Consider the following 121,744-nt stretch of genomic DNA (forward strand, 5'->3'; position numbering starts at 1 on the left):
CTAAAAAGAGTTCGGCATTTCTAACAAGTGTTCTTTATTTCTAAAAAGTGTTACATTTTCTCAGTATTTAGAGCGGTTGTGTCGTAAGTGTCGTAAAACCAAAACCAAAGTAATTACTTTGGCCAATCACAAAGGACACAGACAATCCAGTGAACCAATCAAAACTCGAAGCAAATACATGTCGCAGGCACGAAGCGCGGGAAAACGTGCGCGAGCGAGTCACGATTGGTTTTGGTTTTACTTCTGATTGGCTGCAAAAGTGGCGCGAGATTTTTACGCCAATCACCAAGCGTAGTAATGCAAAACCAAAGCAAACGCAATTTACTTTCGACACTCAAGTGAAAACCGCTCTATCTAGTTTTTGGATTACTTTACTCGTGCCAATCTCGCCTCTGGTGTTCACTTGAATAGGATTAATTAACAACTTGTTGGTCGCTGGCTCATCGTGTTTTCACTGTGAATACATTTGCTGACACATCCAGTTTCTTTAATTAATGTTTTGGTTACTTAATTTACAAGAGGTGCGATTGGTTGGCAAGAAAAGTTTGTTTTTCTTTCGGAAGTTTTAATTTAGTGTAATTTTAGTTGGAACTTTCTCCGCCAAGCAACGAACACTTTCAATAATAAACTCGGAAAGTTAAGTTTGAATTTTTAGTAGGTTGCGCTATCGTCAAAGGACTTTATATTCTGTTGTAATCACTTTTCACATCTTAGTGTTAGCGCACTTATTTTACTCTGTTAACAACAGACGCATGTACAAATCGTATATAAACAACTGCACTTGTTATGTTTTTCGATTACGAAGTTAGTAAGAATAAACTGCCGTTGGACCCAAGCTGAGTTGTTGCTGTTGCTGTCCGTCCAATTCGTGGTTAGATCCCGGTACCCAAGAGTGTAATGGCTCTTCTTTGCAAGCGAGTGCCCCATTTGAGTCTAATTTCCCCCGCAAGTATCGTCGCAGTTGTCTCGTTATCTCAAGTTCAGAGTTTCCCCCGTTCCCCGTCGCTTCAATATGGAAGAAACGCCGTTACAACTGGCAGTTAAAGTACGAATATTCAGTTTAAATTTTTTTTTAAAAAAAAATTGACTTCTAAATGAACTTTATGATACACATTGGGAAGAATGTTATGTTGACTATAGTCTCACAGAGTTAGGAATAACTTTAAGTTGAGGAAATAAAGGGAAAACGGTATAGAACGTAACTCCAGCCTTCTCCAAGGGAAGAAAATTCCTATTTGCCATGCTCATCTTACTGACAGCACCACAGACGTTGCCAGACAACTCGAGGAGGTTGTTTCTGGGACAGGATCACAAACAGACTGAGATTCTAGAATAGTCAAATCCGAATCCGAATGACTTGAAACTTTGCGTTCTCAGTACTGCGGCTGACAAGAAAAGTTGATTTTTATGCCAATTTCTTAAAACGCCCCGTTTTATTGGTTGATTTTGCGACAATTTCGCCAACATACCGACGAAGGCCGACCAAAGTGACCCGAACTAAGTTTAGTATCCACGACGATCGGAGCTTTCTGACATAAAGGTCCGGAATCCGCACCAAAATTCCAAGCTTATCCGAGATCCGCTGAATTTTGTAAGTCCACGAATCCGCTCAATGTATCGCAAAACATCCGCAATCCGGTCGCGTTTAAGGCCAAATCTGTCGGTCCGCGAAAATATTCAGTCCCCTCCAGAATATAATATGCTTACTGGTTAAATTATAATTAAAATACACACTCGCGCATTTTCTGGTCCCGAGGTATTTTTGAGTTCGTTTACTTATACTTAGGTAGGGGTCTAGTTCCTCTCGTGGCACAAGTTTGAGACCCTTGTAAAAATATTCGAAGGGCAAAAAAGCAGCCACCATTTGTCCTAGTAAAAGAGTTGTCCTTAGACAGGTCTTTTCCATGATGACAGTTTTCTTTGAGTCGCGGTCCGCTATCGGAGAACTCAGCTGTTCTCTTCTCGGAGACAGATAACGTCCGCATAACTATATTGTAAATGTTTTGAGGAAATACCATCCTTACTTTGCTACAAAGGTCCTGCCTCCAAATTTAAAAAATAAAAGACCTATTATGGGCCGGCGCCTGTCCAATTTCAATAAATTTAAGTCAAGTCTGTCAATTGTCTGACGAGTTCTAAATCCAACATGGCGCTCACAACCGAACTCCTCCACGGTGTACAAATTCATTATTATGGCATCCGCACAGCGCCATCAAGTCTGATGATTTCTCCATTAATCATCTTATTTTCTATAATTGTTTGCACCAGTTGTGCAAATTCTGCAGGGTCCCCAATGCGCTTGGGAAATGGAACAACCTGAGCGATCCTTTGCTGTTCTAAAGGATCCGGTCTTCCTTTGGTAAACATCGGCGTTAAGAACAGCCCTGGTGTTTGTAAAAAAGAAACCCATATGTCAAAATCTCACTTTGTTTGCAATAAATCATTGGTCAAATATTGTACAGCTACAAACATTGGGTTTTATACACCTCATAACACATCAGGGAAAAGTGTTTAGCAACACAGTACTTGTCAAGCTCGTTTGATATTTGATGTTAATAAGGCAGCTTTAATTTTTAAGATGTTGTTTTCCGTCCAGCTTTGTTTAGTTTTGGATTTGATTAAGATTTTAACACTACTCGAATCAGTGATTCATCACATTTTCAAACACTTCCAATTTTTTTGAAAATACTCCAAGTTGTGTTTTGAAGTTGACCACTAGTAGGGAATAGGGGGCAGGGGGTGGGAAGCCAAAAGAGTAAGTGGGATTAGTACTTGCCTGTTTCAAGCTCTCGGTAGTAGGGGGGGGGGGGAGGGAGCGAAAAATGCAGGTGAGGGGTTTTTCGCCCTTCCCCAACAACCTTGCCTGCCTGCGTTTTTCACCCTCCCTAACTATAAGTTTAGAGCCTGGAACAGGCTTGAGGGAAATGGAAAGAAAAGTGAAATAAAGAAAAGTGCTGGGAAGCCGGATTTCTAAGGTGGGAAAAACTGGAAAAAGTTGGGAAATATTTTGCAAAAAAAATAGTACAAAGAGGGTGAAAGCACTAAAGTAAAAACAAGAACTAACAAGCAAAAGGTACAGGAAGTGGGAGGTTCAGAACCCTGTTCCCCCCACACTCACTTAGAAATTGATTAACAGTTCTTCGTCCTTCCAAGTTCTGAGACAGACAGTAAACATACCTGCTGCAATTGCATTCACCCTAATGCCGTGTCGTGCCAGGTCCCTTGCTAGAGGAAGTGTCATGGCATTAATAGCTCCTTTAGTTGCTGAATAAGCAACTTTTCCTGACTGTCCATCATAAGCATGAACACTGGATGTGTTAACAATCACCCCTCTCTCCCCTCCCTCATCAGGTTCATTTGTAGCCATTTGCTCTGCTGCAAGGCGAGCCACATTAAATGTTCCTGTCATATTGATCTGCAAACAACAGGTTTTTTAAAAACACTTGTTTCATAGAAGCAAACTCCAGGGATGCTAACCATCATTAGCCACAAAGACTAGAATTTTTGGTTAGAATGCAAATGGTAAGGTTAATTTTCTGGAAATTCTGGCTGAAACTAGTGGTCAACCTTCAGAGGTTGTCCTGCGATTCTGCTTGGAACAAAACCAACTGGAATTCCTCTTTCCCTTTTGCAAGTTGTTTATCTGCTCAGAACAGAATGCCAGCAATTTCCGTACCATTTGCACAGGTTCCCAGTTCCAGTCTCCCGTCAACAGAAGACAAACTGATTTACAAAATAATGGTCAGCGCCATCCCTTTGGATTGGTATACTGATTTTAGAAAACCATTACCATTATTCAATGGTTATCCCAATCACTTTTTTCTGACAAAATGGTAAACACCCCAGGAGTCAATGTGAGAAACGAAAACTCCATGTTAAAAGAGTTTACAAATGACAACAACTTCCCCGAAATTTCAGAGCTTTGACAAGAAAGGCATTGGGAACAAGGTCGTGTTTAGCAAAACCATCCATGCATTGGGATGGGGATATGTTCGGAACATTTTCAGAATACTTTGGACATCTTTGGTAAACTTCGGACATGGTCGTATCATCTTTGGAAATCCTGGCGCTTTCAGGATAAAAATCTCACGCCTTTAATCCAGAAAAAGTTGGCAGGTATATGGCAATCACACAAAAATAAAAAGCCTCAGTAGTATTGATAGTGGTTTAGTATTGTTGGATCTGTTATACCTTTGTTATTTCCTCAAATATATGTAGAGGATGAACCTCCCCTGCATCAGGCAAAGTTTCAGCAATTTTTACTATTGCAGCAGTATTCACGGCAGCACGCAAAGGACCACACTTGTCTACGAGTGTTTTTAAGGCTTGCTTGACATCACTTTCCGATGAAACCTGGAGTAGAAAGGATAATCATAATATGTTTCAAGCATTCGAACTATTGTAATTCCCCTAATCTGATTGGTAACATTAATACTGCAAGCTTTTAAGTCTTAAAAGACTTTAAAAGGGAAAGACAACCAGATAACTTACCCAACAGAGATTTTCAGGAGCAATTCACCCTTCTCTCTTTGTTGCAGTGCAGGTGTGTTTATTGGGCATGAGCATTGAATTATCTGTTCTCCTTAAGTCTGGATTTATAAAAACCAGTAATACAAGTGCCACGCAGCACACGAAAATTTATTTTTTCCATTTATCATTGAATAATATCCTTTCTGGCTGCCACTTTTGATAGGGAAATGTCCCGGGGAAATGTGCAGATGCCTGGAAAGAGTCGAAGCTCTTTCTTACCCAACACCCCCCGTCCCTCCCACCCCACGCCCTGGACTACTCATTTCCTCATCTCCATCCCCTACATTTGTAATTTCAGGCCAAACAGGGGAAGAAAATCATCCATTGCTCACCCATTGAAAATTCCTGCATTGCAGACTTCCTTCCCTCCCTCTTGTACAATCATCATAATCATCAAAACAACAGTATGATAATGTCAATAATGCAAAACCTCTCTTGTGCAGTACCCTGTGCCTTTTATCTTTTCTGACCTACCGGTACTTCCCCTCCCATGCCAGAAAAGTGACTCTAAGAGGTCATGAAGGGTCCCTCAAAATCTTGCGGTGCTCACAAAATAAGGTTACTGCTCAGAATGCACACAAAATTATAGCAGGTGCTTGTTTGCTCTTTCACAAGTGCTACATGCTCACTTTTTAGTGGAGGTAGCATTTTGAAACGTGCTCCTTGCTCACAAAGCTTACTTCTATCTTGCTTCTGTCAATGCTTATAAATTCCAGCATTCCTCTAGTTTCCATATGCTTGCATAATCAATCATGGAGAAGGTCACAGTAACTACACTGGGTACCAAAGGGTTTTTTGTGGTGAAGCCGTGGGTTTGCCACTCATTATCACCACAAAAAAACAACAACACAAAAACCCTCTGGCACCCAGGGTAAGTAACTTTTAAAAATTCTAACTTTCATTTGTTTTTACTCGCAGCTGACAATTTTTGTCATCACCTCCCCCCCTTCCTCACCCAGCGAGTGAGACACTATTCCTCTCTACCCCACAGAGGCCAATAAATACATCCCCACTCAATAACATTGCATCTTATTATTTATCCACCCTGCTACTCAGGCAAAAAAATTCCTTCCGCACCCCACTTCTATAAATTAAAAACTACTTCTCACTGACTGCGGTGCATAATCTCTTAACTGTTCCCCTCCCCCACCCCGTCCTTAAATAAGTACGAAACTCAGATGTGCGCTTATATCACTCTTACATCAGTTGGGACAAATATGCAGTTCTCTCCCAGATCGCTCGCAACCTTGTCGCCTCCACTTAACGGCAGGTCTGCTATAACAACTCTGCAGCCGTGTTGAACCAGTCTCTGCGCTGTGGCGCGACCTAAACCATTAGCACCGCCTGCAACAAGACAAGCAAGTCCTTTGCGGAACGCCATCTTGAAAACCGCCTGCGAGCAAGCCAATATCGCACAGCGGATTACCACAAAAAGCACGTGTGCAAAGATGGTCGGTTATCGATGAAAAAAGTTTTTTACATTGCAAGTTGAAAACAAAAGGATTTTATTTCGCCGAAAATTCTTTTCTTTGCATCCTCTAAGAAGACAGGATTTTGAGAGATGTCTTTTCGTCCGGCTGGAGCGGAAGATTCGGACTCGGACGATGATGGGTTTTATATGGGCAGCATTCACGACAGCAACATGAATGGCGGCTTTGCAAACGGCACTGATTCACGAAAAAACTTTGTCGCAATGCCAGCTGGCGCCGAATCCGACGACGAAGATAGCGATGGTTTTGAATTTAGCAGTGCACCGGCGAACTCGCAGAAGTCCACTCCGACAAAAGTTACTGGGACTCATAATGCGAACAGTGAAAGACAATATTTATTTGCAAAGAATGACAATACTTCAAACTCTTTGTCTGAAAAATCCGGCCTTGGAAGGGGTCGGGGACTGCTGCCACAAAGAGGGAGAGGAAGAGGGGGATTTCCAAGACCCCCACCGTCATTCAACAACGTTAACAAAGGAAAAACGTCAAGAAGGTTTCTTTACTGCCATCCATTATTACCCACCGGGGGGTAATCTGGATTTCAAGTGATAAGGATGATTGAAGGATTTTTTGGGGTTTGAAATTTTTTCGATTCCGGGATTTTTGATGGTGTCGCTTTACATGGTCCAGGGATTTTTTTGGGTTTTGTCGGAAGTCCTATGGATTTTTTGGAGACTTGATTTTTGCCCCCTTTCGATCATCCCTGTCACTTGAAATCTGGAGTACCCCCCCCCCCCCTGGGCATAATTGTTACCTTCTGAATGCAAAACCAAACTTCGACAAACATAGGTAATGTTAATGATTTGTTTCAGAAAAGATCTATACCTAAGCTTGCCCATGCAAGGTTTATTTGGTTTAGGCTCCCCATCCTTCTGGAAATTCCAGTTTATTTTCATACTTTTCTTAAGAACTTTGGGTTTTGAAATCTCCCTCTCCATCGGAATTTCCAGTGACCTTTTCTTTGGTTTGGAATGGAAATTTCCTGGAACAGCACAATGGTATGAGCTTATTACAGTGCTTACCAAAAAAGTGTGGAAAACGAGACGTATTTGTTGAATGTTACTACTATTTGCGCCCATCCTTGAAGCAAGACCAATTTTGCCCGTTGTTTTACTTCCAAAACGTTGATGATTTGTGTCGGTGGTTAAATAATTATGCCACTTTTGATCAATGAAACAGTGGTTATGTGGTGAAATTGACAACGTTTTTGGCACCATACCAACATGTTTTGTTCATACATTGTGTACGCTCTCAAAGTTTTCAGGTTTTTCGTGGGACAATTCGAAAAATTCAAAGATGGAGATGCAAATTCAAGTGGAAATTGGAGATACATGTACCAGGCGGGTGTTGTTTATTACAGTCAAAATACTCAGCGGGTGCTGCCTGATATTCCTGAATAGTTTTGATTAATGGCGAGTGGATTGCATTATTCGTTTCATAAATTCAAATTCAATTTGAATATTGTAAATCATCCAACTGTAAACATGTGAACATGTGAACCTGTCAAAAATTAACCAATCAAATTGGTTTATTTTCACAAGACTGGACTTCTCACAAGAACCATGAGACTAATGAAATAAATAGGATAAACATGGAGATCTATGGCTGCTCAAGGCATGTAGGATAAAACATGTATTTTTTTTGCAGGAGTCATTTAACGCCTAACAAGTCAAAGCAAGCAGAGGCAAAGAAAGCTGCTGCCTCACTAGCTGTGGAGGACTTGCGAGTAGCCGTTGTGAAAGGAAATACTACTGCAATACAAAAGTACTTGGATGATGGTAAGATGGGATTATTGCTAAGTTTCATGCACAAGTTTTTATTGGCCAGAAAAAAGTTATTTTAGTGTACAGTTGAACAAAAAAAAATGCTAAGAAATAAATTCATCAGTGGGACACACAACTGAAATAAAAGTGTTTTAAGTTCTCCGTTATGAATCCTGATCTTGTTGGGAGAACCTGAAATACCTTTTACCCTGGCAAGTAACTTGACTGTGTCACTACGGATGAATTATGTTTCTCTTTGTTCTACCAAGCCTCACGTATACCAATGATTATTCCTTTCAACAAATTTAATCTAAATGCTCATATGTACATGTACATGTATTTGTTACATTAGGAATTGATCCAGATATTCAGCTCAAGTCTGGGTGGACTCCATTGTTGCTTGCAGCCAGTTTAGCATTATCCGATGTCATGGAACTACTTGCAAGCAAAGGAGCAAATGTTAACTTTCATAAAGGTATTTGACTGTGTGGGTGATTGTTATTCCTTTTATAACTAGAGCAGTTTTCAATTGAGTGTCGTAAAACCAAAACCAAAAACAAAGTTATTACTCTGACCAATCACAAACGACACAAACAATCCAGTGAACCAATCAAAACTCGAAGCAAATACATGTAGCCGACACGAAAACATGCGCGAGCGAGTCGCGATTGGTTTTGGTTTTACTCCTGATTGGCCGAGAAATTGGCGCGAAATTTTTAAACCAATCACTAAGCGTAGTGAATGCAAAACCAAAGCAAACGCAATTTACTTTCGACACTCAAGTGAAAACCGCTCTAATTTGCAATTATTGCCTTTGTTTGAAGTGTTAAAAATTTGTTAACTTGTATAAACCTTTACATATGCACAGTTTTCTGTCTTTGTGAGAAACTTGTTCACCCAATCATAACATTCACAGTATCCAATATGAGGTGTATTGTTAGTAAAATCAATTTCTCATGCATTAACTTCAGAGATGTATACTGTTCTGATGGCAACATGTGCCGTGTCTGGGAACACGCCCGAAGAACAGGTTCTGAGATGTGTGGAGCTGTTGCTGGAAAGAAATGCCCGAGTCAATGTTTATGACAAGTAAGTAGAATGATCAACTTTACAAGGCAAGTAAGTACTATATTTATTCGATTAAGCGCCCTGGGCGCCTATTAAATTTTTGGACCTTGAGGGTGGGCGCTTATTCGAGGTGGGCGCTTATTCGAGGCTGGGCGCTTATTAAATTTTCACTATTTTTAGCAAGTAGTACGTTTATTTTGCAAGCAAACAATGTATAATAACTAAACGCGAAGGTGTATGAAAGCTGAATTTTTAATGTTCATTGAAAGTTTCAGTAAAAAAAGCTAAAAAAACTCGGTCTTCGCGATAGTCTCTTAGTAGTACTTAGTCAATTTTAATCTCAACTTTAACAATAGCCAAACTTTCCTCTTGTGCCCTCATTTTAGGGGGGTGGGGGTGGGCGCTTATTTGAGGCTGGGCGCTTATTAACTTTTCCTGCCTACAGGGTGGGCGCTTATTAACTTTTCCTGCCTACAGGGTGGGCGCTTATTTGAGGTTGGGCGCTTAATCGAATAAATAGGGTAATCAACTGCACAAGTTACAGGAATTACAGAAAATTTATCACAGCTGATGGGGTGAGGGGTGAGGTTGCAGCCTAAGGGGGAGGAGCATTCTATCCAAGGGTAGTCGTAATTTTACTCTTTTAAGCCCAAGCCTGGGTCATTGCGCTTTACTCTCATTATGAAGGAGTCCTTTAACCCTATGCAAGTCTTGTTCCTCTGGCGTTATGTTTAAAGAGTTTTAGAATTGAAGGTTGGCATTGGTATGCCATCTACCTCGTCCAAATGTAGACCTTTGCCTTGCATTGTTAGCCAGTCTCTGACATTTTTTGCCACTGATGTCGCAACATTTTTTTTTCCCAACCAGGTATCGCATGTCACCACTGATGTATGCGGCAAGAGAAGGAAGGGTAACAGTCTGTGAAAAGCTGTTACAACATGGTGCCGAGGTCAACAAACAAGACATGCGAGGGTGGACGGTGAGTTGCCTTGAAGCTGTATTTAGGTACGCCCGATTTGTGTTTCTTAAAATATTGGTGCTCTGTTCACAACACCTTAAGATAAGTGAGGTTGTGAGGCCAAAATCCTTAATTAATACCACTAAGCAAGATGACAAGCACCCCCATCATGTCCCCAGAGCTTAAGTCTGCCTTTTTGACACAAAGAACTTGTAAATACACAAAAGCTGATTAAAATTAATTATTATAACGTGGGGGTTTTTTTTTGTGGGGGGGGGATTTGTGGGGGGTACTTCTTTCTATAAAAATCTTGTTATTAGTCTCTATCCTGGGCTGGCAGTCGTGGTCATGGTAGAGTTGTACGCACCTTGTTGGATCACAAAGCAGATCCTAAGATATACTCCAATGATGGACAGACACCAAGTGATATTGCATACTCAAGTGATTTCCCACGGGTAAGTTATGCATTAATCGATATTAATAATAAAATAAATATTTATTTATTATGTTTTACTCTTCGAACTGTTTTGAAGAGTAGAAACACTCCTTCTTGCTTCATAATTGCTACTGATACCCAGAGATACTGGACTGGACTGGCCTGTGACTTGACCGGCCTGATCATGGCCACTAGTTTTAACTTAATGGAAAAAAAAAGTGTCACAGTGACTATATTATAAATTAAAACAAAGAGTCCCTGACAGAACTCTCTTATAGATTTAATTTCATTTCCTCTAATTTAAATAGTTGTACTTCAAGAATTTTGATTGATCAAATCAAAACAGATTTCCAGAACACTTATAAAACGTGCATCATGGCTGAGCAGTTTTCTCTACATTTACTGTTCATTAGATTGCAGATATAATTTCTTTGGCTGCAAGTGGAAAACAAGTGTCTAGTGAAGCAGCTTTACAAACTGCAGAATCTTCAAGGTAAGAGTAAAAATTAATGTCTTTTTAATTATTACTTTACTTTCCAAAAAGTAAAAAATACTCATTGCATGCATATCTGATTTTGTATTGATATTTCACTGGTCACATTAAAAAGTCTGTGATTGGGTTACAATTGTAAAGTACACTTACAGTTACGTATATATACTTATTTTTCACATGGCTCGTTTTCCTTTGTTCTTCCAGGCTGGTTATATTGAATAAACCCCGCTAATTAACAACTGTCTGAAAAGCTGGGAGCGGCTTTGATTGTAACAGGGGAGAGCGGGGCTGATATTCTAATATTCCACTAGGGGAATATTAGAGTTGATAACCCCCTAGGGAATATTACGACAATATTCCCCTCGTAGCAAATCCACAAGCCTCGCATTACAAACAAAACCACAACTTTACTTTAATAACGTTACATTCATTTTACCTTGACTGTTGTTACATTTTATTTTAAATACTACTGAGCAATTGCTCGATTGAAAACATGAGAAATGCGTTCCGGAACTCGTGCCTCGACGTTTGCTTTTTCAGAATTCCGAAGCAGTTTATTCTGTTCGGTTGCTAACACACTCCAAACATTCAAACGCCTAAAGGTTACCTTTTTTGTCTTCTTCGGGATCCTTCACTATTCCTGGCCAGCAGCTCTTTTAATTTGTCATCGTCAACGATGATCTCTCTAGCCTCTTCGACGTTTTCTTCCCATTTGTTTCCACCTGGTTAAAGCTAAACAACCCTTTTGTTGCCTCCTCAATGCTAATTAAACTGAGCGTTTTCGTAGTCCTCTTCCCGATTCTTAGAGGATAGCAGGCTCCAAGTTATTGCCTGGATTTGTCGAAAAATTAGAACTTTTCTTCGCAGACTCACTCACTTCTACCAACTTTGCAGTTAATTGGTGAAAAAAGGTGGTTACAAAGTTGTCGGTACTATTAGGCAATTACAAAATCCCAATGCGTACTTTCGGAATCTTTAATCTTTTGTAAAGCTAGTTTGGCACGCATATTGATTGTTTTGATCGGCATATCAAAAACGAAAAAATATCCTGTTTATCAAGTGGAAACCCCAGTGCGTCTTTTCGGAACCTTTCTCCTGTTGTTAAGTGTGTGTCGAGAAAAAAAACATTTTTTTTTTCTTCAGCGTATTCTTATTGTTTGCCCATGTGAAAAATAAGCCGGTTATTTTTAGGCACCTCGGGAATATGTGATTTATTCACCTCGGGCTGCGCCCTCGGTGAATAAGTCGCATACTCCCTCGTTGCCTAAAAATAACCCTTACTTAGTCTTTATGATTTATAACTTATCTCTTTCCTAGTGTTGATGTCAAAGAGGACAGCTCAAGGTATGAAACTTGAAGAACAATTATCGTGCTTGCACTTTTTAATTTGCAACTGCCTCTTCGGCAGTTGATTACTAATTATGTCTACAATTTTTACTCACTCCATTCTTCTTGAAGGAAATGGATAAGGGAACTGTACAAGGGTTGTAAGTTGACAATGGGAGCTCATTAACATTGTTTTTTCCTTGTTGCAGTGGAATGAAATATGGTGACCTTGAAATGTTTCTTTGTGGCCTAGAGTTGACACAATTGCTGCCAAAATTTCAGGTAACTGACTGACTGCCCAACTGTCTGAGTTATGGTTGGTTAGCCAGTGGGTCAATTTGAATGAATGAATGAATTTATTTAAGTGTCAAGGAGTCTATCTGTGGGTAAAAATCCTTTTTCCAATTACTAAGGGGACACTTAAAATAAATAAAATAACCTATTTCAATATAAAATAATTATTGTCAATTTACCAGATCAATCTGTGCCATGAATACAAGTTGTTGTGCATTACAGGGCTGAAAATAACAGTTGGTCATCGGACATTGGCCAAACAAAATTTGCTAATGTCCAACAAAATCCTAAGTGTGGTTGGACATGATGCCCAGACAATTTCTTGATCGTAAATCATTTTACAACAACGATGAATAAAAATCTGTCCCACCACAATTTTGTTTGTCCGACCAAGATGGTGTCTTAGTAGGACAACAATTATTATGTCCTTTCAAGTGAAAAAAATTATTAGCAGCCCTGGCATTACCAGCTGTCATACCACTTGCGTAGCTGTGGCTTTGGGTTTGTTTGGGAACTAAATTTTATTCTATGTGTACATAATTTGTTGCGTAAAACTTTAAATTATATAAATAATTATGTTTTTTTAGGAGCACAAGTTAACATTTGATGAATTCTTGAATCTGACAGAAAAGGAGCTTGACCAGGTACAGTGTACTAGACAGTATTTAATTAACTATAGTCATACATGTACATGTTTGTATTGTGCGAATACGAAGGAACTGTGGTAATATGTACACTGCACAAATTGTTGACAAATAAAACATTTAGAAAAATCTTTATTTAAAACCTCTGACATTTTTTTGCCATTCTTCAGATGGGAATCACTCAAGTAGGTGTGCGAACAAAGATCCTTGATGCCATAAGAGAAGTTCACAAAAAGGAATGGGATGTAGCTAGCCTACAGGCATTAGAGAAGCATTCTTTGAGGTATTGTTGACTTTCTCAGTGTAAAAGAAATTTCAGTCTAGTACATAGTAAATCATAAAAAAAATTAAATTCAAACCAGAATAAAAATTAATAAGTAGAATAGTTTACCATGTGGAATAATTATTATAAAAATAATTTCCATTTGGAATATATAATAAGAATAAGGTATAGTAATGCTGTAAGTTTTAATTTGTTAGAAAATGTATTTATTAACAACTTCCGATAGAGAATTAATTAGAAAAAAATCAAATTTCAAAAAATCCAATTTTCAGAAAAATCCCCAGTAAATTTTGATGTTTCAATTTCAAATTTTTATGCCATTGTTATGTGTTGTTATTCAGCTACCAGTACTTTCGATTATTTTTAAAAATTATGAGATACTTACAGGGCTTGAGACTAACTTTTTAACTCACTGGTTTACTGGCTAGTGACATGTCAGATTTTACTAGCCAAAAGTAATTTTTCACTAGTCAGGTATATTGATTTCTATCAAGAACAGTTGACTTTTCCAATTTTTTCACTAGACAAATGGCTAGTAGGAATGCTAAACCTGGTAGCCAAAACCTAAATTTTAATAGCCTTTGGCTAGTTGGCTACCGTAAGTCTCGAGCCCTATACTTAACTTTATAAATATAACTGATACACAAGGCTAATCAGTGATAATAATTATTAATAATAATTAATTTTGTGTTTCATTTTTGATCTTTTCAGTGCTCCAGAAATGACAGTCATTTTGGCGAATGTGTCAAAACATTTGACATTCATCAGAAGCAGTGTCTCGTATGTACAGAAACACCTGAACACTGTCAATGAACCTCTGGAGTTTGTACAGGTAATTTTTTACTGGAAAAAATTTCAAGGCTGCAAATTTGGTACTCACATCCATGACTTTCACAATTATACAGATCCGTTTCTCTTCTAACTGAGCTACAAGTTTGATTTCTGTTGTAGCAATTGCTTACTCTATTTTTTCATCCATAATAATTTGTTTTTTGTTTTTTCTTTTGAGGATGTCACGGCAGCTGAAGGAATGGAATTATTCTCTAAGGAAGCAGTGGAGGCTGTGGAGAATTTAAGCGAAGAACTCCACACTGTGAAAAAACAAATTTTCCAGGTTGGTGATTATGGGTGTCACTCGTTTTTGAACATAATTGATTTATTTTGCTTGGTAATTGCCGAATACATTACCAAGTACGGTACAGTTAGTGTAATTACTGTACAGTCAACTCCTGCCTTCGGACACCTCGCTATCACGGACACCCCATAATTACGGACAGGAGCTGAAGTCCCAGCGAATAAGAATTACTGAAAATACATATGTACATGTAACTCCCCCGCTACTACGGACTTCTGCTATTACAGACACAAAATTGTGGCCCCGAAGGTGTCCATTATTAATAGTGGGTGTTGACTGTATTTTGTTCTCTGGATCAGGCATTGAACACTGTGCACAGGCACCCCCACTTTGTCAGGCTGCTGTCACAGTTTGCCAGTGCTCATTTGTAAGTCAGAGTTCTTAAAGTGTTTTGCCCATTAGAAAACAACACAACAATCCAGGCAATGAACCCTGACCACTTGATCCAAAGTCCAACATGCCCAGCATTAGAGTACTTTGTCTCCCAAAAACCAGGATTAATTCCTTGCAATGTATGTTGGACCAATTTCATAGCAGGATAGTTATAAGGTTATAATTCTTGACCAACTTATTTTGTTGACAGATCAAGTCCAAAGTATCCAACACAGCACCAGACCTGATTGCTGATGAGAAACCGCAGTCAGCCCAACACACATCGCGTGGTGGCTTCATGCTTGTTGCAGGAGTTGCAGCTGTTGCATTGGGTGCATTTTTGGTGCACAAAGGATGGCACACGACATGATGCACAGTGCCATGGCCTAGGAATTAAGAAAGTATCATGCAATCTGAATTTTTTTATAAAATAATTAATTGGCGAGGAAAATTTGGTTAATTGTCTCTGCTGTCCACCCCATTAAATAATCCTCCCCCTGAATAAAATGCCATGGAACTATCTTTTGTTTGAACTCCGAACAAAGGGACAATATTATGTAATTTTGTTTGATTTTATACAACCATACTGTACAGCTTGTATAATAATTATGATAATTTGTATTTTATGTCAATTTTTGCCAACTGTAGAGCTTGTTTTGCAATGTTCTATAGATTATTACGTAATCCTAAAATTCTGAAAATAAGCCCCCCCACCCCCCAAATCTCAGATGCAAAAGTTATTCAAAAAATAAGTCATCCTGTGAATAACCTCATGGGATTATTATTTAGTTAAAACTTATCGGATTACAAGTTCCCCCTCTATATTTTTCATTGTTCTGAGTACGTTCAGAGACCTGTTATGTATATAAATGTTTGTTTAACGACTGCAGGACTTGTTTTGAGCCTCACTTATTATAACTTTAGAGATCGAGTTTTACCATGTGGCCTTACTTCTTGCATGAACCTATAAATTTCCAGACACAGTATCCTGTTCTGGAAAGAAAGTGGCATGCAATTTTTAACCAATCTCTAAGCCTAGTAATGCAAAACCAACTTTCAACACTCGAGTGAAAACTCTGTTCTGTAAGGCTCCCCAGAAAAAAGGAAGAAACAAGTCGCACCGTAATTAACTCGAGCTTATTTCCAGAATTTTGCTGACCAATCATTTTCGTGATGCAGGTTTAAGTATTATTACTGTTACTGTTTATACATAATTTTTCTGAAGTTGATATGGTCATGTTTTGGATATTTAAAAAAAAAATTAATTTTTTTGATGAATTATAATGAATTATAAAGATATTTGTTTGTTTATAGTTTACTGAACAAAAAGTGAACAAAATGAAACAGCTATAATTGTATTATAAGTTGAAGGTAAAGTTGAATTAAAAATTGTTTTTTACCACTGTGGTGGTGTTTTCTTTAACATTATTTTTTTGTGTACAATCGAATTAATTTGTTTCCTTGTTATGTGTAGTTTAATTAAAGAAATATTTTCTCTTTTTGCAAGAAGAAGAAAGATTGGGACTTAACCCTTTCAGTGCTGAATTTCTCCAAAAACTGGGGTTTTTTTTACCGTTAAACTGAATTTTTGATGCTACGATCCTGAATTTCCCTTAACTTTACTTAAAAAGCACTTTTCCACAATGCAGCAAGATTTTGAGGAAGATTCCATTAAAAAATGTACAAAAATGTACTTTGGTGCATGCGCATAAGCCAAAATTTGGACTTGTTTTTTTTTTTTTTTTTTGCGAAATCGTTTCCATTTTTTTTCTTGCTCCTTTTCCTTTCGTTTCTCTTGGCTTTGTTATTTCCACTTCTTTCTACTGTATCCGTCCTTCCTTTAGACCAAAAACGTTTTGATAAAAACATTGGTAAACCCTGTCAAGAGGACCTCGATCTTTTACTGGTGTTTTGGCCTTTTTAAGCACCGATTTTGCACTAAAAAGTGATTGACTTTTTCTCGATTAGCTCTGTTAGGATGCGACCGATACGTAAAATGAATAGTTCTTTGAAAAGGTCAATCCTAGCTCTATCAGATGCTTATCACCAAAATCTGCTGACTTTTAAATTAATGATGTCACAAGTGGTTCATTGACTGCTCCTCCAAATGTCGACAAAAGTCGACTTTAGCACTGAAAGAGTTAAGCAAAAGTACCCAGGATTGCTTTATCGCCGATTTTTGTTTGTTTCACATTGCTTTTGCTCCATAAATTGGATTTCAATGGAAAAAAGCACAATTTGAATGGAATTACTCATTTCAATTAACCCTTTCAGTGCTGAATTTCTCCAAAAACTGTTTTTTTTTTACCGTTAAACTGAATTTTTGATGCTACGATCCTGAATTTCCCTTAACTTTACTTAAAAAGCACTTTTCCACAATGCAGCAAGATTTTGAGGAAGATTCCATTAAAAAATGTACAAAAATGTACTTTGGTGCATGCGCATAAGCCAAAATTTGGACTTGTTTTTTTTTTTTTTTTTTGCGAAATCGTTTCCATTTTTTTTCTTGCTCCTTTTCCTTTCGTTTCTCTTGGCTTTGTTATTTCCACTTCTTTCTACTGTATCCGTCCTTCCTTTAGACCAAAAAAGTTTTGATAAAAACATTGGTAAACCCTGTCAAGAGGACCTCGATCTTTTACAGGTGTTTTGGCCTTTTTAAGCACCGATTTTGCACTAAAAAGTGATTGACTTTTTCTCGATTAGCTCTGTTAGGATGCGACCGATACGCAAAATGAATAGTTCTTTGAAAAGGTCAATCCTAGCTCTATCAGATGCTTATCACCAAAATCTGCTGACTTGTAAATTAATGACGTCACAAGTGGTTCATTGACTGCTCCTCCAAATGTCGACAAAAGTCGACTTTAGCACTGAAAGAGTTAAGCAAAAGTACCCAGGATTGCTTTATCGCCGATTTTTGTTTGTTTCACATTGCTTTTGCTCCATAAATTGGATTTCAATGGGAAAAAAGCACAATTTGAATGGAATTACTCATTTCAATTAAGCAAAAAACAAAAGCCCCAATGAGTGGTTCCAAGAAAAATCCATACCCACTTTAAGAAAGGTCATCGATATGAAAATTTCCTGTAAGCTTTAACCATGCCCAGTAAAAACAGCAAGGAAAACAAACAAACAAACAAAAGATTGTAGACAATACAGATTGAGCGCCGTTTAGAGTCTTTGTTTTGGTTCGCCACATGAAGAAAGATTGCGTTACGAGCTAGCTGCGTGATACATCTCCTTCAAAACAGGCACCTAACAAGCCTACTAAAAAGTATACCCGGCTTATACTTACACCGTTTGTTCGATTCAGGACTTTCCTTTACGAGCCGATTGGGTATTTTCCTGCTCTTCAACTTCCGAGCCACCGTTGCACCCTTCTCCAATACCCCCACCCCCCCCCGCCAACTGACCCCAAGCCCCCCTTCCCCTCTCCCACCGCGCGTGCACTTTCCCTCCCTTCCTTTCCCCTCCTATCTATGGATGGGACTCACAAGGTTGGAAAGGATTCAAATGATCCTTAGATCGTGTGATAGGGCTTTTTTTTTTCCAGCCACGATTCAAGCTTTGACATGCCGTGAAAGATCGATAGCAAATAGTCCTAGACCCTACCCCACTGATGTGAGAAATATTGACGACACCGAGCACATTTGTTACCAGTCCACTAACAAACAAACGTTCGCGCCGGTGTCGCCGGTGTGTTTGTGTGCCCCACTTTGCGTGAATGAATTGATCTATACACAGAAGTTTGGCCAAGCTTTTCACTCTTTACACAAGTGAGTAAACTAAACATAAAGTGCATTTGGTGTCATATCACTGAATCCGTAACTGGCTGACTGTTTCATTGTTAAATCATTTAAGAACCTGCGTAAGCTCGGCTTATATAGATCAAGTTCGATCACATGGAGTCGATTCGTTTTGGAGAAGAACTTAATTTTTCTTTCGCCTTAATACAGCATGAAGCGGGGACATCAGCCAGAGCCAAAGTTGTACCACTTCCAGAAGTGTCGTCTATTGCGGGATGGCAAACTGATCGAAGACGATCTTTGGGTGAGAGATGGAAAAATTGTCAATCCCCGAACAGTATTCTGGGAGGAACAAGTTCAAGCTGATGTACAAATTGATTGCAATAATTTGATTATAAGCCCAGGATTTATTGATCTACAAATTAATGGTAAGTGAAATCAAAGGCTCTTCGAGCAACCTCATGGTAATTCGATGAATTCCAATTATGTAACGCAATTTCACTTTACTACTAGCGTTCAATACTAACGGAACATGAGATGACGTGACACGAAACAAAAACGTGCTGTGGATGTCGTGTTAACTAAAACACGTCACACGGCAAGCGCAATAATGTTTTTTATAATTTAAGCGTAACTGCATGTAGCTTATAGCTGCCATCAATAATGTCACAATCTCACTTAATTTGCCTTTGAATGGTTTCGTAGCGCGATTTCTATTTTTTTACCACAAAATATTTTAGTGTAACATTTGATCCTTTTTACCATTTAGTAAATTTGTTTTGTGAATATGTTTACTTTTCTATCAGCACATATAGCGTTATTTTGAGAAGCGAATAAAATTTGAGAGAAAGATGTGCGTTTCTGCTCGACTCAAAAAGATGAAAAACGGATGATGTGACATGAGATGACGTGACGCGAAACAAAAGCGTGCCATGAATGTCGTGTTTACTTAAACAAGTCAGAAGGCAAGCGTAACTGCATGTACCTTATAGCTGCTATCAGTAATGTCACAATCTCACTTCATTTGCCTTGGAATGTTTTCTTACGCAACGGGTCATTGATAGCGTATGCTCTGAGGCTTCGTTGAGCGAATGCTATTCTCTTTTATCACCATAATTTGTTTTGTAAAAATTCAACCTTGTGAAAGAGAGAGACCCTGGAAACGAGGTTGGAGAACGATTTGTTTTTGATTGACATGTGCTGAATGGTGTATTAAAGAACCTTTTTGTCAGCACGTTTACTGTTAAATGCATGCATTAATTGCGGTTTAATATCAGAATGGAGTGAGTGAGTGAGTCCGTGAGTGAAACACGTGACTTCGAGAATGGTCACTACACCTTCATTACCATTTGGTAAAAATGAAGTGTTATGAAGGGCAGACCTTAGTTTGGAAAACCTTTGTTGCATAGGGGTGCAGCACCCCAGGGTGTGTGTGGGGGAAGGAGGAAGGGGAGAACTGGGTTCGACATACCCTATTCCAAGTACCATCACTGAAATATATTATTTTTCTACCTTATGGAGTTGGTTGATGGCCAGCTAATAGTTAGTCAACTATTGGTCAACTATTGACTGATTAGGCACATACCATTTATTTATTTGTTTATTTATTTATTTTTTGGGGGTGGAGGGGGAGGACAATCACAAAAAATAACCCTTCTACAAGAACGCAGGAGAATAAATTGTGCACCAGTATAGTGGGCTGTCCACTTTTTCTCTGTGTATCGATGAATGTGTTTTCCTAATTTTTGGGTCAGTTGGTTGGAAAAAACACTTCAAGAAAAGTGAAAACAAGATACTGTACCACCAATTAAAGGTGAAAAAATGTTTTATAACTTTTTCTAAAAAAAAAAAAAAACGCAAAAGAATTTGGATTGGTCAGACAACAGCAAACTGAGAAAAAACAGGGACAGCCCTAGCACAGATAAAAAAATTCAAGCAAGCCTCACCTGGTAAACATGGATGGTGCAATTGGATACTGGAAAAAAATTCTTACTCGGAAGAAATTGCCCAACTCCCCCTCAAACATTAAATGGTCTGTCTGTTATCAGTTAGCTATTGACCTTGTATCAGTCAGCTCTGGGGCGGGTTGTTTGAAAGGCGATTAACGCTAACCCAGGATTAAAAGATGATCGAGGTTTTAATTTCTCTTGTTTTGAAGACTCTTCCATAGCTAATGTTTTGTGAAATTTGAGATTGGTCCACATCACTGAAACTGGGGGACAAAGAATATAAAAAGAAAACCTCAACGAAATGTTTAAAAATTGAATTCAAAATTCACGCTAATCCTGGATTAGCTTAATCATGCTTTGAACAACCGGGCCCAGGAGTGTTGACCAATACAACAGTAGATAAAAGATATGTCTTCATTTAGCAGCCATACCCAGTGATTTACCTTTTAAATAGTTATATGAACTTTCCATTGAAAAAAAAGTTTACCTATTTTTATGGGCTCTCTTGTATTTTAGGTGGATTTGGAGTAGACTTCTCTTCTGATCCAGACAAGTTAGAAGAAGGTTTAAAAACAGTAGCAAAGGGTCTGTTACAGCATGGCGTAACATCTTACTGCCCTACAATTGTCACATCATCTCAAGAAAGTTATAAAGAGGTATGTCACATATTATAAGCCATCCTGCTTATTAACTATAAAGGTGATTTCCAGTCCGTACTGCACAGACTCGGGGTTTGTTTTCGTTTTTGTTTTGAATTCATTGAAACGTTACACTTCGGGGGGGGGGGGGGTGACAGCATACATAAAGTTTTTCAGTCGGCCATTGTGGTTTATGGTTCCTTTCGTTCAAGAATTCCCGATGAGCTGAAACGTCGGTTTGAAATAGCGTCAAGGTTCTTCTACTCGTTATTATTTGTTCTGCAAGGATATCTGGCGTTAATAATGAAGAAAAAGGTAAGTTTGTCACGGAATTTTTAGTTTTGCTTGTAAACATTCCTTCGTGTGAGGCTCATATAAACATTGCAGTCGAGATTGTGCAGTAAGGACTGGAATTCATCTTTAACTATAAAGGTGATTTCCAGTCAGTCAATGTAACAAAAAGCCATATTTAACTTGTGCTTTCATGTCTAGATTTCAAAGAAGATAAAACGAACCCCAGGTGGTGTAAATGGAGCAGAAATATTAGGTAGGTCACATAAACTTGCCAGTAACTGCCCCTCTTTAGGCAATGGTGTGAGAACCTGTGGCATATTTCAAATGAAGAAGGTCTACTGTATCTCTTCTCTCCCCCGGCCCCTCCCCCTCCTGAATGGCATCCTTGTCCATTGCTTGGTTACCCCTGGTCTTTATTTTTCTGGTAACCGGCCATTTATACGGATGGGTGGCAGAAGCACTGTCAAAAGAGTTAAGTGTCTAGGCAACTCCTTAGGTGCTGAGGGAAGGTTGGGGACCAAAGAAATGGGAGTGAATGAGAGAGTCTAGCAATGAAACAAGAAAGACTAGGAACGAAAGCTGGCTGGCCCTGCAGGCCAAGGACGTGTTTTTGTTCCTAGTTTTTCTCATTCACTTCCCTTTCATTGGTCCCTAGTCTTCTCTCTACAGCACAGTTATTTTTTTGCCTGCAGAGGAGGCTACAGGCAACTAGTATTGCCACCCATCCATATAAATGGCCAGGTACCAGAAAATTTAACCAAGCAATGGACTAGCCAGGGACGGCGGAGCAATTTTCCAAGTGGGGGGGCTGACTAGTGACTTGAAGTGAGGGGGGGGGGGCCTTAAAAGACCCTTCTCTTAGTAAGTCTTTTTTTTTTCGGAAATTCAGGGGGGCTAAAGCCCCCCAGCCCCCCCGGCTCCGCCGTCCCTGCTAGCATGCCATTCAGGAGGGGGAGGTGAGAGAGAAGAGATACAGTGAAATCCTGATTTTCTCAAAGCTCCAAAGAAAACAAAAATTGGTTTGAGAAATCAGGGGTGAAATCACTTAGTATAACAAATCCAAGGAAATCAACATTTGGTTTGAATTATTGGGGGTTTGCGAAATTGGAATTCCAATGTACTCCTAGTTGCTTTATGCAACTGAAACCAAGTTCAGCTCTGGATCCATCAACATGGTGTAATCGGCCCATTGCAGACATTGAGGTTGACTTTAACCATTAAGCTATGCAGGGGATCACTAGAGAGTGTTAAACGAGTCTTTTAGTTTTCAATATGTTTCACTGGGTTTGATGTTCTAAACTTTTACAGGTTCTCATCTGGAAGGACCATTTATCAATCCCGAGATGAAGGGAGCTCACAAAGAACATCTGATGCGGCAGATCAGCACCAAGGGAGCCCAGGAGTTGGAAGATTTTTATGGTTCGCTAGATCACGTCAGTATTATAACAATTGCTCCAGAACTGGCTGGAGAAAACATGGAGGCAATTCAACAGTTGGTGGAAAGAAACATTGTGGTATCCATAGGTAAATGAAAAACGTTTTACATATTGTTTTAATCTTCCAAAAAACTGCAAACATAACCAAGCAGACATAGATCTTTCTTTTCATTCTTCATTTATCCCTATGAGAGAGATATATCATACTGTGGACCTACACAAATTGAGTGACTGTTGATGTTTCAAAATTATAAACTTAAAGGAATGTATTAGCCTGCGTAGCAGGCACTGTAGTTTATACCGAGGCTAGGAATGTATGAGAATACCGAACATTCCTATAAGCATGAACTATAAATAATAAAGATGGTAGATTTTAAGCTCGGTGATAAATAATGAAGATGAATTTTTCAAGAAAGACACAGAATTTTTCTTTGTCCCATGCTTGTTTTTCAATAATGACACGAGAGGTATCTGGGAGGCCATGGGTTCAATTCCCGTCAGGGACTCAGAATTTTTCTTTGTCCCATGCTCGTGTCATTGTTGAAAAATTCATCCTCAGCATGAACTATAGCATGTAATATTCACATTTAAGTTCGAAATAAATTGTAAAGTTACCTCAATCATTGTGCTTTGTCGTCCTTGTGGCTCAAAAGAATGAATTTTAGTGGTTTGCTCGATTTTGCAATGCCACCTACTGTACATAATAAAAGGAGTTCTTTGATCTTAATGTTAAATGCTCTTTTGAACTTAATGTTAGTATTACTCGCTGTAGTTCATGCTAATAGGAACGTCTTGGTATTCCTATACATTCAGGACTCCATAATTTTGAAACATCAACAGTTGCTCAATTTGTGTATGCCCTCTGTGGAGGATGTAAGTCTACAAAGATCCATCTAGTGTCTTTGACTGGTTGATTGTTTATTCTCATAGGTCACTCAGTGGCAAATCTGTCAATTGCAGAGAAAGCAGCAGCCAGTGGTGCCTCATTCATCACCCATCTTTTCAATGCCATGTTGCCAGTGAGTACAGGCAGACTTAAAATTATCATTAAGTATACTAAAACAGATAGCATTGTTAGCATGCTCCAATTGGCTTTACTGTATCCTTAGTTTCATTCACCTCCAAGCAACTCACACACCGGCAAAAAATTTAATCATTGACGAAATTTAAATTAGTTAAAAATCATCCTTTTTGGCTTTTTAAGAACCTTGTGTTTACCGAGACAGCGAGCAGCGAGGTAAATATTCACCACTGGCCGCTGACACCGAGGTGACTAGTTGTTTTTTAGTGTATACCTAAACATAGTATATACCTGTTTAGATATACACTAGAATTCGTTTTTGTTTTTTTTTTTGGGGGTTTGGGGGGGGGGGGGGGGGGGGGGGGAAAAAAAAAAAAAAAACAGCTAGTCACCTCGGTGTCAGCGGCCAGTGGTGGATATGCCTTGGTAAACACAGGGTTCTCATGTCTCGGTAAACACAGGGTTCTCATTTGAAGGCGGGACCCAAGTACCAGTACCAGGATACTCAAGAGTCAGTACCTACTTCTTTCAAATTTGCTTCATTGTGTTCTTTTCTGTCTGCCTACTCTCCCTTTGATGCCTAATTCTTCTTCAAAACTTAACTTAACGACCCTTCCACTTCATAATAGTTGTTAATTATTCAAGCATGTCTCTCCAGCCATTACATTGGTAGGTCCCACAAATTGTTTGGGAATAAAGAGCTAGTAAAAAAAAAAAAAAAAAAATTAATAAATATATGACATGTACAGTACAGTACAAATGTGACTAATAGTAAATTGTGGTTTCTTTTCATCATAGTTTCATCATAGAGATCCTGGAATTGTAGGTCTTCTCACAGATATTGACACCCCTAAACCCATCTTCTATGGACTGATTGCAGACGGGATTCACACACATCCGACAGCTACAAGAATAGCACACAGATCACATCCTGATGGTGTGTGAGTCTTTTGTTTCTACTATCCCAACCCTTTTTATTTGGACAGAAGTCGGTCTCCTGATAATGATTTGACATGTTACCTCCTGCTCCCCTGATTTCTATTAAATTCTCCCAACTTTTAAAGAGGTACAGTACAATGACCTTATCGTTACTGTTTAAGACTCTAGTGGTAAGCGCTTGGGGTTGTTGAGGTTTTTTTTTTTTTTTTTTTTGGGGACCGCCTGGACTCTGGATCAAGTGGTCTGGGTTCGAGCCCTGGCTGGGTCATTGTGCTTTGTTCTGGGCAAGACACTTTACCTTCATAGTGCCTCTCTCCACCCAGGTGTATAAATGGGTACCAGCAAACTAGTGCTGGGGGTAACCCTTCAATGGACTAGCATCCCATCCAGGGGGGAGTAGAAATACTCTTAGTCGCTTCATGCTACAAAAACCGATGATAAGCTCCGACTTGTGTTGGACACTAGGCTTGACACAGACTTAACCTACCGGTGAGCCAGTTGGCTAGATTGTTCTGGACTTCATCCACAATCTTTCTTCATTCTATGTTTGACTGTGGCCTTCCAAGGGGTTTTCGGATGTCGCTTTGTCCCTTGTTTCCAACCCACCTGTTGCCTATTTGGTGAGGAAAATGTTGTCATTATCACAAATATACACCCTTTCAGTGCTAGTTTCTGTCAGTGCTCTGGAACAAGATTGTCGCTACATTTTAGCTATTTTGTAGCATGGTTGCCTGTTGCCAAAACCACTTGAAGTGAAGTGAATACTTTATTTACCCTCGGATTATCTTTAAAAGGCCTCTTGCTTTCATACTTTTCCCAAGACTTGGTTTGCTGAACAAACAACTGAATTTGCCTTTACTTTCCATTCCTGCTCTAAACAGGTCTTGTTTTAGTAACAGATGCAATAGCTGCCCTTGGCCTCTCCCCAGGGTTACATAAACTTGGTCCAATGCAGGTCGAGATTGATCATGAGAAGGCCACCTTACAAGGAACAAACACATTAGCTGGAAGGTATAGTGCTAACAACCATTTTCTAGTTGTTCTCCTTTAGGTTTTACTCTTAGCTCAGTCAAGTCTTGGTCCTAAAATAGTTACAGCTTTAATATTTTTTCAGTGGAAAAGCTAGAGGGTTGCCTCCCTTTTTGCTGACCCAAGGGCCTAAAAGGTTAAAAATTATTATCTTCCCCCCCCCCAACTTTATTGGAATAGGAAAGGAAACACCCACCCCACCCCACCCCCTGCCCTGCCCCTTTTTGAGTACCTCTGTCTACCACAGGTTTAAATATCCAGTACTTGGGGGTATTGCAAAGGAAAATTTTGTACTTTTGTCTGAAAACAGCTAGTAATTAAATTTTTGAATCAATCTTAATGACATGGGCACCAACATTGATGTTTTAGGGCTTGACATTTTTCATGTAGACTCGCTGTTCACTTTTGAATTCTCCCTTTCTTCCTCTTAACACCTAGGAGATTTTGAGGCGGCCTGAGAAGGGAGAGGAAATGGCCCCTGAACACGTAGTGAATCAGGCTTTAATGTTTCCTACCGGTATTTTTAATTCTTTTCAGTATTGCTTCCATGGATGTCTGCGTTCAAAGATTCAGAAAAATGTCAGGTTAGTTCTAGTTTTGTGAGCAAACTTTCCTTGTGAAATGTGCATATATTTCGACCATTGTGTGGCTTGCAGACCCATCTAGGCCTTTCTCGATTATGCTTGCATTTTTTTCGGCATTTTTTGGGAAAACGAGCATTTTTTTTCGTTTTTTCTTGAAAAAGAATTGCTAGCATTTTCTGTCATTTTTCATGACTGTAATCCAGATTTCAGCACTCAGAAGGATAAATAATCCTTAAGTTTCACAATTTTGATTACTTAATTTGATTGTTTTCTGTCTGTTTCGACTGTTTGTGCGTTGTGTTACTTGTGTTGTGTTACTTACGTGTGTGTTTTTTTAATTTTTTTTACAAAAAATTTTTAATATTTTTTTTTATTTCTTATTTTTATAAAGAAACAATTATTAAGTGTCACCTATTGTTGATATGAGCATATAATGTAAGAGTTCGTACGTTTTGTTTGAAATAAAACAAAGCATTCTTTGGAATTCAAGTGGCATTTTTTAAAGAAATCAGGCATTATTTAAGCATTTTTTTGGCTTTATGCGAGAATTTCTAGTAGCATTAAATGCCAGTTTTACTAGCATAATCGAGAAAGGCCTAGTCCCATCTATAGAGTGCCAGAGGTGGAGGGGTTGGGGGGTTGGGTAAAGAACCACTTAACATGAAGTTTAAAGAAAACCTGAAAACGAAAAATTTAAAGCAACTAGTCACTTGCATACAGTTAACTCTCTCTAAACAGACATCTCTGTAAGACGGACACTTCTTTAAGGTATCACGGAAGGAAAATTGGCTTTTTCATTCCAAGTGAAATTGTGTGCAAACCATCGATGGTAACCCCAATAAAGTATATATTTTCTAAAAGCTTATTGAATAAAGATTGTAATTTTGGATTTGGTTTTGATCATATAGACCATAATAAGCAACGACAGCATTTTTTTTGCAATTATGGTGTTGCGCAACTTTAGGTTTATTTGTGAACACATTTACATGAGACACCTGGTGTTGGTCCCGTCCCTGCCCTTTTCAGTCATTTTGCTGTTACTAAACTCCCCATAAGACGGACACCTCTCATAGACAGACAGTTAAAGTCTGTCCCGACGGTGTCCGTTTTAGAGACAGTTGACTGTAAAAATGTTTTGCATCATGTTTCAGGCTGCACAACAGTCGAAGCGCTGGAAGGAGCCACTCTGCACCCGGCCCAGGTGCTGGGAATTGAACACAAAAAGGGCACCTTGAATTATGAGTCTGATGCAGATTTAGTCTTTTTAGATGACGACCTCAATGTACATGCTACATTTATAGCTGGAGAACCAGTGTGGTTAAAGAAAGGAGGCTTGGTGACCGGCACAATGCAGCTGAAATATAACATGATGTCAAACAAATCAAAGAAACACAGCCGATAAAAAAAACATATATTTTAATCTGTAAAATCTTCACAGCCTTGACATGTATATTCAAGAGCAAGGATGGTAACCGAACTATATTTAAAATTAAACCTCTGCAAACAGGCACCTGCTCTATTTGGAAACGCCCAAGACAAAAAGTCACTCCAAAGCTAGTTGTGGTCACACATACTGTAATATTTAAATGCCATAAAAATGTGCAACTTCCAAATGAATAAGTGCATGAGCACCTTTGGCAGACAGTCATTCATGGCCACACCAATGTTGTAACCAGCACAATAAGTGAAGTTCCCTAACTTCTCCTAAATGGAAACCTATATTATTTTTACAACCACACGATGTGATAACAAAATAATATTATAATAAATTGTGGCCTCCAAATATTTTCTAAGTTACCAATAATCCAACCCTATATGTTGGAGCAATCTGGCTGTTAACATTTATTTTTACAATATTTTATTTTTCTCATAAATGTAATTGTATGTTCTTTTACATTAACTTCATACAGTAGAACCTCGATATAACGAAGGGCCAAGGGACTGGCAAAATGTGTTCGCTATATCGAGGTTTCGTTATATCGAGGTTCTTTTCCATATATTTTGCTATTACTGGGACGAAAAATATCGTTCGTTATATCGAGGACTTCGTTATATAGAGGTTCGTTAAATCGAGGTTCCACTGTACAATTTCTATAATAATGATAATTATTATTACATAATTATATTTAGTTTTGTAAATTAGAAGAATGATTTAACTTTAAAAAAAATGATAGATCCAATATTTTAGAAAGGAGAATTATATAATAAAACCTCTTCAAAGAAGATGGTTATCAGTCAAGCTGCCTAATTGTTAATAAAAAAAATGTTCCTAGCTTATAAAATTTCCATCTGCATGGAAAATAAACAGCACACCGGAACAGCGAGGATCGAAATGCACCAATCACAGCTGTTAAAAACCAACCAATCACAGCGCAGCAGCGTGCTTTATAAGGTTACACCTAACCAGTCAACCTTATCGCCTGATGAAGACTAGCAGTGTGCAGTCGAAACGTTGCGATCTACATCACAAGTGACACTACGTCGTGAGACATGATGGCCATGCCTTAATGTTTATGTATTTTAACATTTTTTTCTTTTTTGATAGGCACACGCAACTCTTTAAACGAAAAACTGACAGGGTTTGGTTAACTGAATTACCAGCCTTATCCGAGGCATCCATCTAGACTGGACTAGATCATTCAGAAGATAATGGACTGAAAAAGCGCGTGAGGCTTTTTCGATATTCCTTTTGGTTCGTAAGGATACCTAGTCCAGTCCCCTAACACTCCCATCCCAGCTATATTTAGGGAATGAACCCAGGCAGGAGGGATAGAGTCCAGGATAACTCGAAGGGACATAGACTGAACTGCACTGGGCTGGATTTGCAAAACCCGGGCTGGATTTGTAAAACATCCACCTTTGACAAATCCATGTTTTTACAAATTCACCTTTTACAAATCCTTTTATGTCTTACAGGTCCGTATTTTACAAATCAACCTATTGCAATCCATGTTTAAAATGTTTATTGTGTTTTTTTGGGGGGGGGCCCAGGCAGATTTCACGTTGTGGTGAAATCTCTTCCAAGGTGGACACGCAAAAAATGTCTGAGATGAAGGAACCCCGGTTCGTTGACCGATATGGAGAAGATTTTGTCTGACGGTGATGGAGATGGAAACGAGCTCGTCCGAGATAAAGACGACCTCGTCCGATATGGGGACTGACCCTTCCGATGTGGAGATCAACTCGTCTGAGATGGAGACGAGTTCGTCTGGGATAGAGACGAATTCGTCCGATATGAGGACGGGCTTTTCCGATATGAAAACGAACTCGTCCGATATGGAAACGAACTCGTCCGATATGAAAACGAACTCGTCCGATATGGAAACGAACTCGTCCGATATGGAGACGAACTCGTCTGAGATAGGGACGAACTCCTCCGATATAAAGAATGAATCGCTCGAGATGAACGCCCGAAAACTCTTAGAGATGGACGAGGACTAGATTGAGATGGGCGAAATTAAAACTATAAGAATTAGAAGTGAAAGAGAATTCTTCCTTAGTGGCTGATGACGTCTCCAAGATGGCCGGACTATAGCTTTTCCGAAATGAATGAGGCTCTGCTCCGCGCTGAAGGAAACTCGTCCGAAGTCGTCAGTGATGGACCGATAATTCGTCTGAGCCCAGAAGGTAGTCCTTTATATCAGCTATATAGGGATGGCCTTAAAGGGTATGGATTTTGAGTGCGCCGTGATGGCCTGAATTAGTGTATAGGGTACATTATAAATATAGATTTTGACCATTTGAAACATAAACGTACCCCTGTCAGATAAACGTACCCCCTGATCGACTAGTAAAGTTCTGCCAATGCGGGTAATCATACTCGTATTTAATTTCAGTTGATAGTTTGGTCTGAAATAAGTTTTTGGTTACCCACATGGGAAAACTTTACTGGTCGATCAAGGGTACGCTAAATTATGTTTCATTTAGTTAGCGATAAAATGTCCACACCAGATAAACACTTATTATCTTAATTTTATTACCACTATTTTTGTTATTATCGTCCAAGGGTCCTTGGTTATAAAAAGTTCCTATACGTACGTGATCCTGCTAAAAGCATTTCCTTCCTAAAGTAATAGGTATGTATTGTTTTATATATGTTTTTTTTTTTTTTGTTTTTTTTTTTTGGAACATAAATATAGGTCAAGATAAAAAAAAGTAAACTGAATATTCTAAGTTTTACCGCCAGGAATGACTGTCGTAAAAAACAAATCAAAGTAGCCACATCTACATGTAGCCAATCACAAAGAGAATATACACAACCAACCTATCAGAACACAAACAGAACACTGCAACTAATGCAAAGCGCGGGAAAACATGCAATCGGTGCCAAGCATGGGAAAAATACGCAACGGGTGCCATGCAAGCGCGGGAAAACAAGACAAAACATGCAACCGGTGCCAAGCGGGAAAACTCGCTTAAAGTAAGCACTTGTACCTTAAGGTTACTATTGTTAGCGGCTACTAATTTTAGCGAGTTGGGCCAAAATCGCTAAATTTAGTACTCGCTAAAATTTGCCTCAGTCAAATTTAATACGCGTTAATTTAATACCCCCGTCCGCCAGAGGAACACAAAATTAAATACAGTGGCCTTTTTCAACTATACGACAACGTCAGAAGGTAGGGCAACTATGAGGGCAACAATTACGAACGGTTGGGAGAGCTGGGATCACCGGCATCGTGGAAAATATGTCTAATTTCTCTGACGAGGACGACTATTTAACATTTGCAATTCACTTTGTTCTTTCTGACATTTTTAAGTGACTTTGTTCTATAACTGAACATTTATTTTCATCTTAGCTATATATCAAAATTGTTTTTTTTTTTAAATTTTCGGAAAATTGCTAAATTTAATAGTCGCTAAATCTTGCTCATAAAAAATCGCTTAAATTAGTAGTCGCTAAAAATTAAATAGTAACCTTAAGGTAATTTTGCTCTTGATTGGCTAAAAAACCCGCATGTTTTTCCTGATTGGCTTGCGTGTGTTACATGCATTCTTCTCTACTTTGATCCAGAAGAAGTAGTTTCACTTTTAAGAAACGTTGATGAATATATAATATCAGTTTTAACTAAGACTTTAAATGTTTAAATCAGTATAATTATTTTTGGTTGGTTTCCAAAACCTAGAGTCACATACATACTGCATTTGGTAGACGGAATATTGTGACTGAAAAGCTACTTATTGTTAAACCTAGATACATTACTTTACTCTCCTAGTTGTCAAATACCTTTTTTATCACATTTTTTACTTGAGCTCCTGCTAAGAGTCTTCCGAGCGCCTTTCAAAATTTTCATCCCAAGCTCCTCGAACGCCCCCAGGCCGGCAATACCTCGAAGTAGCCGAGTTTTTTTCAAATCCCTACAAGATACTTGCTCTAGCGTTTTCAAATAGGTTTATTTAATCCTTTTGTAAGTGGACCCGTTTCAATGTGTTGCTAGAATGATCTATTGAGGAACGCGAGCTGGTACGGTGCGACGTTCTTTAGAGAAAGCCGTTGTTTGGCCGCTAGGGAGAACTATTCTTTGTAGGCACGCTTTGTTTGACATTATATTTCTGACAAGTAACTAGTAGGCCTTTCTCGATCATGCTAGTAAAACTGGCATTTAATGCTACTAGAAATTCTCGCATAAAGCCAAAAAAATGCTAAAATAATGCCTGATTTCTTTAAAAAATGCCAGTTGAATTCCAAAGAATGCTTTGTTTTATTTCAAACAAAACATACAAACTCTTACATTATATGCTTATATCAACAACAGGTGATACTTAATAATTGTTTGTTTAAAAAAAAGATAAAAAAAAATAAAAAATTATTTAAAAAAAAATAAAAAAACACACACACAAGTGACACAACACGAGAACACAGTAACACAACGCACAAACAGTCGAAACAGACAGAAAACAATCAAATTAAGTAATCAAAATTGTGAAACTTTAGGATTATTTATCCTTCTGAGTTCTGAGTGCTGAAATCTGGATCACAGTCGTGAAAAATGACAGAAAATGCTAGCAATTCTTTTTCAAGAAAAAAATGCTCGTTTTTCCAAAAAATGCCGAAAAAAATGCTAGCATAATCGAGAAAGGCCTAGTAACTGGGCGTACGAGCTAATTTCGCGCGAATCGCGAGAACAACCTGTCACATTACCGTTTCACTGCTTTAATTAAAAGGAGACTGCTGGTTTCTATCAGGACTACTGGATTTACTATCAATCAATAGTCTGTAAGCTGTGGAGGGGGAGGGAGGGAGGAGGGGCTGCAACGAACAACACATTGTCTGAATTTCTTTGCTTCTATCTTTAGCTTTTTTTCTATCCAGCTATCTTTTTTCCGGTTTTTATTTTATCTTTAACTTCCAGCTGCTGGTTTAAACTTCTCTGCATTTCTAAACTCTATGGGTTCACCTCTAACAGCCAGCAATATTTATGCCATAATTAAGTGATACTGCGGGATGGCACCTCTAACTTCAGATGGATCACTCGTAACTTCCTTTCAAGTTGATATCATACTTCCTTGGCACGCAGACCTCATCATCAGACGACACGAAACTTTGAACCACATTGGTCTTGTCTTTACCCGGTTTGATAAACACTGCATTGGTAGAATTCGTAGAAGGAGCTGCGTCGAAGTAATTGAACGGCCGAAGAAAGAACCTTGCAGTGTTTGCAGCCGAAGCAACGTTCGGGACATCCTCGGAACTCGGAATTTCGATACAGCCAATAGAAACCCAGGCGACAAGATCTTGATTAGTGATTGCATCGTTTACATCTTGAAAGAACTTTAGGAAGTTGACAACTGGTTGAGTGGGGTTGTTCTGGTTGTAAAGTGAACTGCTCCTTCGCTCAGTTTTCTTGTATCTCGTAATAACAAGTGGATATATCGACCACGGAGCCATCTTTGTCATGTAATTGTCCTCGGGAAGTACTTGTTTTACTGCCGATACAGGTTGAATTAGATATCCCCTCTTTAAGTTAACCTCGTTTTTGTTATTGCTAAATACGTTGTAAAAGGTTGGCTTGTCAAAATCAATTGTCTTGAACTCCGTGTCGGTCTCCAGTCGCATCTCTTGCGGGCGAAAAACTTTTAAAACATTTCTTTGCGGGGGAAGCCACATATTAGCTTTGTCTTCAGTGTCAATTTCAATCTTTTCAAATGAATTCGACCGGCCATCGACATCAAGATCGACTTTGTAATGAAAGATATGGTCGTGCAAATTGCCAAGCAGCTTAGAGTGAATTTCTTGTCCAAACAAGTCGTCCAACCCTCGCCTATCATTGTCAGTTTGTAGGTACCCGGTGGGAGTTGATTTGACTTCTATCGCACCACTCTGATAAAACACAAAGTCGTAGATGTTATCGTAGTTACGTACTGTGGTGATTGTGCGAAGAACCAAGACGTGATTGGTTAATCCTTCATAAAATCTGTATCCAGCTTTGCCATCGGTTTCAAAATGGCGCCTAAGGGGAATACCGCTGTCCATTTCAAATACGCACACTGCATTCTTGATAACTTGCGGATGGTCTGTGTCCACGAAATGTTCAACGTCAAAAAATTTTGACGTTACTGGGCAGTCGACGCCTCCCACCAGCTCGAAGGTTTTTGATCCCATTGCCCATCCGCCAAAAACAAAGTTAGCCGCCATGAAGTAGGGGGAGTAACCAGAGTAGAAGGATATAGCTTCCTGTAAGCTGAGTTCATAGATGATTCTTTTGTCTTTGAAACGAATGTCGAAGAGTTGAGGACCCGAAACGGAATCCATTCGAAAATCGAAGCTCCAATCCATGTACTTAATGTGGCGACCGCTGACCCTGAATCTCTTTCCATCAGGCTCAAACATCCGTGGAGCGCGCCTTGCTTTCTGGGAATGGGGGATTCCACGGTGTTCGTAAGACGAAAACAACGGTTTTTGTGGCGCGGGAATAAATGATTTAACAATGCCCATCGGCTTGTTGTACTGAAAGACGAGATCGTCGACGGTGCTAAACGGTTGTCCGTTGTAATAAACCTTCTTTATTTCCCATCTGGAAACGTCAGAACCACGAAAATCTATGTACAGTTGAAAATCAACTGGGTTCAACGATTCGCCTTCTAGATCGCGGGTGAACTGGAGCCAGGTCGCTCGCTCGTCGCTTGTTTTTCCAAACGGCCCTTGTGGGTGAAACTTCAAAAGTTTGTTTGTGCAGTTGTGGTAGCAGTATCCATCATAGCTCTCATTTAAAACGTTAAACGCTTTTGTCGTGGCGTCTAACACGATCTTTTCAATGACCTTATGCTGTACTTGATCGTATGGACGCACATTAAACGGGATAGCGTTGCCATGTTTTTCGAATGACATTTCCTTGTTGTTGTTCAATGTTACAATGTATTCTTGAACAACGGGAAGATTAGCATCACCTTGGAAAATAACAACGAGCGCCTTTCTAGCGGGCTTTGACTTGCCTTGTTCTAAAAACCCCAGAACTTCTTCTTTATCGGGAGGGTGTAGTTGTATCATGTACATGTAGTTGTCTTTTACAGAAGCGTCCTCGATGCTCTTCAGCTTCAGCGAGGATTGTTTTAGCATGAAATCCCTCGCGGCGATTATTTCTTCGCGTGAGAGGTCATTAAAAATACCTTGCGTCTTCGGGAGTTCTCCTTCGTTGAGAATTTCATCGGCACAAGTGTCGCTTCGTAGGTCACTTGGGTATTTTTCTTTGTACTGGGCAAAATCAACCGCTACCACGATGAGCGCTATCAGTAACCCAATACAGAGGAGTACCAGAATTGTGACGGCGATTTTCCATTTAACGGGAACGACGATGCTTCCGTCTTTGTTCATGGCGATCGCGAGAACATTAGGTTTGGTATAAAACCATGATAAAAATCTAACTTTGTCAACACCTGTGACGCGCGATAAATGGCGGGCTCGAATTAGGTCGCTTAGTCCGTTCCACGCGTTTCAGACCAACAACATGATTTAGCTTCATTGGGTTGATTAAGACATGCGAGAATCTCGCCGATTCGATGTTTAAATATTCATGTTATTGTTGCGTGTCACCTTTTTCATGTTTTTGTTAAGACCATCTGTCACCGTTTCATTCAATGAAAACTGTTTTGCATTTTCACTCAAGGAAACTTCAAATCGACTACCTTGGAAGCTTTTAACGCTTTTGTGCAATATGACAAAGCTGTTTATAGAAAAAAAATTTGATCGAGAAAAAAGACTGAAATGGGAAAAACTTAATGAAATAATATTTGTGTTCACCGATTATTATGCGAAAAAACACGCGGTAAAAATCTGTATAAGTAAATATTAGCTAATATTTTATTTTGGTTCGCTTTTGTCGAGAATTATTATTTTCATTTTGTCAAGATGTTTTTTTTTTATTCAAACAGGTTTAACCGCTTCCATTATGACAAATCTTGAGCACGTGAAGAGATCGCCATATTTATTTGCAATAGAATATGTTTTAAATATGTAATATTGTTTGAATTCAGTGTGATCGTTCATGTTAGATACCTGTCAGCGAGTAACAGAATATTAATGAAATATTCATGGCGTTTATTGCGTTGTGATATTTGCGGTCAAAAACATTAACAAAGCGGCCACATAAATAGCGAAATAATTTTGTGTTTTTCTCGATTTCGTTCTTATATTGTCCTTTAAGGACAGTTGTTGTTTTTGAAGGATTATTCACAGAGAAAAGATTGTAAGTTTATCGGTTTAATTCTGGGGTAGCTAAGATACAAAACGTCTCGCGGTGGCGTGCGAAATTTATTCTGTTTTTCTTCGATGTTTTTTGAAGAAAACATGTAAACCATTCAAATGGCAAACGATGTTCAACAAAGTGTAATCAAGTTTTACATGTACGAAAACCGGTTAATCCGGCTTGGATGACGACGTTTTATCACGAGAATCCAAAATTGTCGATGGCGACATGTCGATTTTTCATGTTTTTCTCAGTGCAAGTTGATTTATTCAAGATAAATTAAACAGAAGGGTGCGTTCACGCATGGCTAACATATTAAAAAACTGCTTTGTTATTCATCGTTATACAGGCATCAAGTATTTATTTAGTTTTCGCCAGCAGGAGGTTACCTCATGGTTATTTTTAAATGAATTTGCCAACCCTACTTACAACACTGAGGCTAAATACAGTTCATTACTACACACTACTTATTATACAAATGTTATACAACACAGCTACTTGCACTACAATACAGTTACCTTACTTACATAACAATACTAAAATCACTACTTACATCATTTACAACACGACTACAATTACATTTACAATCACTTTCACTTCTATACGATTTCGTTTTGTGCTGCTGATAATAATACAGTTCACACAGGATTAAATAACTTACAACTAGTTGTACCTATCGGTAAGTGCCAACGAGCGAAATACTCATGTTTGTTCATAAGAACAGATATTGAATGGTTTTTGATAGAACTATATTTGAAATAACCACTGATATGGTAAATTGTATTTTAGGTAACATGCGAAAAAAGTGCTATTTCTCTGGTGTTCATAAATGACACTGGCTTGATAGCCTGCGTAGCAGGCGCCGTAGTTTCCAGCACGCGTATTCTCGCGATCGCGCACTCTTTTAAACACACTAAAAAACGTACACAGATGTCTGCTACGCAGGCTACGGGTTTGACAGATTGATAACTCTTGACAAATCTTTAAATTCTTTTCAACGTTAAAATGTCACAAAATGTAGGCAATAAATGAGGTTTAATCACTGTTTTTTAAATACAACACGCGATGGTTAAAATGTTTCCGTCCACAAAAGGGATAGTTGCATTTTAGGAACTTCTTATAAATCAAATCCCAAAATCAAAACTGCTAAGATGCTTTTTTAAAAATATTTTTCAGTAATCAGAGACAGTAATGCACGAGTCCGATTTTAGTTTCGCATGCGAAGTGTCATGTTTAGTTACGCAAAACTTGAAAAATTTGAACAGAAAACAAAACTTGAACGGTCAAGGATTATTTGGAGACAAAATTTTTATTCAAGTTAACACTACATTTGCCGTTAGAAGCAAAAAACTTTTGACTTTCTTGTGTGTATGACATGCAGTAATTTTAGTGAGCGTCGCATTGAATTGATGTTATTCCTACGCGAAGCGAAAATGCGTGCCAAATAAAATATAAACGGTATTTGATTTGGAATAAATCATCGGTCAAACAATTACTATAAACACAATCAATACTAAAAGGAAGCATTTACCCGACTTCAGCATTCTCATAAGTCAAGAAAACTCTATTTGAAGTCAACAGTCCGCTTTTGATTTTCATGTCTCTCTTCGATCGTAAATCAAAGGACTCCAAAGTCGAAAGATTATTTCATCGCTTTGAAGACCTTGATGTTCACTTTTTCGGCGGTCGAATATTCTGTAGGGTATTCTCTTTCGATTTATAATTCCCTAAAGGTGTATTTATCGGTAAAGGGATGAATGACCACACTGAAAATTTTAACAGCGAGCCGCGTGGACGCCATTTTGGTCATTTGCTCTCTAGCAAGGAGTGAGAGACTGGGAACCAGTTGGGAAGAACAATACAACCCAAATATGGGGTTTACTTACACCCAAATATGGTCAAAAAAAAAGTCCCTTACGCAGAACTTAAGATTTTCTCTGCCTATATACTCATACGCACACGGCTCTATGATTCTGCCGCCTCGACAGCCTCACCTCTTGGCTCGGCTGTCTCGTTGGCAATAATTACCATTACTTACAATTTGTATGGCTTAATTTATACACACTGTTTTAAAGAATAACTATTTGGCTACACAGGAGTTACATTAAGAAATTTAGAAACTCTCAGTATATTTTCCATTTTTGATTTAGATTTTGGCTGTCTCATGGTTATTGCTCTCTTAAAGAATCAGGGGCACCCAACAGCCCGTTTCGGTGAATATCTGTTCGGAAGACCTATAATCGCCTACGATTTTCGGATTAAAGTGTGATGAAAAACTAGAGATATATTTGGCTCAAACTTTTGTGACATGGGAAAGAAATGCCTGCTGTTTCCAGAGAGAGAAAAATGTCGTTTTGGGTACGACAAACGACCAGCTACGATATTCGAGAAGGGAACAGCGGCTTGTAAATTTGGGTAATAATATTTCGTTCCCTTAAATCAGTTTCTGAAGTTTTAATGTCTAGCTAGCGTATCCGAAAAGATACAATTTTCTTAGCGTTTAAAAATAAGGCATTAACTCGCACAAAAAGGACACTTAGAATGTAAAAACGGTGTTCCAACACCTGTAGTATAATTTTTTTGTTGGGTGCCCGTGAAAAATAGGTTGTAAGTGCGGGACGTTTATGTGACACTTGTTATATCGTTTATGAAAAACACCACACTTCAGACACTTGCAGCGCCCAAACATTCTTGGACCCAGATCCACTCGATACCGTCTTAGCCGACGGGGACTTTAGAACTAGTTAAGGGGACTATAGCAGACCTGGAGACGAGAAGGTCCAAGAATCCATTCATACTTTTTTCCCAGAGTCGGCTGTCCCTTGTAGCCCTGCGAGCCTTTGCACGAGGAAAAGGTGACTCTTGGGACACGTGATTTGATTGGTTAGATTTTGATAAAGGGAATTGAAATTCAACTATTAAATTGAAAATCAACGATTAAATCAACCGTTTTAAAACCTTTTCTTATAAGAGAGTTCATTTGATTGATTAGATATTAAATTTTCTTTGCTAAAATCTTAGGACGACAATGGAAGTCATCCAGATTGGACACTTCGTGACGTTTTATATGGATTGAACAATGACCGATTTAAAACGATCCTCTCAGTGTAGAGGATCTAATCAGCAATAACTAAATAACTAACGACGAAAAATTGCAAGGTCGATAAAACAGTGTGGGATTATGTTTCGGAAGACACGGCTTTCCTTCTTCATGGTCTGACAGAGAATGACTCTAAAAGTTTAAGGTTTAAGTAGTAGCACCCAAGCTTTGTAACCTGCGATCAGGCGTTTTTCCCCTTAGGGCATGATCTCAGATTAAAGCTTTGGGACTCTATGCCCCGCAGCATACGTTTGACAAGCAAATTAAGAGGAAATCCGCCAGGACTTCGAGTAGTTATTGGACAAAATTATGTACCAAAACTATTTACACCTGATTGCAACTTTTGTGTTACTGCTTCAAATATATCTTATCGAAAGAAATCTTTTCTAACAACACCAAACATCGAAAACTAAATTCGAAGTTCCACTGAATTGGCCCATGAATCGCTTAAAAGATGTGAGCTTTTGCCCATAGCTTGTGAACTTTGAATATCATTTTCTCAGACTCTGATAAGAAATTGTTGTACCAGAATTATTTCCACCTTATTGCAAACTTTTTTGTTACTGCTTCAAATATCTTATCAAAAGAAATCTTTTCTAACAACACCAAACATCGAATTCCAGTGAATCGCTTAAGACGAATTTCCAAAATGGCTACACGTGAGATTTTGCCTATACCTTGTGAACTTTGAAATTCATTTTCTCAGACTCTGATAAGAAATTGTTGTTGGTGTTATCACAGATAATTACTTACATCTTTACCTTTTATTAAGGGTAGAAAATAACGCAATAAGATTTAAATTATTCTGGTACTTGATTTTTGTCTAACTTTAATAAATATTACTCGACTTCCTAGTGGATTCCGTCTTAATAAGTTTTTCAAGTTTAGTCAGGTTAAGACTTTTTTTTTAAAAAAAAGTTTTTTCCTTAGTATGTTTCAATTTTAAATTTTTATCACATATTTTAACTCGTTTTATGCTTTTTACTTTTTATATTTTACTTCCTTTTTAACATTTTATATATATATATATATATATATATATATATATATATATATATATATATATATATATAATGTAAGGGCAAAGAAACAATAGTTGTATGCTACAAATACTTATTATTTGTTATTTTAAAACGTAAATGTTTCCTAATCCTTTTAAATTTCAAGTTTTAACGTTTTTTTTATCTAGTATTGTGATTTACGTGTTGTATCGTATTTCCCATATCTAAAATTTGTAACGTTTAACCATTAGAGTAATTCTCTGAAAGACCCTGAAGAAGGAAGGCCGTCCCTTCCGAAATGTTGGAACTTAAATATAATCCCACACCGTTAAATCGGACTTGCAATTTCTCTTTGTTAATGACCGATTTGCCTGAGAATACTTTGATTGAAGAAATAATTAGCTTCATTTGTAGTTAGGGAAACACTAGTTAGGTTTATTTACATTGCGTTCTGGCAATTTGTATCTCGTTGGAGTGGTGTTTAGTGAGTACAGCTAATTCGAGAAAGGTTGTCGGAAAAAGCGCAAAAGTGCACGCGACAAGACCGAAAGGTGGTCTGCATGGGTATTCACTTGAATTTTGCATATTGGCCTAGAAGAAATGTACTTTTTGCACGTGAAGATTTTGTTTTTCCCCTCAGGAGGCCTTTTTCTGTAAGACTTTTTCTGTCGCATGTCTTTAAGTTTCGAAAATTCCTCTAAAATTCAGCGTAGCTAAAAGTACCTTGTTTCCACGTGGCTGAAGAGAAAGAAAACATGCAAATTCGCGTTTGTCATGTCGCCATCTTATCAGTATTGAGCACGTGCTGCAGCTCTCTACTTTTACCCACACTACCTTTCGGCCTTGTCGCGTGCACTTTTGTGCCTTTTTCCGACAACCTTTCACGAATTAGCTGTATGTTATTGTTGAATACTTTCCTTTCCTAGCTTCTGTTTTAAAACGAGTCTTCGTACTAAGTTTTTCTTATGAAAATGCTTTTCATTTATATGAAATGGAATGTGTAAATAAACTCATGTTTTGCTGCAAGCCTAAGTTTGAAACTTAGGCAAAGGCTATAAACTCCACACCCCAGTACAGACGAGAAAAAAGATCAAATTAAAACGGTGACATAAGGACCTAAGGGAGGGAGGGGTGAATTTTTTTGTTGTTGGACGAGCGAAAAAGATACTAAAACAAGATAAAATAATCCAACCTTCCGCTGATATCGCGAATCCGACTAGAGACTAATGAACCATTTATCATTTGACAAGAATGATCATCTTCTCCTCCATTTTAGATTTGCATAACATAACAAAGCCTTTGACTATATTCGTCTTTGTGTACGATATTTTGTTTATAGCCGTAGCAAGACAAAAATTGTTACCGCTACAATATCAGAAAGAAAAAACACTTTTTTATGTTGATTAATTTCCTTTTATACATAGCTTCTAAGAGCAGCCTGAATTAAATGTATAAATAAATAAATAAATTTAAAAATTTTGCCAAGGCCTCAGTTCACTGTGCACTACTTTGGGCCTTTCTAGAAGCTTGTATTTTTTTTAGAGGCCGTTGACCAGCCGCTGTCGGCTTGTCAGGACTGAATAAACGAACTAATAGACACAGAACAAAACCGCCTTCAGACAGCTGAACCAGCTGCTAAGGAACAACAAAATGTGAGACTTGCCGCCTGGGCGATATTAGATATCGGTTATGTGTTCTTTATTCTGAAGAAAACAATGCGTACTTGAAAGTATTTTAATATGAACTCACAACCTTTACCCTCTTAAAGTTAATTGACGTCCGTAAAAATATAACAAAAAAAACTGGCTCAAAGACCCTTGATCGCCTATTAATTTTAATGCTGACATTTACAAACGTCTAATGTCACAGACTGCAAGAAACTGCCGATTAACTGTCGCATTTTAACACCTCCATAAAAGCTTTCCTTAATTTCCTATTTCTTATTCCGTAAATGAACGGCCCGACAACGCTGTCCAGAAATATCAAGTAAATTCCCGCCATACGGACATTTCTTGGCGGGAAAACGCCTGCCGCGTCCATGCTGTCCATGACGAAACATGGCAGCCAACAGAAACAAAACACAAACACAATAAGCGAGATAATGCGTGTTATATGAATATCGTCCCCGCGAACCTCTTTAGTTTGCAACTGCTGCTGACTTTCCATCGTTTGCTCTGTAGTAATCTTGCTAAAGCAGAGAGCGTGTGACCCGTCATAACCGCTTCCTTGAAGCTGGTCTCCTTCACGTTTGTTTACAGTGTTGAAGTCTTTCTCCTCCTCAAGTGCACCGTCTTGCTGTTTTTGCGAAACGTAAATAAATCTTACAGCGAAAATGCCGGAATGATTATCGCTGGGTACCAACTGCTCTTTTGTCCGCCATTTGTTTTGTTTTCGAGCGCCAAGTGAATTGAAGTCATTGAACGGTTTCTTACGATGTTTTTTGTTCGTATCAATTTCATTAGCAGCTCCTTGGTTTTCCCCTGCTAACGTAGCTTTACTTTGAACAAATGACTGCTTCACAGCAATCCTTTTCCGATGAGAATTCACCGTTCTCACAATTTTTACGTTGCAAAAGACTACGATGATAATATCTATGAGCATGAATGTATTGGCCGTGATTTTAAACGAATAGCTACTGTTGTCGGTATGGCACAAGGCGGTGCGTGGATTAAAACTGTAATGTCCCCATCCAAACAAAGGTGGACTGCAACAAACGACACATAAAATCCAAATACAACAAATTATCTTCAGCACTAGCTTCTTGTCAAATATTCCTCGGTATTTGTTGGGATAGCAGATTAGCATATAGCGATTTAAGCTTATCGCTGTTAGAGTGAATAAAGTTAGAGCGAATAAAAGATAGTTTTGATATCCCTGAATTTCACAAAACGCCGCGCTAAATGTCCACTGTCCTTTTTCAAGAGTCCATACGAACACGGGTAAAACTGTTACAGCCAGAAGAAAGTTTCCTACAGATAAATTCAGAACAAATATGTTGGGTATAGTTCGCAGTTGTTTCTTCTTGTACATGACCAACATCATTAAGAAATTTCCCATCGCGGCAGCAGAAAGGATCATGGAAGCTAATCCTACTTCTGCGACAACTTGCGCGGTGGTTCTGTAGTCCAGTGAAGAGAAGTTACTCTTCGATTTTAACGGCTTCGCGGTGTGATTCATGGCGACTGGCACGTCAATGATCCAAGTTCATCAGTACATCTGATTCAGTGGAGTTATTGCTTTTCCAATTAAAATCTAGTGCAATAAAGCTATCGTGAACAATGGGGCGAAGCTTGGAAGACTATTGTTTGGAACAGCGAAGACGAATGGGGGTTATGGTAAACACAGCACGCATGAATCATGAATATTAAAATTTACAGTGAATGCAAGATTAAAAAGCTATCGACAAACAAGGTTTAAGTTTTTGTTGAACAATAGAGGTGTTGTACGCGGAGCAGCTGAAGGAAGCAATTCTGGATCTCCCCAATTTTATTTTCATGAAACGGTTCAACTTCATTTAGATTTTAATATTGAATATGGTTGATTTTGATTCCAAGTCAATCAAAGGATAATAAATAATTCGGGGAAAATACGAATTTTGTATGTTTATTATTATATGCAATCAGTTATTAGCGCTATTCAGCAGACAGGATGCTGTAAAATAATTGCATTGCGTTTCCAAGGGATCGTCTAGAAGTTTCCGCCCCCTTAAATGTCCTAAACGACTTCTGCCCACCCAATTTATAAATTTCGTAAACATAGACGCAAATTTAAGGACCATAACTGTCAATTTTACGCGAGGTACTTCTGAGACTCTCACAACTGACAATTTGGGAATGAGGGAAATATAGTAAAAATAGAATTATACAAAAAGAATCAAATTAGATTTCGTTCAATATTGTATGTAACATGAGGCTATTTATCATGCGAATTTAAACTTGTCACAACTAAACATTTGGTTTCAGTGTATTTACACTGAAATATCTTTTGTTGGTCTTTGAAATATTTACATATTTTCTCGCCATAAATTGAAGTTTGACGCAGTTGCAGTCTATAAATACATACTTTTTTAAATGGCAAACAAAAAGCGACAAAAAATTTACAAGTTTATCAGCTAACGCAATCGATAATTTATATTTCTTTAACTTTAAGTTGTCCAAGACAGTTAATTTGTTTTAGTTTTTCCTATTTTCATGTCGCTACTTATTTACATGAAAATTTTAAAAATAATTTAATTTTCGATAGTTTTAGGGATAATAATCCCAAAATAAATAATTAAAATTAAAATGCACTTTTCATTGCAGTTTCTTTGTTTTTCAGCTTTGCTTAATGAGCCTTCCATGTTTTCCTAATTACATTCAGTTAAGTCCTTATTTTTCGAATGGCGGCAGGAGGAAATTAGAGTATCTTACGGCTTAACACGAATCATTTGTTCGTCCAGCAAGTTTTATGCACATGGATTAAAAGATTATGACAGTCATACGACCAAGAGACACTTTCGGCAAATCTTCGCGCAAATTCTTCTCGATGAATTTCCTATTCTAGCCCATAGAAAAGAGAACGCCAAGAGGTGCACGTCAAAAGCATACGTCACGTTGCTTAGTAACCATTGTAAGGCAGGCGCAAGCAACTTTTAAGAGTAAGAAAAAGTCCTCATGAAAAAAAAAAAGAGGATTGTATCGCGTTACAAAGTGTAAAACTGCCTCTTAATCAGTTTTAGCGTGGACGCGCACAGTCCCAACCGAAAAATGGATGGAAACCACATGCGACGTAATATCCAATTTGAAATTTGTGTCGAGTTTGTGAAAATCACTCATTAAATTCGATTAAATATTATCTGGTATTGTTTTTATCCTTTTATCGTGCCTCCACGCAATTATATTTAAGTGTTGTACTTGCGTGTTTAAGGAGAGGAACACTAAGGAAAAGAGAGTTGCTATTCAAGCCTTTGATTCACTTCGACCATACACTACAGATTTCATGGACACGACACATCGCAATTTGATTCCGTAAAAAAGGAAGTCCATAATAGCGGGATTTATTTTCAGTAGTTCAAGTTCGGCCCATGGCTTCAACTCCTGTCCGAAATAACACGGTGTCCATCATTGCTAGGTGTTTTCTTCAAAAAAAGACAAGGGATCTCAAAAAAATTTCCTGCATTCCCGTATCAAACGGAAGTTAGCCGTCCGAAGAGAGCTCACTCAGGGATAATGAAGAAATCAATACACCGCATAAAACTGCGTAAAAACACAACCTTAAAAGACTAGACATAGAGTATTTTTTAACTGGTTTCAGATTTGTTCACAGCTACGAATTGAAACCTTATATGTCGTTTGGGTTTCCTTCGATCAAAACAGGAAGAGTTCCGTGATCCCGTGCAGCTCGCAGCTTATCCTTACTCGCGATGACGCAAATTTAGCCTGTACTAAAAATCAAACAAAAAGAGCGTAATCACTTTTGACAAACCTTGACACTCAGCCGTACTGGTCATTATATGGAAACCTCTTTTAATATTACATTACAAGATGGCATATATACGTGTTCTTTTTTATATAAGAACATATATTTAAGGCCATGCATTTTCTTAAATTTTTGGCCAAATCCTTCTATATAAACCTCTTTTAATTCTTTTAAGCAAAATATTACATTACAAGTAATATTGCCTTTTACAAAAGTAATTACGTTATATACACGGTTAAGTTAAGCGAGAAACCTATTTCTATGAATTGGTCTGTAATTTTATTCTTTCACTTGAAATAATGCTAATGAAACTGAAAGGACAGTCTGATAAGCTTCCACGTGCACTTAATCATATCCTACTTTTACCCAGCCTTTTCGTGCCTAGTTTCACACACCAGCCCTCGAGCACTTCAGTTTTTAAAAAATACTCCCACGAATTCGTCTGTGAGTTTTATTTTTATCGTTTGTTTGTTCCTTCTTTGAAATAAGATATTCACGAAAGCGAAACGTAGCCGGGATCCGATTGGATATCATTCAGTGCCGGTATGACGTCACCGTATTCACTTCCAAGAAAACATGTAAAGGCATAAAGGCAGTAAGGGCAAGTTTAACGATCAGAATCCAGAATTGTTTACAAAATGGAAATAATCGTTTAAAGCCGAACTTGTGTTTTGCTCGTCGTGAATTCCAAATCGGAGAGGCATAGTAGGTGGAGTTGCAAATAAGACCCTCGAGCATTTATTCAATGCATATAAAACGCTTTAGGTATAATGTCAAGATATACGTTTGCAAAAATAAGGACTAAAACTAATAAACACCTGGCTCAAATAAACTGCAGGAGTCAAATCATTGTAAACGCCGGGTCTACCAGGCCAAGTTTGAAGAAACGCTGAGGGCGTTAAATTGAGAAAATATGGTAAGATGAAGTAATATATATTCAAGAGCGCATACAAATTGTAACTTTCTACACTAGTCTATTCAAATTTCTATTTGAGATCCCTTTTTTTTACTATTTTTTATGAACTGAGAAAAAACCCCATCCATTTAGTAGAATATGCGAGCAAATTAAAGTTGTAAAAATACAAATTTTAGTTTCGTGCGTGCAGAATATTAGCCTCTCAAGATCATGTTATTTCGGGTGCTGCATCTGTAATAAAGAGTTACTGACTATAACTCGTTGGGTTACTATATTTCATTGTCAATTCATAATACTTCGGATTTTATAGGTTAGAATAATATGACTGAAGACTTCCCTTCAATGAAATGCCTCAAATTTCGGGTAGCCATGACAACCGGTTTCGAAAATGTCTGAGAATGATCCAAATGTCTCCGACGGGTGTTCGATTACCTTTGCTTAAAATCGGTTGGAAAGTTTTAACTCAGACGAAAAAAGCGCTTGACCACATGTCGTATTTCCCTGTTTCTTGCCCCATAGACAGCTGGATTAATAACCAGATCAAGGAACATCATGTAAACACCGAACATGCGCACTTCACGAGCCACGTGCACTCCGCGTGACACGAGAATGTCGAGGGTCGCGTTTGGGCCCCAGCACAAGCAGAAAAGGACCACTATCACTGACACTGTGCGAGCGATATGTACATCATGTCCTCTGAGTTCCTGTGGGTTTCTCGTGCCTAGGGAGGGGTGCCCCTCTCGTGTAAGCTGCAATGGGTCCTCGGTCTGGATATCTTGACTCCTGTGTACCACGATTCGCTCCCGATGGCGACGGACAGCTTGTGCTATTTTAATGTAGCAGATGATTACTGTTAAGATGCAACAACAAACAATCACTGAGCCGGTGATGCGAAATGATCTGTGACTATCCTCTGAGATGGAACAAAGCGACTTGAACGGAATAAACTGATATTTACCCCATCCATAGAAAGGACCACTGCACAACGCAATCGCTAAGAACCAAATGAATACAATCATGAAAATCACAAACTTTTTACAAAAGAACCTTCCATAGCTGTTTGGCTTGACAATCTTGAAATAGCGATTAACACTGATCGCAGTTAGCGTGAATAGACTCGTCGCAAACAAAGCGATGTCAAGAAAAGCGTAAAAATGGCAGAATCTTTCTCCAAAGCTCCACTCTCCTCTGACTATTGTGTTGATGAGCATTGGAAGTTGAGACAGCGCCAACAATAAATTAGACACTGTAAGATTCAGGAAAAATGCATTAGGAATTGTGCGAAGGTTCCTGTTCTTGTACACCGCGTAACATATGAAGATATTTCCACCGACAGCAAGAATGAAGAGGAGGACCGTTAGGGAGACTTCTATGGCAGTTTGTACTTGCGATCGGGAGGGTACTAAGAAAGATGATGCCTCCATTACTCAGAGAAGTGTACGCCCCTAGGATAAATACACTCCTGGACAATAGTTGTTTACCTCTACACGCCGGGCAGTTTAACAGAGCGCGTTTTAAAGACAAGTGAACAGGAATTCGATCCTTTAAAACTTGACAGACGTGTCTGACAGATGGTTGACGCCCATCACCTGTGTGAATAGTGTCACTCACTAGACTGACCGCGACACTCATTGATTAAAGTGGTCCACATGTACACAAGTTGTTTTGCGAGCTCAGTTGTTACGGAGTTTTTGAACAGCGGAACAATGAACGCTTTTGAAAAACAGGAGTTTCGTGAACGGAAAGTTATTGTTTGAAACTGAAACATATCGATATAAACAAATCATTATTGGGTTCTTATTACATTATAACTAGCAATGAAATATATTGGCTTAATTGCAATTGATTGGGCTAAGAGCTAAGGACTTATTTCTTCTCTTTCTTGTTGATTTTTCTTTCAGTTTTATAAACAAAAATGTTACATTACGATACCTTCATCGGGCGCTTTGTGTTTATAACGTGTCGTCCCTAATGCAAACCCTTTCGTGAGTTTAAGAGAAGTCGAAACATCAAGTTGTAAACTTTGCTAACCGAAAGGTAATATAAAACCTTTTCCTTGCTTTTCACATGTATAAAAATATCGTCTTTGTCCATTGACTATGGTACGGTGATTACGTTATGTAATTTTACATCACGCTTGGATATAAATAGGACATTGATGTCGTTATATAACTTCAAATTTCTTGTGTGGAACGGTTTATTTTCAGAGAGCGCTCAACGTTTCAGGATAGGTACTAAATTATTCAAAAACTTTCCGGGCTTCAGGAGTAATTCATCTATTTATTGCTACAGTTCTGTTTCGTATATGGTCAAACGATGACCACACTCTTCAGGCAATTTACTCAAATGACCGTTAATTTGAATGATGTCAAGATATATATTTTTTAATCAGTGGTAATACAGTATATAAACAAGAAGCTTGAGAAGCTTAAAATCGGGCGCTTAATAATTAGCTATTTGTTTTGACTTGAAATGCAGGGTACAGTACAGTAAAAATCACTGGAAAAACAGTCACTTAACCTATTCAGGCCGGGTTGGGGGGGGGGGGGGGGGCTTTTGAGGCCCGCGCTGACTTTGGACGCTTATAACTTTTTCAAGATTCAACCAAATGCTGCCAAACTTTGCGCGTTTATCTAAAATTTATCTCGCAATAATTTGGTAGGATTAGTTATTGCGCCAGTAACTTGAAATCACCATGGCAACGTCATTTTGACAAGCTTGTTTTCCCAAATTTGAATTTTTCGTGTTTCTATTTTATAATGAAAATCTGGAATGTTTTCAAGATTGCATTATTACTTAATGACATAACGGTCTCAATTTATAAAAATCTATTTCGCATAATACAAATAAACGATTGAACTAGACGTCTAGAAAATATGAATTTGTAACACTTAGCAAAGTGCAGCCTTACTTAATAAAGGCGGGGTTTTTACCTGAAGACCAATTTTTCCAACGCTTTAGGTGGCTGACGCATTTCAGTATTTTCCAGCCCTTACACTTTAATGGAACAGTATACAACTCCTAATCAGGTAACTACTATTGTCAAGAAAATGATCACAACTTATTGACCAATGATTAGGAATTTGTTTCATACCATTACTGTAATAGCAACTGGTGAAGAATAGTAGTACTGACCCAAAGCATAAGGGCTGGAAAACACTGAAAACCATTTCAGCCGCGTTTCAAGAAATCCAAAAAAGCTTTACTTATCCCATATATATTTGTTTTGCAGTATTTTGTTAATTTTTGGACGATTTTGGGGGATGTCTGGGAGGCGATAGTTTTTCTCAAAGGATTAGTAAAATTTAGACAAATAAGAAATATTGGAGATTTAATGTGATTTTCAAAATTTGAATTTGAAGTTAAAAATTGGTGGACGGACACCAAACAGTCTCCTGACAACCCGGAGTGCTCTTGCGAGGGGGTCAACTGTTTGGAGGTGTTTCTATTCTTTTCTTCAATCCCTTCTTTAAATCTCTTAAAGTTCCATTCAAATTCAGGTAGAACCCCACCTTAAGTTTTGTTCTTGTGAGAAAACAACAGAAGTCAAAGGTTGCGTGATATTACCAAGCATGGATTTTAATTCTCCCTCCCTTTCCATCTCCTTAGCCTTTCACCCCCACCTGTCCCTTCCTTTCTACTCTCATTCAATTTAATGTTTGTTTACATTTCCTAACCAATTCAGTATCGTACTAATCTGTGCCAAGCAATCAGATAATAACAGAAATTTGCCTTAATTTTGATCTTCCATACCAAGACCTTAGAGAAGAAACAGCTAATAAAACAAACACACTTGATAATAATTCTCTGAGGTTATACACCTTGCAGTATTAACGTACTAACGAACTTGATAACAAACCCCATGTCGTACTAAGGATTTTAACTGATCAACATAGAAAATAAGTTCACAATGGTTTGTTCCCAAAACGTGTATTACTGTATAGAGGGTCTGTATATTGACCTGTAACTTGTATACCGTATTGAAAAATTCAGAACGAACCGACTTCTGCCCGCTACCATGATATCATGTTGAAAAATTAGCTCGTTCGAAACCGTAGCAAAATCGTTAGAGACAGACAAGATACAGCCGTTTACTGGCAGTCTTTAAAAATCCTGAATTTCGTCAAAATGAGCCAAAATAAAGTTTTAAAATTTCCTTTATCAATATGGTTCTTATCTTTTTATTCAATTCTATGAACTGCTTTTATGCAGTACTGTCCACAAAGATTTCGATTTCCTCAAAGTTTCGGGACAAATGGATACAAAATATTTCGTGCAGAATGTAATTTGATTAAGCGAATGTTTTCACGTCTATAAATACTTCAAGCAGTGAATGAAAAACCGTTTTGTTTTCATCGATGAGAACCACTTTCAAATAGTTAATGCATAAAAAATAACAATCAGATCAGAATACAATAATTATTAATGTAAGGTCTCGCTATTATGTCTCGGCAGAGATACTTTTTTTTGCAAGTTCAAATGTACCGGTATGCAAATTTCGTGTGAAATGTAATTCGATTCCATTGTCTTGTTTACAAACTCTTTCTTAAGAAAGTTGTGGGGGTTTTTTCCTGATCATGTTTGTCTGTGATTTTTACAAAACATGTGGTCTCTCACAGATGTCACTTCCGGAATTTCTCATCTAAAATTCAATAGGTATTTAATTATAATTATTCGAAGTTTCCATTTTCAAGTCATCTTTTCATTCGATAGCTTTACTGATCTCGTAAAAAATTCCATTCAAGTTCATACCAATACTGTAAATTTCCAATGTTTTGCTGATGCATTAAGAAATCTTCTTTTCCCCAAGACAGTCACAAGGATTGGAACATGGAATGTGAGAAAATTAACGTAATATTAAACAGGAAAATCTGTTCAGGTGGCTATGGAGATGGATAAATACGGTGTTGAAGTTTTAGGACTGAGCTGAGTTCGATGGACTGCTTCTGGGAAAGTCACTCTGGTATATCAGGACATGTGTTGTTGTACTCGAGACCACCTAATGAGGGCGATGACCACAGAAACGGAGTGGGCGTAAAGGGGCTTGTCACTGATTTTAACAGATTTTTGAACAGCCAAAATTTACTTTTGTGCGATAGGAAACTGCCTAGAAATTACGATCCATTTTTATTAGAAATTGCTATATTAGAGTACTGAAACTGTTAACAAGCGAATGGCTAGGATGGGAATGGATTGCAACTTGAAAAATTAAGGCTCAACTTTTCAGGTTTTTTCCGTGCGTCTTAAAAAAAATCAATGTTTATAGCCGAAGTTTGATTTCGAATTCTATCCGTAAGTTTAAGTTAGTAACAATTATTCCATAAGCATGCGTTGGATGTGACATGGTTAATAGCCAACAATTTGCGTAGCGCCGAGTAGGCTATAACTATCTCATATGCAACAAGCGCGAGTGGAATAATTGTTTTATTCAATAATTGCAATATTGAGCTAACCGGCTGTTTTCGCTAACGCGCACACCTACTGGTCCATGGTATATGAGCACATATACCATGGGCAGTAAACCAATCAGAACTCATGAATTGCAATTTACCATGGCAAGTTTTTAATAACTTCCTTTAGATGTTCAAAGGTAATGATTTTAAAGGGTAAAGTTGCCTACCACATATTTCAGAACAGTTTAGTCCAAAAATCTGCGAAATCCCCCTGACGTAGTTCTTTTAATGTCGACCAATTGCAAATTTTTAACGAACAGTTGCAGAGTGTGCTAGAGAGGACGCCAAGCAGATAATTCATTACTGTGCTCGGTGACTTTAATGCCAAAGTGGGAAATGCCAACACTACTAGATCATTATGGGAAAGGAAGGTTTGATTTACTATGCCAGGAATAACGGACAGGAAGTACCATAACGCGCGCATGCATGTACAAAATTATCCACAGACTGAAAGAAACCTCAAAATTATATCGAAGAAGGGAGCATTTTTTATGGGGTAGAGGGTGGTGAGAAGGGGGTTGTGGTTGGAAGTTATAGAAGGTTCCTCATATAATAACGAGATTCATCCAGTTGAATTGAGCGCCAAAAGAGCAAACATCGAGCAACAAATCGAGTCAACCGCTTTTGAAAACATCAGAAAACAACTCATAGATTTTTAGATGCCCCCACAATAAACAGGCATTAAACATTTCAGTTTACAATACCTATTTCTTTTTTTCTGCGCTGATTAAAAAAACAAACAAACTATATTTTCCTACCTTTAAAAGTGCCAGTCTGCCTTCCCTTTTCTTCACGCTTTAAGCGAGCAAACTTTCAAACTACCTCTCGCTCGCGCAAATACCTTTACACCACTTTCTAGCACTCTCCTGGTCAAATCTCGGAATCCACATGGTTAGAACGGAAACCGCGTTTTTTTTACGGTATTTTGCATTAACGCAAGAAATATTTTAGCCTGTGTAAAAACCAATTAACTGGGCATTGTTGGACGGGGAAAAGTGGAACGTGCTCAGCCAAACTCGCAAGCCAGAACGCTGTTCATGACCATGTCATTAATTTATTCAACATATCCCGATACAAATATTTAAATCCTTCTGACTAGACACAAAGGAAAACAACCAAATAGCACCAACATGGTTCCTGACCACTTAAAACAAAGACAGTAAAATAGTACAAGGTCGCTTAATAAAAAAAAAACAATATTTAAGGCAATACGTTGCAATACGTAACCTTTGTAGTTAATCTCGTACCCAGATCTTCTCAACTACCGTGGTAAGTAGACATCTGGGTACGAGATTACCTTTGTAGTAGCTAAACGTTATACCCATTCTAAAACGTTTATAGCCTTTGTGACATTCATAGCTAAACTGTTCCATTTGTTAAACGGGAAAGAAAGAGGGAATCCGCCAGGGCATCGAGTATTAATTGGACATTAAATATTGTGACAGGTGAACTAAAAAGCCCATTCTTGAGGTCTGATCGTGAAGCTGACCAACAACGTTGTTTACGTTTAAGGGAAAGAATTTTTTTTGTATAAGACCAACTCAAAACTATTACTTTCACTATAAACAAAGTTCAGGTAAAGGTCACTATTCCCTGAACAGTAACCCACATTTCGATCGTAACAAAATGTAAACTTTTTACCAACAAATTGTAAATTTTGGTGCTCACTAATAACATTGAATAGGAATACTACATCCCTTGTTTTGGATACGTTGTGGCCTTGTGGTTTGTGCGTTCGCTTCTGAACTGAGAGGTCTGGGTTCTAGCCTTTGGCACTGGTTACTGTGTTGTGTTCCTGAGCAAGACACTTTACATTCACAGTGCCCCTAACCACCCAGGCCACAGTTGTTCAAGTAATATATCAAACACAAAAGATAGTGTTTCATCGGGATATCCAAACACCGAGATCAGATGAGAGTTGAAAATACGACGCGGAGTATTTTTGACTAAATTCGGGGTGTGGATAGCCAATGAAACGGTGTCTCGAGTGTTTGATATATCTTCGCAATCGAAAAAAAAAACTACAGAGTAAACGGAGAAATAAAATCGTAAAAATTTATGTTAATTAAGACCGGGTATCCAAACCTCCTTCACAATTATGATTTTCTTTGTTTTAACTTGATGAATTATTAATGACTTTGGGAGAGGGCTTTGCTAACCGTTGAATAAATCACCATCCAGTGGACAGCTTAGTATGTTTCTCAACCCTTATCCACTGGATAACAATTTATCCGGTGGATAGTATAATTCGCCCTTTAAGTGGAGTACTACCTGAATTTGAATAAAATTTTTAGAGGTTTAAAGAAGGGGTAGAAGAAAGATTTTTTTACCCAAACGCAAGAGCACTCCCGGTTGTCAGGGGACTGAAATCCGTGTCCATTTGCTAACTTATAACTTTACATTCTAATTTTGAAACTACATTAAATCTTCAATATTTTTTATTTCTCTCAATTTTACTACTCCTTTGAGAAACACTATCTCTTCCCAAACATACCCAAAAAATCAACCAAAAATTTGCAAAACATCCCGAAGCATAGATTTATGTAATAAGCTAAGGAGTTTTGGATTGGTTGAAACACAAACAAGATATATCCGTTAATCCCATACGGCCTTCTGGTGAACCCCCCGCGAGTACTATAAATGAGTTCTGGCGAACTGTACGGTTAGGCAACCTGACTAAATGCTGGAGAGTTACCCTGTGATGGTCTAGCATTCCATCTTGCTAGGAGGGAGGGGTGGCCCGGAGAGAGCAAGACTCCTATTCGCTTCATGCTACAAATATACCTGCGATACGCGCCAGCACCTGCCTCGTTCCCAGGTGCCGGTCAGTTGGTGGGAAATCAGGGAGAGCGAGGGGAAATGATTAGTAAGCGAGCCTGCATCAGTCCCACAACGCCAAGCGAACCGCGCACTATCAATCCCACAACGCAAAGGGCACCGTGCACGATCAAGGAGTGACGCCTGGGTACGAGGCGGCGCTAGCACTACTAATGACCCATTTGGTTCCCCTAATTCATTAGATAAGCCACCATGTTGGAGCGCTTATAACGTGTGATTTCCGTTTAACTATCCACCAGCCGGTGTTCTAGTATACTGGAATCCTAGAAACAGTCGCTAGAACTGTGTTTTTTAATGCTTTATGCGAATTGCCTCCAGGCGTTTAAAGTGCTTGTAAACTTAAAGCATCCTAGTCAGCCACGCCTCTGTTATTGTCTACATCCGGGCAACTGCGGGAAGCCGCGAAATTTTTAGCTCTCCGCTGAAATATTGAAGGAGATATAAGTTTTCAAAAACTACAAAATTTTTGGGTGGCCAAGCCGCTAATAAGCTCGTACATTCTTTGAAACATTTTGAGATTTCCAACACGCGTCACAGAAAAAGTAATTACAGGGACCTTCAGATTTGAGTACGAGTAAAAGATAGAGTACGAGCACCACTTTCGAATTCCAATACAGTTACGTTACCGAGAACCCCTCACTCCTTCCTGTAGTCAAACAGTTGAAAAGGGTACTACCGGTACCGGAGATTTGTGTAAAATGCGATAATCAAAAGCATAAGCACCAGGTTTGAACACTCGTGCTCAATCGCGTACTCGTACTCCGATCTAAAGGGTTCCTATTAACACAGCGGGCCCAACTGTATAGCGAAAGTTAATTATGTCATGGTATTTCAATATTAAAAATTGATATTGTAGCTCGATCAGAAACTGAAGCAATTAGCATGAATTAGGGAATTGTTAGAAACAAAGATTCCCCAACTGTGTTATGAGTTTACTGCAAATTCGCACAAGTGATAAACTAAATTATATACGGAAAAATGTACAGCCCCGTATGAGACGAATTATTTGTAGATCTTTACGTTGCTCTTTTATCTTTTGAACTAGAATGCGATAAGCACAGGCCACTTTTAATTTTATCAGTCATATTGTGGCCAGTCAAGATAAGGAAAATTCTTTTCTGGTCAGTGAAGAGTCGAAAGATTTTTGTTTCCTTCACAGGTGGCAAACCTGACTAACTGCTAACAACCCTTTAAAGTACTCAGTATACTATTTGCTGTACATTCTCAATTTAAGTTAAAAGAACCATTTGAAATTACCCTGGAAACAATTGCCAACTATTGGCCAACACTGGTTAACGAATTCGCTTCATTAATAAGCAAGGCTCTTTTTTATTTTACCAAGATATCTACAACCCGAGCCTTTCACCCAAGAGAATTGAATTTGTTAAAGATTTGTAAATTTTGTTTTTTGTCAATTGAACAGGGTGTACGAATGCATATGGTCTATCGACAAGGAAGCTAAAGGTGACTTCATTTCAGATGTCAGCACCTCGAGCCATTTCACTTAAGGTACTCCCTTCCTTATTCACTAGTGCATCAAACCTGTCAAACTCATCAACCTCTCCACTTTTCAAAACCAGAATCCTATCACAGTCTCTAATGGTGTTGAGGCGATGAGCTATAGTGATGACTGTGGATTCCTTCAGTTTCTCTTGCACTATCTTCCAGATGGTCTGTTCTGTTTCTGGATCCACGTGTGCAGTGGGTTCGTCCAAGATGATGATCTTGTTCTGTTGCAACAGTACGCGAGCTAAGCAAATTAACTGCCGTTCTCCTACACTGACGTTTGCACCATGTTCCAACAACTCGTGATCCAGCTTTCCCTCCAGACTTTCTAACAACGCTCTCAGTTGCACATCTTCTAATGCTCGCCACAAATCCGCATCTTGAAACTGAGCCATTGGATCAAGATTTTTTCTCAACGATCCACTGAAAAGGACAGGCGTTTGGCCAAGAACAGATATGCACCGTCGAGCTTCTTGGAGGTAAAGCTCTTTTACACGAATACCATCGACTGTTATCACTCCTTCAGCGTCTGGCATGCGCATAAGAGCTGCTACAAAAGATGACTTCCCAGCACCCGTTCGGCCTGCAACACCGATATTTGCTCCTCCTTTAATGCTAAGATTAATCTTCTTCAGCACTTGAGGTCCTCCCGGATAGTACGTCAGTGTTACATCTTGGAATGTGATATTTCCTTCTCGTGGCCAGTGTTCTGGGGGAAGTCGTTCCACTTTGTATCCAGGCTCAGAGTCCAGTTTGGTGTACGTCATAACTCGTTCAACTGACGTCATGTAATTTTCGACATCCGAGGTTATTCTGACAGAGTATTGAGTCATGTTAACGTTCTGAATGACGTAAACCAGTGCGAGTCCGGCAAAAGCTGATTAAAAGGATTGTAAAAACAATTTTACTTTTTTGTACTTCTATGAGGCCCTGTTGGGGATTTTAGCGATAAAGGATGACTCAAAAAATATTTTAGGGATAAGGGAAAAATATTTAAATAATTATATGGATAAGGTATAAAAACCTAATTTTAGGGTAATGAAAATCAAAATAATAGGGATAAGGAATAACTGGCCTTAAAATTATTGGGACAAGGGATAACACATAGCGATATCGATTTCGTTTCAATTCCATACTGGTCTCTCTAAATTTGCGTGAAACATTTTGACAGATAACTCGAGAACGGAATAACGTACAGACCTGAGACTTGGACAAGTAGTTTAAACAGTAGTTTTCTATAACCTGTAATGTTCTTGATTTCTTGATTTTTTTGACTCAATAGTTAAGTTTTGGATTTATTTTTTCGCGGCGTGACAGTGGCGTGACAGTGAAAACCACCTATTTTGGGAAAGTTCTTCCATCTTAAAGTGGAAGCATGAACAACAAAAGATAAAAAAGTGTAAATTTAATTTCATTCTCTCAAATAAACGAGTATATGTACTTTTAAATGCTTTGCATTGGAACCAAATAACTTTGACACATAGCGCCAACAAGTCTATGTGTTTTTGTTTTCAAACACTTGGAACTTTTGTCAGTAAACCTTCCAAAAGTTTAGTAAATCAACAGGATAGTGTGACAACGCAGTATCGAACTTTGAACAGTAAAAATTAGAACCCTATCTGTGAAGTACTTTTCTTGTTTGTTTGTCTTATATTTTTTTTTTTGCAAAATTCTGTCGTTTGACCGGGGCCGATCGTGGTACATAATGGTATATGGGAATGCATTGTTTCTGGTGTTAGCCCCAAATTACTCATAACGCCAAAATTCATTTTGTCGGTGACAAGATTTACCTACCGGCATCTTGGGACACCGCAACTGCCGCTAGAGCGACTGCAGTAATAAACAGAGAAGCGAGAAGATCCAGGCGTACACCAAGCCACCTACCACTTGCCATCACCATAACGTACGACTGATTATGAATATCTTGATATCTGCAGATTCAAAAGTACAGTTACTTAAAATGAATGTTAAAACCGTTAAATTTAATCCATCAGTCGAGGATAAGAAGAAATAATTGCCTGTTTGATACATGTTTCGGGCAAAACATGTTTTTTGCTTTTTTGTTGTTTTTTTGTTATTAGTCGTATCAAGAAATGGTCTATTGGTTTCAACTTTTTCCATTAAGCACCAAACAATAGTCCTTTTGTTCTTAGTTGCGCTAAGGGACTTTTGTCGAAGCTAACCGGAAAAGCTCGTGACTAATCGGAACATTGTCGGTATGGGGGAATTTAGCTACACTGGGGGAGTAGGTAGCGTCAAATTTGTACTCGTCAGGTCAGGTTTCCGCGCCTGAAACTAACCAACGCTACGAACGTGAAATGAAACCTCGCACAACTGATAATTTATACTTATGAAGACCGAAACCAACGCTTCAAAATGAGACCTTATTAAAATATTTATTCTTACTTTGAAGATATGAACCGACGCTTTGAATATGAACTCTCGCTTTACTTGTTGTTTATACTTGTGAAGACACGAACCGACGTTCACAACTCGAAACCTTGCTTAACTTTTTTCACACTTGCGAAGACGCAAACCAAAGCTTTGAACTCAAAACTTCGTTTTATCCCGCAGTACGGAGCTCGAATTGTTTTGTTTGCGGTTTTCGAGTCCATTGGCTCATAGCCACATTGATTTGAATATTCTTTGACGAAATGAGGAAACTGTTTAAAGTCAAGTCAGTACCGCATCACTGTTTCTATACAGTATTTATTTACTCTTTGATATACTGGCACTTCTATCTCTGCTTTGACTGGGTTTATTTACCATTGCCATAAATAAGACTCTCTTTATGATTTATTTTACCTGCAAAACTGATCCACGAAATCTATTTGTCTGCCTCTTGTCCGAATCGTGTCCAGTCCGTTCAGGGTCTCAGAAATGTGAGAGAAGACGGGACTGCGGCATATGGACTCTAGCCTTTTAAGCTCTCTCGAGGTCTGTAAGTAGTACCTGGAAATGCATACGACTACCGCAGCCAACGGAATGACAAAAACAAGAAGCCAAGGATTTGTGACGGTGGGGACAATGACTGTTGTGAATACCAACAAGTCCATCTGGATTGCCATGAGAAACATTTTTGGTAACATCTCGTCCAGGCAGCCTACGTCTTTAGAGAACCGATTCATGATTCGTCCCACAGGGTTTAAATCAAAGAACAAAACCGGGGCTTGCAGAACGGCCACCACCATTTTGTCATGAAGTCGCTCAGAACATCTTAGAGAAACCAAAAGGAACACACATGCACGAATGATGCCAAGCACAAAGGATCCACCGACTAGACAGGCATAGATAGTCAGGTTGGTCTTGTCTTCCTGATCGTCTGGGAGTTGCTTTGTCAAAAACGAGAGCCACACGTCAGGAGCAACTATCATTGCTAAGAAATAAGAAAGAAGAAAAGTAAAATGTAAGAGAGATGCTGCAGAAACATAGAAGGCATATGTTCCGTCGTCATTTTTTCATTCAAGGTATCCGCCACCCGTACGGATCGTCTGCATGCGCTCTTCCATTTAATGTTCTATAAAACTAAAGGCCATCAAAAATCTTGATATTGTAAATAGATAATCGTAAATAGGCTAGTGCATGTAAATATTGTAAATATTTTGTATATTGTAAATAAGTTTAGTTAGTATTCGTATTTGTCTTAGTGTTATTTTTGTTATGATTATGCCTTAGGTAACTTAAACACGACCATATCAGCTATGCTATAAATTTATCGTGTCTAATTAAAAGATGTTATTAAACTCCCTTAAAACAACATAAAAGCTATTAAATAAATTTAGCCAAGCCTAAAAGCGTAGCCCCCCGGTAATGTACTTTGCCCTTTATTTAAAAGTCATCACTGATCATAGGCATAAAAAACAGGTCTTAAGCCCGTGATCCAATATAAAACCATTTTCCGGTCAGCTGTCAACTTTATATAAAAACACGTTACCGTGTTTTTGCCTTTCCCACCCTCCTTCAGTGAAGGAGCCTCTTCTGTCGTTCTTTTTAGTGTCCAAAAGTAATGATACGTTACTGGTAGCTGCAAATGAAAGAAGTTTTACCTTAGAAAAAGATCGAAATTAGAATAATTGAAGCGGCTTACCTTGAGCGATGAGACACAAGCAAATTAAGGCAAAGATTGCCACCGGATGCACCCCACTTCTGAAGTAATCCCAGTATAGCTTAGAGGAAACCACTCCGATTGAGCGATCTTCTTGAGATATGTCTAGGCCTTTGCGTTCCTTGGCTGATGGCGCCATTTTGCCACAGCTATCAGCATTTTCGCTTTCCTCTTCATCCTTTTCAGCAAAGTTTTTATTTGCCTCGATGTCCGTGAGAACTTTGTCAATAGTTGTACTTAGAAAGCCTTGTTCTTGCAACTCATTGAAACTTCCTTTTCCCTCAACACGACCTTTGCACAGCATAATCACTTCATCAGCTTCTTTCATGTGTAGTTTTTGATGAGAGGTTAACAACCGGATTTTATCGCCCAGCAGGTCTTTGATGCATTTTTTAAAGATATGTTGGCCAACTTTGAAGTCCACAGCACTCAGAGGGTCATCTAATAAGTAAATGTCTGCATCGGCATAGACTGCACGTGCTAAGCTTACTCTAGCTCGCTGACCGCCACTTAAAACAGCACCGCGTTCTCCCACAATCGTTTGGTCATTGTCGGGAAACTGCTGGATGTCTTCCGTTAGGGTGCATGCTTCAGTAATTCTTTTGTACTTAAGTTCATCGTACGGCTCTCCAAACAAAATATTGTCTCTTATTGTTCCAGAGAATACCCAAGCTATCTGGGGCACGTAAACAAGAGTTCCTTGGAAGGTTATGCTTGCACTTGTGTCAGGGATTTCGCCGGCGATAGCTGATAAAAGAGTAGATTTTCCACTGCCTACTGGTCCGGTGATAACGGTTAAAGTTCCTGACGGTGCCGCGAACTCAATATCTTGTAGAATAAACTCATCTTCTCGCTTGATTTGTTGATGCGTCAAACCCGAAACACATAAAGTGGGGGGCTTGTCCAGATCTTTTAATGAATCATCATCAACAGAAACCTTCTTCTTTTTCACGCGATGGCCGTTTAGATTACCCTTTGGTTTTGCTGAGCTGTTTCCCATGTTACTTATACCTTCTGTGGACTTATCATGCAGATTTTCTAAAAATAGAAATTCTTCTATACGGCCGAGCGAGGCAAAAGCTTCATACGTTGTCAGCAACGCATTAGCCAGGTTTATGAAAGAGAAATGTCTTGCTAGATTGATAAAAGAGAGAAGCATAAAAACATTAACAGGTGTGAGGGTCTGACCAGTTAGAACAAGAGTAATGACTGACACCAGGGCTGCAATTGGCGCTGAAGCGTACTCCAAGCCTGCTACACAGGACAGAACGGCACTCTTTTCACGAATGATGTCGACTTCATCTCTGCAAACAAAAATAAAGATTAGTTAAAGGATGCTTTTAGGCAACAAAATTGGATTTATTCACCCAGGGTATAGTCAAATCATTAAGAAATAGAAAACATGTTCTGCTTTTCTTCCGCGTAATAGAAACACGAGTGCAAGTTTGGGAGAACGAGAACTGCTGTGAGGACATTAGCCGATAGGCGAGTGTTTCCACAGCTTTTTCGAGTTCTCCCATAACATAATATATATACATAAGACTCGACAGAAACACGGAAAACATGTTTTCTATTTCTTTTAGAAAACACCGCGAGGAAAAAAATAAATAACTCTTTTATTTTGATTATCAAAATGTAAATTCTCTTTGCTCGAGCAATCATTACGTCAACAGCTTGTGCTAGTTCTGGTCAGTACTATGCTTATAGCGGAGCTCCCGCGCCCGCTGAAGGAGCCCGCCAGCGGACCATCCATAAGTAAGCAAATTGGTAGTCCATCGAACCGAGAAATTTTGGAGGTCGCTTACGTACGTACGTACGTAAACCAGACTTCTAAAGTGATTGTGTTTGCAGGAAAGGAAGGTGCACGAGGAGAAATCCCTCGCATATAAGCAGTTTTCTATGGTGTAAACAACTACAGGCAAGAAACGAGTTTAGAGACGGGAATATATTGACGTCTCTTTTGTATAAAGCAAAACGATAAGAAGATCGCGAAGCTATTTTCTATTCTTAGAAAGCAGAAAATTAACTCTTAAGAAATTTTTAGTGTCATGAGTTGTTCTGCCTCGAGATTATTTTTGTTCTACCGTTTTAAGCCATTCATTTAAACCATTAGCGATTTAAATTTGTCTTGCACCTATGGGCTAGCGTATACATTAAAGCTTTGGACGCATGTATATCAGAATGGAAGCATTGTAAACTCCAGTGAAAATTAAATATATGGGGAGCTCCGCTTTAAGGCTTGCCTAAATCTATATATTATTTAAACAATAGAGTGTTTCTGTGGAGGAACTATCGGCTGATAGTTGCCGCGCAGAAATACCGATAGTTCGAGACAAAAACACTTTATCTTTTTTACTGTTCACCACTTAATTTTCTTCTGCGCGCCCATTCAAAAACGAGCATCATGAATTATTTTTTACTTTTTATGATAAAAGACCTAATCAAAACCCGAAATCCCAAACGAAACAAACCAGACAAGAAACCCACTAAAGGCAGTGTATTCAGTGGGGTGTTTTCTGTGTATAGGCCCGCTTGTTTACAAAAAAATTTCACGGACGAGCACTATCTATTCGGGAATTTTTCTCGGGCGGGCACTTCAAGTTTTAACAATAGAGTGTTTCTGTCGAGGAACTATCGGCTGATAGTTGCCACGCGGAAATTTGATGTTCTTAAAACAAATATTAGCCCGAGAAGCGTAGCTTCGAGGGCTAATATGCTAGTTTTAAGAACATCAAATTTCCAAGGGGAAACTATCAGACCGATAGTTCCAAGACAGAAACACTGTATTGTCTTTATTGTTCAGCACTAAATTTTCTTCCGCGCGCACATACAAAAACAAGCATCGTGAATTATTTTTACTTTTCAGGATAAAAAAAACTCAATTGAAAGCCGAAATTTAACAAACAAAACAAAACCAGACAAGAAACCCACTAAATGCAGTGAATTTGGTTGGGATTTTTTGGCTGCAGGCACGCTTGTTTACAAAAAAAAGTCACGAGCGGGCACTATCGATCCGGGCATTTTTCTTCGGCGGGCACTATGGGCTGATACTAGGGCACTATGGGCTGATACTAGACGAAAACTATCACGTCACGTGATCAATTTAAACCAATCAGAATCGGAGAAAATTTAGTGGTGAACTGTAAAGGCTAATAGTGCCCTTCGCGGGCGAACATTTTTGCGTCACGTGATCAATTTAAACCAATCAGAATCGGAGAAAATTTAGTGGTGAGGTACAACGAGTTACAGAAGTACGGCCTTAAACGGGCCGCGCTTTCTAACAAGGTGTTTTCTAAATTGTGATAATATAATGCCTAGTTTCTTCGCTCAAGGAGTTTTCCAAGTTCCTCATACTTTGAGGTACTTTGTATATGTTGTGACTTGAATTAATCTTTATTTTGGTTTAAAACTATTCAAACCAGTTTAATTTTTATATTTTATTGCCTCATATTCATTATCATGATCTGAAACAAAAGGAAATAAAAATCAAAGTGGTTTGAAAAGTTTTTATTGAATGTTTTTTTTGCCCCTGGAACAGGGCCCAGTCAACAATTGATGCCACTAGATAATGCATGACCAACCCGAAGGCCAATCGGTTATTCGTCAGTCAATCGGATTGATCTCAGCCACGTGAACTGGACTCGAGGTTCAGTACGAAGTATACCTCAGTCAGGGGGGAAGAATTGTTGCTAAGGGCGCAGTGAATAGCTTGACAAAGTTCATTGTTTAGTTCGCATGTTTTGGTCTTGACCGTGCACAAAACACAATAACTATTTGCATTTTGTTTGCTCCTTTGAAGATTGCCGGACATTAATTAAAACAACAAACAGTGATAACGGTGACCAGTCTGGCTAAAGTAAGGCTTGCGAATTATACTAATTAAAAATAACTCCAATGATTCTGAAATGATTTACCATTTTTTGGCTGTTAAATGTCAACCGTGACAAGTATTTCACTTGTTATTTCACGCCGCCAAAATATTCTCAGTGACGTGAAACATCAGGTGAGAAATCTTGCTTAAAATGCAAAAAACATCTCAGCTCCGTAAAACATTAAACGCAAACACCGCCACTATTCGCATTTCACACGCATGCAGTCATTGATATTTAAATCTTTCTGAGAAAACAAAACTTTGGGTGACATCTTTTTTAGCAACGGCTTGAATGATATAGCTCTTGCACCGTTTCCAGGCACTGCTATGTCTTCAAAGAAAAGTGCCGACTTCCCCCTCCCCCCCCCCCTGACCTCAATCTACCTGGTTGTTTGTCAGGGGATCAAAGTAAACTCGGTTTGTTTATATTTCAAGGCAGTATAGTCAGCCAATAGAATTAATCGAAGAGAAGTAGTAAAATTGATTGCGCTCATGGACTTTTCAAGGTGACAGGCACAACGAGAAAGTCCTTGCGTTTCTTTGAAGTCTTAATATCGAACTTACGTTGAATTCCAGCATTTAGTATCAGGGGAGTTTACAGGGAAAAAACAGTATCTAGAGTTGATTAGGATGAGTGAATAAAGGAGTGAAAATAATGGATAGGTTATCTGTTTTTTTTTTGGTCTTATCTTATGCAAACTTACAAAACCGCCATTCGCATCTGTTATGAAGCGCTACCGCTTTACTCGTATCAAGGATGTATCGCTTTTCTAAAAATAGTTTTGCTTTTATTTAGTATATGTCAATATAAAAAAAAAAAAGAAAAAAAAGTCTGGGATCAGGGTACAGTAATAAAACTACGTAATATTTTATCCTACCTTCGTGTATTTTTTATCTTTGTTCTGTATTCATCTTCCCACGCATGCGTTTTAATGGCGCGAATCCCAGAAACCACTTCGTTCATCAAGGAGATGCGCCGGTCGGATTCTGCAGCTGTGCGCTTGCGCAGTTTACCACCAACATAAGATAGACCGACGAAATAGGGAACAAGAAAACAGAAGAAAGTCACTCCCACAACAGCCTGCCAGCCAACAAAAACCAACAGCATGGCCATAGCTGTCACAAGTACAAAAGGAGTAAAAGTTGCCGCGAAGAAAAACCTGACAGTTCGTTCGTCTAGTCGCTGAACATCATTTGATACCAAGTCAATCACTTGACCTGTTGTAAATATTGACAGTGTATGCTTGCTAAGGTCAAGCGTCTGAAAGAAGCAAAACAAGGAATAATAAGATTAAAAAACTTGTGTTTTTCAGAAAAACTAGTATGATAGCTTATGGAAGCATCGCTAAAGGGAAACACGACTTTAGTTTTGTGGGAAAGAGTGGTCTACTCCTACTTGATATTGAATGTATGTCTTATGCAGTCTAACGTTCGTCAGTAGGTAAGTGGTACGTTTGCCATTTTCAGTTTTCTAGTAGAAGAAATGGTGAGCGTTACTGAACAATTTATCTACCTCTAAATTGCTGAACGTTATAAAAAGTATAGATGCTTCACGAGCAAAAAAAAAAACAAAAACAAAACCACCACAACCACTGGACACCTAAAAAAATGTCTGCAGGAAAATGCGGCCCAAAAAATTGTTTGCACAGAGAATGACTCAGAAAAAAAGTTGTTTGCCTTTTAAAAAAATTCATCTCCCCCTCCAAAAGATCATTTCGGTTTGCTTTTAATTTTGGTCCTTCTTTAAACATTATTTTTGTTCATAATCAATACAGTAAAAAAAAACATGTACAGAAAAAAAAAGTTTTAAAGGGAATGCTTCACGCTACTTAACAAAACAAATAAAAACAATTAACACACAACAGTAAAATAGAAATTGTGGAAAGGAACAAAAAAGACGTAAAAATTTCTGATGGCAGAAAATACAAGGTTGTCGATGACCTTTTTTAATGGTAGGTGGTAGTAGTGGGTAGCGGTAAATGTCATGGGATATCAAAAGTTAATTTGGTAATACCTTGAGGTAAACTAGGCCTTTTAGGGAGCTTCTAATTCTGATACTCAGCAGTTCGCATCTGTAGTAAAAGTGATGAATACTGAGTCCGTCTATCAAAGCAGTGATTCCCATTGCTAATGCACAACCATAGAGATAATAATTTTTCTGTGGATCAGGGCTTAATATCAGTGCGGAAATCAAATATCCAAGAAACAGTGGTTGAAGAAGTGAACAAACTGAATGCGAAATGCCGGTGAAGAGGATGATCATGCCGTCCTTAACAGAAAGCATCTTTAGGACGCTTTTCCAAAGTCTCGGCCTTTTGCCATTTGATTCGCATTCTGTGTTTTCCTTGTTCCATTTTGTCTGAAGCTGCTCCGTCAATGTTGAGGTGAAGTTTGCTTCTGAAAGTGGTAAAAAATCACTTTCCTCTAAAGCTCGCTCACTGCCTGTCTTAAAAACACTGTTCATCCATAGAAAAAAAAGACGAGAAACAAAGCTGACGTTTTCTATCTCGCCCTTGGTGGAGATCCTCTTGTATCCATTCCTTGTCATGACCCTAGATATTGTTAAACATTATAAAAACACGGATCATAGAATGTACGATATTATAACGTGGTGCTGTACATATAAGGTTGGTTAAACTGAAATTAAATTGGCAATAATTGGATGAGGCTGAGTATGATATGAAGAATAATACATATCGCGAGGGTGTTATCCGCCGAAGCCATAACACCCTCCTCGATCTGCAAAATTTTTCAGATCATAGTTCATTCAATATATTTCCAGAGTTTCTTAAAACACAAAATGCATTAAAATGGGTTCTCACTTCACCGTAGAATTTTCGCAAAACCGTGGCTAATTCCTCCGCCGTTACTGTATTTCGGATGTTTTTCTCCTGAAGATAACCTTTAAAAATCAAGTGACTTCCCTTCGAAGCTCTTTTTGTGTTTTCGCTATCTTTATCATCTCATAATTTGGAAATTTTTTCGTATTTATTTTCAAACCTGGCGACAATTTTAGGTCTGCACTATTAATCGTCCAATAATTATTCATCAATCGTCTAATAATAGAAACGTCTTACAAATTTGGTCGGGGCTAGCCGGTTAGCAGAAATTAGCCGGGTATTGTGAGCCAATCAGAAATGAAGAACTATTATGAATGAATAGTAATAATAATTAAATGATATATTCTCCTCGCATGGCCTCGTTACGGGACAGGTGTTTTCTAATGAATTTATCTTTCCATCTGTTCCATGGGAACTGATATCTAAGAATATAATGTAGAAATTGCCTTTGACAGCTGCGTTTAATAAAACTAGCAAAGTTTTGAACTTTCCAACACGAAACTAGATTGGTGCTACTATTTTCCTGGAATTTCGAACTTACTTTGTCTTTAGTTTCTTTTTCTGGTGCGCCGTGTTATGCAATAACATTGTTTTAGACCGATTATCAGTTTCATTTTTTCACAAGTTGTAGCAGCAGTAAATAACAAGTGTTCGCCAAATTGAATGTTTTTTGTATTTCTTGTACCGTTATCAAGAATATCTAAAATATTGTAATCAAGTGCTAAATAACTTATGGAAATTGGCAGAGCTAGAAATTAAATTTGGTAAATCTGCCGCTGTTTTTCTTTAACTGTCGCATAATAATTTTTTTAAGTTTGTTCTTCTGTGCGTTCTATTTTTTTTGTAAAAAATGAAGCAAAATTCATATTGCTCTCGTTGTTTAAGTTTGGCTGGATATTTTGGGGACAACTGTTAAGTTTGTTGGAAAAGAACACTTTGACTAAGATATAAAAGTAATTACTGTACGCAAGCATGCACTTGCTTGAGGGTCCTGAAGGGGGGTACAAAATCCCATTACCCAGCCCAAATTTTGCCCAAATCCCATTTCCCAGCCTATTTTTTGTCCAAATCCCATTCCCAGTAGTAAAATTCCCAGTGCATGGAAAACCGGGCTTAAGTGTAATATATTTGTTGTTTTGATTGTCCTAAATGTAGTCCACTCCCTGAACTCTCCCTTCGGTGAACCCAGGCACAGGCGTCGTTGAGCGAGTACAGAAATATTGACCTGCATGCGCATTCTCAGAAATCTGTCAGCCCCACCCCCCTCTCCCCCCCCCCCCCAAAAAAAAAAAACTGAGGAGGGGAAGCTGAAGAAACCAAACCATAATCGACAGTACCTTTGGAAACGCACGCACAGATGTTAAATTCAAAAATTTAGTACTTGTGGGTTTAATATCTATTCATTACGGCTCTAGACAAAGGTTACGACAATTTTTCTTGCAGATGTCGCGCTAATTTGTTGCGTAGTTGAATTTTTCATTTTAGCGAACTATTTTTACCTTAGCGCACGCGTTGCATGTAAGAAACGCCATACGTCTCTGTGGTTTTTCATTGGTTTGTTTTAAGCATGCACATGCAAGTTATCCTAGACTGTCCCTTCTCGCACCTGGGTCGCAGAAGGAATAGTTCAGAGAATGGAGTATCCAAAATCATGTTCTGCTAGTTATATTATCACCGATGCTGTTGAGAACATTACTTTTCATTTGTTCGTTTGTCTTGTAGAGAATGGTAGAAATTTTCAGTAGCTTTAACTAAAGCTATTAAGTTTTTATCCCTTACTTACTATCACTTCTTTTAAATATTCCATTTGTGCCCATGCTCAGTCATAGCAGTTCCGCTGAGTAACTTAATCACTTACGCGAAAATTGATCGACACTTGATGGACACTCGTGCAGTGTAGTGATTTTGTTTCAGAGTTTATTTTCAGCGTTTTAACTATTCTATGCCGGACTATAAGAATATTATAGAGCGTAAAATATGCAGGTTTAGTCATGTACTGACATGCTTCCCATTCCCATTTTTTGCTTCCGAATCCCAGTCCCAGTTACCTAAATCCCATTTTCCCAGTGAAAAAATAGGCAAATCCCAGTCAAAATAGGTAAATCCCAGTTCCCATTTTACCCCTTCAGGACCCTCTTGCTTGCTCTTCTGTTGGGAGAACTTGAACATATTTTCGAATAAGGCTGAGGGTAGTGTCATTTACTGAAGAATGCCATCTTTCACTTTAATCACCAGGTTTAATATATACCATCTTCATTTTCATTATCGCACAAAATCATCAAATCGACATTCAAACTTAATTAATAGTCTGTAGGATGTTTGTCACAGAAACCTACCTTAGTAGTCTTAGTCGTGAGGGTCCGAAATACTAATCTTAAGGTCTTAGGGTCGACTCCAATTGGGAGCACTCCGAATTTTCCCCTGTTTTGTCTGCTGAATCTTTCACATACTATCGCTTGTTGCCAGTGCGCAACACCTTTGGTTGGCTTTAATTAGGCCAAGTAAGAGAAAAAATGTTTCTCGTCCTGATTTCTATGAAAAAGATGGCGGGCGGGCGCTTTTTTTGTTATTTGTTATTTTTTCCATCGTCAAATTCTCCAGAAGCGAACTTGCAAAATAAATCCTGATCTCTTCAGTACGGACCTAACGTGCGGAGGCCTTAAAATTTTGGCCTGATTTTGTATCAAAACGCAGACAAAAGCCATGTCTTACAAAATTTTCTTTGTAGTTAATTGAGGAGTAACGCCTGTTGTTGGTTTATGTTCGTTTCAACTTTCCCAATAACAAATATTAAAAAAAAGAGAAGCGGCCCCAAAAAAATGAAGCGGACGGGGACGAAAAACATTGTTTTTACTTGGCCTTATGGCGTGCGTTTGTTTGATGGGACGTTTGATGTTAGTTAGGATATAATAGACGAACCCTTAGAAATCCATGTCAATTGTGCTAACTATTTCCCACTTATCAGTCTGTTTATCAAACGCTTAAACAATGAGTTCTTTATAAGATATTTTTTGACAGTATTTTGAAAACGTGAACTGGCGGGCTCTTTAAAGTTGTTCTTTTTTATTTTTTAGGGTCAAAAAAATGAAGTTTATTTAGCTTAACGACAAACGGCACAAGTTACAATACATTTGCAACGGAGAAATCGAATCAACTGCTTTGACAAATTTAAGCAACAATGGAGTAATTAAGGGAGTCCGTAGATTTTTGCATCTTTTATCACATCGAGATCACATTACTTAAAAAATATTGCGTATAATATCCTCATTACATGCTTTCTGAATAGAGTTCGTTATGTCCTACCTGGATTCTTGTAAAAAAAAATACTTTCGTGAATACTTCCCTTGAGATTTCCCAAAATTAATGTGCAGCGCAAAATCAATCCGGGAGAGGAAAAGGCTTCCACAGGGAGCCCAGGTTCACGTTGTGGCCACTTGGTCAAAATAGCGGCGTCAAAATTATAAGGATTTGTATGATATCGAAAGAAAATTTAACAGCCAGTAAAGTTTACATTTTACATCATATGTTGTCTATGTGACGGTTTTTTTACTGTTCTAAAGCATTTTTAAATGCTTTAAAACCACATCTTAACCGATATTTATAATTTTAGTTTACTCTTAGCTTAGGGTAAGGATAGGAGAAGCCACGAGCCAAGCGGCCCATACTGGGGAAGCTTATCCCGGTTTCCGTAGCATTAAGCGGCCCTGAATATTTCTACTCCCCTCTGAATGGGATGCTAGTCGATTGCAGGGTTCCCCGCCAGCATTATGTCGCCGGTAACCAATTTATACACCTGGGTGGAGAGAGGCACTATGAGAGTAAAGTGTCTTGCCCAAGAACACAACACAAGTGACCTCGGCCGGGGCTCGAACTCGGACCGTTCGATCCGGAGTACGGCGCACTAACCATTAGGCCACCGCGCCTCCCAAGGGTAAGGATAGGGTCATCTATTATGAGCTACAGTATTATCGATTTGACAGTTAAAGAAAGGCACCTTATATTAGTAAATTTCTCTGGGGTTTGGCAGATTATCGTTGTGGTTTTGTGGCGAGAGAGGGATGCTATCAAGCAGAGGTTCTGAATGCGATCTTTGGGGGTGACATCTATTTTTTAGGGTGAAAAAAGGTTCGATAATTGTGAAAAAGGGGTTCATGAAATCGATAGGAGATACACTTGGTAACCTGCGATCAGGCGTTCTTTTTTTGCGGCGGGAGGAGATAGAACGTCTGATACAATTACTTGTCGAGTCGTCTGTAAAACATCCAGAATCTGGAATTTTTTCCAATTGGTCAGGAAACAAAGGGCAACACTAAACTATATCCTGATTGGTTGAGTTTATTAAAGTGTGACTTCCGGTCTAAAGATATCTTGCGTGCACAGACCATTATTTAATTAACCCTTAAAATACCACGCTTCTGTGATTTTTTCAGCCGTTTTCTGGGCTTAGGCAATCTTTTGAATTTCATGATGGCATATAAGAAGCTTAAGTAATTAATATGTGCTGTTTCAAAACACCGAGGGCTCAAACTTTCATTGTGACGTCAGTATTCAGCCGTTGCGTCTTTGATAAGCGAGCACACGGGCTCGAATCTGGCAAAATTTTCGTTTATAAGTGTTTTTCCGAGTCATTTTCCACTGCAGAAGCCCCCAGGCTGGCATCATTAAGCTAGAATGGTGGGTAGAGGCAAACTTCTGAAAGAAACCAGAGGTGAGAGATGATTTGACGGTGATTAGAACGCCAAAAACATCTGTATCGGAACATGGCGATTTATGAATGAAATTGTCTCTCTGGCCGTTCTGTGGATGGATTCCGAGACCTGCCAAGGCAATTTGGACAACTTTTGACTTCCAAAGAATGCAGTCGGTGCAGTATTTTGCCGGTAGGATTGGGTGGCTCGACACTTATAAAAAACCTATGAAATAGAGGTAGGTGGACTTGCATTTCGCCGACAAGGCAGTTTTACCCAGACATTCCTTTCGGTCACCAATAAGGAAATTGCAGGTTTGCAAGCATTGCTGTAATCGAATGGTGATTGCTCAGTCTGCTGAAAGATTTTTGAGAATCTTTCTTGGTGAGCGGAAAGGAATAGGCTCGAAGTTTGCTGCAAATGTACACTTTTGGATTCAGAATTAATTTTTCATTAAAAAAACTGAAAGCGAAGATGTATGTTTTTGTTGTTGTTCTATGGAGTAAAAAACGGGCATTTTCGGATTTGCTTCAGAAAAAAACAGCCATATACAACGGAAATCTAGAACTGTAGTCAGTTAGTTGGGTTTTAAAGCTATGAAAATTATCACTTTGCCATAACAAGGGATCATTACTATCATGTGTCCAGATATGCGAAGGCTGCAGATTTTTTAATCACTGCTGGTATTTTCTACGCAAATATGCGTTTTTGGTAGTTTAAGGGTTAATCACGTCCTTTTGCAGTGGATTTGGGGATCGATTTTTTGAAACACTCAAAGCTAAGGTGACAAAGGAATTAGTCGCCTGTAGCACAGTTTGCTAAAAGTACGAAACAAGTTCAAATCTTTTTTTTTTTCCTGGGCTGCCCGATTTTAAAATTTTCTTGATATTTATTATTGAACCGTTAAAGTGTTACACGCGATTGAAAACAGATGTGACTGAACTTCAGGAGTAAAAGAACATTATTTTTAATTTCGTGTTCAAAAAAAAAAAAAGAAATAAATTATCTGTACACCTTCTACATTAAGACCTTTCCAAAGAGACGTTAAGCCTCCAAGTTGACCAAATAAAAGCTGACTTAGAAACTGCACACTTTGCAAACTGAGGCAAGACAAAAATAATAAAAAAGACCGTTTTCGCTTATTAAAGCAAAAGTCAAGGGCAAAAGTTGAGTGCTTCTACAAACTGTAATACTGTAAGTATAAACGATCTCTGGTGCCCATACACTGAAGCAGAACAGTAATTCGCCAAAACGGATTGTTTTTGGTGACTAAGTTTGGTATCCTTAAGGCGCTGACTACTTTTGCTTTGTGCACACGAAGTTTTGAAGTATTACTCCATTAAAAAAGAACACTTCTTAGGTGTCCGTTAACGGTTTCAAAGTGCATGTCCGTTGTTAGATGTCAGCACCTCGAGCCATTTCACTTAAGGTACTCCCTTCCTTACTCACTAGTGCATCAAACCTGTCAAACTCATCAACCTCTCCATTATTTAGAACCAGAATCATATCACAGTCTTTAATGGTGTTGAGGCGGTGAGCTATAGTGATGACTGTGGAGTCCTTCAGTTTCTCTTGCACTATCTCCCAGATGGTCTGTTCTGTTTCTGGATCCACGTGTGCGGTGGGCTCATCCAAGACAATGATTTTGTTCTGTTGCAACAGGACACGAGCCAAACAAATTAACTGCCGTTCTCCTACGCTGACGTTTGCACCATGTTCCAGCAACTCGTGATCAAGCTGTCCCTCTAGACTTTCTAACAACGCTTTCAGTTGCACATCTTCTAAAGCTCGCCACAAATCCGCATCTTGAAACTGTGCCATAGGATCAAGATTTTTTCTCAGCGACCCACTGAAAAGGACAGGAGTTTGGCCAAGAACAGATATACACCGTCGAGATTCTTGGAGGTTGATCTCTTTTACACGAATACCATCGACTGTTATCACTCCTTCAGCGTCTGGCATACGCATAAGAGCTGCTACAAAAGATGACTTCCCAGCACCCGTTCGGCCTGCAACACCGATCTTTGTTCCTCCTTTAATGCTAAGATTAATCTTCTTCAGCACTTGAGGTCCTCCCGGATAGTACGTCAATGATACATTTTGGAATGTGACATTTCCTTCGCGTGGCCAGTGTTCTGGGGGAAGTCGTTCCACTTTGTATCCAGGCTCAGAGTCCAGTTTGGTGTACGTCATAACTCGTTCAACTGACGTCATGTAATTCTCGACATCTGAGGCTATTCTGACAGAGTATTGAGTCATGTTTACGTTCTGAATGACGTAGACCAGTGCAAGTCCAGTGAAAGCTGATTAAAAAAATTGTAAAAAAAAAACAACAGTTTGCTATTTTTGTACTTCTATGAGGCCCTGTTAGGGGTTTTAGGGATAAGGGGTAATAAAAGAATATATATCTTTTGGGGATAACAACTCATTTTTTTAAGGGATAATAAAAAATCAAAATAATAGCGATAACAGCTTTGGTAATTTTAGGGATGAGGAATAACTGGCCTTAAAACGATAAGGGATAACGCAAACTCTCCTAACAGGACCCTTTCAACGTACACCCTTGTTTAATATGTAGAAAATGATTACTCGACTAACGGTCAAAACTAACGGTCAGAAATTCATCGAGTGACTTCAAAGTAAAGAATCGCAGGGATTACGAGGCAATCGTGGTACATAATGGTATGGTAAAGCACGGTTTCTGGTATTAGCCATAAATTACTCGTAATTGCAAACTTAACTTAATTTTGTCGTTAAATATGAACAATAGAAATAAGACATCCCTATAGAGATTTAAAGAAAACATTAGCTATAATAGGAAAAAAAGACCTGTCTGAAGCATGCATATATACTAGTTATGCAACGCTTTCGAGTGGTATACTATGGAATATCTCACGAGTCACTTGTATTTTCTTGGTATACACACGAGCCTGTGACAAGTGGGATATTCCATAGTATACCACGAGAAAGTGTTGTATAACTATTTTATACCATGCCATAGAAAATACGCTTACTAAATTTCGTCGAGAATACAATCGCAGCGTACGATGGGAAGGTTGGGTTGAATACCGTCGAATATACAACGGCTTTCCTGTATTCTGATTGGCTGTATTTTCTATGGCATGGTATAAATACACATATGTGTCACCTTGAATTAAGCCACTCAGTGGCCTAATTCAAGGTGACACATATGTGTATATATGCATGCTAAATACAAGATATACCTACCGGCATCCTGGGACACTACAACTGCCGCTAGAGCCACTGCAGTAATAAACAGAGAAGCGAGAAGATCCAGGCGTACACCAAGCCATCTACCACTTGCCATCACCATAACGTACGATTGATTATGGATATCTTGATATCTACAGTTACAAAAGTATAATTAGTTAAAAAGGAATGCCAAAGCATTTTGATTTGATCCATCAGTCTAGGATAAGAAAAAAATAATTGTTTGATACATCTTTTGGGGGAAACATTTTTTTTGTTGCTTTTTGTTATTAGTATAGCTACTTCGTTTTATCTCGCATGTGTGGAGCTCGATTTGTTTTTGTTCTAGGCAAAAAAGGTTTTTGTCAAAGTTATCGGTTTTACGTTCTTATTTTATTATTTTTTTCCGAATTCAGTGGCTCATAGCCACATTGATTTGAGTATCGTTTGACAAAATGAACAAACTGCTTCAAGTCAAGTCAGTACCCCATCACTATTTTTATATAGCATTAGTCTACTCTTTATTCTCTCCCTGTTAATATTTTTACTGGGTTCATTTATCATTGCAATAAATAGGACTCTCTGTATGATTTAATTATCATACCTGCAAAACTGATCCACGAAATCTCTTTGTCGACCTCTTGTCCGAATCGTGTCCAGTCCGTTCAGAGTCTCAGAAATGTGAGAGAAGACTGGACTGCGGCATATGGACTCTAACCTTTTCAGCTCCCTCGACGTCTGTAAGTAGTACCTGGAAATGTACACGACTACCGCAGCCATGGGAATGACAAAAACAAGAAGCCAGGGATTTGTGACAGTGGGGACAAGGACTGTTGTAAATACCAGCAAATCTATCTGTATTGCCATGAGAAACATTTTAGGTAACATCTCGTCCAGGCAGCCTACGTCTTTAGAGAATCGGTTCATGATTCTTCCCACAGGGTTTAAATCAAAGAACAAAACCGGGGCTTGCAGAACAGCCACCACCATTTTATCACGAAGTCGCTCAGAACATTTTAGAGAAACCAAAAGGAACACACATGCTCGAATGATGCCAAGCACAAAGGATCCACCGACTAGACAGGCATAGATAGTAAGGTTGGTCTTGTCTTCCTGATCTTCTGGGAGTTGCCTTGTCAGAAATGAGAGCCACACGTCAGGAGCAACTATCATTGCTAAGAAATAAGAGAGAAAACATAATATAGTTTAACTATAAAACATTGCGATAAAATATTAGAAAATTATGAAACCATCTTGGTTTAAAAAGTTTTAAAAAGTTTAAAAAAGCAACGACGTTTCGATGTTCGCTAAACGTCATTATCAAGTCAAAATGGACATGAATAAAATTAGGTGCGACTTTAAATGTATGAGAAAATTCCTAAGGGGCCGATATAAAAAGTAAAAAGTAAAAAATGTCACGATGATGTAATGGAGTGATTCCCACGCAGTCACGTAAAGAGTTTGGCGCGAATAGAATCTTTCTGAGTATTTAGCTCAGGGTTCAATTCCCTAATGAACAACATCTCGAAAATTAAGCAATCAAACTTCGATCTGTATTTTTTTCAAAACAGAGAATTATTTTTCGTACAAATCAGTCTTTGATAGACCATGTTCCTCCAGGTGCTTCCCGATTGCAGAGTATTTGTGCTCGTTGATGCGTTGGTGTAAATGTCGGGTGGTGTACCCGACACAATCTGCGTCGCACAGATTACATTCAAATTTGTAAACCACGCATTGATTGTTTACAATCGGAGGATTCTTCTCTTTTGGGGCGAGAACCCGACCAATCTTCTTGCTCTGAAAAACAGGTTTTATCTGTTTTACCTGTTTTCCAGAGCAAGATACGAAAGTCGGAATTAACTTACAACGAATTCTAAAATTCGCTAATTTGATTTGTTCGAGGGTTTCCGCTCCCGAAAATGCTAAAAACGTGTCGGCGTTTTGTCGTATTCCATTACAGTAAAAAATTACAGAGCATTTTTGAAGAAGGTCTAAAAAACATGAATTGATCGTACAAAAAAGTCTCGCGACGCAAAATGTTTTATAAATAAAACAATCGCCGACACGTTTTTGTTTTTACACATTTTTGCTGACCGACATGTTGAAGTAATTCCTCTTAAAAATTGAAGTCAATTGAACAAAATCCCTTGGAGTTTAAGCTTTCACGTGAACAAATATAACTCCAGAAAATAGCGTTTAGAAAAATCTATTAGCCTGCGAATACAGCCGCTTCTCATTCACGTCCCTCGAAGAATGAGAGACGGCTGTATTCGCAGCTAATAATCTATCTGCTTGGTTTGTTTTTTGTCCGGTCACCTCCTGGGGAAAATGTTCACGTGGAGCGCTCTTCGTTGCTGGACGCGAATAAGAGGGGGCTGTATTCGTAGGCTACGAACTTCTACTAGAAGTGCAGCGACCGAATACAAAGCCCTGACCAAAAGATCAAACGTTCTCAGCAAGCATCGCTTTAGATGTTTTTATTCCCGACCGACAAAAGCTTGAAAATTATATGCAAGTCTGCCGATGTCATGTAGGCTCTTCCGGTTGGCACATTCTAATTAGCTTTTATAACACCTAGCTTTATACGTCATCATTACCCGATACTATTTGCAGGCAAAACATTTTGTGACGTCATCATTACCCGATACTAGCTTGCGCGCTCACTTCAACCAAGTCGAGATTTTTTCTGGCTTCTGACTATATGCACTGTATTTTCCCCTGTATTTCCTCTGTATTTTCCTTATGTAACTACTCATACGTGGGGGACACTATAATGCCTCCTCGCTCGGGCTTTGGCCTCTGGGCCAAAGCCCTGCGGGAAAAAAAAAAACATTTTCCGGTCAGTGGTCAACTTTATAAAAACACGTTACCTCGATGAGTTATACACCTGAGCCCGCGATATGGTCACGTGATGCTAGTCAGCAGACACCTTGTATTGACAGCTGTAATTTGACTATTAATAACGTGGATGCCCAGTATTATAGAGGTTAGGGTAAAACTATTTCTGAATTGGGCGACGAACGTACGTAGATACATACGGACGTACGCGCCCGCGATCATGCCGCTAGCTGTGATGACTACGAAAACTCAAGTCCATGATTTTTGCTATTTCTGTGGATTTTCTATGGGTATGGGGCTCCGCTCTTGTTGCAGTTCACGATTGCTTCTTTTTATAACGGTAAGATAGAGAACTGTCTTGGGCACTCGTGTTTTACCTTTTTTTTTATAACAGTGAAGGTTTTGGGCTGCTGTCGCTCTCTCCTCCACAGAGGCTTCTTTTATTTTTTTTGTACGGGCTGGGTGTTTGGTGAAACGTAAGCTCGTGAAGCCTGAGCAGGGGGATAGGAAATAAAAGTGAGGGAAGGCCACGTCCTCTGCGGTCCCTATTTTTTTTTTCTTTTTTCGTGTTTTTGCCTTTCCCACCCTCCTCCAGTGAAGGAGCCTCTTCTGTCGTTCTTTTTAGTTTCCAAAAGTAATGATACGTTACTGGTAGCTGCGAATGAAAAAACGATTTACCTTAGAGAAAGATAATGACATTAGAATTATTGAAGCGGCCTACCTTGAGCGGTGAGACACAAACAAATTAAGGCAAAGATTGCCAGCGGATGCATCCCACTTCTGAAGTAATCCCAGTATAGCTTAGAGGAAACCATTCCGATTGAGCGATCTTCTTGAGATATGTCTAGGCCTTTGTGTTCCTTTGCTGATGGCGCCATTTTGCCACAGCTATCAGCATTTTCGCTTTCCTCTTCATAGTTCTCAGCAAAGTTTTTATTTGCCTCGATGTCCGTGAGAACTTTCTTATACAGTTGGTCAATAGTTGTATTTAGAAATCCTTGTTCTTGCAACACATTGAAACTTCCTTTTCCCTCAACACGACCTTTGCACAGCATAATCACTTCATCAGCTTCTTTCATGTGTAGTTCTTGATGTGAGGTTAACAACCGGGTTTTCTCGCCCAGCAGGTCTTTGATGCATTTTTTAAAGATATGTTGGCCAACTTTAACGTCCACAGCACTCAGAGGGTCATCCAATAAGTAAATGTCTGCATCGGCATAGACTGCGCGTGCTAAGCTTACTCTAGCCCGCTGACCGCCACTTAAAACTGCACCGCGTTCTCCAACAATCGTTTGGTCATTGTCGGGAAACTGCTGGATGTCTTCCGTTAGGGCGCATGCTTCAGTAATTTTTTTGTACTTCAGTTCATGGTATGGCTCTCCAAACAGAATATTGTCTCTTATTGTTCCAGAGAATACCCAAGCTATTTGGGGCACGTAAACAAGAGTTCCTTGGCAGGTTATGCTTGCACTTGTGTCAGGGATTTCGCCGGCGATAGCTGATAAAAGAGTAGATTTTCCACTGCCTACTGGTCCGGTGATAACGGTTAAAGTTCCTGACGGTGCCGCGAACTCAATATCTTGTAGAATAAACTCATCTTCTCGCTTGATTTGTTGATGCGTCAAACCCGAAACACATAAAGTGGGGGGCTTGTCCAGATCTTTTAATGAATCATCATCAACAGAAACCTTCTTCTTTTTCACGCGATGGCCGTTTAGATTACCCTTTGGTTTTGCTGAGCTGTTTCCCATGTTACTTATACCTTCTGTGGACTTATCATGCAGATTTTCTAAAAATAGAAATTCTTCTATACGGCCGAGCGAGGCAAAAGCTTCATACGTTGTCAGCAACGCATTAGCCAGGTTTATGAAAGAGAAATGTCTTGCTAGATTGATAAAAGAGAGAAGCATAAAAACATTAACAGGTGTGAGGGTCTGACCAGTTAGAACAAGAGTAATGACTGACACCAGGGCTGCAATTGGCGCTGAAGCGTACTCCAAGCCTGCTACACAGGACAGAACGGCACTCTTTTCACGAATGATGTCGACTTCATCTCTGCAAACAAAAATAAAGATTAGTTAAAGGATGCTTTTAGGCAACAAAATTGGATTTATTCACCCAGGGTATAGTCAAATCATTAAGAAATAGAAAACATGTTCTGCTTTTCTTCCGCGTAATAGAAACACGAGTGCAAGTTTGGGAGAACGAGAACTGCTGTGAGGACATTAGCCGATAGGCGAGTGTTTCCACAGCTTTTTCGAGTTCTCCCATAACATAATATATATACATAAGACTCGACAGAAACACGGAAAACATGTTTTCTATTTCTTTTAGAAAACACCGCGAGGAAAAAAATAAATAACTCTTTTATTTTGATTATCAAAATGTAAATTCTCTTTGCTCGAGCAATCATTACGTCAACAGCTTGTGCTAGTTCTGGTCAGTACTATGCTTATAGCGGAGCTCCCGCGCCCGCTGAAGGAGCCCGCCAGCGGACCATCCATAAGTAAGCAAATTGGTAGTCCATCGAACCGAGAAATTTTGGAGGTCGCTTACGTACGTACGTACGTAAACCAGACTTCTAAAGTGATTGTGTTTGCAGGAAAGGAAGGTGCACGAGGAGAAATCCCTCGCATATAAGCAGTTTTCTATGGTGTAAACAACTACAGGCAAGAAACGAGTTTAGAGACGGGAATATATTGACGTCTCTTTTGTATAAAGCAAAACGATAAGAAGATCGCGAAGCTATTTTCTATTCTTAGAAAGCAGAAAATTAACTCTTAAGAAATTTTTAGTGTCATGAGTTGTTCTGCCTCGAGATTATTTTTGTTCTACCGTTTTAAGCCATTCATTTAAACCATTAGCGATTTAAATTTGTCTTGCACCTATGGGCTAGCGTATACATTAAAGCTTTGGACGCATGTATATCAGAATGGAAGCATTGTAAACTCCAGTGAAAATTAAATATATGGGGAGCTCCGCTTTAAGGCTTGCCTAAATCTATATATTATTTAAACAATAGAGTGTTTCTGTGGAGGAACTATCGGCTGATAGTTGCCGCGCAGAAATACCGATAGTTCGAGACAAAAACACTTTATCTTTTTTACTGTTCACCACTTAATTTTCTTCTGCGCGCCCATTCAAAAACGAGCATCATGAATTATTTTTTACTTTTTATGATAAAAGACCTAATCAAAACCCGAAATCCCAAACGAAACAAACCAGACAAGAAACCCACTAAAGGCAGTGTATTCAGTGGGGTGTTTTCTGTGTATAGGCCCGCTTGTTTACAAAAAAATTTCACGGACGAGCACTATCTATTCGGGAATTTTTCTCGGGCGGGCACTTCAAGTTTTAACAATAGAGTGTTTCTGTCGAGGAACTATCGGCTGATAGTTGCCACGCGGAAATTTGATGTTCTTAAAACAAATATTAGCCCGAGAAGCGTAGCTTCGAGGGCTAATATGCTAGTTTTAAGAACATCAAATTTCCAAGGGGAAACTATCAGACCGATAGTTCCAAGACAGAAACACTGTATTGTCTTTATTGTTCAGCACTAAATTTTCTTCCGCGCGCACATACAAAAACAAGCATCGTGAATTATTTTTACTTTTCAGGATAAAAAAAACTCAATTGAAAGCCGAAATTTAACAAACAAAACAAAACCAGACAAGAAACCCACTAAATGCAGTGAATTTGGTTGGGATTTTTTGGCTGCAGGCACGCTTGTTTACAAAAAAAAGTCACGAGCGGGCACTATCGATCCGGGCATTTTTCTTCGGCGGGCACTATGGGCTGATACTAGGGCACTATGGGCTGATACTAGACGAAAACTATCACGTCACGTGATCAATTTAAACCAATCAGAATCGGAGAAAATTTAGTGGTGAACTATAAAGGCTAATAGTGCCCTTCGCGGGCGAACATTTTTGCGTCACGTGATCAATTTAAACCAATCAGAATCGGAGAAAATTTAGTGGTGAGGTACAACGAGTTACAGAAGTACGGCCTTAAACGGGCCGCGCTTTCTAACAAGGTGTTTTCTAAATTGTGATAATATAATGCCTAGTTTCTTCGCTCAAGGAGTTTTCCAAGTTCCTCATACTTTGAGGTACTTTGTATATGTTGTGACTTGAATTAATCTTTATTTTGGTTTAAAACTATTCAAACCAGTTTAATTTTTATATTTTATTGCCTCATATTCATTATCATGATCTGAAACAAAAGGAAATAAAAATCAAAGTGGTTTGAAAAGTTTTTATTGAATGTTTTTTTTGCCCCTGGAACAGGGCCCAGTCAACAATTGATGCCACTAGATAATGCATGACCAACCCGAAGGCCAATCGGTTATTCGTCAGTCAATCGGATTGATCTCAGCCACGTGAACTGGACTCGAGGTTCAGTACGAAGTATACCTCAGTCAGGGGGGAAGAATTGTTGCTAAGGGCGCAGTGAATAGCTTGACAAAGTTCATTGTTTAGTTCGCATGTTTTGGTCTTGACCGTGCACAAAACACAATAACTATTTGCATTTTGTTTGCTCCTTTGAAGATTGCCGGACATTAATTAAAACAACAAACAGTGATAACGGTGACCAGTCTGGCTAAAGTAAGGCTTGCGAATTATACTAATTAAAAATAACTCCAATGATTCTGAAATGATTTACCATTTTTTGGCTGTTAAATGTCAACCGTGACAAGTATTTCACTTGTTATTTCACGCCGCCAAAATATTCTCAGTGACGTGAAACATCAGGTGAGAAATCTTGCTTAAAATGCAAAAAACATCTCAGCTCCGTAAAACATTAAACGCAAACACCGCCACTATTCGCATTTCACACGCATGCAGTCATTGATATTTAAATCTTTCTGAGAAAACAAAACTTTGGGTGACATCTTTTTTAGCAACGGCTTGAATGATATAGCTCTTGCACCGTTTCCAGGCACTGCTATGTCTTCAAAGAAAAGTGCCGACTTCCCCCTCCCCCCCCCCTGACCTCAATCTACCTGGTTGTTTGTCAGGGGATCAAAGTAAACTCGGTTTGTTTATATTTCAAGGCAGTATAGTCAGCCAATAGAATTAATCGAAGAGAAGTAGTAAAATTGATTGCGCTCATGGACTTTTCAAGGTGACAGGCACAACGAGAAAGTCCTTGCGTTTCTTTGAAGTCTTAATATCGAACTTACGTTGAATTCCAGCATTTAGTATCAGGGGAGTTTACAGGGAAAAAACAGTATCTAGAGTTGATTAGGATGAGTGAATAAAGGAGTGAAAATAATGGATAGGTTATCTGTTTTTTTTTTGGTCTTATCTTATGCAAACTTACAAAACCGCCATTCGCATCTGTTATGAAGCGCTACCGCTTTACTCGTATCAAGGATGTATCGCTTTTCTAAAAATAGTTTTGCTTTTATTTAGTATATGTCAATATAAAAAAAAAAAAAGAAAAAAAAGTCTGGGATCAGGGTACAGTAATAAAACTACGTAATATTTTATCCTACCTTCGTGTATTTTTTATCTTTGTTCTGTATTCATCTTCCCACGCATGCGTTTTAATGGCGCGAATCCCAGAAACCACTTCGTTCATCAAGGAGATGCGCCGGTCGGATTCTGCAGCTGTGCGCTTGCGCAGTTTACCACCAACATAAGATAGACCGACGAAATAGGGAACAAGAAAACAGAAGAAAGTCACTCCCACAACAGCCTGCCAGCCAACAAAAACCAACAGCATGGCCATAGCTGTCACAAGTACAAAAGGAGTAAAAGTTGCCGCGAAGAAAAACCTGACAGTTCGTTCGTCTAGTCGCTGAACATCATTTGATACCAAGTCAATCACTTGACCTGTTGTAAATATTGACAGTGTATGCTTGCTAAGGTCAAGCGTCTGAAAGAAGCAAAACAAGGAATAATAAGATTAAAAAACTTGTGTTTTTCAGAAAAACTAGTATGATAGCTTATGGAAGCATCGCTAAAGGGAAACACGACTTTAGTTTTGTGGGAAAGAGTGGTCTACTCCTACTTGATATTGAATGTATGTCTTATGCAGTCTAACGTTCGTCAGTAGGTAAGTGGTACGTTTGCCATTTTCAGTTTTCTAGTAGAAGAAATGGTGAGCGTTACTGAACAATTTATCTACCTCTAAATTGCTGAACGTTATAAAAAGTATAGATGCTTCACGAGCAAAAAAAAAACAAAAACAAAACCACCACAACCACTGGACACCTAAAAAAATGTCTGCAGGAAAATGCGGCCCAAAAAATTGTTTGCACAGAGAATGACTCAGAAAAAAAGTTGTTTGCCTTTTAAAAAAATTCATCTCCCCCTCCAAAAGATCATTTCGGTTTGCTTTTAATTTTGGTCCTTCTTTAAACATTATTTTTGTTCATAATCAATACAGTAAAAAAAAACATGTACAGAAAAAAAAGTTTTAAAGGGAATGCTTCACGCTACTTAACAAAACAAATAAAAACAATTAACACACAACAGTAAAATAGAAATTGTGGAAAGGAACAAAAAAGACGTAAAAATTTCTGATGGCAGAAAATACAAGGTTGTCGATGACCTTTTTTAATGGTAGGTGGTAGTAGTGGGTAGCGGTAAATGTCATGGGATATCAAAAGTTAATTTGGTAATACCTTGAGGTAAACTAGGCCTTTTAGGGAGCTTCTAATTCTGATACTCAGCAGTTCGCATCTGTAGTAAAAGTGATGAATACTGAGTCCGTCTATCAAAGCAGTGATTCCCATTGCTAATGCACAACCATAGAGATAATAATTTTTCTGTGGATCAGGGCTTAATATCAGTGCGGAAATCAAATATCCAAGAAACAGTGGTTGAAGAAGTGAACAAACTGAATGCGAAATGCCGGTGAAGAGGATGATCATGCCGTCCTTAACAGAAAGCATCTTTAGGACGCTTTTCCAAAGTCTCGGCCTTTTGCCATTTGATTCGCATTCTGTGTTTTCCTTGTTCCATTTTGTCTGAAGCTGCTCCGTCAATGTTGAGGTGAAGTTTGCTTCTGAAAGTGGTAAAAAATCACTTTCCTCTAAAGCTCGCTCACTGCCTGTCTTAAAAACACTGTTCATCCATAGAAAAAAAAGACGAGAAACAAAGCTGACGTTTTCTATCTCGCCCTTGGTGGAGATCCTCTTGTATCCATTCCTTGTCATGACCCTAGATATTGTTAAACATTATAAAAACACGGATCATAGAATGTACGATATTGTAACGTGGTGCTGTACATATAAGGTTGGTTAAACTGAAATTAAATTGGCAATAATTGGATGAGGCTGAGTATGATATGAAGAATAATACATATCGCGAGGGTGTTATCCGCCGAAGCCATAACACCCTCCTCGATCTGCAAAATTTTTCAGATCATAGTTCATTCAATATATTTCCAGAGTTTCTTAAAACACAAAATGCATTAAAATGGGTTCTCACTTCACCGTAGAATTTTCGCAAAACCGTGGCTAATTCCTCCGCCGTTACTGTATTTCGGATGTTTTTCTCCTGAAGATAACCTTTAAAAATCAAGTGACTTCCCTTCGAAGCTCTTTTTGTGTTTTCGCTATCTTTATCATCTCATAATTTGGAAATTTTTTCGTATTTATTTTCAAACCTGGCGACAATTTTAGGTCTGCACTATTAATCGTCCAATAATTATTCATCAATCGTCTAATAATAGAAACGTCTTACAAATTTGGTCGGGGCTAGCCGGTTAGCAGAAATTAGCCGGGTATTGTGAGCCAATCAGAAATGAAGAACTATTATGAATGAATAGTAATAATAATTAAATGATATATTCTCCTCGCATGGCCTCGTTACGGGACAGGTGTTTTCTAATGAATTTATCTTTCCATCTGTTCCATGGGAACTGATATCTAAGAATATAATGTAGAAATTGCCTTTGACAGCTGCGTTTAATAAAACTAGCAAAGTTTTGAACTTTCCAACACGAAACTAGATTGGTGCTACTATTTTCCTGGAATTTCGAACTTACTTTGTCTTTAGTTTCTTTTTCTGGTGCGCCGTGTTATGCAATAACATTGTTTTAGACCGATTATCAGTTTCATTTTTTCACAAGTTGTAGCAGCAGTAAATAACAAGTGTTCGCCAAATTGAATGTTTTTTGTATTTCTTGTACCGTTATCAAGAATATCTAAAATATTGTAATCAAGTGCTAAATAACTTATGGAAATTGGCAGAGCTAGAAATTAAATTTGGTAAATCTGCCGCTGTTTTTCTTTAACTGTCGCATAATAATTTTTTTAAGTTTGTTCTTCTGTGCGTTCTATTTTTTTTGTAAAAAATGAAGCAAAATTCATATTGCTCTCGTTGTTTAAGTTTGGCTGGATATTTTGGGGACAACTGTTAAGTTTGTTGGAAAAGAACACTTTGACTAAGATATAAAAGTAATTACTGTACGCAAGCATGCACTTGCTTGAGGGTCCTGAAGGGGGGGTACAAAATCCCATTACCCAGCCCAAATTTTGCCCAAATCCCATTTCCCAGCCTATTTTTTGTCCAAATCCCATTCCCAGTAGTAAAATTCCCAGTGCATGGAAAACCGGGCTTAAGTGTAATATATTTGTTGTTTTGATTGTCCTAAATGTAGTCCACTCCCTGAACTCTCCCTTCGGTGAACCCAGGCACAGGCGTCGTTGAGCGAGTACAGAAATATTGACCTGCATGCGCATTCTCAGAAATCTGTCAGCCCCACCCCCTCTCCCCCCCCCCCCAAAAAAAAAAAAACTGAGGAGGGGAAGCTGAAGAAACCAAACCATAATCGACAGTACCTTTGGAAACGCACGCACAGATGTTAAATTCAAAAATTTAGTACTTGTGGGTTTAATATCTATTCATTACGGCTCTAGACAAAGGTTACGACAATTTTTCTTGCAGATGTCGCGCTAATTTGTTGCGTAGTTGAATTTTTCATTTTAGCGAACTATTTTTACCTTAGCGCACGCGTTGCATGTAAGAAACGCCATACGTCTCTGTGGTTTTTCATTGGTTTGTTTTAAGCATGCACATGCAAGTTATCCTAGACTGTCCCTTCTCGCACCTGGGTCGCAGAAGGAATAGTTCAGAGAATGGAGTATCCAAAATCATGTTCTGCTAGTTATATTATCACCGATGCTGTTGAGAACATTACTTTTCATTTGTTCGTTTGTCTTGTAGAGAATGGTAGAAATTTTCAGTAGCTTTAACTAAAGCTATTAAGTTTTTATCCCTTACTTACTATCACTTCTTTTAAATATTCCATTTGTGCCCATGCTCAGTCATAGCAGTTCCGCTGAGTAACTTAATCACTTACGCGAAAATTGATCGACACTTGATGGACACTCGTGCAGTGTAGTGATTTTGTTTCAGAGTTTATTTTCAGCGTTTTAACTATTCTATGCCGGACTATAAGAATATTATAGAGCGTAAAATATGCAGGTTTAGTCATGTACTGACATGCTTCCCATTCCCATTTTTTGCTTCCGAATCCCAGTCCCAGTTACCTAAATCCCATTTTCCCAGTGAAAAAATAGGCAAATCCCAGTCAAAATAGGTAAATCCCAGTTCCCATTTTACCCCTTCAGGACCCTCTTGCTTGCTCTTCTGTTGGGAGAACTTGAACATATTTTCGAATAAGGCTGAGGGTAGTGTCATTTACTGAAGAATGCCATCTTTCACTTTAATCACCAGGTTTAATATATACCATCTTCATTTTCATTATCGCACAAAATCATCAAATCGACATTCAAACTTAATTAATAGTCTGTAGGATGTTTGTCACAGAAACCTACCTTAGTAGTCTTAGTCGTGAGGGTCCGAAATACTAATCTTAAGGTCTTAGGGTCGACTCCAATTGGGAGCACTCCGAATTTTCCCCTGTTTTGTCTGCTGAATCTTTCACATACTATCGCTTGTTGCCAGTGCGCAACACCTTTGGTTGGCTTTAATTAGGCCAAGTAAGAGAAAAAATGTTTCTCGTCCTGATTTCTATGAAAAAGATGGCGGGCGGGCGCTTTTTTTGTTATTTGTTATTTTTTCCATCGTCAAATTCTCCAGAAGCGAACTTGCAAAATAAATCCTGATCTCTTCAGTACGGACCTAACGTGCGGAGGCCTTAAAATTTTGGCCTGATTTTGTATCAAAACGCAGACAAAAGCCATGTCTTACAAAATTTTCTTTGTAGTTAATTGAGGAGTAACGCCTGTTGTTGGTTTATGTTCGTTTCAACTTTCCCAATAACAAATATTAAAAAAAAGAGAAGCGGCCCCAAAAAAATGAAGCGGACGGGGACGAAAAACATTGTTTTTACTTGGCCTTATGGCGTGCGTTTGTTTGATGGGACGTTTGATGTTAGTTAGGATATAATAGACGAACCCTTAGAAATCCATGTCAATTGTGCTAACTATTTCCCACTTATCAGTCTGTTTATCAAACGCTTAAACAATGAGTTCTTTATAAGATATTTTTTGACAGTATTTTGAAAACGTGAACTGGCGGGCTCTTTAAAGTTGTTCTTTTTTATTTTTTAGGGTCAAAAAAATGAAGTTTATTTAGCTTAACGACAAACGGCACAAGTTACAATACATTTGCAACGGAGAAATCGAATCAACTGCTTTGACAAATTTAAGCAACAATGGAGTAATTAAGGGAGTCCGTAGATTTTTGCATCTTTTATCACATCGAGATCACATTACTTAAAAAATATTGCGTATAATATCCTCATTACATGCTTTCTGAATAGAGTTCGTTATGTCCTACCTGGATTCTTGTAAAAAAAAATACTTTCGTGAATACTTCCCTTGAGATTTCCCAAAATTAATGTGCAGCGCAAAATCAATCCGGGAGAGGAAAAGGCTTCCACAGGGAGCCCAGGTTCACGTTGTGGCCACTTGGTCAAAATAGCGGCGTCAAAATTATAAGGATTTGTATGATATCGAAAGAAAATTTAACAGCCAGTAAAGTTTACATTTTACATCATATGTTGTCTATGTGACGGTTTTTTTACTGTTCTAAAGCATTTTTAAATGCTTTAAAACCACATCTTAACCGATATTTATAATTTTAGTTTACTCTTAGCTTAGGGTAAGGATAGGAGAAGCCACGAGCCAAGCGGCCCATACTGGGGAAGCTTATCCCGGTTTCCGTAGCATTAAGCGGCCCTGAATATTTCTACTCCCCTCTGAATGGGATGCTAGTCGATTGCAGGGTTCCCCGCCAGCATTATGTCGCCGGTAACCAATTTATACACCTGGGTGGAGAGAGGCACTATGAGAGTAAAGTGTCTTGCCCAAGAACACAACACAAGTGACCTCGGCCGGGGCTCGAACTCGGACCGTTCGATCCGGAGTACGGCGCACTAACCATTAGGCCACCGCGCCTCCCAAGGGTAAGGATAGGGTCATCTATTATGAGCTACAGTATTATCGATTTGACAGTTAAAGAAAGGCACCTTATATTAGTAAATTTCTCTGGGGTTTGGCAGATTATCGTTGTGGTTTTGTGGCGAGAGAGGGATGCTATCAAGCAGAGGTTCTGAATGCGATCTTTGGGGGTGACATCTATTTTTTAGGGTGAAAAAAGGTTCGATAATTGTGAAAAAGGGGTTCATGAAATCGATAGGAGATACACTTGGTAACCTGCGATCAGGCGTTCTTTTTTTGCGGCGGGAGGAGATAGAACGTCTGATACAATTACTTGTCGAGTCGTCTGTAAAACATCCAGAATCTGGAATTTTTTCCAATTGGTCAGGAAACAAAGGGCAACACTAAACTATATCCTGATTGGTTGAGTTTATTAAAGTGTGACTTCCGGTCTAAAGATATCTTGCGTGCACAGACCATTATTTAATTAACCCTTAAAATACCACGCTTCTGTGATTTTTTCAGCCGTTTTCTGGGCTTAGGCAATCTTTTGAATTTCATGATGGCATATAAGAAGCTTAAGTAATTAATATGTGCTGTTTCAAAACACCGAGGGCTCAAACTTTCATTGTGACGTCAGTATTCAGCCGTTGCGTCTTTGATAAGCGAGCACACGGGCTCGAATCTGGCAAAATTTTCGTTTATAAGTGTTTTTCCGAGTCATTTTCCACTGCAGAAGCCCCCAGGCTGGCATCATTAAGCTAGAATGGTGGGTAGAGGCAAACTTCTGAAAGAAACCAGAGGTGAGAGATGATTTGACGGTGATTAGAACGCCAAAAACATCTGTATCGGAACATGGCGATTTATGAATGAAATTGTCTCTCTGGCCGTTCTGTGGATGGATTCCGAGACCTGCCAAGGCAATTTGGACAACTTTTGACTTCCAAAGAATGCAGTCGGTGCAGTATTTTGCCGGTAGGATTGGGTGGCTCGACACTTATAAAAAACCTATGAAATAGAGGTAGGTGGACTTGCATTTCGCCGACAAGGCAGTTTTACCCAGACATTCCTTTCGGTCACCAATAAGGAAATTGCAGGTTTGCAAGCATTGCTGTAATCGAATGGTGATTGCTCAGTCTGCTGAAAGATTTTTGAGAATCTTTCTTGGTGAGCGGAAAGGAATAGGCTCGAAGTTTGCTGCAAATGTACACTTTTGGATTCAGAATTAATTTTTCATTAAAAAAACTGAAAGCGAAGATGTATGTTTTTGTTGTTGTTCTATGGAGTAAAAAACGGGCATTTTCGGATTTGCTTCAGAAAAAAACAGCCATATACAACGGAAATCTAGAACTGTAGTCAGTTAGTTGGGTTTTAAAGCTATGAAAATTATCACTTTGCCATAACAAGGGATCATTACTATCATGTGTCCAGATATGCGAAGGCTGCAGATTTTTTAATCACTGCTGGTATTTTCTACGCAAATATGCGTTTTTGGTAGTTTAAGGGTTAATCACGTCCTTTGCAGTGGATTTGGGGATCGATTTTTTGAAACACTCAAAGCTAAGGTGACAAAGGAATTAGTCGCCTGTAGCACAGTTTGCTAAAAGTACGAAACAAGTTCAAATCTTTTTTTTTTCCTGGGCTGCCCGATTTTAAAATTTTCTTGATATTTATTATTGAACCGTTAAAGTGTTACACGCGATTGAAAACAGATGTGACTGAACTTCAGGAGTAAAAGAACATTATTTTTAATTTCGTGTTCAAAAAAAAAAAGAAATAAATTATCTGTACACCTTCTACATTAAGACCTTTCCAAAGAGACGTTAAGCCTCCAAGTTGACCAAATAAAAGCTGACTTAGAAACTGCACACTTTGCAAACTGAGGCAAGACAAAAATAATAAAAAAGACCGTTTTCGCTTATTAAAGCAAAAGTCAAGGGCAAAAGTTGAGTGCTTCTACAAACTGTAATACTGTAAGTATAAACGATCTCTGGTGCCCATACACTGAAGCAGAACAGTAATTCGCCAAAACGGATTGTTTTTGGTGACTAAGTTTGGTATCCTTAAGGCGCTGACTACTTTTGCTTTGTGCACACGAAGTTTTGAAGTATTACTCCATTAAAAAAGAACACTTCTTAGGTGTCCGTTAACGGTTTCAAAGTGCATGTCCGTTGTTAGATGTCAGCACCTCGAGCCATTTCACTTAAGGTACTCCCTTCCTTACTCACTAGTGCATCAAACCTGTCAAACTCATCAACCTCTCCATTATTTAGAACCAGAATCATATCACAGTCTTTAATGGTGTTGAGGCGGTGAGCTATAGTGATGACTGTGGAGTCCTTCAGTTTCTCTTGCACTATCTCCCAGATGGTCTGTTCTGTTTCTGGATCCACGTGTGCGGTGGGCTCATCCAAGACAATGATTTTGTTCTGTTGCAACAGGACACGAGCCAAACAAATTAACTGCCGTTCTCCTACGCTGACGTTTGCACCATGTTCCAGCAACTCGTGATCAAGCTGTCCCTCTAGACTTTCTAACAACGCTTTCAGTTGCACATCTTCTAAAGCTCGCCACAAATCCGCATCTTGAAACTGTGCCATAGGATCAAGATTTTTTCTCAGCGACCCACTGAAAAGGACAGGAGTTTGGCCAAGAACAGATATACACCGTCGAGATTCTTGGAGGTTGATCTCTTTTACACGAATACCATCGACTGTTATCACTCCTTCAGCGTCTGGCATACGCATAAGAGCTGCTACAAAAGATGACTTCCCAGCACCCGTTCGGCCTGCAACACCGATCTTTGTTCCTCCTTTAATGCTAAGATTAATCTTCTTCAGCACTTGAGGTCCTCCCGGATAGTACGTCAATGATACATCTTGGAATGTGACATTTCCTTCGCGTGGCCAGTGTTCTGGGGGAAGTCGTTCCACTTTGTTGCGTTGGTGTAAATGTCGGGTGGTGTACCCGACACAATCTGCGTCGCACAGATTACATTCAAATTTGTAAACCACGCATTGATTGTTTACAATCGGAGGATTCTTCTCTTTTGGGGCGAGAACCCGACCAATCTTCTTGCTCTGAAAAACAGGTTTTATCTGTTTTATCTGTTTTCCAGAGCAAGATACGAAAGTCGGAATTAACTTACAACGAATTCTAAAATTCGCTAATTTGATTTGTTCGAGGGTTTCCGCTCCCGAAAATGCTAAAAACGTGTCGGCGTTTTGTCGTATTCCATTACAGTAAAAAATTACAGAGCATTTTTGAAGAAGGTCTAAAAAACATGAATTGATCGTACAAAAAAGTCTCGCGACGCAAAATGTTTTATAAATAAAACAATCGCCGACACGTTTTTGTTTTTACACATTTTTGCTGACCGACATGTTGAAGTAATTCCTCTTAAAAATTGAAGTCAATTGAACAAAATCCCTTGGAGTTTAAGCTTTCACGTGAACAAATATAACTCCAGAAAATAGCGTTTAGAAAAATCTATTAGCCTGCGAATACAGCCGCTTCTCATTCACGTCCCTCGAAGAATGAGAGACGGCTGTATTCGCAGCTAATAATCTATCTGCTTGGTTTGTTTTTTGTCCGGTCACCTCCTGGGGAAAATGTTCACGTGGAGCGCTCTTCGTTGCTGGACGCGAATAAGAGGGGGCTGTATTCGTAGGCTACGAACTTCTACTAGAAGTGCAGCGACCGAATACAAAGCCCTGACCAAAAGATCAAACGTTCTCAGCAAGCATCGCTTTAGATGTTTTTATTCCCGACCGACAAAAGCTTGAAAATTATATGCAAGTCTGCCGATGTCATGTAGGCTCTTCCGGTTGGCACATTCTAATTAGCTTTTATAACACCTAGCTTTATACGTCATCATTACCCGATACTATTTGCAGGCAAAACATTTTGTGACGTCATCATTACCCGATACTAGCTTGCGCGCTCACTTCAACCAAGTCGAGAGTTTTTTCTGGCTTCTGACTATATGCACTGTATTTTCCCCTGTATTTCCTCTGTATTTTCCTTATGTAACTACTCATACGTGGGGGACACTATAATGCCTCCTCGCTCGGGCTTTGGCCTCTGGGCCAAAGCCCTGCGAGGAAAAAAAAACATTTTCCGGTCAGTGGTCAACTTTATAAAAACACGTTACCTCGATGAGTTATACACCTGAGCCCGCGATATGGTCACGTGATGCTAGTCAGCAGACACCTTGTATTGACAGCTGTAATTTGACTATTAATAACGTGGATGCCCAGTATTATAGAGGTTAGGGTAAAACTATTTCTGAATTGGGCGACGAACGTACGTAGATACATACGGACGTACGCGCCCGCGATCATGCCGCTAGCTGTGATGACTACGAAAACTCAAGTCCATGATTTTTGCTATTTCTGTGGATTTTCTATGGGTATGGGGCTCCGCTCTTGTTGCAGTTCACGATTGCTTCTTTTTATAACGGTAAGATAGAGAACTGTCTTGGGCACTCGTGTTTTACCTTTTTTTTTATAACAGTGAAGGTTTTGGGCTGCTGTCGCTCTCTCCTCCACAGAGGCTTCTTTTATTTTTTTTGTACGGGCTGGGTGTTTGGTGAAACGTAAGCTCGTGAAGCCTGAGCAGGGGGATAGGAAATAAAAGTGAGGGAAGGCCACGTCCTCTGCGGTCCCTATTTTTTTTTTCTTTTTTCGTGTTTTTGCCTTTCCCACCCTCCTCCAGTGAAGGAGCCTCTTCTGTCGTTCTTTTTAGTTTCCAAAAGTAATGATACGTTACTGGTAGCTGCGAATGAAAAAACGATTTACCTTAGAGAAAGATAATGACATTAGAATTATTGAAGCGGCCTACCTTGAGCGGTGAGACACAAACAAATTAAGGCAAAGATTGCCAGCGGATGCATCCCACTTCTGAAGTAATCCCAGTATAGCTTAGAGGAAACCATTCCGATTGAGCGATCTTCTTGAGATATGTCTAGGCCTTTGTGTTCCTTTGCTGATGGCGCCATTTTGCCACAGCTATCAGCATTTTCGCTTTCCTCTTCATAGTTCTCAGCAAAGTTTTTATTTGCCTCGATGTCCGTGAGAACTTTCTTATACAGTTGGTCAATAGTTGTATTTAGAAATCCTTGTTCTTGCAACACATTGAAACTTCCTTTTCCCTCAACACGACCTTTGCACAGCATAATCACTTCATCAGCTTCTTTCATGTGTAGTTCTTGATGTGAGGTTAACAACCGGGTTTTCTCGCCCAGCAGGTCTTTGATGCATTTTTTAAAGATATGTTGGCCAACTTTAACGTCCACAGCACTCAGAGGGTCATCCAATAAGTAAATGTCTGCATCGGCATAGACTGCGCGTGCTAAGCTTACTCTAGCCCGCTGACCGCCACTTAAAACTGCACCGCGTTCTCCAACAATCGTTTGGTCATTGTCGGGAAACTGCTGGATGTCTTCCGTTAGGGCGCATGCTTCAGTAATTTTTTTGTACTTCAGTTCATGGTATGGCTCTCCAAACAAAATATTGTCTCTTATTGTTCCAGAGAATACCCAAGCTATTTGGGGCACGTAAACAAGAGTTCCTTGGCAGGTTATGCTTGCACTTGTGTCAGGGATTTCGCCGGCGATAGCTGATAAAAGAGTAGATTTTCCACTGCCTACTGGTCCGGTGATAACGGTTAAAGTTCCTGACGGTGCCGCGAACTCAATATCTTGTAGAATAAACTCATCTTCTCGCTTGATTTGTTGATGCGTCAAACCCGAAACACATAAAGTGGGGGGCTTGTCCAAATCTTTTAATGAATCATCATCAACAGAAACCTTCTTCTTTTTCACGCGATGGCCGTTCAGATTACTCTTTGGTTTTGCTGAGCTGTTTCCCATGTTACTTATACCTTCTGTGGACTTATCATGCAGATTTTCTAAAAATAGAAATACTTCTATACGGCCGAGCGAGGCAAAAGCTTCATACGTTGTCAGCAACGCATTAGCCAGGTTTTCGAAAGAGTAATATCTTGCTAGATTGATAAAAGAGAGAAGCATGAAAACATTAACAGGTGTGAGGGTCTGACCAGTTAGAACAAGAGTAATGACTGACACCAGGGCTGCAATTGGTGCTGAAGCGTACTCCAAGCCTGCTACACAGGACAGAATGGCACTCTTCTCACGAATAATGTCGATTTCATCTCTGCAAACAAAAATAAAGATTAGCTTGAAATTATATACCCTGTTCAGGGTCAAAGAAGTTAAAAACCATACCCTATCCAGCGGCACGTCCCCGTATAGGCCATATAGGGGAGTGCCCCCCCCCGGGCTTTAAGACAACAAAATGAGATTTATTCACCCAGGGTGTAGTTATATCGACACAAGAGCTGTCTGCATATTGTAAAGATAATGCGATAGTTTCTTCGAGCAGGAAGAACTAAGTACTTAATCCTTTGAAAACTTGTATATGTTGTGGCTTTAAATTTTTCTAAACCAGTTTAATTTTTATTTTTTATTGTCTCATATTAATTATCATAATCTGAAATAAAGGTAAATAAAAATCAAAACGGTTTGAAATTTTTTAACCAAAGATAAATTTAAGACACATCATATTCCAGCCTTCCGTATATATGTTCGGTGCCATAGGTGTTTATACAAACCTTTCCTTTTTTGCCCGTAGAACAGAGCCCGGTCTGCATTGGAAGAGCTTGATATCACTAGATAATGCATGACCAACCCGAAGGTCAATATGTTGTTCGTCAGTCAATCGAATTAATCTCGGCCACCTGAGCTGGACGCGAGATTCAGTACGAAGGATACCCGAATCTACCTGGTTGTTTGTCAGGGGATCAAAGTAAACTCTGACGATCTAAATCGAGTCGAATTGAACTTAACTTGTATTTCGAGCCAATCTCGTCGGCCTATCGGATTAATCGGAGAGAAATCGAAAATTGCTCGCACTCATGGTCTTTTCAAGACGATGGGCGCAGCAAGGAGGTCCTTGCGTTTCTTTGAAGTCTTATCGAATAGGAAAACGCTCTTAGTTGTGTTGAATTCCAGCATCCAGTAGCAGGTGATTTTATAGTGAGAATACAATAGAGTTGAGAAAAATGAGTGAACAAAGGAGAAAAAAATAATGAATAGTTCACTTGTTTTCTTGTCATATCTTACGCGAACTTACAGGAAAGACTGCTATACGCATCTCTTTCGAAACGCTTAACTCGTGTTCGAAAAGTCTCGCGCTTTTCTTAAATGTTTTTACTTTTCTTAATACTTGTCAATTTATTACAAAAAAGAAAGAAAACGTCTGGGATCACAGTATATTGATAACGTCAGTAACAAAACTACGGAATATTTCATCCTACCTTCGTGTGTTTTTTATCTTTGTTCTGTATTCATCTTCCCACGCATGCGTTTTGATGGCGCGAATCCCAGAAACCACTTCGTTCATCAAGGAGATGCGCCGGTCAGATTCTGCAGCTGTGCGCTTGCGCAGTTTACCACCAACATAAGACAGCCCGACGAAATAAGGAACAAGAAAACAGAAGAAAATCACTCCCACAACAGCCTGCCAGCCAACAAAAACCAGCAGCATGGCCATAGCTGTCACAAGTACAAAAGGAGAAAAAGCTGCCCCGAAGAAAAACCTAAAAGTTTGTTCGTCTAGTCGCTGAACATCGTTTGATACCAAGTCAATCACTTGACCTGTTGTAAATATTGACAGAGAATGCTTGCTAAGGTCAAGCGTCTGAAAGAAGCAAAATAAGGAATGATAGGTTAAAAAACTCGTATTTTCTGAAAATCGAGTATATGACGGTTTATGGGAGAATCGCTAAAGGGATTGTTTTTATTGCATAACACATCAATACATTACAAAACACGGTGTGCAGAAAACTGAATGCATTAGGGCCTGTTTACATGGAAGGCGGGTGCCCCGGCTAACCGAGTTACCCGGCTAACCGAGCTACCCTGGGCGAGCCAACTTTTCATACGTTTCTTAAGAAAACGTATTGAAGCCTTTACATGCTAGAAGGGTAACCCGCCTTGCCGGGGCACTCGGTCTACTTGCCCGGGGCACCCTTCTAGGCGGGATAGCTTTTTGCCATGTAAACGGTTATGGCCGAGCTATCCCGGCTTGCCGGGATAAGTTTTCGCGCGTGTTTTAAACTAAATTTGAAGTTAATGGCATAAAATGTATAAATTCTGGACCCAAACAGTGCTATTTGATCAAAATTAGTTTTATCGGTCGGCTGGAAACATTTCTTTGAGCAAATTCGAAATTTTCGTGGGAATGATTATCCTAATTCACGACACAACAAATTTAATTTCAATTTGGCGGTCAAATACTGTTGAATTTCGATTGAATTTCGCCAAAAATGAACGCAATAAATTTCTGAGAACTTGCACATGAAATTAAAATAGGTTTGAAGACGAAAAGCCTTGATTATTCAGTAAAAAGTCATATTTTTCTTCAATCATTTGGAGCTACATTGTTTTCCCACCCCGTGACAAGCTTCAATGACGCTGTCTCATCTCGGGTAGAAGGGCTGTGAATTCTGCATGTAAAGGCGGGCTAGGTTTTATCCCTTCTAGCCGGATAACTCGGTTAGCCGGGGCACCCTCCCTCCATGAAAACAGGCCCTTAGAATGCTTCATGCTACTAACAAAACTAATAAAAGTAGTTAGCACACTACAGTTAAGTTAAATAGAAAGTGCCGAAAAGAAAAAAAAAAGGCATGAATGACATCTCCATGGAAGGTGGCGGTAGGGGGGTAAATGCCACGGGTTATCAGAAGTTCATTTGGACTTACCTTGAGGTAAACTAGACCTTTAAGGGAACTTCTAATTCTGATACTCAGCAGTTCGCATCTATAATTAAAGTGATGATTACTGAGGCCGTCTATCAAAGCAGTGATTCCCATTGCTAATGCACAACCATAGAGATAATAATTTTTCTGTGGATCAGGGCTTGATATCAGTGCGGAAATCAAATATCCAAGAAACAGTGGTTGAAGAAGTGAACAAACTGAATGCAAAATGCCGGTGAAGAAGATGATCATGCTGTCCTTAACAGAAAGCATCTTTAGGACGCTTTTCCAAAGTCTCGGCCTTTTGCCATTTGATTCGCATTTTGTGTTTTCCTTGTTCCATTTTGTTTGAAGTTGCTCTGTCAATGTTGAGGTAAAGTTTTCCTCTGAAAGTGGTAAAAAATCACTTTCTTCTAAAGCTCGCTCACTGCCTGTCTTAAAAACACTGTTCATCCATAGAAAGAAAAGACGAGAAACAAAGCTGAAGTTTTCTATCTCGCCCTTGGTGGAGATCCTCTTGTATCCATTCCTTGCCATGACCCTAGATATTGTTAAAAAATAAAAATACGGATCATAAAATGTACGACATTGTAACGTGGTGCTGTAAATATAAGGTTGGCTAAGCTGAAATTAAATTGGTAATTATAGATGAGGCTAAGTATGATATGAAGAATTATACATATCGCGAGGGTGTTATCCGCCGAAGCCATAACACCCTCCACGATCTGTTTTGTGTTATCGTTATCTTTATCATCTAACAATTTGGAAATTTGTTCGTCGTTATTTTTAAACCTGGCCACCATTTTCGCGTTTTTAGCTCTGCACTATCAATCGTCCAGTAATTATTACGTCAATCGTCTAATAATAGAAACGTCTTCCAAATTTGGTCGGTGCTAGCCGGTTAGCAGGAATTAGGAATTAGCCGGGTATTGTGAGCCAATCAGAAATGAAGAACTATTATGAATGAATAGTAATAATAATTAAATGATAAATTCTCCTCGTATGGCCTCGTTACGGGACAGATGTTTTCTAATGAATTTATCTTTCGATCTGTTCCATGGGAACTGATACAGTGTATCTAAAAATATAATGTAGAAATTGCTTTTGACAGCTGCGTTTATAAAACTGGTACAGTTTTGAACTTACCAACACGAAACTAGATTGGTGCCACTCTTTTCCTGGAATTTCGAACTTACTTTGTTTTTAGTTTGCTTTTTCTGGTGCACCGTATCACGCAATGATATTTTTTAGACAGATTATCAGTTTCATTTTTTCGCAAGTTGTTGCAGCAGTAAATAACAAGTGATTGCTAAATTGAATGTTTTTGTCTTTCTTGTACCGTTATCAAGAATATCTAAAATCTTGTAATCAAGTGCTAGATAATTTGTGGAAATAGGCGGAGCTAGAAATTAAGTTTGGTAAATCTGCCGCTGGTTTTCTTTTACTTTTGCATAATGTTTTTTAGTTTGTTTTTGTGTGCGTTCTACTTATTTTGTTTGGTAAAATGAAACAATATTGCTCTCGTTGTTTTAGTTTGGCTGTATATTTTGGGGACAACTGTAAAATTTGTTGGAAAAGAAAATTTTGACAACTGGTTTACCTTGCTGAAGGAAGCTAAGATATAAAAATTATTACTGCGCGCAAGCATGCACTCACTTGCTCTTCTGTTGGGAAAACTCAACCATTTTTTTTATTTCGAATAGGACTGAGGGTAGTGTCATTTACTGACAAATTTCATCTTTCACTTTAACCGCCAGGCTTATATACCATCTTCATATTCATTATCGCACAAATCATCAAATCGACATTTAAACTTAATTAACAGTCTGTTGGATGTTTGTCACAGAAACCTAGGTTAACGGTCTAGCCACCACGAGTTTCCTATAGCTTAGTGGTGAGGGTCCGAAATACTAATCTTATTAAAGGTCTAGTAAGGGTTAACTCCAATTGGGAGCACTCCGAATTTTCCCCTGTTTTGTCTGCTGAATCTTTCACATACTATCGCTTGTTGCCAATACGCAACACCTTTAGTTCGCCTTAATTAGGCCAAGTAAAAGAAAAAAAAAAATGTTTCTCGTCCGTCCGGATTTCTATATATATATAAAAAAATAAAGATGGCGGGCGGGCGCTTGTTTTTGTTATTTGCTCCATCGTCAAATTCTCCAGAAGCGACCTTGCAAAATAAATCCTGACCTCTCCAGTAGGGACCTAGCGTGCCGACGCTTAAAAATTTTGGCCTGACTTGGTATTAAAACGCAGACAAAAGCGATGTCTTAGGCCCGGTTCAAGCGTCGAACTTTTCTTGACCCGAACTTACCTTATTACATAAAATTTTGGCGTCTCTTTTTTTTTTCGTTTTTTAAAAATTCTTTTTTTTTCCTTTTTTTTTTTTTTTTTTTTTTTTTTTTTTTATCAATTTTTTTTTTTTTTTTTTTTCAATTATTTTTTTTTTTTTCAGCGTATCGAAGATTTTTTTTTTTTTTGTTTTGAAAATAACAAATTCATAAATTTTAATCATAAACTCCTCATCCACTAAATATAGTCAAAAATAGGTACGGGTAAAACGGACCCAGGGCGTATTTTTTTTTTTATTTATATATTTTTTTTTTTTTTTTATTTTTATTTTTTTTATAAAAAATAATTAATATTAATAAATAAAATCACAAAAAAAAAAATAATTCATATTTGGATCGACCCAAATAATTAAGTTCGGCCGTTTGATTCAAAAGTTTTTTTGATGGGACGTTTGACGTTAGTTAGAATAGAATAGACGACCCTTTAGAAATCAATGTCAATTGTGCTAACTATTTCCCACTTATCAATCTGTTTATCAAACGCTTAAACAATGAGTGCTAAATAAGAGGTTTTTTGACAATATTTTGAAAACGTGAACTGCTGGGCTCTCTATAAGTTGTGTGTGTTTTTTTTTAATTTTTATTGGTGAAAAAATGAATGAAGTTTATTTAGTTGAACGACAAACAGCACAAGTTACAATACATTTGCGAGGAATAAATCGACTTAACTGCTTTGACAAATTTAAGCAACAACGGAGTAATTACGGGACTCCGTAGTTTTTATTCTTTTCTTATCACATCGCGATCACATCACTTAAGGATATTCCTTATACTATCCCCATTACATGCTTTCTGAATAGAGTTTAATATTTCCTATTTCAGTAGTGAGGAAAGGACCGGTTACTCCTGTTAAATGGGCAGGAATTGGGCAGGAATAATTAAGTAGGTGACGTCATAGTGCGTAAGTGACGTCATCAAAAATGGGGCGTAAATGACTTCATAAAATGGGGTGTAATCTAAAAATAGAAAAATTACATCATCGGTTGTAATCTAAAAATTGAAAAATTACGTCATTGGGGTGTAATCTAAAAATAGAATAGTTACATCATTACAATCATTATTTTAGTCGACTACGTCATAGTTCAAAAATAGAATAGGGACAAGATTTCTTTAGCATATAAAAGCTCCCCCGTTGCGAAGCGAATCATTCACAAACTGTGAGTTCAAGTAAAGTGATGGCTTTCAACCAAACTTTGGACGATTTTGAAAAATGTATCTGGAACAACGAGTTTCCTAGTGACCAGATTTTGGATCGGATGGTGGCTTTAACACTTCCACAAGAGGTATGTATTACCTATTTCGCATATTAATTTTTCACGAATAATTAAGCTCATAAATGGTTTTATTCCTTTGTATTTTATAGGCCTCTATTTCGTTATTTTGCAAATTCACCGATCTTATTTTTATCTTTAGGACATTGAACGCCTGCTTGCAAGCGAAGTACAGAGCGGAACTGGCAGAAAGCGAGCAGCAGAGGTATATTTTACACATTTTTAAATAATTCTATATTTCGGCTTGATGTTAATACAGTTTATTTAAATTTTATAGGATAAAGAAAGCTCTACTCTTTCCAAAAAGACTCGCTATGACTGTGAAACCTGTGGAAAAGTCTTCACTCGCGTAGATAACTTAAAACAGCATCAAAAGATCCATAAAAACGAGAAACAACATCAGTGTTCCAAGTGCGACAAGGCATTTCAACGAAGATCTCATCTGACGCGCCACTTCAAAGACGTTCACGAGAAACGTGCTGCAGTTAGAGAATATACATGTCTTACCTGCTCACAAGTATTTCACAATATGGCGCCCTACTTGGCACATCAGAAGACAGCCCACGCCAAGCCCTCTCCAAGCAAGAAACGTTCCCACGAAATTGAAGCAGGTAAGATGCCATAAAATTATTTGGTAAAGCCAAGTTGTGGTCAGTAATAAGTTAAATGCAAATAGCTTCTTACAGTAGGTAACACAATAGTTGTTTGAGCAGTTTGGAACTGGTCCTTTGTTCAGGGATTAGTCGTATTCCAAGCCACACAATAGATTTTAGATATACCTTATTGAGTAAGATGCATGCATCGAAGTGGAACAGAGTGGTAAATAATGACGTCATACGCCGTTCGGCTCACTTTTCAATGCCGTGGGCCGCCGGTTCGAGCCCTGCATCCCCCTCCCCCGATATTCCTTTTTCTTTTTTTTTTTCTTTCTTTTTCTCTTTTCTTGTAAAAATTACTTGTAAATATTCAGGTAAAAATAGAAATAACTTGCTCAATATTTACTCTAAGCTAACAGAATTTTAATATACTATTAAGTTTATAAAAAATACGCTTGGCCGTTCCAAAAACTGCCGTAAGATCAATATAGCGTTGCGAGTTCTGCGGTAATAAGTGATCCCCTGAACGTAGCGACTTGGTCTGTTTACGTTTTCGGACTGAAATCAAACCAGAATATTCGGATAGCTTGAAAAACCATTTGGTAAACAAACGCACGAAATGTCCAAGGCGTTGTGTGCGGTTACCAAGCTACACACTCGAAATCGCGAATAAACACGCGTTCGCGAACATTTTTTATTATTATTATTTTTGAAATTAAACACAGGTATTTTATTTTATATTCAGAACCAAAATCAAAGAAATTAAAGACTTCTCCTATCGAGAGAAATACAACTGCGAGTTCCAGCTGGCTCGAAGATCCAACAGCGATTACTGATCTCCCTGAAACACAACAAAGTGTCGTTCCCCAGTACCGCAGCCACTGGCATCAAATACGCACTCGTTTCAACCGAAACAACCCTCTTCTGGACTGGTACAATTACCGCATGTTTTCCCTCCAACCTCAAGAGCTTATCAATCACCTGGATAATATCTTTACTGACCAGTCCACGGTGTTTAAGCTCAATGTTTCTTTTGGCTTCATTCTTCGTAACAACGAGACTGGTAAACTTCAATATTATTACGCTGCCAGGAATAACCACCTCTTTGAGTCCCCGTTCCAAATTACTACTGCACCTGACCTCCAACGAGTTCGTGACGCTCTCCGGGATGTTGATGTTCTTGAGTGGGTGCGCCAACAACGTCCAAACTCAAAATGGATCGTAGATAATGTGACCAATATCACCTTCTTCGTAACCAAGATCAGGGGGCATCTCATTGGTCGTGGTACCAATTTACCTGCTTACCTGGCTGAGAACCATGGTTTAGTTGCCTTGGATCGAAACCAACAGAGTGGAAAAATCTACAACGATAATCTATGTTTCTTTCGAGCGCTGGCTCTCCATAACGGTTGTCACCCTAAAAACGTGGAGCGGGATACACAGCATTACTACGAGCGATATCGGCAAACTCGACCAGAAGGAAAGACAGTTTAGTGGTGTCAAGTTAGAAGAATTGCCTGAACTAGAACAGCTCTTTGAAGTCAATATATTTGTGTACTCGCTGGAGCCGACCAAACCTGACGGAGACGAGGAAGAGGCTGAAGATAAAGAAAACGAGCCAGAGATTGCCGCGCAGTTAATGTATCGCTCACTTTGCCACTATACCAGCACTCTTTACCTCAACCTCCACCAACACCATTTTTCCTACATCAAAGATTTAAAGAAATATGCCAAGTCCTATTGCTGTTCTCGATGTGGGACGTATTGGAAACATGTGGGTAAGCTGCATCGACACGAGCGAACCTGTGAGGCTAAAGTCCGTTACACATTTCCGGGTGGGGCCTACAAGACATCTCCTACCATCTTTCAGCTGCTAGAGGACGAAGGCGTCACCGTTCCTGAACATCTGAAGTACTTTCCTTACCGGGCGACCTTTGACTTTGAATGTATGTTCAGTTCTACAACGACTGGTCTCAACGATACAGATAAACTTGCCTGGGATGCTAAACACATTCCTCTGAGTGTGAGTATCTGTTCAAACGTTCCAGGCTATGATCAACCCAAGTGTTTTGTAACTGAAGGAGATGCCAAGCAGCTTGTTAAAAAGATGGTCGATTACCTAGTGGAAATAAGTAATGAAAGCTATCGCCTCGTCAGAGAAACCTTTTCCAGCGTCTTTGAAGCTATTGAGAAAAAGCTAGAAGATCTACAGCAAACATCAGAACCTTCCGGACAGCAATATTGCGGAAACAGTGTTCAAGAGCAAGACAGTGACGATGAAGGTGAAGATCTCATGGACACGGATGATGAGGAAGAGGATATTGAATCTGAAACGGAGGAAGATAGAGCTTTCATAGACAACGAAGTAGAGGAGGAAGAAGGTCTTTCCTTTTACCGTGCTTTTGATAGAGAACGCGAGAATAAAGACCATCAAGATCATTTGTTCGTTGAAAAAACCCCAGAGAAAAACGACCCTGAACCTATGAAGAAAAAAGAACACCCTTTAAAGAAACTAAAATACAGACTCGAAGAATACCTGAAAGAGCTGCCAGTACTTGGCTTCAACTCGGGAAAATATGACTTGAATGCTGTAAAAGAATTTCTCTTCCCAGTCCTGGTCCAGAATGAGGAAGTAAAGTTTACTATCAAGCGGAATAATAACTTCATGTGCTTAAAGACGGAACACCTACGCTTCCTCGATGTCACCAACTTCCTGGCTCCTGGGTTCAGCTATGACAAGTTTCTGAAAGCTTACGAGTGTACCCAAACTAAAGGCTTCTTTCCATATGAATGGATGGACTCTCTGGATAAACTAAATCAAACATTTCTTCCTCCTCACGAAGCCTTTTACTCAACGTTAAAAAAACAAACATCTCTGAGGAAGACTACCAGTACTGCCTACAAGTGTGGTCGGATAACAAAATGCAAACATTTAAAGATTTTCTTGTGTGGTACAACAACCTGGATGTTCAACCTTTTTGTGATGCGCTCGAGAAGATGTGTGGATTTTGGAAAGACAAGAACATGGATATGCTTAGACAAGGTATTTCTATACCTGGCGTTACTTTGACCTATCTCTTTACCACCCTGGAACCTGGAATTTACTTCTCTCTCTTTGACGAAAAGAACAAAGATCTGTACACGCTGTTCAAGAAAAACATGGTAGGCGGACCGAGTATAATTGTTCATCGCTATCACGAAGCAGGAAAAACCAAAATCAGAGAAGTGGAAATGACGGCCCAAGGAAAAGAAGCAAAGATGTGCCAGAAAATAGTAGGGTACGATGCCAATGCACTCTATCTATGGGCCATCATGCAAAACATGCCTACGGGATCGTTTACCAGACGAAGAGAAGAAACAGGCTTTAAAAGAGAAAGTTCTAGCAAAATGGCAACACAATGGTTAGAATGGGAAGCGCAAGATCGCGGAATTTACATACGACATCAAATGAACGATAAGGAAAAACGCGTTGGTGAGAGAAGAATTCCCCTGGATGGATTTCATGCTCCTTCTCAAACAGTCTTTCAATTCCACGGCTGCTGGTGGCATGGACATAACTGTCATCTAACACATGGAAAAGAAATGAATGAGAAACGAAAAAAAACAATGGCCGAGTTACTAAAGGAGACCAGAGATATTTCTCAATACATTGTAGAGCGGGGATATAAACTTGTGGAAATCTACGAATGCGAATGGCTCCGACTAAAACGAACCAACTCTACAGTACAGAAATTTCTGTCCACTACGTTTCAGCGTCCCCTCGATCATCACAAGTCCCTAACTAAAGAACAGATTCTAAGAGCTATCTGTGACGAATCACTGTTTGGTGTTGTCGAGTGTGACATCAGAGTACCTGACCATCTGAAAGGGAAGTTTTCAGAAATGTGTCCCATTTTCAAAAACACAGAAATCTCTCGAGAAGATATTGGCGAGTATATGCAAGCTTTCGCCGAGGAACAGAATATTATGCCTCGACCCCGAAGAAGTTTAATCGGGAGTTATTTTGGAGAGAGAATCTTGTTGGCCACGCCCCTCATCAAGTGGTACCTGGAGCATGGATTAGAAGTAACCCATGTCTATCAATTTGTTGAGTACACTCCAGTTCCTTGCTTTGAACCTTTTGGCGAGGCTGTCTCTGATGCTAGACGGGCAGGTGATGTCGACCCAAACAAGGCCATCATTGCTGATACCATGAAATTGGTAAGTATAATTTCATCTGCACAAATAGGTTGCATCTTTATTTCCTTTACAAACCTTAATCATGTTTCATACATTATTTTTACAGGTGGGAAATTCCAGCTACGGAAAAACTATAAATGACCAAGAACGCCATAGAGAAGTGAAGTTTTGTGAGGAAACCAAAGCGTCCCGACTTATCAACACCCCCTTTTTCAGAGGTATTGATCAGATAGAAGGAAACACCTACGAAGTACAAAGCTGTAAGAAAACTATTAAATTAAATTTACCTATGCAAATCGGTTTTTTCGTTTACCAGTATGCTAAGTTACGAATGCTTCAGTTTTATTTTGATTTCATGGACAAATACCTCGATCGCAGTGATTTCCAGTACTGCGAGACTGACACAGACAGCGCTTATATCGCCCTGTCGGGCCCATCTGTAGAGAGTTTGGTTAGGCTAGAGTTAAGAGAAGAGTTTGAAAAAGATAAGTGTAAGTGGTTTCCTAGAACAGACACACCAGAAAATAAAGCATATGATAAGAGAACGCCTGGAGTTTTCAAAGAAGAATGGTCAGGGGAAGGTATCATTGGATTGAGTAGCAAGACCTACTATTGCTTTGGGTCGTATGATAAAGTTAGCTGTAAAGGTATCAACAAAAACTGTAATGAAATAAACAAAGAAAAATACCTTAATGTTCTCTTAACGAAGCAAAGTAGTGCAGGACGTAACAATGGGTTTCGTGTTGTAGCTAATATTGTTGTAGCTATACTTATCAACAAGTTCGGGATGGCTTTTCATATTTTTACCCTAAACGTAAAGTATTAGACGATGGAGACACTACACTTCCATTAGACATTTAAGTAAAAGAACAGAATAATGTAAAAAACATTGTAAATATGGTTTAATACAACTTTGCAATAAAGTAGGTTGGCTTGATTTAAAACGTTGTGTGTTTTCTGCCTAGCTACACGCGCGCGCTTACTTCTCGCGTCCCCCACGCGCGTTTCCACGCGCGTTCGAAAGAGAACACCGAAGTTAAAAAGGCTCTTTTTGCCCCTTTGACCCTTTAGGACCTTTTTTTCCTTATTTCAACCGTTCTGCTTTTCAGTAATGTCTATATTAGAAGAGGATAGTAAAAAACCTCTATCATTTGCTTCAAGTTTACAAGCTGTTAACATGATGCGGAGGAAATGTAAGCATTGTCCGATCCCAGGTTGTGGATCTAAATTTTTAGTTCGACTGGCGAATCATTTAAATCAAGTACATGGCTTATCAGAGATAGAGCGAAAATATTGGCTCCAATTTGCTAAATTACAAAATACCAACGTGGTTCGTATTAACGAGAGAGAGATTGAACCTAAAACAATTTTTCTATAAATGTGCGGGTACATAGCTCAAACAGTCAGTTGTGATCATGGTCGACCCGAGGTTAATACATCCCTTCCCTCTCTTACTTGCTGGGCCGACTTGCAGCGGTAAGACACAGTTTGTTAAACGTTTACTTGAATCGGGCGAAGAGATGATTGATGGATCTCCACAAAGGATAATTTGGTGTTATGCAATATATCAAACTGCCTACGATGAGATGTTGACAACTATTCCCAACATCAATTTTGTCGAAGGTGTTCCAGGCGATTTAGAAACTATGATTGATCCCTCCATCAGAAATTTGGTTGTCATTGATGATCTCATGCAAGAAATGGCTCAGAATAAACAAATTACCAATCTGTTTACCAAAAGGTTGCCATCACCGCAACTTGAGTGTAATATTTATATTACAAAACATCTTTCACCGAGGAAAAGAATTGAGAGATATGAGTTTGAACTGTCATTATTTGGTTCTCTTTAAATCACCGCGGGATAGCAGTCAGGTCAATCACTTAGCAAAGCAAATGTTTCCTGGTCATGTAAAGTACATGCAAGAGTCGTTTCAAGATGCAACTAAACGACCCTATGGATATCTACTATGTGATCTTAAACCGGAAACGCCTTCAGACTTCCGGTTGAGAAGTAACATTTTCCCGGGGAAGACACAGATTGCCTATGTTAAAAAACTATAAAAGGACTGTATCGTAGTATTTTAAGTCACTTGAGCATGGCTCAGCGTCTGAGAAAGAACCACGATTTTTTGAAGCTTCTTGCCAAGTGTACTCCTGCTCAACGGAAAGCGATTTTAAAGGTTGCCGACGATAGTTTAGTTAGAAGTATTTGTGAGTGTGTGTTTAACGTGCTTAAAGAGACAGTGCCTGTCAGTAAACCAGCTAAGAGGAAACTTCTAACTCGCAAGAAACAGTTGATTGCTCTTGCCGAAAAAAGTACTCCGCTTCACAAGAAAAAAACAAATTTTAGTACAACACGGTGGAAACCTTTTAGGTGTTCTATTACCGCCCGTTCTTCGAGTGTTGAGCACGATTCTCGCTTAAAAATGAATCACGCTAAACGTATGGTTCTTGTACCCGAGAATACTTTGGATCGTTTGCAGCAACGCCAATCAATATTAACACCACCTGTGACACAAACTCTGAAAAATTTGGACGGTGAGATGAATGAGATTTTATCTAGTAAAGAGCTTGACGATGAACAGAAGGCCAAACTCTATAATCAAGTTTTACAGCGTTATCTAACATTTTACGATCAGCGAAAGGGTCAACCGCTTCACGTGAAATTAACAACATCCAAGCCTGCAGCGGAGAAACCCCAGCCAGAGGAGAGTAAAGAATCTCAACAAGAAGAGGCACAAGAAACTATTTCGACTGCAGTGGAGCAAGAAGTGATGAAAAGTGTACCCAAAGTCTACAAAACGGGGGCCAGACAACTGTTAGATAAGATTAAAGAAAATCGAGATGTCTTACATTGAAACGAAAAAGGGGAACTCATGTATGAAAAAAAACCAATATCCGGCTCTCACGTTGTGGATCTAGTGAATGACATATTGCGTCAGCGAAAAGGATTTGAGCCAGTCGGAAAACTTGGTACGAAATCCTCAGAGGCAGAGCGCCATCCGAGAATTTAAAACAAGAGTTAGAGAAGAAACTCCAGAAAGCCCCTCCCGCTGGCTTCCCACTCCACCTTCTACCTCATCCCCCGCAAGAAAGAAAATACGAAGGGCGGCAAGCCCGCGCACTCAAGCTGTTCGCTGCTTACGATTATAAAGCATGACAGCAGACATTTTTACATTGTAATCACAATTTTATTTTCAATTGCTCAATAAAATACGTTAAAAACGTAAATTACATGGTGTATTTATTGAACTCCTTGTTTGTTTACATGGGTATAATATTTTTTTAAACTTAGTGGGAAATGTTTTTCGATAAAGCGTTTAACAAGAAAATCATTTCGTCGTTTATTTCTAGAAAAACGATTTACAATGGTGCTCATACTAAAATTACGACAGCGGAATAAAGCATAGTACAGACAATAATGTCCACACACTTTACAGTTGATACTTTGCAATGTCACAGAGTTAAAGCTCCATTCGTTAGAATTATTGTTCAAAAACAAAGAAAATGTTCCAGTATAATTGCTTGGGGGTAATCCATAAGAGTCGAAAAATTCTCCCTCTCGATCTTTTGTGAAATAAAACGCAACCCAGTGCGATCCAGGCTTTTCACTTGTATCCACATTGGCAATGAACAGCGCTGGGAAGGAGGAAACTCTCGTGGGTAGTTTATTCGAAGGGTACATTCCTTGAAACACACCTCGCGTATATCGATCTTTCTTCAAAATTATCGCCAACTGAATGGTGTTCATTCTAGTTTGTGTAGTCGTAGAGAACGTTTCGACTTGCGTCAATCTCGATCACGCTTTGAAACTCAGCGTAGATGATAAGATTCACCGTGTTGGCAAGTGCTTCTCCAAAATGAAGTTCAGTGCGAAGGTTGCCTTGTTTTGTAAGCTCAAAATGATCGCCCGAGCAGTGATCTGGGGACAAGTCAAAACAGAATGCTGTGTAGCCAGAACCGTAATCGCCTCTACCTATTTGGTTGCCTGCATCCTGGGAGAGTTTTCCCGTTCCAGAAAAAAAGGCTTTGAAATCCGGCTATGACATTTTGTCCACCAGCTTCACTAAATTTGAGAAACAGGGGTTTCCGAGGGACCTGTTCGCCATCGACATAAACGCCCACTTGGGTTAGGTTGTGGTGCTTGAAATTATATGGATTGGAGCCATATGTACCATTAAAAGCTTCTGCATCAACTAGTACCAATACCAACCGTCTTGGAATGCGACCCAGGAAAAGGTTGTCTGGTGTAAAGCTACTGAATCCGGTCGGGATGGTGAGGACTTTACAATCAACTCGGCGGATGGGGTATTTGGCAGTCGTTTGTTTTAGAGCAACTGCATGTCCCAGAGTGATAGAAGAGGCCACTTTGACTTTTCGAACGTACAAAATTGCTTCCGTGATAACCACCTTAAAATTAGCTCCAGCAGCTGATGAGACTAAGCAGAAAGAGTTTTTAGCTCTGTTGAGCTTGAGTCTCAGATTAACTCCATTCAAAATTAAACGGTCTTGGAAAAAAAATATCGCTGTGGACGGGGCCTATCATATCCACCGTGTTACTTTCTTTGGTGAATGCATATCGAGCTTTTAGCCCCAGGTTGGCATCGGCATCTTCTGCTACTGGATCCGCTTCATCCATCTTTCCGGGGGTATCTTTGTAAAACATAGCCATAGATAGTTGACTTGATTTAGCATCTTCACCGTAGTTCAACAACGTTTCAATCATGGCACGATATGGGTAAGTATTAGTCGATGGGGAGATTAATCGCTCGTTCAAAGCTACATCCACTTGCGAAAACAAGGAATGTAAAAAAAGATTTACAGGTCCCACTTTCGTGTTGGGGTCTAAGGCGGTACCGTTTGCTTTAGTGATCTTGGCTTTAACAAACAGCTGAGTTTTTGCTAAATCTAAATATTCTTCTCCAGATCCAGAGACGTTAAACTCAATTGGACCGCTATCAGTGATGTTGGTAAAGGGGTGATATTAAATCCATTGCCCCTTGGTGATAGATGTCTGTGTAGCAGGAACTGTGAAACGATCAAGTTCTGATTTTGTACACTCTTGTGATTCGTGATGAACGAAAGCCATGTCTACTTTAAGAAGGGAAATTTCTCTTTAGGTTTCTTCTTCTGCGGAGATGTTTTCTGTTTCTTGCCTGGAGGTGAACTGTTATTTCTTGTTGGCGGTTTCCTTTTTGTACCTTTTCTACCGGCACCTGACTGCGGGGCATTCTGGGAGGGTTGTGCTAAGACTTTTTTAGCCTGCTTAGCGACCGCCTTGTTTAGATTATCTACCGCTAACACATCTTGTGCTACGTTAAGGCCCGTCTGTAGAGCTTTCTTACCAAGCATTTTAGCACCTTGTTGAAGATGAGGCACAGCCCAACGGAAAAGACCTTTGAATATGGACCCTAATCCATATCCTCGCTGAAACCGCGCACCATGGAAAGCAGGTAAGCTTCCACCTTTTTGCTTGGCCTGGTTTAAGTAATATTCTTCGTACAATTTATGATTCGGGATGTGAATTTTCTTCATTTTGTATTTTAAAAGTTTACGGGCTTAATCTGTCGAAAATGAAGTGTAAGTAACACTCTCCCAAACTCGAATGATACAGAGTCTCCTGTGTCACGCTTTATATTGACTTCAATACTTTCAAACTGTTTTCTGCTGACAGGTATGTATTGTGGGCGGATGAAGGATTTGCTGATACGTTGTCCATCCTTTCCTTCAACGGGCACGATTCGAAGTAAGGGGACAAGTGCGTTTCCAACATATTGCGGTTGAGTTATATCACAGTATATGTAAAGATCGTGAAAGCCATATTCCAAATCCGCTTCTCTTTCGGCAGTGGTTGTTGTCGAAAAAATTTGTTTTGGGGGAAATCCTAGCAGATATCCGATATCGTCAAAGAATAGTTCTGTATTATTTTGTAAGTGAACAGTGACTTTCCTACTTAGTTTATCGTAGGTAAATTTCACATTATCACCGTAACGCTTTTCATTGTCGACCAGCTCCTTCATCTTTAATAGAATGTCCTCAATGGAAGAATAGTGACCCGGTGGTAAACCAACCCGGTACTCTGTCAATGTGTTATTTGGATATTTATCTAGACTGCTATTGCTGGGAAGATGCAGATAAAACTGTGTTACCTCCATTGTATCTTGCGTTCAAATGAAGTGTTTACTTTGGGTATTCTTAATTTATAAGAGACCACACAACAACCATTTTACCATTTAAAATTTCTTTTATTGAACATACACAGGAATAAAAATTACAATTTTGATATATCACTTTCCGGAACCCAGGAATCAAATTTTGGATCTTTGTATCCCTTCCATTTCACAAGATATTCCACTACATTATTACGTTTTCTTTTGCGTGAGATCTTTTCTACTCGATACACGTCATCATTCTTGATTACTTTCTGTAATTCAGGTTCGTAGAATGTCCCTTCTAAGATTTCACCTGCATCATCTTTCAGTTTATAGACCGGTACTTGACGCGGGAATCGTTTATACACAGTAAACAGTTCTTCCGTAAAATTTGGAGGTATGATTTTTCAAATATTCGCTTCACTTTACTTATTCTCACGCGATCTCCTACACGAAACTTAAAACGTACGCGTTTCTGTATATTATCTCCATACAATGTATGCCAGACTTTACCCTCGTTAACTTTAGTGACTTGACTGGGTTTCATTTTAATACTACGGTGGTATGTGTTATTATAAGATTTCACCAACTGAGGTAGAACATCGATGTAACATAGTGTGTTTTTGTAAGTAAAATATTTATACATAATAAAATTTGGTTTGTATCTGATCTTAAAAAGTTGGTAAAAACGTATAAAAACTGAATTTTCGGTAACTCTCTGTTACCTTCATCAGAGTTAAAATTGGTTCAATTTTTGCATAATAAGTATTTTATACACCGCCGGTCTCTAGGGATGTTCCCAATGTTAAATAAACTTGTGGGAAATGCACATGCTCATTCAAACAGTTAATGTCCTGGATTAAATGTAGCGCTTCTAGGAATAGGCGTTGTTGCCTATTGTTGACATTTCTTTCTAAAATTTCTACATAATCCGGATGAATGTCATGGTCTGTTGTTTCCGCGTGAAATCTTATTGCGCTTTCGTTATTAGATCTTGTGCCAGGCTTGTGCTCTGCGCCGCGCGAATTCCATGATCTTTTGCTCTCTCCCACATAGGCAAAATCACATGTTTTGCATTTGACTGCCCAGTGTTTTAACAGGCTTGAAACTGTTAAAACACTGGGCAGTATCTTTAAGAAACCAAAAGACCGCCCCGCCACAAATCAGATCAAGGGAATTGTGTACAAAGTCAAATGCAAAACATGTGATTTTGCCTATGTGGGAGAGAGCAAAAGATCATGGAATTCGCGCGGCGCAGAGCACAAGCCTGGCACAAGATCTAATAACGAAAGCGCAATAAGATTTCACGCGGAAACAACAGACCATGACATTCATCCGGATTATGTAGAAATTTTAGAAAGAAATGTCAACAATAGGCAACAACGCCTATTCCTTGAAGCGCTACATTCTATCCAGGACATTAACTGTGTGAATGAGCATGTGCATTTCCCACAAGTTTATTTAATATTGGGAACATCCCTAGAGACCGGCGGTGTATAAAATACTTCTTATGCAAAAAACTGAACCAATTTTAACTCTGATGAAGGTAACAGAGAGTTACCGAAAATTCAGTTTTTTATACGTTTTTACCAACTTTTTAAGATCAGATACAAACCAAATTTTATTATGTCAAACACTGATCGCCCAAATAACATATTTATACATCTTGTTCTTAAACGTGCGGTTCAGTCGTTCTACCACCGAAGCCTTCAATCCTGAATTCACTGTGAAAAAATCGATGTTATTGTCTCTCAGGAATTTCTGGAACACGCGGTTGAGGAATTCAGTACCCTGATCCGTTTGTAGTTTGGACGGTTTTCGTCCAGAGGATAAAATAGTCTGAAATGCTTTCACTAGTTCTTGTCCTTGTTTTGTTTTTAAAGGCACGACCCAGGCATACTTGCTGAAAATGTCTATACAGGTAAGCAAGTATTCAGGGTCGTAACCAGGTATATGGGATCAGGGATCACAGCCTTGGGATCGGGATCACAGCCTCGGGATCGGGATCATGGACCCGGGATCCCGGGTCACAAGTCATGGGATCCGGATCGGCCAATCAGATCGGAGCAGAATGGAATCAGGGATCAAATGTTGCCACATTTTAGGGATCAGGAATCAAAATTTAGAGCTAAAATTTGGGATCAGCGATGAAAAAATATACCTGGTTACGACCCTGAAGTATTTGTAGCCTTTGTTGTAGCGACTGAGGTTTTGAACATCACAAAGATCTGCCTGAAATTGTGCGTCTATGCCAGGGACAATGACTCGACTACGTTTGTAACGTCTGCGGGCAGGTTTGTGTAGCGTGTAAACGTCTTGCTGACTTAACCAATCTTGAACTTGTTTGCGGGAAATTTTACTCTTTCCCTCCTCTTTGACTACTCGGTACACAGCATCCAAACCACCGAAACTTGCGGGGTGACTTGGGTCGAGGTAAATACTGGCGAGCTTTTTCTCCATCACAGAACTCAGAGTTTTGTACAATTACTTTACCTCCACAGCAGGCTAATACGCAACGAATGCGGTTAAAAATTCGTTCCAAACCAAACGAGGAGGAAGGTGGACAACAACCCATCACTGTCAAGGTTAATACGTTAATGACAGCTCTTTTCACGACACTCACTTAAATAGCTTCTCTCGTACTTGAGTAAGAGTGGGAACGAGAAAATTAAACAGTTCTTCCCATTGTTCCTCGGTCAATCCTAGCTGTTCCGCAAACTTTAGAAATATCAATAGATTGAAAGCCATCGCTTTACTTGAACTCAAAGTTTGTGAATGATTTGCTTCGCAACGGGGGAGCTTTTATATGCTAAAGAAATCTTGTCCCTATTCTATTTTTGAACTATGACGTAGTCGATTAAAATAATGATTGTAATGATGTAACTATTCTATTTTTAGATTACACCCCAATGACGTAATTTTTCAATTTTTAGATTACAACCGATGATGTAATTTTTCTATTTTTAGATTACACCCGATGATGTAATTTTTCTATTTTAAGATTACGCCCCATTTTATGACGTCATTTACGCCCCATTTTTGATGACGTCACTTACGCACTATGACGTCACCTACTTAATTATTCCTGCCCAATTCCTGCCCATTTAACAGGAGTAACCGGTCCTTTCCTCACTACTTATTTCGATCGTTCTAAACAAAATACTTTCGTGGATACTTCCCTTGAGATTCCCCAAAATAATTATGCACCGCAAGATCAATCCGGGAGAGGAAAAGCTTCCACAGCGAGCCCAGGTTCACATAAGGATTTGTATGAAACTTTATTGATAAAATTGATATCGAAAGAAATATAACAGCCGATAAAGTTTACATTTCACATCATATGTTGTCTACTGATGTCATTTTTTGCTCTTTATTACTGTTCCTGCACACTTGCAAACACCATTACAATACCAGTTACTGACACTTGCCTTCTTCAGCAAGATAAAAATGCAAATGTTCAACGGCGTCCTGTTAAAAACTAAATGAACTTTCCGAGTGCAACAGAAGTCTCTTGAGCATTCTTAATGAGTCTATGAATTCTTAATGCTATTGTAAATGTTTGGTAGCGCTATGTGTTCGTTTATAGCGTTCCTATCTCGCACAGAATGCCAAGCTTCAAGAATTAGTCGTTGTTTCCACACCGTTGACCTGTCAACAATTTTGACGCTCTCCAAATCTATTTGATGGTCGTTAAGCATATGGTGTTTTGCCAACAAAGAGTTTTTATCCAATGTTGCGATGGACTTCGCGTGTTCTTTCATACGTGTTTTAAGCGCGCGTGATGTCTGAGCAACATATCTTTTGACGTCGTGTCACTGTTTACTTGCATTCCGACCCACCTAGCAACCGAAGTGGTTAAAGAGAGACTGGATTCTGACCAATCACTACCGGAGAGAACCAACTTGTCTGATCCAAAATATCATGGCACTTCTACAGTTCGTCCTCGACAACAATTTCTTTGTATTCCAAAGCAACCATTTCCAACAAATTTTCGTTTGTCCGATGCCGGGATCCCCAGTAAGCGCAATCTTGGCCAATCTCGTCATGGAACATGTCGAAGAAAAGGCTCTCTCTTTGACCCCTAACCCTCCCAAATGGTGGTTTAGATACGTAGATGACAGCCACGTATGTGTAAAAAGGGAACGCGAAGATAAATTCCACTCACATCTAAATTCCATCAACCCTCACATCAAATTTACAATCGAGGTACAATCAATAGGTTCCATTGCCTTTCTTGACACCAAAACAACCAGACAAGAAGATGGCTCGATCACCGTGTCTGTCTACAGGAAAGCTACCAACGCCGATCGTTACCTGGATTTCAAATCACACCACCATCCCCAGCATAAACACTCGTTTGCTCGCACTCTCTTGGATCGCGCGAGGAACATCCCTTCCACCGAGGAGGAAGTATCACGGGAAACTAAGCGAGTAGCGAAATCCCTCGCCACTAATAACTACCCTGCAAATTTTATTCACAGTCTGCGCCAACCGAGTAGACAACAAGAAACAAATTATATCGACCATCGTGGTTTTGTTATCCTCCCTTACGCCAAAGGTTTTTCCGAAATAATTGCAAACGTTCTTCGTGGCTTCAACATCAAGGTCGCCCATACACCTATACGTACCATCTCGAACATACTGAAACAACCAAAAGACAGGATCGAGAAAGAGGATACCAGAGGAATTGTATATAAGATAGATTATCCGTACAGCGGCAAAATGCACTTTCAATTTCAACCTTATTCTTTATTTAAAATGCGGATCATATATAATCGCCCGACTTTCTCATCCAAGACATTAAAAATTTACTGAAGTTTGTACACAAACACAAGCACTTCGTGCTGTTCAATTTAACCGGTGCATAATGACCAAGGCCTGTTTTATAAACATAGCGGTGTTCCATGATGTAATTGACTCACTCGCTTATAGTATTGTCAGAACCCAGCGTTATTATATTTTTCAAGATGCTAGAAGCAGCCAACAGTTTTTCGACAACGTTGTACGTGAGAAGTGTTTAAAGATTCATAATACTTTTCACGACCTAAGGGGCTAGAGCTCATTTTTTTTCGAAGGCTTTGTTCTAAAAGCAGATGAAAGGAAATCTGGCTTTACAATTATAGGAGATTACGCTGTTTCGAAATTAACTGAGATCTACTTTTTTTTCTGAAACATTATTAATGTTGATAATATAGTATAGTCGGCGGCCTGCTCTCGATACGAAATAGTAAATGCAAATAATCATATTGTATTCAGAACGTTTTCTAGAAGCAAGTTTCTCTCGTGAAACCCTTTGAAAATGAGACGTCCTAATGAATCTGCGAAAAAACAAAAAAGTACAATTCTGAAAGTAAATTTCGGGAGTAAACTAAATAATATAAGGGCTAACTGTCGATAGCTGATACCGCTTGACCGCCAGGGATAACAAATTCCGAGAAAAAGATGTAAAATCTTGGGTTCGCCACGAAAGCATCTGCTTAATCATGCATGGGAGAATAAGTTACTCTTCTTCGTCAAAATTGTTTGTTTCCACTCAACTCAAATAAATGATTTTAAGAGATATCTCTCCTTTATACCATTTGGACTGCTACAGGTATATACTGCATGGAATCTTTAGCGATATGTATCCTACTAAGATTTGTCAACAATGCAAATAATGATGACTTGAGTAAAGTATTGGTATATTGGTAGCCCAGATTGAAAGAGCTCCCGAATAAGACTTAAATCATTCGCTCAAGCGACGTCCAAAACCCAAGTAAAGTCCTGTTACACAGTGATCCTTGTGATTCAAGAAATTCAAAATAATATAATATTACACAGACATTCGACTTTTTAAAAAGGATTTATTTTCTCATATTCCTTTACATCAATATAAAATATGGAAATTTTAATTGAAAAATTCCAAGCCATGGTCGTTTCCAGGAGAGAACCCTGGAAACGAGGTTAGATCAGCCACGAGAGAGTGTAAATTAAATTTACTCTCAGTTCGTTATAAAATTGGTTGTTCGTATTTTATAATTTCGAATTTACCCGCCTTTCATACGGCCTTGCACTGAGTACGTGCACCAATGCAGGAGAAGAAATCTTCAGCGATGCGTTTCCTACAAATGGTTTTGTCTATACTGACAGAAAACAACACAAATGATATTTAAAGGAAGTCATTGAAGCATTCATTCAGTCAGATTCTTTTGGCGTAAAGAGACTTCTGTGACGATCTGACTCAACGCTGTGGGCAAGAAGGATCCTGAGATTTCAACAGTCAATAGTTCCAAGCATACTTTGCTGCTTTGTAGCTAGACTGATTATCACTAATGCCGCTAGAGGCGTAATTAAGAAAAAATTGCGGTCATTTGGTTTTGTCGCTTGATTGGAACTGTTTAATAGGGGAGCCCTTAGGCGACGAATTTTATGCAAATAATGTTAAACGGAGTAAATTTCTTTAGGAGAGTTACAAGTAGTAGAAATCGATCAACGCCGAAGTCTGGTAGAGTTAAAATATGTTAAAACTCATTTCAAACTGAAATTTGGACGGTAAAAAGTTATCGCTATAGCTAGTTTTAAATTAAATGAGTTATTAAAACAATAATGACGCCCTGGTTCACTGAACTAATGGTGTATTGTTAGAACACTAATTTATATGTGCATATTACAGAAAATGCCACAGAAAATGGCAGTGAATGGGGCTAAGCTGTCAATTCCCAGTGCATATACTGGTTAAATATAAAACACAAGCGTCTAAATGTGTAGAATTGCGACCGAGGCATGTACCATACATATACACGGTTTACTGTACGCATTGTGATAGCCATTTGTCTATTCAGAAAATGTGTCTGGCGTTACTCGGCGTTGTAGAGTGAGCTTGGGGAGCCATTTAGGGTTAAACTACAGAACTCAATCAGAGCTTTAAGTTATATGTAAAATCATAGGATTGCAAATAAGTCAAAAATCTATCTCCTAAACAACCTCGAAACAAAGCTTACCTTTCAGTAAGATGCTGCCCCTATCATCACAACAGTCTGGGGGATAAGTAATGTTTTTGGCAGATCTTCGTGGAAACTCGAAGAGTTTCCGATTCGTGCCATCCAATTAACTAACAGCGCAAGCATCACGCAATGGGGATACGTCATGTTGCTTAGCAACTTCGGTGACAAAATCCGCAGGTCCTATATATTTGCTCTCTTAGTTCCATAAATTATTTCTTGTAACTTGACAAAGAGATTGCAGTCCCTGATTATTATCCGAACACCAGCAAGTTATACAACAACACTTTATAATTAACTACTAAATGTCGTTCACAACTGGCTCTGTATCGTTTTCAAGGCTCACGCGAAAGAATATCAGTGCTATTTGTGATCTTTACAGGTAAACTGAAGGTAAAGTCTGCGTACGAGCCTAGTGGCCCATCAGGCCGGAGCTTATCCCGGTTTCCGCAGCATGATGGAACTACAGTCGAATCCCGATAACTCGAACCTTCAAGGGAAATCGAAAAAGGTTCGAGATATCGGGAGTTCGAGTTATCGAGGGTAAAATTAGTAAGAAAATGACCTGCAGGGGAATTGGAAAAGGTTCGAGTTAGCGGGAGTTTGAGTTATTAGAGAGGTTAAGCATGACGTTTACGGCAAACGGCAAACGGCAAAAATGAAATTTTTGCCGTCTCTCTTTAGTTGTATGTACAGTAGAGTGAAATTATTTGTAATTGCCATGAGTAGTAGGAGACGTTATTCCATTTTTGTGTGGTTTATTTACGGATTAGAAGAAAATAACTCAAAAACAAGTTATCTTTGCCGTTTGCCGTCTGTCCTTAACGTCATGCTTAACCTCTCTAATGACGGCTCGAGTTATCGGGATTCAACTGTAGTAGTATTTCTACTCCTCTTGGTCAATTTGTTAATATATTTTTATATATATTTTTTAATATAGAAATGTAAGCGCATTGAGTTTTTTTAAATGCGCCCAAAAAACCGTATTATTATTATTATTATTATCATTATTATTATTATTATTATTATTATTTATTACGTGTAACGATTGCGACTGTGTTTATGTTGGTCAGACATCACGCGCGCTTAAAATACGTATGAAAGAACACGCGTAGGCCATCGCAACATTGGATAAAAACTCTTTGTTGGCGAAACACCTTATGCTTAACCCTATTCAGACCGGGCTTTTTTTGACCTTCTCAGACCGGGGGGGGGGGGGCTTCGGAAGCCCCCCCTATGTAACTTCCAGAATATTTAAGCAAATCACCATGAAACTTATAGGATGTATTGTATGTCCGAAACTCTTTCTTTTGGTATACGTCACGTGGGATGGTGACGTCACATCACGTGACAATTACATCATGATGTCAAAACAGCCGCCATCTTGGATCCGCCATCTTGGATTTCAAAATTTTTCCAAAATGCCAGAAAACCACCCAAAATCACTGCAAATTACTCAAAATAAATAAAAATGTGCTTTAAACCCGTAAAAATGTAGAAATAATTTCATTTAAGTTGATTTTTATTAACAGAAACACGCAAAATTACAAATTTGGGAAAACATGCCTGTCAAAATGCCGTTGCCATGGTGATGTCAAGTTCCTGACACATCAACCAACCCTACCAAATTGTTGCCAGATAAATTTTAGGAAAACTCAGAAAGTTTGGCAGCGTTTGGTTAAATCTTAAAAAAGTTATAAAAGTTCAAAGTCAGCGCGGGCCTCAAAAGCCCCCCCCGGTCTGAATAGGGTTAACGACCATCAAATAGATTTGGAGAGCGTCGAAATTGTTGACAGGTCAACGGTGTGGAAACAACGACTAATTCTTGAAGCTTGGCATTCTGTGCGAGATAGGAACGCTATAAACGAACACATAGCGCTACCAAACGTTTACAATAGCATTAAGAATTCATAGACTCATTAAGAATGCTCTAGAGACTTTTGTTGCACTCGGAAAGTTCATTTAGTTTTTATCACACATTCGTTACATATTTTAACAGGACGCCGTTGAAAATTTGCATTTTTATCTTGCTGAAGAAGGCAACAGTAGTGGCCGAAACTTCGAAAAACAATATTTTTAGCCAGTGTCAACTTATTAATTCGAATTTTTTAAACAAAACATGGTTTATATAGATGCGC

At 38.9% G+C, this 121,744-nt stretch overlaps 9 protein-coding genes across 9 annotated transcripts; 2 read left to right on the top strand and 7 right to left on the bottom strand.

Annotated features, from left to right (window-relative positions):
- Positions 1-363: 363 nt before the first annotated feature.
- LOC144653461 (3-hydroxyacyl-CoA dehydrogenase type-2-like) lies at positions 364-5,940 on the bottom strand. Its single transcript, XM_078513454.1, has 4 exons — positions 5,732-5,940; positions 4,192-4,353; positions 3,178-3,415; positions 364-2,384 (listed from the first exon to the last, which is right to left on the bottom strand). Exons 1-4 carry the CDS (start codon positions 5,909-5,911, stop codon positions 2,191-2,193), a joined length of 774 nt encoding a protein of 257 aa, XP_078369580.1. The 5' UTR covers positions 5,912-5,940; the 3' UTR covers positions 364-2,190.
- Positions 5,941-5,967: 27 nt separating this feature from the next.
- LOC144653447 (ankyrin repeat, SAM and basic leucine zipper domain-containing protein 1-like) lies at positions 5,968-16,196 on the top strand. The gene is made up of 14 exons (XM_078513437.1): positions 5,968-6,513; positions 7,668-7,798; positions 8,136-8,258; positions 8,755-8,872; positions 9,719-9,830; positions 10,130-10,264; positions 10,659-10,738; positions 12,056-12,082; positions 12,274-12,346; positions 12,946-13,002; positions 13,173-13,285; positions 13,997-14,117; positions 14,295-14,399; positions 15,004-16,196. Exons 1-14 carry the CDS (start codon positions 6,092-6,094, stop codon positions 15,160-15,162), a joined length of 1,776 nt encoding a protein of 591 aa, XP_078369563.1. The 5' UTR covers positions 5,968-6,091; the 3' UTR covers positions 15,163-16,196.
- Positions 16,197-18,467: 2,271 nt separating this feature from the next.
- Positions 18,468-28,942, top strand: LOC144653425 (N-acetylglucosamine-6-phosphate deacetylase-like). The gene is made up of 10 exons (XM_078513414.1): positions 18,468-18,565; positions 18,746-18,963; positions 21,001-21,140; positions 21,615-21,669; positions 22,725-22,940; positions 23,783-23,871; positions 24,672-24,810; positions 25,694-25,823; positions 26,379-26,425; positions 27,577-28,942. The coding sequence occupies exons 2-10, from the start codon at positions 18,747-18,749 to the stop codon at positions 27,825-27,827; spliced, it is 1,284 nt and encodes a 427-aa protein (XP_078369540.1). The 5' UTR covers positions 18,468-18,565; position 18,746; the 3' UTR covers positions 27,828-28,942.
- A 3,542-nt stretch (positions 28,943-32,484) lies between these two features.
- On the bottom strand, positions 32,485-36,528 carry LOC144653426 (diamine oxidase [copper-containing]-like). The gene has a single exon (XM_078513415.1). The coding sequence runs from the start codon at positions 35,232-35,234 to the stop codon at positions 32,892-32,894; it is 2,343 nt and encodes a 780-aa protein (XP_078369541.1). The 5' UTR covers positions 35,235-36,528; the 3' UTR covers positions 32,485-32,891.
- Positions 36,529-40,374: 3,846 nt separating this feature from the next.
- Positions 40,375-43,481, bottom strand: LOC144654775 (tyramine receptor Ser-2-like). Its single transcript, XM_078515001.1, has one exon. The coding sequence runs from the start codon at positions 43,381-43,383 to the stop codon at positions 42,094-42,096; it is 1,290 nt and encodes a 429-aa protein (XP_078371127.1). The 5' UTR covers positions 43,384-43,481; the 3' UTR covers positions 40,375-42,093.
- A 3,045-nt stretch (positions 43,482-46,526) lies between these two features.
- LOC144654830 (G-protein coupled receptor 161-like) lies at positions 46,527-48,003 on the bottom strand. The gene has a single exon (XM_078515053.1). The coding sequence runs from the start codon at positions 48,001-48,003 to the stop codon at positions 47,038-47,040; it is 966 nt and encodes a 321-aa protein (XP_078371179.1). The 3' UTR covers positions 46,527-47,037.
- An 8,334-nt stretch (positions 48,004-56,337) lies between these two features.
- On the bottom strand, positions 56,338-66,900 carry LOC144653427 (ATP-binding cassette sub-family C member 4-like). Its single transcript, XM_078513416.1, has 6 exons — positions 66,367-66,900; positions 65,231-65,613; positions 60,464-61,785; positions 59,182-59,752; positions 58,171-58,307; positions 56,338-57,253 (listed from the first exon to the last, which is right to left on the bottom strand). The coding sequence occupies exons 1-6, from the start codon at positions 66,898-66,900 to the stop codon at positions 56,346-56,348; spliced, it is 3,855 nt and encodes a 1,284-aa protein (XP_078369542.1). The 3' UTR covers positions 56,338-56,345.
- A 5,994-nt stretch (positions 66,901-72,894) lies between these two features.
- Positions 72,895-85,096, bottom strand: LOC144653429 (ATP-binding cassette sub-family C member 4-like). Its single transcript, XM_078513417.1, has 6 exons — positions 84,563-85,096; positions 83,429-83,811; positions 78,650-79,983; positions 75,695-76,265; positions 75,109-75,245; positions 72,895-74,183 (listed from the first exon to the last, which is right to left on the bottom strand). The coding sequence occupies exons 1-6, from the start codon at positions 85,094-85,096 to the stop codon at positions 73,276-73,278; spliced, it is 3,867 nt and encodes a 1,288-aa protein (XP_078369543.1). The 3' UTR covers positions 72,895-73,275.
- Positions 85,097-91,467: 6,371 nt separating this feature from the next.
- On the bottom strand, positions 91,468-119,704 carry LOC144654103 (ATP-binding cassette sub-family C member 4-like). Its single transcript, XM_078514206.1, has 6 exons — positions 119,607-119,704; positions 98,078-98,615; positions 96,632-97,014; positions 94,136-95,469; positions 93,355-93,389; positions 91,468-92,373 (listed from the first exon to the last, which is right to left on the bottom strand). The coding sequence occupies exons 2-6, from the start codon at positions 98,609-98,611 to the stop codon at positions 91,468-91,470; spliced, it is 3,192 nt and encodes a 1,063-aa protein (XP_078370332.1). The 5' UTR covers positions 98,612-98,615; positions 119,607-119,704.
- Between the last annotated feature and the right edge of the window lie 2,040 nt (positions 119,705-121,744).

The sequence above is a fragment of the Oculina patagonica genome, chromosome 5, assembly GCF_052425735.1.
Source record: "Oculina patagonica isolate OP01 chromosome 5, crgOcupat, whole genome shotgun sequence".
In the NCBI taxonomy this organism is placed as follows: Eukaryota; Metazoa; Cnidaria; class Anthozoa; order Scleractinia; family Oculinidae; genus Oculina; species Oculina patagonica.

What these genes read in the sequence shown, in the direction of transcription:
- LOC144653461 (XM_078513454.1), bottom strand. Translation starts at nt 5,911, where the DNA reads ATGGCGTTCCGCAAAGGACTTGCTTGTCTTGTTGCAGGCGGTGCTAAT. An exon ending in GCATATTTGTCCCAACTGAT is followed by an intron (nt 4,354 to 5,731) that starts GTAAGAGTGATA and finishes TTTCTACTCCAG; the next exon opens with GTTTCATCGGAAAGTGATGT. An exon ending in GGTGAATGCAATTGCAGCAG is followed by an intron (nt 2,385 to 3,177) that starts GTATGTTTACTG and finishes TACAAACACCAG; the next exon opens with GGCTGTTCTTAACGCCGATG.
- LOC144653447 (XM_078513437.1), top strand. Translation starts at nt 6,092, where the DNA reads ATGTCTTTTCGTCCGGCTGGAGCGGAAGATTCGGACTCGGACGATGAT. An exon ending in CGAGTCAATGTTTATGACAA is followed by an intron (nt 8,873 to 9,718) that starts GTAAGTAGAATG and finishes TTTCCCAACCAG; the next exon opens with GTATCGCATGTCACCACTGA. An exon ending in CAAACTGCAGAATCTTCAAG is followed by an intron (nt 10,739 to 12,055) that starts GTAAGAGTAAAA and finishes TCTCTTTCCTAG; the next exon opens with TGTTGATGTCAAAGAGGACA.
- LOC144653425 (XM_078513414.1), top strand. Translation starts at nt 18,747, where the DNA reads ATGAAGCGGGGACATCAGCCAGAGCCAAAGTTGTACCACTTCCAGAAG. An exon ending in TATTGATCTACAAATTAATG is followed by an intron (nt 18,964 to 21,000) that starts GTAAGTGAAATC and finishes CTTGTATTTTAG; the next exon opens with GTGGATTTGGAGTAGACTTC. An exon ending in TTTTCAATGCCATGTTGCCA is followed by an intron (nt 23,872 to 24,671) that starts GTGAGTACAGGC and finishes TTTTCATCATAG; the next exon opens with TTTCATCATAGAGATCCTGG.
- LOC144653426 (XM_078513415.1), bottom strand. Translation starts at nt 35,234, where the DNA reads ATGAACAAAGACGGAAGCATCGTCGTTCCCGTTAAATGGAAAATCGCC.
- LOC144654775 (XM_078515001.1), bottom strand. Translation starts at nt 43,383, where the DNA reads ATGAATCACACCGCGAAGCCGTTAAAATCGAAGAGTAACTTCTCTTCA.
- LOC144654830 (XM_078515053.1), bottom strand. Translation starts at nt 48,003, where the DNA reads ATGGAGGCATCATCTTTCTTAGTACCCTCCCGATCGCAAGTACAAACT.
- LOC144653427 (XM_078513416.1), bottom strand. Translation starts at nt 66,900, where the DNA reads ATGACAAGGAATGGATACAAGAGGATCTCCACCAAGGGCGAGATAGAA. An exon ending in AAGATAAAAAATACACGAAG is followed by an intron (nt 61,786 to 65,230) that starts GTAGGATAAAAT and finishes TTTTGTTTGCAG; the next exon opens with AGATGAAGTCGACATCATTC. An exon ending in CTTGTGTCTCATCGCTCAAG is followed by an intron (nt 59,753 to 60,463) that starts GTAAGCCGCTTC and finishes CTTATTTCTTAG; the next exon opens with CAATGATAGTTGCTCCTGAC.
- LOC144653429 (XM_078513417.1), bottom strand. Translation starts at nt 85,096, where the DNA reads ATGACAAGGAATGGATACAAGAGGATCTCCACCAAGGGCGAGATAGAA. An exon ending in AAGATAAAAAATACACGAAG is followed by an intron (nt 79,984 to 83,428) that starts GTAGGATAAAAT and finishes TTTTGTTTGCAG; the next exon opens with AGATGAAGTCGACATCATTC. An exon ending in TTTGTGTCTCACCGCTCAAG is followed by an intron (nt 76,266 to 78,649) that starts GTAGGCCGCTTC and finishes CTTATTTCTTAG; the next exon opens with CAATGATAGTTGCTCCTGAC.
- LOC144654103 (XM_078514206.1), bottom strand. Translation starts at nt 98,611, where the DNA reads ATGGCAAGGAATGGATACAAGAGGATCTCCACCAAGGGCGAGATAGAA. An exon ending in AAGGTCTAGTTTACCTCAAG is followed by an intron (nt 97,015 to 98,077) that starts GTAAGTCCAAAT and finishes TGCTTCTTTCAG; the next exon opens with ACGCTTGACCTTAGCAAGCA. An exon ending in TTTGTGTCTCACCGCTCAAG is followed by an intron (nt 93,390 to 94,135) that starts GTAGGCCGCTTC and finishes TTTTCCTCGCAG; the next exon opens with GGCTTTGGCCCAGAGGCCAA.